The 120,104-nt window shown below is 38.5% G+C and overlaps 7 protein-coding genes and 4 long non-coding RNA genes across 13 annotated transcripts; 6 read left to right on the forward strand and 5 right to left on the reverse strand.

The window, feature by feature from the left end:
- Nucleotides 1-16,724: 16,724 nt before the first annotated feature.
- LOC129767390 (probable arginine--tRNA ligase, cytoplasmic) lies at nucleotides 16,725-19,161 on the forward strand. Its single transcript, XM_055768252.1, has 5 exons — nucleotides 16,725-16,917; nucleotides 16,973-17,110; nucleotides 17,171-18,577; nucleotides 18,632-18,938; nucleotides 19,000-19,161. Exons 1-5 carry the CDS (start codon nucleotides 16,873-16,875, stop codon nucleotides 19,107-19,109), a joined length of 2,007 nt encoding a protein of 668 aa, XP_055624227.1. The 5' UTR covers nucleotides 16,725-16,872; the 3' UTR covers nucleotides 19,110-19,161.
- A 5,704-nt stretch (nucleotides 19,162-24,865) lies between these two features.
- LOC129765435 (transmembrane emp24 domain-containing protein 2) lies at nucleotides 24,866-25,795 on the reverse strand. The gene is made up of 4 exons (XM_055765758.1): nucleotides 25,567-25,795; nucleotides 25,332-25,513; nucleotides 25,121-25,273; nucleotides 24,866-25,056 (listed from the first exon to the last, which is right to left on the reverse strand). Exons 1-4 carry the CDS (start codon nucleotides 25,700-25,702, stop codon nucleotides 24,907-24,909), a joined length of 621 nt encoding a protein of 206 aa, XP_055621733.1. The 5' UTR covers nucleotides 25,703-25,795; the 3' UTR covers nucleotides 24,866-24,906.
- Nucleotides 25,796-35,149: 9,354 nt separating this feature from the next.
- LOC129768849 (histone-lysine N-methyltransferase PR-Set7) lies at nucleotides 35,150-51,534 on the forward strand. Its single transcript, XM_055770783.1, has 5 exons — nucleotides 35,150-35,635; nucleotides 36,385-37,288; nucleotides 48,107-48,485; nucleotides 48,542-48,732; nucleotides 48,809-51,534. Exons 1-5 carry the CDS (start codon nucleotides 35,626-35,628, stop codon nucleotides 49,017-49,019), a joined length of 1,695 nt encoding a protein of 564 aa, XP_055626758.1. The 5' UTR covers nucleotides 35,150-35,625; the 3' UTR covers nucleotides 49,020-51,534.
- Nucleotides 51,535-65,862: 14,328 nt separating this feature from the next.
- Nucleotides 65,863-66,501, forward strand: LOC129769960 (turripeptide Pal9.2-like). The gene is made up of 3 exons (XM_055772500.1): nucleotides 65,863-66,022; nucleotides 66,083-66,268; nucleotides 66,328-66,501. Exons 1-3 carry the CDS (start codon nucleotides 65,995-65,997, stop codon nucleotides 66,384-66,386), a joined length of 273 nt encoding a protein of 90 aa, XP_055628475.1. The 5' UTR covers nucleotides 65,863-65,994; the 3' UTR covers nucleotides 66,387-66,501.
- Nucleotides 66,502-70,497: 3,996 nt separating this feature from the next.
- On the forward strand, nucleotides 70,498-74,525 carry LOC129770801 (uncharacterized). The gene is made up of 2 exons (XM_055773891.1): nucleotides 70,498-71,142; nucleotides 71,200-74,525. Exons 1-2 carry the CDS (start codon nucleotides 70,869-70,871, stop codon nucleotides 71,643-71,645), a joined length of 720 nt encoding a protein of 239 aa, XP_055629866.1. The 5' UTR covers nucleotides 70,498-70,868; the 3' UTR covers nucleotides 71,646-74,525.
- Nucleotides 72,442-74,747, reverse strand: LOC129770800 (uncharacterized). 2 transcript variants are annotated; one of them, XM_055773889.1, is made up of 4 exons: nucleotides 74,409-74,747; nucleotides 74,015-74,111; nucleotides 73,517-73,725; nucleotides 72,442-73,457 (listed from the first exon to the last, which is right to left on the reverse strand). In XM_055773889.1, the coding sequence occupies exon 4, from the start codon at nucleotides 73,398-73,400 to the stop codon at nucleotides 72,489-72,491; it is 912 nt and encodes a 303-aa protein (XP_055629864.1). In that variant the 5' UTR covers nucleotides 73,401-73,457; nucleotides 73,517-73,725; nucleotides 74,015-74,111; nucleotides 74,409-74,747; the 3' UTR covers nucleotides 72,442-72,488. The 2 variants fall into 2 exon arrangements, with proteins under 2 accessions (XP_055629864.1, XP_055629863.1); XM_055773888.1 differs by having other exon boundaries at nucleotides 73,783-74,111.
- Nucleotides 74,748-100,628: 25,881 nt separating this feature from the next.
- On the forward strand, nucleotides 100,629-103,086 carry LOC129770943 (uncharacterized). Its single transcript, XM_055774152.1, has 2 exons — nucleotides 100,629-102,225; nucleotides 102,519-103,086. Exons 1-2 carry the CDS (start codon nucleotides 100,995-100,997, stop codon nucleotides 102,872-102,874), a joined length of 1,587 nt encoding a protein of 528 aa, XP_055630127.1. The 5' UTR covers nucleotides 100,629-100,994; the 3' UTR covers nucleotides 102,875-103,086.
- A 1,604-nt stretch (nucleotides 103,087-104,690) lies between these two features.
- Nucleotides 104,691-105,620, forward strand: LOC129769802 (uncharacterized). The gene is made up of 3 exons (XR_008741976.1): nucleotides 104,691-105,148; nucleotides 105,204-105,253; nucleotides 105,313-105,620. It is a non-coding gene; the product is annotated as an uncharacterized LOC129769802 (long non-coding RNA).
- Nucleotides 105,621-106,159: 539 nt separating this feature from the next.
- LOC129769787 (uncharacterized) lies at nucleotides 106,160-107,244 on the reverse strand. Its single transcript, XR_008741970.1, has 4 exons — nucleotides 107,012-107,244; nucleotides 106,916-106,952; nucleotides 106,524-106,837; nucleotides 106,160-106,467 (listed from the first exon to the last, which is right to left on the reverse strand). It is a non-coding gene; the product is annotated as an uncharacterized LOC129769787 (long non-coding RNA).
- A 683-nt stretch (nucleotides 107,245-107,927) lies between these two features.
- LOC129769617 (uncharacterized) lies at nucleotides 107,928-108,875 on the reverse strand. 2 transcript variants are annotated; one of them, XR_008741923.1, is made up of 4 exons: nucleotides 108,830-108,848; nucleotides 108,400-108,782; nucleotides 108,295-108,344; nucleotides 107,928-108,235 (listed from the first exon to the last, which is right to left on the reverse strand). It is a non-coding gene; the product is annotated as an uncharacterized LOC129769617 (long non-coding RNA). The 2 variants fall into 2 exon arrangements; XR_008741922.1 differs by having other exon boundaries at nucleotides 108,400-108,875.
- A 690-nt stretch (nucleotides 108,876-109,565) lies between these two features.
- On the reverse strand, nucleotides 109,566-110,514 carry LOC129769677 (uncharacterized). Its single transcript, XR_008741940.1, has 3 exons — nucleotides 110,038-110,514; nucleotides 109,933-109,982; nucleotides 109,566-109,873 (listed from the first exon to the last, which is right to left on the reverse strand). It is a non-coding gene; the product is annotated as an uncharacterized LOC129769677 (long non-coding RNA).
- Nucleotides 110,515-120,104: the final 9,590 nt, after the last annotated feature.

The raw sequence follows: 120,104 nt of genomic DNA on the forward strand, positions 1-120,104 counted from the left end.
TTAATTATACGTGTTCACTGTACAACGTACTGAATGGAAGAGAAAGAATAAATTTCACTGCGCTACTTCTGTGCGCTTTGTTTTTGGTTCTGCGGGGTTGGCAATCGTCCACTGGGAAAACTATGGTGATGATATGCATCAAGGTAGGAATGAGAAGGTAGACGTGTTGCTCATTCCTACACTCCTCCTCAACACGTCCTTCGAGTCTCCTTAGCTCGATACTCCAAGATGTTCCAGAAGTTGCCAGAATCTTGTGGCGCCCAACGGTTTCGTGAGCGTATCTGCTGTCATCTGCTCTGATGGACAATACAACAGCTTAACCTCGTCTCGTTCGCTCAAATCTTTAATAAAGAATCGCCGTGTATCGATGTGCTTTGAGCGCTTCGTAGCTCGTTCTGCGTGGACGAAACTCAGACAACTTTGATTGTCCTCGAACACTGTAGTAGCTTCCAGCCGCTCTTCCCCGAGATCTGCTAGAAGTCTTCGAAGCCAGATAAGTTCTTGACAACAGTCACTTAAAGAGATGTATTCAGCCTCCATGGATGAAAGGCTTACACAGGACTGTCTACGACTGACCCAGGCTATAGGTCCACCACCGAAAAAGAATATGAATCCCGTTGTAGAACGCCGGCTTTCCAGGTCACCAGCCCAATCAGCGTCCGAGTAACCTATAAGCTTCCATCCGCTATCACCAGGTCCAAACTTCAGCTTCAACTCTTTAGTACCTTTAAGATACCTCAAAACTCTTTTGGCAGCTCTCCAATCTTGATCTGTTGGTTCACTTGATTTTCGCCCGAGAAATGCCACACTGAAAGCCACGTCCGGTCTAGCGTTAACCGCGACGTATAAAAGTGCACCAACTAAGCTTCTGTACAGGGTTACATCCGCAAATGGTTTACTATCACTTTTTGAACTTGTATAACCAGCTTCCATCGGTGTCTTCGAAGGCTTACAATCCTGAAGATTAAACTTCTTCACTAGCGCTTCTATGTAACTCTTCAATCGCAAGCTATAAACACCTTTCTCGAACTGAATATCATATCCCAGAAAATGCTTGACAGCACCAAGGTTGACTATGTCCAACTCCTTCTTCAGCGCTTTATATACTCCATCAATTTTTACCTGATCCGCACATCCCACCAAGAGGTCATCGACATAAACGAGCAAGAAAATAGTGGTCTGCCCATCTCGTCGAACGTATAGGCAACTGTCGGATTGACATTGCACAAATCCCATTTTGGTGAGCACCGCATGGAGGGTACGGTTCCAGCACCGCGCTGCTTGTTTCATCCCGTAAATACTCCTTTTCAGGCGACAAACTAGATCCTCCTTTCCTACTGCTGCATAACCGGGAGGCTGGCGCATAAATATTTCTTCGGCCACTGTCCCATGCAAATAAGCTGTTCGAACGTCAAAATGTTAAAGAATTATTTTGTTCTTTCCCGCTACTGCCAGTAGCGCTCGCAAGGTCTCATGTCGCGTCACCGGAGTGAAAACATCTAAATAATCCATACCGTAACGCTGGGTAAAACCCTGCGCCACCAGTCTCGCTTTATGCTTCACGATATCTCCGTTTTCGTCATGTTTAAGTTTGAACACCCACCGTGAACCAATGGCCTTCTTTCCAGTCGGCAAAGGAACTAGCTCCCATGTGGTGTTTTCCTCATGTGACCGCATTTCGGCATCCATGGCCTTCTTCCACTCCTTCACCTGGAGCGCATCGCGATAATTTGTGGGCTCTTCCGCTATGCTCTTGGCAACACCCACTACGAAGTCACTTAATCGTTGTGGTAGAACACCTCTTGTTCGTCTTCTCTGTCGACGCGTTTCTTGCTCCTCCTGCGCACATGCACCGTCGCTTTCATCTGAACTATCGTCAGCGCTGACAAAACCTTCAAGTTCAGAGAAACTATCCCGAACACCTGGGGACGGCTCTGTTTCCACAACATCGTTCTGACCTTTACTAGTATTCAGCGGAATTTCTATTTCGTTGTCCGAATTTACAACTGCAACTGGATCCGTTTGTTTCAACATCATCTCCGAGCCATGCTCTAACTCCATAAACTTCGCATCCCGACTGATGGTAATGCGATTCGTAGAAGGGTCGAGGAAGCGATAACCCTTATGCTCCTCCGAATACCCGACAAATCTAAGTTTAACTGCTTTGTGATCCAATTTCGAGCGTCTAGCATCCGGAACGTGCGCGTACGCCCAGCACCCAAATACCCTCAGGTGCGCCAAATGTGGCTTACTGTTCATCCACAGTTCGTACGGTGTTTTTCCGATTACACGCGATGGAATACGGTTCTGTATATACGAAGCTGTCATTACCGCTTCGCCCCAATACAGCTTATCCAGCTCAGCGTCCGCAAGCATACATATCGCCATCTCTTGGAGTGACCGATTTTTACGCTCGGCTACTCCGTTCTGCTGTGGCGTGTACGGTGTAGTGTACTGCTGATTCCCTGATTTTCATAAAAATTTCGCAGCTCACGGCCGATGTATTCTCCACCTCCATCCGACCGTATGACGACAGGTTTCCTTCCGAAACAATTCTCGCAGCGACGCACAAATTCCTTGATTCTAGCGGTAGCTTCATCCTTACTCTTGAGTAGATACACGGTGGTGAAACGGCTGAAATCGTCTATCAAGGTCATAATGTACCGGTTTCCAGAGGGTAGCGGTTTCCATTGTTACACAAAGATCTGTGTGGATCAACTCGAGTGGCCGTTTCGCCTTCCTTTCAACTATTGGAGGAAACGGTTTTCTCGCAAGTTTCCCCTTTATACAGCATTCACATGTAACACGATTTCCACAATCAGATAATTTAAATCCATTTACCAGATTTTCTGCTTCAATCCTGCGTAACACATCCGGATCACGATGTCCCACACGATGATGCCATGTGTGCTGACACCATTTACTATGTTCACCACCAACTTTCAGCGACTTCTGCTGAATACGTAGCCGATAAAGACTGCCGACTTTCTCGCCAACCACCACTGTCTCACCAGCAGCGTTTCTTATGGAACACTCCGACGCACTAAACACTGCAATAAACCCCTTTGCTGCTAGCTGACTCACGGATATAAGACCTCCGTCCAGCTCAGGCACAAAAAACACATTTGTAAGCTTGATTTCCACTGGACTGCCCCGTCCATCTTCACCGAAAATAACACCATCGCCGATACCATTCACTTTGGTTTTATTACCATCGGCAAGAGTCACTTTTGACTCTACACTTGTACGCAGCGATTTGAAAAATGCACGATCATTTGTCATATGCGCCATAGCGCCACTATCGATGATCCAGCTACCCGCCATTGCATAACCAGCCATAAAACATACCGAGCCGCCGGTTTCCTGCGCTTGCTTCGCCTTTGGATTGTCATCTTTCGGCTTATCGCCCTTTGGCCCTTGCTTTTTATCGCTACCACTGTTTTTCGCTAACCACTTTTTACACTGCGCCTTTTCATGACCCGGTTGTTTACAATAAAAACAATGCCGCTCTTCTTTGCTGCTATTCGCGGCCAGCTTCATCGCTTTCACACCTGTCGCAAGAGATTCACCTCGCTGCTGCCTCTGCCGGAATTCATCCAACAGCCTAGCCTTGACGGAAACTACCGTCCAATCAGCATCAACACGACACTGCAGGCTTTGTACCAAGCCACGATATGATTGCGGAACACTTTTAAAAATCATCGCAATTTTCAACGACTCTTCTAAATTCTGACCCGCGGCAGCCAGCTTATCAAACAATTCTTCCATTCCCGACAAATGCTTGTCCATATCGTCACTTTCAGACATACTCGCACTGCACAGCTGAGTGAAATAAAACACCACTGTCGACATCGTCGCTTTCTCGTGGTGCTCTTGCAGAGCATACCACATACCGCGCGCACTGTCCGCACCATGCACAATCTTAAATTGGCTCTCTTCCAGGAAAAGACCAATATTTGCACGAGCCTTCCGATCGCGAGCAAACCATTCCGGTTCCGGATCCTGCGGTTTGGCCAAACAAATCACATCCCATAAGTCTTCTCTCTCGAGCAACCACTCCATCCGCTGTTTCCACGAACCCCAGTTGCTCGAGCCCAACTTTGGAAAATTAACTTTGGCATTATCCACCATTTTGCCACTTGCACAAAAAATTGCTAACACCGAATTTTTCACTCGCAAGCACACGCCGAATTAAACAAAACGAAATCTCAATATTTTCCGAACTATTCGTCTACTGGGCCCATAACCTGTGGGCAGAACCACTATGCGCGAAGCGGACTCCACCAACTAGACGGAAAAAGGATTTGACGCTAATAAATTACACGTGCTATATTAGTTTTAACGAGAGTTTTTAATTATACGTGTTCACTGTACAACGTACTGAATGGAAGAGAAAGAATAAAGTTCACTGCGCTACTTCTGTGCGCTTTGTTTTTGGTTCTGCGGGGTTGGCAATCGTCCACTGGGAAAACTATGGTGATGATATGCATCAAGGTAGGAATGAGAAGGTAGACGTGTTGCTCATTCCTACAATTCTTGCCCTCGCAAAACAATACACTAGCTGATCGTATGTCGCAATTTATTTCTTGGTTTACATTGGTGGCTTGAAACTACTAGGAATATAAACACTTCTAGCATTTAGCGCTATTCTCAAAAGAAACGCTTCTGTTAATATTACTGGCCTCGAAAAGAGTTGCATAACTTTCTCATGCTCGAGAGAAGCGCAGCTGTCACCCTTAGTGGAGGAAGTTTTGCTGCTGGCAAGCGAAACCTAATCACATACAAAATTCCAGAACATTTACTTTCTTGGTGACTAAACAAGCAAAATAAACTGTTTTTGTTAATAACAACCTCGAAAACAGTATCAATGCTTCATTATGATCCATATTAGCGCAAATGCAATCCTAGTTGAAGGCAGTTTTACGACTGGCACGCGAACCCAAATAACTTATAACATTCCAGTAAGACATTCAAGATGCTTGGTATTCCCAAAATATTTTTTTGGCGCACAACCTTAACGTCTGCTTCGCTATAACGTCAGTTTAATGCATTGATGCATTCTCAAAGGCACCAACGATGCCCTTATGATGACGGAAAACAAACAATCTTAACTGCTTGGAAAAAGACTGAATTATGCCACACAGCTTGTACTCTGCTGTAACTCCCATCGATGCGAATTCGCTGATGAGTTTGTCAAGAGTCACCGTCTTCACCACCAGCGGGGGGAGCTTGTTTGCGTAACTGCCAACATCGCTTGCATCATTAGATGACGCTTGCCTCGAAATTTTATTGACACTGGCAATGCGTTCGTTTTTGCAGGGCTCGAGCCTGCCTTCCTCTTCTTCTTGTTCATCACACACTACGCAAAGCGTCCAATGTATGACGCGGAAAGAAAAACACACGATACGAATAACGCGAAAAATGAACAGAAAAACCAAACGACGATATCCAAGATGGATTACCACTGGTGGGGTCCAAGCAAAGTGAACTGGATTGCTCAACAGTCCGATGCCGAATGAAAGCTTGCCTCAGCGAGATCCACTGTTTATACTCTAGGCAAGTATTCCCCTTCATTCTCCTACTTTTCCTTTGTTCACGGAGACTTTAGATCCTACGATTTCCGCTCCGTTGGTCGTCGATGAGTTGCTTGTTATTGACAGCTCTGTTCGGGAAAGCACACAAATGGACAGAACAAATGGATGGGAAAATGGAAACGCCTAAAGTTTTCATGAATTTTAACCAATTACAAACCAGGGGATTCTAATGTATAGCATATTAAACAAATCTTAGGGAATTTCCGATTCGTTTAGTATGTAAATCGCCAAAATCCGTTCGCGGCAAAAATAGTTATTAACGTTAACTTTATTTCATAAAAACGTGACCTGTTTTCTGATTTGGCACCCTTAATGAAAGAGGTAGTTCTACGTCAAAAAAACGTAAAAACCCGGTTTTTCTGCCGTTACTTGTACGAATTTATGCGAGTGTGAGCAGAACAGAACCAAAAAACGCGGAACAGTCATTTGAGTACTAGCGAGAACAATGTTCAGAAGGTTAAATTAGCACGGAAAAAACGGGAAAGAAAACAGAAAATGGTCAGCTTGGATACACACGATTAACAAGAATTACTCATGAAGTTATTTTTATTCAATTGTATGGAAGAATTTTCAACTATATTCTTAATTTCGCTCATATGATTTTTTTTTTCAAATCATGCAGCGGGCCGCATGAACAACGCCGGAGGGCCGTAGGTTGGTCACCACTGCCCTAGACAGTTCCCCCAAATCAGTACAATACAGAAAAATAATTTTTACGATATATTTTTTGGCCAGAACGGGAGTCAAACCCGAAGCCCCCATATTAATATTGGTAAACATTAGTTCGCCACTACCCAGCAAACATTAAATCGTATAATTTTGCACGTGCCAAGTCTTACAAGAAATCCGAATAAATCATAATCGCATATAATATCAATCAAAGTATGTATCGTGTATATTTGAAATCGCATAAAATGTAAAAACTCGATTTTATATACCATTATCAAATTAAGTCGCAATTCGGTATAATTAAGTTCAATTTTATGATGTACATTGTCGTAAAATATATTTAATCCGCATCATATGCGTATATTACGCTGATGCAGTTTGTTTGTCGTATAAGCGTATAATTTAAATCGATTCAGTACTGCAGTAAATCGTGTTGCATGCTGAAGAAAATCATGAAACAGTAAATCATATTAAATCCTAATAAAGAACATATTACATCATATTGAAATGTCATTGAAATGCTGATGCACTCGAAAGTTTTAACCGCTGTTGAATTAAATTTCAGATAGCCGCGCGAGAGGTGGATGATAATCCAGACGACCGGAGTTCGAACGCACATCGGAGCAGTTTTCACCAAACATCAATCTGTGCCATTTTAAACATTCATATTCCACTCCCAACACAAGTCAATCAAACAATTATTATTTCTACAAACATAAATACTCATATATAAAAATGGCGATTCGTGAGGCTGTAATAAACATTTCACGAAAATATTTTGCGCCATTTGTTTTTTTTTCTATGTCTGTAAAAAATCGTATATGAGTGTGGCAAAAGTCGTATTTGGTGCTTCGACAATTCATGAATATATTCATATTAGATCGCAATTCGATTTCAACATAATCGCTATTATATCCGGTCAAAGTTGCATATTCATCCAAACAAATTCGGTAAGAATTTGCCATGTATGTATATGGCCTCCACTTTTGCACGCATATGCCAGTTAGACGCATTATATGCCAACCAAATTTTAGGGCATATGATGTTATATATACGCTTGTTATGCGATTTAATGTTTGCTGGGCAGTCTCAACCCGAATCCTGATACGGGCTGTCCATAGATACGAAAATGTCCACGCTTGTCCACGGTAAGAGGGGAGGAGGTATCAAATGTTTTTCTACCCATTCTCAACTCACGGTTGTCATCAACTGTTTTTAGTTCACAAACACGGTCAACATCAAATAACTTCTATACACTTTATTTCTCATTTTTTTTTTTTTACCAAAGACACGATATTCTTTATATTAAATTATCTGAAGAAAACTCAACACGACCTATCGCGTGGCGTGTGTCTCTAGAACTCTCTTAACACTGGTTACTAAAATCCTAAGCTAGTAGTTACAACAATTTGTGTAGAGTTTCACTGGGAGGAGCCAAGTTGATTTCAAAGGGGAATAGCCAATCAATCGAATGCAGTGTTCGATGTGAATGGGGTCAAGAAATAATAATGCTTACTGCACTCGTAAGCGCGCATATCGATTTCATGGGAAATCGTAAAGTGTCACGACGACTTTGTATATGGTCGCGTATTTCATCAGAATAGAACTAGGTTTGTTTTGGCTACTGGTTTATTGCCTTTAGCTGCGCGCGATATGATGTAAGAGTACATTCATATCGTCAGCGCACGTTGGCTTGTTTCTATGGATGAATGTGGGGAAAAGCAATTAACTAAATAATGCAGTTGTGCTTGAGGAATGTTTCATGGGAATTGTAAATCGAAGTGACTACGCATGAGTCATTTATTAAGAAACAATCAACTGCTTATGAGGATGGGTTTTGGGGATGGATTTAAAAAATGGGTTATGGAATGATATATGGCCTATGAAATATGGGATTTGAAATGAGATTTGGAAATGGGATTTGAAATCATACTACACCATCCCTCTTCGGGAGAATGATGTAATAAAATGAAATCATTCTTAGTATTCTGGTTTTCAAATAATGGTTCCTTGGCTTCTCTCAATGTTACAAAGTTTGATACATATAGTTTTTATTTCATTGATATAAATTTTATTCGAAAGTTCATGTGAATATTTTTAAATATATATATTGGATTTGTAAGATACTTAATAAATAATGTAATTTTAAACAGTTACCAAGATATTAAGGATAATTAAAAGTTTAACTAACTACTATACTCTTGTAATTGAAATATTTTTGAAATTATAGGGAAGAAAAAAAAAAATTTTTTTTGTGTTAAAAAAAATTCGTTTGGAATGGAATACAAATTGTTTGTCATATTTCTTGTTTATGTTTTTATTAATCTATTTTTGTGTACAACTTTTTCATGGTTTGTTCTAGGGTTTAAAATTTTACAATTAGGATCTAATAGTTCCTGCACTATGTATGGTCCATCGTAGAAAGGATCTAATTTCCTTCTGTTTTCTATTTTCAAATAAACTTTATCGTTTATATTTAAATGAATTGGGTTACAATTGTTTTCAGTATTGGTTGCTCTTTGAACTTTCTGATTTATTAACTTATCTCTTGCAATTTCGTTAGAACGTTGTATTTTAAATTTCAATTCTTTGCTATATTGTTCAAAATTATATATTGGTTCTGTTCCATTTTTGAATAATTCCTGTGGTAGTTTAGCTTTATTTCCAAAAACGAGTTCATGTGGTGTAAAACCATGGTCTGAATGTGGGGTTGTATTATAGTTGAAAGCATAGAATTTTAACCATTCATCCCAATCAGTTTGATGTTCATTAACGAAAGATCTCAGGTATTCATTTAAACACCTGTGATTTCTCTCTAACGATCCAATCGTCTGAGGGTGATAAGCTGTACTGAATTTTTGTTCGATTTTAAGCATTTTACAGATCTGCTCAAAGACTTCGTTATTATACTCAGTTCCTTGATCAGAACGTAAAGTTAGAAATGTTCCATAAGTCAAAATAAAATTGTCTACTAATGCTTTAGCAATTACATTAGCTTCTTTTGTGGGCACAGGAATCAATACGACATATTTTGTCAAGTCGCATTGGACACTAACTGCATATCTATTGTTGTTGTGACTTCTAGGTAAAGGTCCAACTGTGTCTATGGAAATAATTTCGAATGGATAAGATGAAGTTGTAGTTACTACTTGTTTTTCCTTGGTATGCTTTATGATTTTGTTTCGTTTGCATAATTCACAGGCCTTAATGAATTCTGCAATCGATCTTTTCATATTGCTCCAATTGTACACCTCTCTTATTTGAAGGTATAATCTATGTTGTCCGATATGTCCTCCAGTAGGGGTATTATGATAATTGTATAATACTTTTTGAATATTTTCCCTTTTTGTTAAAAATGTTGGTGGATTGTAAATAATAATTTCTATTAAATACACTCGTGCATTTGCTAACGTTTTAAAGTTTTCAATTGATAGCATTTTAAAAATTTCATCTTTAGTTGAGAGCGCTAATTTATTTTGGTTCATTTTAATCATTGATTCTTCCACTTTTAGAAGTGCAGATTCTAATGTCTGACTCCCATTTAAAATTCTTTGATGCACTTGCGCAATAATTTTATTGTTTTTCTTTAATATAAATTTTATTTCATTTTTGTCAACTTTTGTTTCAAGTTTAATTAATTTGTTGGTTTCTGATGGATTATTTGTCATGTACGTAGAGAAGTGATCAAGTTCTCTTGGTACAGAAATCTCTTTATCTGTTGATGTTACTATTCTGTCATCATTTTTTATGTTACGAGTCATTGCTCTCGTGCTTACTCCTAATATATTTAAATTTTTTAGTTCGTCAGAAGTTGTTATTATTCTCGACAAAGCATCTGCTCCTACATTCGATTTTCCTGATATATATTCAATTGAAAAATCATATTCTTCTAAATCAAGACGCATTCTGGTTAATTTTGATGTTGGATTTTTCATTCCGAACAGATAAACTAATGGTCTATGGTCTGTTTGTACTAAAAATTTTCTACCGTATAGGTAAGGTTTGAAATAATTAATAGCCCAATGTATGGCTGTTAATTCCTTCAGAATAACTGGTTTATTTTTCTCGCCAGGTGTAAAAGTTTTACTTGCAAATGCTATTGGTAAGTTTCCGTTTAGTGTTTGTTGTGACAATACAGCTCCACAGCCAATGTCTGAAGCATCTGTTGTTAATATAAATTGCTTCGTAAAATCTGGATATTGGAGTAATCTAGGTGACATTAATGAATTTCGTAATATGTTGAATGCGTTTTGGCAATTATCTGTCCATCTGAATTTTGAATCCTTTTTTAGGAGTTGGTTAAGTGGATTTGCAATCAATGCAAAATTTGGTACAAATTTTCGATAATAATTACAAAATGCAACGAATCTTCTGACTTCATCTGCATTTTTTGGGATTGGGTAATTTTGAATTACTGAAAATTTAGATTATATCCACGTGGACACTAATTAACGCATTACTGCCCAGGTATAGGTTATGTTTACTTTGCGACTTTTGTGGGAAACTTGAACTTTGCAAGCTTCAATATACAACAAAAGAACCAAAATGACAGATAAAATGACACTGACACAAAGAAAAAACTCTTAAATTGTCAGGTGGTATCATTTAGGCCTTGTTCTCACTGCATCGGGGCTTCAGCGTGGCTTGGGCGGGGCGTGTGATGCTTACGATTAATCGTGTGTGTTCTTACCGATGTGTTCATACCAGGCTGACGTGTCGTGAGCGTGGTTTTGGCGTGTGGCTAGCGTGCAAACGAAAACACTTCACGCCGGCGATATTTGTACTTCTCCGCTTCTCTCTTGCATATGTTTGTTTGAAGTAGTGACATAATTTTAGTGTTTCGTGTTTTTGACGTAGGACTACGTCTAACCGGAAGATATAGGGGGTGAAATGGAAATCCAGGCACTGAACAAGTAGGAAAAAATGCAAGATTTGGAACGCTTATAACTAGAGCATTTCTCAATAGATCGCAAAGGTTTTTGCATCAATTGATAGGAAATATATCTACGCATCTATCATAACGAATAACATTTCATTTTTCTTGAGATAAATAATTGAATAATTGTGAAATATCAAGCCTTGTCAAAATGCACTATGTGCCCATTTTTGATTGGTCCATTTTGTGCTCCTCAAATCGTACCAACCAAAACAGGCAACCAGAGCAGCAGCGAAATAGAATGAAGCACGATTGGAAAGGAAAAAGAAAAAAATGAACGAAACATTGGTCGCAGTCTCACACATGCGTAATTCTCGAGCCAGCCAGTCAGCTTAAAAATCCCCGCTCCGCTGCCGTAACGATCATTCTCATTCAAACCGTACACCACATCGGTTCGCATCACAACACATCAACAAACCAACCCAAGCAGAAAAGTGAAGGGAAAGGCAAAATCCCGCTCGAACCGTGTTGATCTGGAGTTCCCTGTAAGGGTAGCTAGGCCGAGTGCGTTAGTACCAGTGCACCAGTCCACCTAGCCGGCGTTATATAGTTTCGGCCGCCGAAGTGATCGAGTTGGCTGGTAGAGCTGCTCGCGACGATAAGAAAAACCGCATTCAGAACAGAACACATCAAGACAACAACAGGCAGTTGCAGCAAGTGGCGAGTGGCAAACGCAATCGCAAAACGGCATCAGGTAGCAGAAGAAAAAAGTTTGTTCTTTATACAAACTGCTTTGGTGGCAAATCCAGAACAAGGCGGCATCGAGGGCGTTCGAAATGGTTTTTTTTCAAAACCACGAGTACTAAGTTTTCTAAATTGGAGCCATTCCATAAAACAAGGCGCTTTTCAGGGCCATTAAACCTTCCAAAAAAGAGTTTAGGAGATACAGTTCAATGCTTTCTAAAACATTATCCAAAATAATAATAAAACACAAATTGATTTTTTCATAATTTGTTTCCCAGGATCTGATGAGTATGTGAATTTGGCAGTTGTTCTGAGCTTATTGATAGTTGGGGACTTTCCTGATTATTCAATTTTCACCAATTCTTAAATTGTTTCCAGATTGAAAGTACAGTAATTTACAATTAGTTCGACATTTAGCTAATTGGACGGACTTATTTAGTTGGACATTTTTGTAAACATAGAGATCCAAATTATGACCCCACATTGAAAGTCGACACTGTACCACTGTCATCGTAAATGTTCAATTACAGGTTGAAATCGCCTCCAATGCGACACTGAGTGGCGCTTCGGCACGTCGCATTGAATGTAATTTACTGTAAAATATGTCACAAGCTGGATGGGAAGAAATTTTCCAACTGTGAAAGCTGTGGCGAGTGGCAAATGCAATCGCTAAACAGAAAGGTTTAGCCGAACAAGATGGGGATATCGAGTGATAACAAAACAATAAACTCTTTAGATTGAAGATAATTTTGTGATCCTGAAAAGGACCCTTTTTAGCCTGCATGTGAATCCAACGAGCGAACAAATCGTAATGAATGTATTTTTTTGCCATCGCTCCCTTTTAACGCTCATTCGTTCGTCTCGTTGGACTCGCCCCTCTGGCTGAGTCTGCCGATTTGTCTCTATCCTGTGAGTGTGTACCGCTAGAGTATAAAACACGCGGACCCCAAAAAAATATCTTATTTTCTTTCAAACCGTAAACCCGTGTGGTTGTACGGCATCGGCATCGTGGACGTAACAAAGGAGGACAAGTTAAGGGAAAGGCAAAGTCTCACTCGAACCGTGCAGGTCTCCAGTTCCCTGGTGGTCGCATTCACTGATTGCTCCGCAAGGGTAACTAGGCCGAACGGATTGGTGCCGGAGCACCAGTATACCTAACAGCGATTATAGAGTTTCGGCCGTCGGAGTGCTCGAGTTGGCTTGCAAAGCTGCTCACGACAATCAGAAAACCCGCATCAAGAACAGAGCAGAGCGGTTCGGCGCTCATCAAGGCAACAATTAGTTTCAGTGAGTGGCAAAGTGTTTCTCCGGCACGTCGCATTAAATGTAATTTACTGAACAACATGTCACAAGCTGGATGGGAAGAAATTTTCCAACTGTGAAAGCTGTGGCGAGTGGCAAACGCAATAGCTAAACAGGAAGGTTTAACCGAACAAGATGGGAATATCGAGTGATAACAAAAACACAACACCAAAGGTTCTTTTCAGAACCATCAACATATTCATAAAGAGTAAACAGTATACTAATCCATTTTTCAGATAGACAGGTAGGTATTCACGAATTCAAAATAAAACAATATATTTAAAATATATATTTAACAAAAGCTGTCCCCTTTGTATAGTCCTACGTCACTCCGGTTATGTCCCCGACATTACCCACCCGTCTTTTTTAGTTTTTACGTTTTTCACCGTCCGATTTTTGTCACGGTTCGTCCAACGATGTTGGAATATTTAAAAATAAACCAATTTTCATTTTTTGAATAAAAACACACATTGACAATTTGTATGAAACACGCCGAAGACACGCCGCTGGCACGGTGCAATGCGAGTGAATTAAAATGTCGTTGCGAGAAATGAACACGCCCCGCTCACGCTACGTTGACGCCCCGCTGCAGTGAGAACATGGCCTTAAAATGCGCTTAACACTTTAGTTTCATCAAAAACAGTTTTTCAAAAACGGGCATTTTTGCGTATTAAATTTCATACGCTGGGCACTAATGGATTATTTTGAAATAAAAATGTACATGTATTCAACAGTATATGAAAACTAGCCTGGATTTTCAGAAAATTTATTCCTATTTATGAATAAAAGGCTGTTTGATAGTCAGAATTGAGACGCTATTATCGGCAGGATTCAGACGCAGAATATTGTAATATTAAAAATACACGACATTGATTTCGATGTTTCGATTCAACTTTCGCTCTCAATGTGAAAATCTTTTCGTTTATGTTTAAAGAACTCGAAAAACAAATTCTTAAACGGGGACTGTATCTTTGTAGAAGTTTCTCTAGCAGCGATGCTCTTCTTCATTGAATTGTAATATTTTCTGGAATACGTTTCTAGTTATTGGGTATGGACAACCTAATTGCTGGACGTAAGTTCGTGTGCGCAACTGATTATAATCGATTCGAGACGCTAGTCAAGACATCGACCTGTGTGTACTGAGGGTATCACTCCGACGGAACACACTGCCGTAGCGAAATGGTTACAGCCCACCAAAAAATCCAAGAGTTCGGCTAGTATGTGATAGTCCACCCGCTATCATCAGATATTTCATCTTTTGATTATCAGGCCGCTAATTCTGCGATCATGGATTTTGCGATTTGCGTGAAGCATGACGAAAGATTGTGAAAAAACGGGGCACATAGAATCGCGGAAATAATATTTTGCTTTTTCCCATCCTTTCCCTGAAAAAATATGTCACCCTTCTAAACTCGAGTCCACCAAGAGTAATCGGTTTCCCACATTACTAACCATTTTGAAAATCGAAGAATCACCCAAAGGGGGAGTGAAGGAAATCGGGGTTTTCGATTTTTTTGTATGCCAGATGTCTTAAAATTGCATGAAACGTCGAGATCTAATGTCATCTCGAATTTTTTTTTGTCAAAAATCGACATTCTGGGAAGTTGTTTTTTTTCGGAGCCCGAAACGAAAAGTATGGTTTTGGGTGCCAATAAAAATAGTTGGCTCGATTTTTTATTCGGAACTTGCTGCGAAATGTTGATTCGCACGATAATATACCCGGTGCAAAATATTAGCTCAATCGGACTTAATTTTTTTCGCTTTTTGTCGCTGACGTTAAAATTTGAGTTCTTTGAAAACCGAAAAATCACCGGAAATCAGGGTTTAAAAAAAAATTGATGCCAAATGTCATAAAATCTCGACGTGTCGAGATTTACAGTTATCTAGAAAAATTTTTTTTGTCAAAAATCTATTTTTCAGGCGGAAAAATGACCAATCGCCAAAAAAAATTTTTTTTTGACAAAGAAAAATTCGAGGTAACTATAAATTTCGACGATTAATGCAATTTTAAGACATTTGGCGACAAACTTTTTTTTTGAAAACCTCGATTTTCGGTGATTTTTCGTTTTTCAAAGAAAATCAAATTTTAACGTTTGTAACACCAGTAAATGAAGTCCGAATGAGCTAATGTTTTGCATAGGGTATATTATCATGCGAATCAACATTTTGTAGCAAGTTCCGAAAGAAAAATCGAGATAAGTATTTTTATTGGCACCCAAAACCATACTTTTCGTTTCGTACTCCGAAAAAAAAACAAGTCCCAGAATGTCAATTTTTGACAAAAATCAACGTTTCATGCAACTTTAAGACATTTGGCATCAATTTTTTTTTTCGAAAACCCCGATTTCCTTTACTCCCCCCTTGGGTGCTTTTTCGGTTTTCAAAAAACTCAAACTTTGACCGCTGTGCAACACTAGTAAATGAAGTCCGATTGGGCTGATATTTTGCATAGGGTAGTTTTTCGTGAGAATCAACATTTTTCATCAAGTTCGCTTTGAAAATTCGAAATGGCCATTTTCATTGGCCCTCTAATATATATATGCCGTCAAATATATATATTTATATATGTTTATATGTTTATATATATATATTGATTTTATATAAAAATATATTTAAGAATGAGCCGTCCTTCAAACTTTTGTAACTAAGCCTGTAAAAATAAACAATTTATAAAAAAAAATATTTTGCTTTTGGTTTTCTCCTAATCGGCATGATTATTCCAAACAACTCAATATTTCCCAAGATTTATGAAGTTGAACGAAGAAATATCATTGGCAGTTGAAACGTGGGGACTTATTATTGAAGCTCAGACGAGTAAAGATTTTGCAATAGTAAACTGGTTTTAATAGGATGATGAATTTGCGGATCAGTTAATTGAAAGGGATCATATATTAGGCACTGACTTACATCTATTAATTTTGTTGCAATTTCGGAGTTGATTTTTAGTTTTTCCAATAATGAAGCACTTGATTTCATTGTCTGATTTTCGTGAAAACTCCAATAGTTCAGCTGGGTTGCGTCCGTTTATGATAGAAAATGTTCGAGATTATATTCACATGTGAAACTTCACGGATTGTTGTTCCCCAATGTTGTTCAAAGAATTGAGAAGAAACTGCTACTTTTAATTTACATACAATACGTTTACATAGGATAAAGAATAGAAACAAACATAAAATTGTATTTAGGCGCAATTCAACTATTTTTCCTATTATTTTTTTGAAGAAATGGAAAAATGTCCACGTGGACAACGTAAGGATGGGTGTAGAAAATGTCCATGCTTGCACGCGGAGGGAGAGGGGTGTCTGAAATCATACTTTTTCTGTCCACGTGGTATGTGGACAGCCCCATAGATAGACTCCAGAAAAACAGTAGATAGAAAAAATAACACAAACAACTTTTTATTCTTAACTATTATTAATTCAAAATTTTTACTGCTAATTGATGTTTTTAATGAGTAGAAACAAGATATTGTTTCGTGTGGTCCTGGCATCCCTGCTCCACATCTTCTATTTACTACTTGCTCGTTCCAATCTCGGTATTGACCTCCATCGGAATCCTTGCTTTACACGTTTATTGTTTTCATTGAATGTATAATTGGTGACTTTCGTTAGTTCGCCACATTTCTCAAATTTTATCTAGTTTGAATAGATAAATTTGAACATTTTATATTCTCAACAGCGATATAGAATGGATACTGATAATCGAGCAGAGTTCAGGCGGTTCAAGAAAGTTGTGAGTTATGTCCCTTATATTACCGGCATGAATCTAACCTCGTGCAAATTCCAAGGAGCACGAAATTCGTATTTTACAGACAGCGATGGAGAACATACGGAACAATATTGATTTGGATGAAAACAACGGCGAGCTAGCTAAGCTCCAAATAGAAAATGTTAAGCTCAAACATAGACTGGATATTCTTAAAAGCGTATGTATCTAACAAACCTGTTCGACATTCGGTGGATCACGCAATAGTGCATCTTTTCAGGCAATCGAAGCAGAAAGGAAGCAAACTTCAAAAGGTTCTAGTAATTATACTGGAACGATTTCTATTCTCGACCACCTCAATGAGTTATTCACTCATGCTATTGCCACTGCATTTCCCCAAGTTAGCAAGGATGTTCCCACAGTGATAACCGTTTCAAGTTCGGCGAAGTTTGGAGACTATCAATGCAACAATGCAATGCAAATTGTTCAAAAACTGAAAATGCTTGATGTCAAACTAAACCCACGAGAAGTAGCAACGAAAATAATGGAAGCCTTACCAAAGTCCCATATTATTAGTAAAAGCGAGGTGGCCGGTGCGGGGTTTGTGAACGTTTTTCTAGACAAATCATTTGGAGCCTCAGCAATAATGGCAATCCTTAAGAACGGTGTGCAACCGCCGACTTGCGAGAAGAAACGTGTCATTGTGGATTTCTCTTCGCCGAATATTGCCAAAGAAATGCACGTGGGTCATTTGCGTTCAACAATCATCGGCGATTCAATCAGTCGGTTTTTGGAATATCTAGGTCACGATGTTCTTCGATTGAATCACGTCGGTGACTGGGGAACTCAGTTCGGCATGTTGATCGCCCATCTGCAGGAACGCTTCCCTGATTATCAGAACGTTTCACCCCCTATCGGTGATTTGCAGGCGTTCTATAAGGAAAGCAAAGCAAGGTTCGATTCCGATGAACCCTTTAAAAAACGTGCATATGCATGTGTAGTTAAATTACAAAGTGGCGATAATGAATCATTGAAGGCATGGAAATTGATTTGCGATGTTTCGAGGAAGGAATTTCAAAAGGTGTATGATCGTTTGGACGTAAAGCTCATTGAACGTGGCGAATCGTTTTATCAGGAAGGTATGGAGGAGATTGTAAAGGAACTAGCAGATTCGGGTTTCCTGGAAGAAGATGATGGTAGGAAAATTATGTGGGGTGAAAATAAAGAAGGAATACCATTGACTGTAATAAAATCCGATGGTGGGTTTACCTACGATACATCGGATATGGCCGCCATCAAACAACGGCTCCACGAGGAAAAGGCTGATTGGGTAATCTATGTAACCGATGCTGGGCAGGCCACACATTTCCAGACCATTTTCTCTTGTGCTCGCCGTGCTAAGATTCTAAACCCTAGCTTACACCGAGTAGATCATGTTGGATTCGGTGTTGTGCTGGGAGAAGATGGTAAAAAATTCAAAACTCGATCCGGAGATACCGTGAAATTGACTGAGCTGCTGGATGAAGGATTGAAACGCTCATTGGATAAACTCGTGGAAAAGGAACGCGATAAGGTTCTGTCCCAGGAAGAAATGAAATTAGCGCAGGAGTCTGTTGCAAACGGTTGCATAAAATACGCCGACTTATCACATAATAGAAACAACGAATACATTTTTTCATTTGATAAAGTAAGGATAATTATGTCTTATTTCTACAATAGATTACAATGTTGTTTTTCGTAGATGCTTGAGGACAAAGGTAACACGGCTGTTTATCTATTATACGCATACACTAGGATTCGTTCGATAGCTCGTAATTGTGGGGGAGATTTTGCAAACAACATAGAAAAAGTCATCAATAGCACAGAGCTAACATTAGAGCATGAAAAGGAATGGAAACTATGCAAAGTGTTGCTCAGATTTACTGATGTAATGAAGCTGATCACAAAGAACCTCTGTTTGCATCATCTCTGTGAGTTTGTATACGAAGTCAGCACTACTTTCACCGAATTTTATGACAGTTGTTACTGTCTCGAAAAAAATAAACAAGGTATGAATAAATTGGATTTAGTTCAAGTCGATAAATTCAGAACTTAATTCGTCAATTACAGGTGAAATAGTCAAAATCAACGCTGGGCGAGTGCTACTTTGTGAAGCAACATCCAGAATCTTAGGGAAATGCTTCGACATTCTCGGATTGAAGCCGCTACAAAAAATCTAAGATACATCTAGAATTCAATAATCAGAATGTTATTATACACGTTCGAAACCGATATTTCAATTCCTGATAACATTTATTTATCTTTTTTTTTATTTTTATCCGAACATAGCTCACTCATCTATGAAATTAGGTCAAAAGCAACACCTGGATGACTAGATCAACTCTGTTTGCAAATCCAACAACCGTACGCTAGGTCTATGTTTTTAAGTTCAGAACTCCGGAATACGATGGTCTCTGAAGCTCCAGTCCCACTCGTTGAAAAGTGTCGTCATCACCCGCCTCTTTAGTTGTTCATCACGGATTTCACTCCTTATCAATACATTCCGGTCTCAGAGGTAACTCTTTACTTCTTCATGAAAACGAATTTCATGGAAATGAACCTGTCTTATCTTCTGTAGATAGGGAAAACATGTTGCAGAATTAGAATATTGAATCAACGGTCTAGATTTTCACTTCCGTGGTTTCCTATGCCATCAACCAGTTCATTCCAAAAATGGTATGTAAGGACCATGCTTACCCCATGGTCCAACTGCACTCTCAAGCGGCTAAAGTCGATTAAGAGATCGATGCTTAAGAAACTTTCCAAGGACCGAAATTCCTACACAAGCAATTGTTTCACACTTATCTGATTAGAATTCAATTTAGTTTGAAAGCAAATCCCAAAATGTTTTGTGGTTAGATAGGCGAACAGTGGAAGGAAGTAGGATTGTCTTCAACCATGAAGCTAGGTGACAAAGAAGCATCCTACTACCAATGATCTTTTGACGTAGGACCACGTCTTTCATTTCTATACCGGGGTGTAAAATCAAAGTTTCGAAAACGAAAGCGTTACGCCGGAGACCGAGATTTTGAGCGTTAATAGCTCCTAAACAAGTGAACGAAATGGTATGATAAACACTTCATTCGAAAGATAAAATGTCTACGCGTTATATACTTGTTACTTTTTGATCCAAAAACTTGTTTCAATAGTCTTAAAATTGCTTTCAAAACAGGCTATTGGAGTCACCAATCGGTATATAAGCGAGCGCCGCTCGGAAATCCACTCAGTTATAATTGAACAGCGATTGGAGCATGTTGTCGCTGTTGTGATGAAGCTCTTCGTTTATCATGAAAGCGCGGATGAACGGTGTCACCAAGAGCCTGTTTGTGCATCTTAGGCCAGAAGGGAATCCATCAGAAGGAGAGTGATGCCACAAACGGTTCCCCGGGAAGAGATAGGAGCAGCCGCCACACACACATACACGCGCGGAACTCTTCGTTTGGATGCCATTCAGCATCGAGAAAATTCCGGGAAGATTCAATCGTTGCTAAAAATAATCTGCAAGTTCCCCTGGGAAATGAAAAATACATTCATTTTAATGTTGTCTATTCATGTAACACTGCGACCAAATATTTTTCAATTAAGTGCTATTAACAGGTGGTTATCGAGTTAGCATTAACCACTGGTGGGCTTCGAGTATCGAGGAAAATCTGGAAAGAACTGATCGTTGCTGAAAAATACTCTGCCAGTTCCCTGGGAATTGAAAACGCACAAAAAGCATACTTAACACTTTGCGGACCGCTCACGAGATTTCTCGTGTTTCGCGTTCTGTCTATTACGGATGGATCACGAAATAACCCGTGTTTTCTGCACTTGCTGGATAAATCCTTAGTTTGCCAAGAATCTAACAAGGCCTACCGATGGCTCACCTTCGTCTCATCCACACCGAAGGAAACGATCTCATTCGTGGAATCCGAACAAATGAAGCGTTCAAGTTTGGTCCAAAACGTGCGGTCCTTAATGTGTTAAGCGATATTCTGGTGGTAAAACGCATTTAGAGGCGAATGAACTGAAAAGTTAAAAGTCTCTTTAATTCAACATCATCAGCAAAACGCATTCATTTTTTGTGAGGACATCGACAAGACAACATCGTTACTGAACGAGCTGGACGAGCTGGACGGCGAGGGATCGAGGGATTCATTACCTGGCCTGACCTGACCTGAAAGACATGCAGTTTGTTTGGAACTGTGAGGGAGGGCAGAAAAGCCGAGCCATCAGAAGGAGAAGAGATGCTGACCAAGAGAGTATCAGCATCGAAAAACTGTTCCCCGGGAAGACGTCGAAGCAGCCGCCACACACAAATACACGCGCGGAATTTGTTTCGTTTGAATGCCATTCAGCATTGAAAAAATTCTGGAAAGATCTAATCGCTGCTGAAAAATAATCTGGGATTTCTGGGGTTTCCCTGGGAATTGAAAAATACATTCAAGCGAAAGAGTTTATTGTAATGTTTTCTATCCATTTAATACTACGACCAAATACAACTGGTTTTGTGATTTTTCAATCAAGTGCAATTAACAGGTGGTTATCAAGTTAGCATTAACCCTTTCCCGTACAACATCGAGTCTCACTCGTGGGTACTTGAATAATATAGGGCGCTAGAACGCTCAGCAGGCTAGTGAAATCACTTGATGTATGACGTATCAAATAATACGAGAAGGGATTAACCACTGGTGGTGAACTTCGAGAAGAATCGAGAAGAATTCGGAAGGATGTCATCGTTACTGCAAAATAATCTGCCAGTCCCAGACCAGACTTGAAAATTACATTCGAGTGGAAGAGTTTATTTTAATGTTTTCTATCCATATAATATTGCGACCAAATATATTTAGTTCTGTGATTTTTCAATCAAGTGCAATTAGCAGGAAAGCTTCTGAAGATTATTCTTCCCCATCAGTAGAATATTTTTGTATCCACTATTGGATGCATAAACCTTGTACCTCCAACGTAACGCTCTCGTTTTCGAAGTCTCCCAAATATTCATTTATTCATTCATTCAGAATGAATTCAGATTCAACTTCAAACAAATGATCACTAAATCAACGATAGTCCTACGTCACCATTGCGGTTATACCATAGATATAACCCGCTTCCTGTTTTTAAGGAACGTTTCTCAGCAGTTTTCATCGAACCACTGCGACCATTAGTTTGATCTATTATGGTGCACTCCAGTTTACTATATATGTGCTGTCAGTTCGTTCCATCACTCAGGGAATAAGTGATAGTCACACTAGGACTTTGTATATACGATCAAGAAGGTATAACTTTCTTTATGAAGTTCTTCACCTTTTTTGGTTCAGCAGACCATATCTCATTAGGCGTAAGAACATATTCATTCCCATACGACAGATTCGTTTACCGGAGTTAACTATCAATAACGAAAAAATAGAATATGTGCAAAAAGCTGCCAATCTTGGTGTTTATTCGCGTCTTATTTCAGATTATCTAGATTTTCTAGAATAACACATTTACAGTGGGACCTGCTGGGATGTTCATTCCATTATTTTTTTAAATTTTGACGCTATGTCGCTTTATTTAAGATAATTCATTTCGGTTCTTACTATCTTAGTGACAAGTTACAGCCTTTTAGAAGTTCCAGAGTCCATCATTTTGTTATTATTGCTCATAACTCCTCTCATTACAGCAATACCTTTTTCGTGCGTTCGATTAATTTATGGAATCAACTACCAGTGGATATTAAATCTATTCATTTAGCAGCAATATTCCGTCGGCAATGTATGAACTGGTTGAATTGAGCGAGTTATCTTGAATGGGATAAGCAACAGTATAGCCAGGGTGGCCACTCAATTAAAATTTTTAAATTCTCGACTCTTAAAAATTATAATTTAATAATATTCTGTCGTTAGTTAAAAATTGATTTTTAAAATCCGAATTGCGATAATGTTTTACTTTATTGTTGTTAACGCTGGACAAAAATAGTTAGCAAAAATAGGAGCATATGAGACGAGATGAAGTAAATAACACGAAGCAAGTTACCCTTTTTGAATGACCTTGAATTTGACTCCTTTTTCTTTAAACTGTGTCCCATTTTTACTCCAGAGCCTTGATTTATTATAAAGCCTTCCAATACATGCAATACTTCCGGGTTGCAGTAGATTGATTTCTGTGTTTCAAATCCAACCAGTGATCCGGATTCCACCTTCAGTCGTTAGGGCTTCATAATTTTCTCCATAACAGATCTTACCAGTCCCGTTAGGCCATCGAAAGGGAAGGAACCATCGGTACCTCTGTTTGATATTTTTGCAAAAACGATTTATCTGTTGATGCTGCAGTAATAGAAAAAGTAAGTTTCGGTTCCAGCAGCCTTTCATTCACAGCATTGGCGACAATCTCGAATACATTTGACCGGAAAACTGATGTAAAACTCCGCTTAAAGTTTGGATGGCTTTCTTTAAGCTTATTCTCGTCTTGTTTCTTTGCCTCACCGACAAACCGTCTGAGGTGGGGTAACATTTGAACTGCACGTCCCGCAATACGTTCGTTCTCCACCTAGTGATCATCACAAAGCTTCAACGGAAATACAGTTAAGTTATCCAAATTCGATTCGTTTTTTCTCAGCCCTTCCGTGGAGGAATTATGAACCGTATGGAGTTCGTAACTTCCAATGTTGAGAATTTCGTATGAAAGGTTTGATTTAAATTCTTGAAACTCACTTGTAAAATCATTAAAAATTTTCCAGTTTACTCCTGGGCTATCCATGTAACATTAAATTACTTTCTTCAACAAAGCAGGTTTTTTTTGAAAACAAAGATTCTCGCTGCTCAGAAGGTCGTAACACGCTAAAACACATACAGTAACATTTTAGAACTAAAAAAACACTGAGCAAACATGAAGCAATTCCCGACTTTTTCCCGATGGATTTTGATTCCCGCATTTCCCGAATGGGTGGCCATCCTGTATAGTGGATAGGGTTTACATGTATTGCTTATTTTGGATTGGGTTTTTTTAACTTCCAATGTTGACTGATAAGGATGTGGTATGAACAACGCTGAATCCGATTGTAGAATTTTTATAAAAGTGAACCCTTACTCTACAAGTATGAATAAACAAATACAATACAATACACCCTTTCCAATAATCCACATTCCACAAAACTAATCACCAGTACTAATAGCAAACCTCGAACGTCTTGGTTTCTCTGGTACGCTACTAAGTTGGCTAAATTCTAATCTTGTTGATCGTTCAATGGCAGTGAAAGTAGATGATATTATATCTGAACATTTCTTCGTCACGTCCGGTGTTCCTTGCTTATTTCTGCCGTATTTGAATGAAGTCAGCTTTGCACTCAAATGTTTCAAAGATTCGTACGCATATGATTTCAAGCATTACCTCGATAACTTCTTCCGATGGTGTGCAACAAACCACATGAGTTTGAACGCTGATAAATGATCCGAATGAGTTCAACATTAATATACCTCGTACTCTGAGAACCCATGATTCCCTCCGAATTCTTACATTTCGTACTAATTGTGGCCAAGCCTATCAGTAGTACGTATTGTTGTTCAATCGCTGTTTTAAAGCTTTCGACTATCATTTGCCTCGTCACATCAATAAGAGTAGGTTCCGTGGGGTGCTTGGATATACTAGCCTGATGCTTTAGTTAGAGTAAGTCGTCTTTTTGTAAGGATCAAGATTGTGTCATTTGAGCTGTATTTTCGGTTGATGCAAAAGATGAGCAGGTTTTATGCTCATTTTAGAAAAAAGCTTCAAGCACACTAAAATGGGATTTTCCCTGCTCCAAATAAACAAATCTTGATCAGAATATTCCTTAGAAATTACTCCAATGCGAATTTTTATATTCTGTTGTTTTATATGTCAAACAATTCAAAATGAATTCTTTCAGAATCCTCCCTGTAGGATATTTTTTAAGGATCAGAACACCCAATCTAAGCAATGCACATTGAATAAAAATCAATTAACACACAGATAAGTAGTCTTATTATTGCATCACTATTCTCACACAACACGCTTAACTTCGAAGAAGCGTTTCAAGTAATACACCTGACCGACGGTCATCGCCAAGAGTACAAGAGCCTCGAACACAGACCACATTACAACACGGGAATTTGTGCTTTCATTAATTGAACGATGGATTCGATCTCGAACCTGCAAATATATAACTAGCTCTAGTATTCATCTTCTAGAATATTTATCTCTGAACTCATCTTACATGCATGTAATCCTGTTCGTGTTTAATACTGGTGAGAGTCCCTGAAAGCTCTTTGATCATATCTTCCAGTTTCGTGTGTCCGGCTTCACCTTCATTCACTGCACCGATGGTTCCCTTGGGAGCATCTCCAATTTCCATTGAAAACATCACCACCTGGTTTCAAGTACAAACTATTAATGTACTATTACTAAACAACATGTAAATAACTTACCTTTGGCGTTAACGTTGACATTTTGTTGCTAAAACAGTAATGATAAAGGCCGCTCTCGTAAGCGGAGAAAGTATATTTTCCAGAAGACTCTTTTTCACCCTGGTAAACAACTTTCTCATCCGGTCCAGTTATACGAACTTCGATATCCAAGAAGCCACCCTCGACCGTTTCGAACATTAAACCTAAACACATTGCGATTACTGCTTATCCATTTTATGAGTGAATATGAATGTACCTAATTTGGAACCGGACTCGGCTCTATCGAAAAAACATTCCTCCGAATGGGCATCCACGGTAACGAAATATCCGGAACTTAAATGTGAATATTGCACAATTAATAAAATTACCCCAAATAATGCCAATTTCAGCATTTTTCACTATTTGAAGATAGTTTTCTTAGGAAATAGTCTACGCCACGTAAGGTCGCTAATAATGTTGGATGATATGAACATCCAGGTATGAATGCGATTGACTTGAGTTAATGTGTGTTGCCGATTTATCATCAAGCATCACGCAATAGTCTCGCAGAGATGCCAAATATATTAAAAAAATATTTATAAAGTTCATTATGTCCATTATGTCTTCTTTTTTCAACTAGAAGGTTCATAAATTCGTATAGTGCGTATAGATTGTACTGCAAAGCTCTGATATTATCCAACGAAACAGCAATTATTTCGCAAAAATAAGGAAATATATACATATTATAAACGATTTAACCGGCACCCTAGTTTATTTATTACTGTTTGGCCATTATGAATATTCAAAAAAATTGTGATAGCTGCTTTGGTAGTCCTACGTCAGAAAAATTATATGGTTTTGGTAAATAACACAGTGTCATGAAAGTACGAACGGTACGATTAATGTTAGTACTGTATCCTTCAAACTATACGTGTCAAAATGTTATATCATTTCATAATTCAGAGTGGCAATCAATTTCAATTTTCCGATTTGTATGGATTTGGTTCCATGGCCAAATTGTTAGCGTAACCTATTTCATATCAGGGATTTTGGGATCGATTCCCGTTCTGGCCGGGGTATTTTTCTTAAAAAATGTTTCTTTATATCTACACTAGTAAACGTGTATTCTTTAACTTTCCACCCAAAATGCATTGAAGGCGTTTTATTTGACATAGGAATCTCAATTAATTACTGATAAAAACTACGCTAGTAGTACTACGTTGAGCCGGGGAAGTTTTTCTAGGAACGTTCTGAGGATGGGTTTGGTAATCGTATTATTTTTTTTATTGAGCTCGTCAACAGTCTGGGCACTACATCCGGATTTATTCGTGCACATGTTTATCTTATCGATACATATGATGAGTGTCACAATATCGCATTTTCGGCAAAAGAGTATTTCTATTGTTCCATTAAGTGCCATTCACATACAACATCACCGTCACGTTTTCGTCACGTCACGCCACGTAACCCCAATTAAGTGCGATTCACATACAACATACACGTCACGTTCACGTCCCGTCACGTCACGATACGTCAATGATTCTACCATGCAATTCTCATGAAAACATTCACATACACCAGCAACGTAACGACCCGTCAGCATACGTTCAACGAAAACGACCGGCAGGGTTTGTAGAAAAGAATAATTGACGGAGACGGACGGCTCGTTTTGGTTTTTGTCTGGGCTTTGTGTCTCGGCTTTTGTTTTGATTTGGTTGTACAGTAATTTACATCTACATCGACATTAAGCTAATTGAACAGATCTGTGATGCAACACGTTTAATTAGACATTTTCACCTCTAGTTGGACATTTTTGTAAACATTGAGTTCGGGGCCCAAATTATGGCCCCACATTGAAAGTCGCCACCAGTCGCAAATGTCCAATTACTGGTCAAAACCGACTCCAATGCGACACTAAGTGGTGCCTCAGCATATCGCTTTATAAGTAACTTACTGTACTTTTTATGCCAACATATCTCCTAGCTCCAAATTTCGGAGTGAAAATCATTCGCGACTAGTTAAAAGAATTATTCTATTTATTATTATTGTTGCATAAGGGTCGGACTACGGGGTTTAAGCATTTAAATAATTGAATTCAATAATTCTCATTGAATTTTTCAAAATTTAGAACTGATTCTAGGCATGCTGATTTGAAAGAGGGCATTGCAATTTAAATTGTTGTAGGTGGCGACACCATGAATAAAATTAAATAAATCATTCGTTTGGCATTTGAAGTGACGGTGTTGGTGGAAGCATTGACTGCATGTGTGAATTGGTGGAGACGTTGACGGAACGTAGACGGTTCTTCTCCGTAACGTGCTATGTGAATCGCACATTATTCTCCCATGCAATTCTTATAGAGACATTCACATACATCGGCAACGTAATGACCCGTCAACGACCGTTATAAGAAAACTATCGGCAGGAATTGTAGAAAAGAATTATTGACGGAGACCGGCGGCTGGGTTTTTGTCTGGGCTATGTGTCTCGATGTGTCTTGTTTTGATTTTGGTTGTATTTTGACGTAGGATTACATCTTTCGGGAACATATTGGGGTACAAATTGAAAACCGAAAATCGAGCACATCGTGAAAATTGTCCAATTTCAAACGCTTATTGCTCAGTCATTTCATGATGGATTGATACAATTTTTGCGTCAATCGATTTCGGCACTCCATAACAATTTTTTTATATTGAAGGAAATAATATGTCATGAAACTAACTATCGAACAATTGTAAAATCTCAACCCCTATTCTAACGGAAATACCCACTTCTGATTGGTCGAAATTGACGACACATGCGGCGGGTCCCTAACAGAGACATCAAAACCAAGCTGTCTGGGGGGAATTGGCATTGCAAATACATGAAAGTAGGGGGAGCTTTTGTTCCTACCTCGGGCACCTTAGACATCAAAACTAAGGTGCCCGAGGTAAATTGGCATTGCAAATATATGCAAGTCGGGGGCATTTTTATATTGGAAGTAAGGTGAGTGATACAATTAATTCTTACAAATAAAATTTGAATATGAAACTTTAATGTTGCTTGCTTCGTGAAATCTCTTATCAATGACCGATCATGTATTGTGAAAAAATTAACACAAGGGTAAGTGTAAAATGCTATATGGTAGCAGTTGTGTGAAAAATGATTTGATATATGAAACGACTTATTTCAATTTTCATAAATAAAAATCAAGGTGTGTTCCCGCTCTAGAACGGGTCATTTTGTTTAAGCTGTCTGTTTTGTTGTGTTCATTTTCACCCAAGGAAAATTTATACGGCGAGAAAAATTGGAAAAGTGAAGAAATTTTAGAAAAAGTGATTTCCCATATGCTCTACATATAGTATTAGGTGTTGCTAGTCCAATTAAAATTCGCATTGTGTTGAATAAACACAAAACAAAACAAAAACAAAAATTTATAAAAGAAAATTACCTTTTCCATTTCAAATATATTTTCTCTATATTGAAGTGATGAGAAAAATTGATAATTGTGTTTGGTATTGATAATTATCTTATATTACATTGGTGATTTTTTTACTTTATTTCATCCATAACACAGAAGGGATCTCGTCTGTGATCACAGAGGGCGGTTTTCATCATATCTCATTCCACTTCGATATCTTTTATCTGATACACACCATCCGATGACTGTTTACCATCCTTCTGTCATCATCACTCGGTATACACTGGTGGAGTGAACAAACAATACTAAACAACCAAACAAAACGGCTTCTTAGGGTCATCAAATCATTATCAAAGAGTATAACTATGTAATTCTTCACACATATCAAAAATCAACAAATAGCCTATCGGAATCCTACGTTAACTATGCGGTCGTGTCTCGGACACAACCCTCCTGTGACTTTTTTTTATGCTAACATATATCTCAGTTCCAGATTTCTGAGTGAAAATCATTTGCGACTAGCTGAAAAAAACAGTTTATATAATATTATTGTTGAAAAAGGATCGGGACTACGTGTTTCAAACATTTTCTTGAGTGGTAACGATTTGGAAGATTTCAGGAAGCTTGAAATAAAGACGACTAGTCTTGAGGAGTGAAACTAGTGAAGTGAACATTTAAACAAAATAACAAACTAGGTTGCTAGGGGTCTCAGGTTGGTAGTCGGTACAAATAAACATACACTTCAACACCCCCTCTCAAACAGTTAATCCTAGGTTTGACCGTAGAGCCTTGAAACGGGTAGACTCCAACGGCTTGGTAAATATATCCGCTATCTGATCTTCGGTCTTGATAGGTTCGATTTTTAGGGATCCAGACGCCACGTGATCACGGAGGAAGTGATGCTTGACGTCGATATGCTTGGTGCGCTTCATCTCCAAATTTTTCGCCATGCAGATGCAGCCCCTGTTATCTTCGTAGATGGTAACCGGTGCGCTAGCTTCTTGCAGATCCTTCAGAACTCCGCTCAGCCAAATCGCTTCAGTTGCCGCCAGACTCAGAGCTACATATTCTGCCTCGCTGGATGATGTTGCTACTGTCTGCTGCTTCTTGCTACACCAGGAGACGGGACATCCGAACACCTTGAACAGGTAACCGCTGACAGATTTCCTATCGGTGACATCGGAAGCCCAATCCGCATCCGCGTACCCGACCAATGGTACGCTCGATTCCTCTCGCCGGAATAGTAGCGTCATACCTCTGGTTCCTTGAATGTACCGGATCACGTGCTTCAGTGCTTGCCAGTGTTGAGTCGTAGGGTTTTGCTGGAAACGACCCAGATATCCAACCGGAAAACATACGTCAGGTCGAACACACAGCATGAGATACATCAGGGATCCCAATAGCTCGCGATATGGTTCGTCAGTGCGTTGGCCTGTCGGTTCCAGTGAGAGGCCTTTCTCCATCGGAACTCTGACCGGATTGCAGTCATCCATCCCGAAGCGTTTCATCAGCCGATTGATGCCTGCGTTCTGCGACAGCTTCATTACACCAGCCTCATTGTTGTAGTCGATTTTTATGCCTAAGAAATGGCACAGGTCACCACAATCGGACATCTCGAACAGCTTGGCCAGATCACGCTTCAATTGCGCAATCGTTGATAGATTCCGGCCCACCACCAGAAGGTCATCCACGTATAGAATCACGATCAGCTCATCATTGGGAACCAGCTTCGTGTAGAGGCAATAGTCGTGCTTGGACCGAATGAAGCCCATCTTCAGCAGCTCTTCGTTGAAACGCTCGTTCCAACATCTCGGGGATTGCTTTAGGCCATACAACGACTTGACCAATCGACAAACTTGACCAGGCTTCGCTTGAACTCCATCCGGAACGGCCATGTAGATGGTTTCCTTCAAACTTCCATGCAGGAAAGCAGTCCGTACATCCATTTGATGAAAATGATACTTATGATGAACTCCGACGGCCAGCACAGCTCGGATTGTGGCCAGCCTTGCCACCGGTGCGTAGGTTTCCTCGAAATCTTGTCCCGGCTTTTGGAGATAGCCCTTCGCCACTAAACGTGCTTTGTAGCGAACGGGCTTACCATTGTCGTCCTCCTTTAGTCTGAAGACCCATTTCGATTTGAGGGGTTTTACGTCAGCCGGGCACGTCGTTAACTGCCACACGTTGTTCCTCTTCAGAGAGCCTAGTTCGCTTTTGACCGCACGTAACCAATCCTTGCTGTCATCTCGTCCAGCTATCTCATCATAGCTTTGTGGAGTATCTATGAAAAGTAGACCGCCAGAAGTTGCTCCGTAACCGGTAAAGTAATCAAATAACTTACCAGGGAGCGTGCGCTCCCGTTCGCTGCGCCTCACTTGCGTTTGTCCGTCGGACTCGCAGTGTTCTGGTTGCGAAGGGAGCGCTGGTGGTGTCGGATCGTCAGGCTCGTCTGGTTGAGTTTCAACGTCGGACTGCGGATCTTCTTCTTCTTGGGAATCGTCACCTGGTTCTGCCACGTCAGCTTGTACATCTTCAGCTTCCCCCTCTTGTTCAAGCGGGAATACGACGACCAGGGGAGCTTTTGATGATTCATCTGGTTCTGCACCATAAGGAAAACGTGTTTCGTCAAACTTGACATCTCGGGCTACGATGATCTTCCGTTGCTTTCTGTCCCAGAGCCTGTAGCCATTAGGGGCATACCCCATCAAGACTACCTCCACGCTTTTCGGATCGAGCTTCTTCCTTGTCTGGCTTGGAATCCACGCAAATGCCTTGCATCCGAATATGCGAACCTTCTCTACACTTGGCTTCGTACCGAACCACAGTTCAGCTGGCGTCTTTTCACACTGGAGGCTTGCCGTAGGACTTCGGTTCAGCAGGTACACTCCGGTGTAGGCGGCTTCAGACCACAAATTCTTTGGGACCTGTGAATCGAAGAGCATAGCACGTATCTTCTCGATGAGCGTCCTGTTGAAACGTTCAGCTACACCGTTCTGCTGGGGAGTATAAGCGACCGTTGGCTCCACTTGAATGCCTTTGGATCTGTACCACGCCTTCTGTTCGTTGGAGCAGTACTCCCTTCCTTGATCTACGGTCAGTCTGGAAATCGCCTTGCCTGTCGCCGCTGTAGCCATTGCTTCGAACTCACGGAATTTCTCAAAAACTTGGGACTTCTTCTTCATCAGGTAGATAACCACGAAGTGCGTGTGGTCGTCGATAAAGGAAACAAAATATCGTGACCCGTCCCACGCCGGTGGATCAATAGGACCACAGACGTCCGAGTGGATTCGTTCCAACACCCGGGTTGCTCGCTGTCTAGTTCCGCTGAAAGGTTCGCGGCACTGCTTACCTTGTACACAGGGATCACAGAACTCAATGGCCTTTGGTTTCACGTTGATGCCATTCACCATGTTGTGCTGCACCAGTTTTGCCATCGCCTTTTCATTGAGATGGCCAAGTCGACGATGCCACAATCCGCTCGCCTCTGCATCGCACATGTTTGCTGCCGGTGGATCCACGTTTATTTCCAGCTCGTACAGACTGCCCTTCAAATGGGCCGTGGCAATCACTTGGTTCTCCTTCCGTAACACTGCGTGACGACCATCAAACAGCACCGAAATTCCAGCAATTGCCAGTCGTTTAACGGACATCAGGTTATCCCGTAGGTCGGGGATATACAGCACCTCGTTGATATTTACTCGAACACCTTTGTTGCTGCAGCCATCGATCACGCCCTTCGTTCTCGCCACGAGTGTTTCGCCGTCCTTGGCAACTTGAATAACGATCGGCTCAGCCAGTCTTGAAGACGACGAAAATACCCTGGCATCATTAATCAAATGGTCACTTGATCCAGAATCCAACTTGAAGGTGACCTTTTCGCTCTGCCGCCGGCCAGATTTTTCACGGTTGACCATAAAGCTCACAGAACCGCTTCCTGAAGCTACGTTGGCCTCACCGTTGTTCCTCTGGCGGCAATCTTTCTGCATGTGTCCCTTCCGGCCGCATTTGTGGCACTTGCCTTTGAACGTTTTCGGTTTAACTTTACCTTTTTCGCCGATGAACGCCGTTGACTTCTCCACCACATCATTGTGCCGGTCACGCTGCTTCACCTCCTCTGCCAGGAGCCGCTGCTTGACGGTATCGAATTTCAAATCTTCGTCGCCTAGGTTTTCGAGCGCCGTGATTAACGGATCAAAAACTTCCGGAAGAGTCCCAAACAGCGTCACGATCAAATCCGCTTCAGCTAACTCTCCGCCTGCCTGTTTGAGCTGCCGAATCAGGTCTTCGAAAACCACCAGATGACCACGCATGGAATCGCCTTCCTTCATCCTCAACCGTCCAATCTGCTTCCGAACCAGGTTCTGCGTCACCAGAGACTTCTTAGCAAAGGAATTTTCGAGAGCTTGCCACATTTTTTTCGCAGAAGTTTTATCTCGAACGATTTCCAGGCAGTCATCGCCAAGGAAACCGATCAACAGTGACTTCGCTTTTCTGTCCGTCTCGTCAAATTTCGTCTTCACCGCGGCCTCCGCAGTGTCCGCTGGGGGATCATCTGTCAACGTCTTGACCACTCCTTGCGCGTCCAGGAACATCCGTACCCGGAAACTCCAGTTGTGAAATCCAGGACCTCCGCTGAACTGGGGTATTCCGTGCACCGAATCCTTGCTTGAAGTACCCATAACCTCTTGAGTGGTAACGATTTGGAAGATTTCAGGAAGCTTGAAATAAAGACGACTAGTCTTGAGGAGTGAAACTAGTGAAGTGAACATTTAAACAAAATAACAAACTAGGTTGCTAGGGGTCTCAGGTTGGTAGTCGGTACAAATAAACATAGGTTTGCTTAGACTGGATGACTACACTTTAACACATTTAAATAATATAATTCAATGATTTTCATTGATCGCTGCATGTGTGAATTGATGGAGACGTTGACGGTACGTGGACATTCTTTTTCGTAATGTTCTATGTAAATCACACATCATTCAGTTGGGCTACAGAACAGTCGTTATGAGTTTTCCATGTTGTGTTACTAATAGCACAAATAACCCGATGCCTCTTCGTTTTGTTCGCAGGCTGGATTGAAGATTTTAGTTACGAAGATTCAATCCCGTCTTCCCTTTGTAAGCGATGAAAAGATTAAATTTCAAACACTTTCATTACTCCACAGATTATTGTTGCAGTGCACATAGTTGTTCAAATAATAACACAAATATGGTAATTGGAGGGTTCTGATTTTGAAGTCGCGATCATTACCCTGACTATCATCATGTGTCATGTCAACTTGGTCAGAAAAGCAATTACTATTCGATTTTGTTAAAATCGATCCATAGAAGCAAAGTGCATATTTTGTTGGCACTGCTTTCAAGACGAAGCATAAACTACTACTACTTCACTACTTTACGATAGATCAATAATTATTGATAACCCACCACAACCTCCCGACATCAATCCTATAGAAAAAGCTATGGGAGTATCTGGACAGAAGTTAGATATCATCAGATTTTGAATAAAAACAATCTTAAATGGATGGATGAGTATCCCGAATACTTCTTAAAGCTCGTAGATACTGTTCCGTGCTACCATACTAACTATTCAACTAGTCATTCCTCAGATTGATCAACTCCTCCAAAATCTGAATCAAAATACTGTACGAATATAAGTTTGAATGAATTTTTATACATTCGCTAACCAAGAGTTCGGCCACATTCGCTAACCATTCGTTTTTTTTCATTACTTGTTTATTTAGACTCATTAGAATTTCAGCAGTATTTAATCGTGTACATGTTACATGTACACCGTATCGTTACATATAGTAAATAAGACAATAACCGTTTCGGCGTAAGAGTATTCCCTATTCATTAGGACTGTCAGCGGAGGCAGATGATATGTTCAGTGTTGTATTATTAATAGCACAAACTATCCGATGTTTCTTGTTGCGAGAGAGGGCAGAACTCCAACCACAAATTGACCTCTATCACTGATGATTATTTCGTGGACGTATTTTTGCTATAAAAACACACCAAAGATGATCTTGGCATATTCTAAGTCGCATATAATGTGAGATCGAATCAAAATCATATACAGTAGAACCCGCAAATAACGAAAATCGCGGATAACGCGATAACCGATTAAAAATGAGGTGTAAACACGGAATAAAGATATTCCAGCATGAAAGCATGAAATCAATAGTATATAGGAAATAACAAATTCATATATTTAATGAAATAAGAAAAAAAAATCTGGTATTTCATTACTTCTTTTACAAATAATATTTGTCATAAATTCCATTACATCAGAAGAATGTGCGATATCCAAAAGCTTCCATGAAGGTTGTTCGAGGTGGGAACCATGATTGTTATTCCTTAACCCCTCGTGCAGTTACAGATGCAGCTCTATGAAACACACAGCATTTTGCCTGCATGAAATATGATTGGAATAACAAGAAAAGAGAAAAACGAAGCTAGACAGAAGAGTGCTTGATTGACTGCTATATGCGCGCACGTAGATAGAGCGTACAATGTAAGTTAAAGAATAGAATTTTGATCCATTGCAGATGGAGTTTTGATTTATATGTACGCCCTATCGTTAGAGTATATATTTGAAATCAAAAGTGTCGATGAGAATATATGTAAAGTGGATTTGTTTGCTTCGAATAAAAACTTCATGGTTCAGTAGTGAGAAGATTGTGCAGTAAGAAGAAAAGAGTAAAGCATCACATATTTTGCTGACTCTCGGCAAGTGTTCACTTATACTTATATATAGTGATTCATTAGTGTTTGTGTGCTCATGACGGGGCTTACATGAGAGAGTGTGAGCCTTCGTCAATAGCAAATTGTCAGGTAGAGAACATAGATGGTGGCGCTCCAAGTGTGAAGAGGAGGAATTTAATTTTCATTCTGACCGAATAAATTGATTGGTACATCAAAATTAAACAACATGATCAAAGGTAATGTATCCCAATCACACGTTTTCTAATGCGTATAATTGTCATATTCCCTTAATTGGTAGATTTCCCATGACAGTTTCTAATGTTTTTCTTATAAGGGCAAATTTATTGTTATTTGATCACTGTCGGTACTGCAACAGAATTTAGGTACAATGAGGATAACATTAAATTATTTCATTAGATTTTAAAGTTGTATACATTTAGCTAATATACAATTAGAAACTGGCGCTAACTTAGATGCTTTTAAAATGAAAATGTAATGCTCCTCTCACGCACACATCCTAAAATGCTGGGAATACTAAAAACAATAATAAAATATAGAAATAAAAAGCAGACAAATTGTACGACTTAGGTACAATTAAACAGGTGGGTCTACAGCATCGAGAACAGATAAAATGTATAACAAAGAATTTTTTTTCTGATATTGAAAATTTAAATCATTAACATGTGATTACGTCTCATATAATTTTAATGATATATTGATTTAACAATCAGTCCTATGTATGCAGGGTATGGGACTAAATTTAGGAACCAATTTGTTATAGTGTCACATTTTTTATTCGCTATTATGCTTTATGATACATATGCTCATTGGATACGAGTTGCAACTTCCCTCACCGTATTAGATTGTAGATCTATGAGGAATAATAAAATCGATCGATTCAGTTTGGGGACATTGATTTTGTAACATTTAAACGTTATTGCTAAACTATATTTTTATTCAATTTTTTTCCATAATTCATCCTCAGGGCGTCGAACACGTCAGGGTAATTCCACTGGCCAGGTTGTGGCAACAGCTCCTGTGGTCGATGATACTGCTAGCCCCAAACGCAAGGACTTTAAATATGACAACAATGTATCTCATTTTGCAAATAACAACACAAAAAATAAACCGGATGGCATGGTGGAAACAACAGCTCCGATGGTCCTGCGTGGCGGTCGTTCCAAACATAACGGAATAGTAAAATATTTGACTGACAATGACAAAACTTCACACTCAATAGCAAGTGATATCGCTGCTGTGACTAAGTTGAATAATTTTATTGACCTGACCGACGAAAACTCTTGTGATTCTTTCGGACATATGATAAACTGCATTACACACGAAGAAATGACTGAATCACCGTCATCTGCTCTTGGTTTCAATGGCCATAGGGCAAACGCCTCAAGTAACATTTTCCTACAAGAACCAGTACTTAGTCTGAACTTCGATAAGACCGTATCGGACAAGTCAAGAATCATCATCAAGAATTCATTTCTTTCAACGGAAATTCAAACTCAGTTTTCTCCCCCGAAATGCGATCCGATGTGGGGCGGTAATATTTCAGTGATACCAATCAAACAAGAGCCACCGGAATATGCACTCGATCTTTCCAAGCCAACCCAGGTGAAGGATATTGATTCGACAACATTTTTGAATCATGACAGCAATTCATGTGATAGCGGCGACAGCGGAGTGGTTATTATGTCGAACGAGACACTTGATACAACAGCACACGAGGATGGAAAACGCAGAAAACCAGCTACTCCCCACCGCATCGTGTGTCCCTCGCCAGCTAAAAATCCAATCGTAGCGAGTCCCTCGACGGCACTGGCTCACTTGAATATTCAAAACAGGCGTGTTTCCAGGAAGAATGCTAAGTCTAGAAGAAGGTAAGTGTTCATCATTCAAAGTTCCTATAGATATGCGTAAACATGATCACTATTATGGTTTATAATTTCAAAAAATTGTATAATGGTACAAATCAAGATTATGAGTTTGAAGGAGGTGATCTAGCGTAGTGGTTGACATCTGTATCTTTCACGCTAAAGGCCACGAGTTCAATCTTCACTCCCGACATTCTTTCTTCGGAATGGGAGTGAAGCCATGGTCCAAAAAAAGAACCAAGCCAAAAGGTTGAAAGTACTTTAACACAGTTTGTGCTTGCTTGAGATTCAGGTCAATCACGAAGATCAACTACGACGTGTACAGCGTAGTTGCTCTCCGTGGTTCACCTGAACCAGCCAAATTGCATTGTACAAGTTTCGGTGGTTCGCCTTACAGTCACCAGGGGAAGGGAAAGAATGTTAGTATGATTATCTCAGTCGGGAGGGTCGCCTCTATAGCGTGGTGATCATCATGGAAGGGAAAATTGTTAATGGAATGGGTAACGAGAATCAGGATTCGCTGTGGTGAGTGATGTGATTCTGAAAATGCGAACTCTTAACTATTTGGTGAAACGAGAATTCGGAAATAATATTCATTTTAATCGGATCGGTTATTATCTCATTTCGTTATGCATCGTGCGTAGTAGTAGCTATTTTTCCTAACCTGAGAAGGACACTGAGGAAACTCCTTTTAAAATTCTCGAGCTATATATTTTTTTATTCATTACATTCTTAGGGACTTTGGGCCCTCTGCTCTGGTGCAGGTGATGCATTATTTTTTATTTTGTTCGGTGATTAGGCAGCTAAGGATGAGGTTTGTGTGTCCAATGCGGAGGCGGGAGAGGAATTGACGACATAGAAAGCACAGCAACCGCCTCAATCTCACAGTCCCGGTTTAAAACCGCCAGTTTGACGGCTTCCTCAATACCGAGAGCTCTAGAGTGACCTGGAATCTAGCTAGAAGAGCCATGGCTCTCTAATACGACGATCTCGATGGAATGAGAAGCTAAGGGTGTTTGGTGGAAGTGGATTTCAGCTCTTGTAGACAGCTCATTGATTGGCTGAAGATGATTACTGGTTTTCTAGAATGGAGAGCAGGTTCTTACAATTTCACGCTGATCGTCACTTAATTTCGAGCCTATCGCCTTCAATTTCATGCAAACTCCTACAGGTTGAAAATAGCGCTACTCTTTCTTCACGCTCAATGAAGACAATATCACTTCAGCATCGTACACTCTCGTTTCATTTCACGTTCCTCTCTTCCATTCTTCACAATGAAGCGATTCAATAAATCGTCAAACGAAAATGAAGGATTTTTATATCGAATGAAAAATTTCGTTGGAGCTCAAACCGTATTCACTTAAACTGATGAAAACGACGATGTGAAAGAATGTGCAGTATACCAGCAGTCGTAGTCGTAGTTATCGGCGCTGGTTGTAAGTCTAATATGTCCACATATGACTCTTTTAATATCACTTCTTAAACGTAGGACTACGTCTTTCATTTCTGTACCGGGGTGTAAATTCAAAGTTTCGAAAAAGAGAGAGTAACGCTTGTAGTACAAGGTTTTGAACGTTGATACCTCTTTGTCGGCTGAACGGAGTGGTGTGATAATTATTTCATTCAAAAGACAAAATGTCAGTGAGTTATATGTTTGCTACTTAGTGACTCGAAAAAAGTGTCAATAGCTTAGAAGTTGCTTTGAAAACAGGCTATTAAAATCATATATGAACTGGCGCCCGCTCTGGAAATCCATTTTTCACAATAGGAATATGAAACAATCAATTAATTGTATCGATATATCAGGATCTACTCGACCGATATGGCTGAATTTTTTTATCAGCATGTAAAAATGAATTATCTAAAGCGTTACATAGCTGTTTTTTGATATATAATTTTTTTTCGGTTGTTTATGAGTTACTAAACAGCGCTTATTCATGAAACCGATACCACCAGCAAGCTACCGATTTTCAGACAACATCTACACATCCAGCTATCAATAGCGTAATAATCATTATTCGTACATTCAAAAGATAAAAAATACATCTTCAAATATACCTTAAACAATAATCAAAATAATATAATACAATGTTTAATAATCACTGCAAATCGTAAGCGTGATCGGTCGCTCGAAATGCAAATGCAGTATTCGTTCTACGAACTATGTGGATAGAGAAAATATTGCAATCTTAGCTCCGCCGTATTCTATTCATTGAGTATTAACATGCCTTTGGCGATTGCAAATTACAGTATTCACATTACTTCAGTCATCTAACTAGCGACCAGACGGCAGCAAGGCTTTCGAAATTACTTTCTCAAGGTCGAGTGTTTAGTTTTGTTTTCTAAATTGGGTTTTTCAAGGCTAAAGGCGAATGAACTGATGAGTTTTAAAAATCAAAACATCGCCATCATCATCATTCAAGTCTTTTTCGATTTCTGATGTCACACACAGTGGTTTTTGTTCGATTCTAAGGAAGATAAGATATAGCACAGTACGGTGCAATATTGTTTGATGGGCGCACCAAGCCGATTTGCATGCCGTCTGGTGAAGAGTGCCAGTGTATTTTTGCATCACATCATATGGGGTGTAAGTTTAAAATTTCTAAAACAAGAGCGTTACGTTTTAGGAGCTACATTTTTAGCGTTAATTCCTCTTTGTTGGTTGAACAAAGTGGTCTGTCAATGCTTCGGAAGCAAACTATTGAAATCACAAAAATCTATTAATATGATGTACTTGCTTTGAAGTCCATTCAAGTCAAGATTTTTCATTGCATGTCGTTGGCTGTCACTGGAAGTTCTCTCAATATTGTGCTCACCCTGGCCAACCTCAGTTTCTATTTTGTTATTTATATTCAGAATATGCAAGAAGCAAGCATAGTGTAGAGCAGAAAAAAGCAGAAGAGAAATATTAAATAGGACGTACGTCGTCGATTTTCATACCGTGGAGATTGCAGATAACGTGGAGATAGATAACGGTAGTGGGGGACAAATATTCAATCGCCTAGAGCCGCACTGTGTGTCGAACGAGAAAATTTTCACGATGCATACTAAGTGCGTTACGTTTATTGTTTTGAGTGCGTGTATTTTTTTTCCCGAGATCTAAATTTCGTGAGATTTTATTTTATATTTATTTTAGTTCGGAGGGCTTCCGTGAATTCAGGAGTTAGTCCTGATTATCCGCGAGCGGATGATCCGTTGTGCAAATTATTCGCGATAGCGAGTCAGTAAATGATAGGCTCATGAACTTTTGTTTTGGTCATGGCTTTTATATTATTTGACGACTGGTGTTCACAATCTTACAGACGGAGGGCTTAATAATTTCTAAATTGATAAAACATAGTTTTATGCTGAAAAATCTTTTTTTCGTGTTTGAATCTCATTTTAGTACTTCATTGCGTTATCCGCGATTTCCGTTATTCGCGGTGAGCTAGCCAGACTATTCCGCGGATAATCGGAGTTCTACAGTATTTGTGATTTTTTTTTGAATCGATCATTCAATTATAGTGATTTGTATTATTGTTTCCGTGTTCAAAGTGATGTAAGGTATTTTTCAACGTTGACGCTTGTGTTCTCCGGTGGAAAACTGAAGGTGAAAATTTGTTTCGATGTTATCATCTCCGCTCCCACACAATAGATTCGGTTCAAATTTTCTGTTGTCGTTCTGCGTCGTCTGAGATGTGTCCTTCAGTGTTGAAGATGTAATTCTGCTAAGGGATACTTAAAAAATACTTAGATATTCTAGAAGCTCAGTATTTTAGTTTCGGTGCTCTACATCCAAAGTTAATTTTTAGCACATGTTATGGCATTCCGATTTATTACATTGAATGAGCTGAACAATAACAGAAAATGTTCTACTCCCCAATACATGTATATCATTTGTATAATATATATATGCTAGAGCCAATATGAGCGAGCGAAACAGGAGACACATTTAAATGAAAGCATATGAAAGCTTTTCGTATAATTTGCCAAATACACGCCCCGGACAGAGAAAGATGTATTCCCGTTCATGTTCTTCTTTATCCTCTTATAGCGAATTCGTTTGTAAAACTGAGTCAGTGCCACACTGACTCTGTAATAAAAAAACGTTTTCAGTTTCACGAATGCGGTGGTTTGTTGGTGTGCGTTGTATAGTCTGATTTGTTTATATTTGCGACGACAAATGTACAGTGTCGACGTCTGGTGGAGATATTAGTGCTTGGGAGGTAAAGTATTCTCTATAAGATCAGAAGGGCCAAGTGCAGTGTAAAAATATAAAAGTTTGAATGAAAATTTTTACTTCATATTGTTTGATTACCTAACACATGTAGTCCTGACACTCACTTAACCATTTGTCGATGCATTTCCTGTTTGTTCCATAAATAATTACTATTATAATATAAAATCATCATTAGACACAGTTTTCGTTCAATGTTTCTGCGATATCGGGAAAAAAACCCTCTTATTTCATCACATAAAATAAATATTCGATACGTTAAAGTAAATTTTCATTCCTAATTTTGATTTTGAGAGCATGTTTATTCCTCCTGAATATCCATAATAATTTTCGCCTCTCAATGAAAGCACACGGAGCTTAATGCCGTCTACACGAATATACTCTTCAAAATCAGAATCCGAATTGGATTACGATTCAAATAATACAAAAGCAAGAGCAGCAGGTTTTCCATTTTCATAGTCTCTATTTTTAGATTTTCCAAAACAATACTCGGAACTTGACAATTCAGTATAGTTGTATTGGTGAACCCGAGTGCCAACCCGTGAAACATCTCAGTGCGAAACTAACAGCTTTCGGGGCGAACTAGTGCGACACTGAGTGCGAAACTGAGTGAATAAAAAAACGTTTTGACAGCAGTTAGTGCGGCACTGGGGTTGAAACTGAACAAAAACGAATTCGCTATTAGTAAACACTTTCCAACTTCATTTTATGATGAGGTGTAATATCATCACGCTTCTATATAACAGCGCTGGCAGCTATATGGATAGCGTGGTCGTGTGAAATAGCTTTGTATTCCAGCCGGCCTTGGTTCGATCCCCGTTGACGTCGTATGGACTTTTTTTTTGGCACGATCCCAAATGAAATGAGAAAAGAAAACAGAAAGAGATCGCATACATACAAACCATTTTTATGCTTTTAAAACCGTTCATTATTTGCGCATTTGACCCTCCAGCACACGAAATGGCATCATTTCTGCCAAAGATGAAATGTTTTCAGCCAACGCTAGTTTGGGTGTAGATATCAAGTAATCAGCAGCACGTGCTTTATCATCTTGGCTCAGGAAACACACCTTTTTCGGTCTCAGAATCGAAGTTAGAGGCGCAGGAATAAAAATGGAATTTTGTTACGTAACGATCAAGGCTACCCCCCCCCCTTCCCCCCCAAGTCACATTAAGTAACGAAATCTCGACCCCCCTACACGCGTTACGTAATTTGTGCACGACGCCTAAGTTCTAATGTTTGCAGGAAAATGTTTATCCTAGTGTATTCCCTAAATATCTGTGAACGTTTCATATTGATCCGTCCGGCCGTTTTTTTTTATCCGATTTTTCAAAGTTTGGAGTAAATTAGAGGAGCATTTAATCGCAAATCTTACCAGAATTATATAATTCTAAGCGACTCTCAGAACGAACGATTCGTTACTTTCGTTTCTCGTTACAGCATGTCAAAAATCACTTAAAATTTCCGACTTCGCACTCTGTCCCTTTAATTTTTTTATCGAGTGTTTGGGCCTGATCACGAACGTCACGTCACGGTGAAAACGAAATGAATTGTATGCAATTTGTATGCATTTTATCCCGTTTTCAGGCCCTATATAGGTAGAGCAATTACAAATGAAATCGTACCAAAAATGCAGATTTTGGAAACTTTTTTAGAATTTTTGTTTGATTCCAATGAAAGTTTTCGTTATGAGTATATATATGAGTTTTTCACAGCAATTGGGGATATTTTGACTCAAGTATAAGCGTATTGATTTTAGTAAGAGAAATCTTTGATAATTTATATTTCAAAAACTATGAGTCGTACCGAAATAGTGTCTTAGAAAGAGTTAAAGAAAATTGTTGTTTAAACGTGAAAAAATATACACTGAGAAAAAAAATTAGTACTATTGTTTTTATTTACAAAAAAAACTTTAGTTTGCAATGTATAAAATACGTATTTTTTAATTTAAATCAAAAAATCATATAAAATAGAATTCATGTAGATGGTAAAATGGTAAAATTATTTTTGACGAACTTTGTAGAACATCGAATTTTTATGAATTTTCGAAACTTCGGATTTTTGTATGTTAACAATTATTTTTAGACACAAATTATGAATGCTGATGTGATGTAAAACAATAAGGATCATTATGAATCTCCTTTAAAATGCAGCCATTCTTGAGATATTTAAAAAAATATTTTTAATTTATAGTCTTTATAATAGTAAATAGGCCCTTTTAATATGTTTGTCGTGTTATACCGTCATGTTCATGAAATTTTATGAATTTGCTTATAATTTGCAACAACTTTTCCAAATACATCATTATGGTACAAATATATGTTTGGGAGTTACTTTAAAAACATGAAGATATGTAGGTTAATACAAAACGTAGCGATGTTGAAAAAATCTTTTGGCGTAGCACTACGTCTTTCATGAAGGGTGCCAAATCAGAAAACGTTTTTGTGTAATAAAGTTAACGTTAATAACTATTTTTGCTGCGAACGGATTTTAACGATTTGCATACCAATCGAATCGGAAATTTTCTAAATTTGTTTGATATGCTATACATTACTATCCCATAGTCTGTATATGGTTGAAATTGATGAAAATTGGAAGCAATCTCATTTCCCCACACATTTGTTCTGGCCATTTATGTGCTTTCCCGAACAGAGCTGTCAATATCGAGCAACTTATCGACGAATAACGAAGAGGAAATTGTAAGATTTAAAGTCTCCGTGAACAAAGGAAAAGAAAAATAACGAAGGAGAATTTGCCTAGAGTATAAACAAGCCTTTCTCAAGACAATTGGGGTGGAGGAGTAATATGAAGAAAGAGTAGAGTTTTCGAAGGACATCCAAAGTTACCCAAAGTTAATTTTTAGCACATTTTCTGGCATCCCGATTTATTACATTAAATGAACTGAAAGATAACATAAAACGTTCTACTCCCCAATACATGTATATCATTTGTATAATATATATGCTAGAGCCAATATGAGAGAGCCAAACAGGAGACACATTTAAATGAAAGCTTTTCGTATAGTTTGCTAAATACACGGCCCAGACAGAGAAAGATATATTCTCGTTCATGTTCTTCTTTATCGGCTTAGAAAACACCTTCCGACTTCATTTTATGATGAGGTGTAATATTATCACGCTCCTTTATAATAGCGCTGGCAGCTATATGGATGGCGTGATCGTGTAAAGTAATGGCGGGTTTACACTAGGGAGATCTATAGCTATAGATGGATTTATTCATCTGAGAATATGTGTAAACGGATGAGAATAAATATGATACACTTATTCGAGGTATATATAACTTGAATAAATTCAGCATATGTAAACGCTTGTGAATTTCTCACTGGTGAGAAATCACTAAAGTTGGATGCAGTTCTACTTCAGGTGAATAAATTCACCGAAGATATGAATATATTCATTATAGAAGTTCAGGCTAGTGTAAACGGTTGATGCGATTTCTATAAATCTCATCATATTTCTTCACATGAATATATCCCTAGTCTAAACCCACCCTAACTTCGCATTCCAGCCGGCCTTGGTTCGATCCCCATTGACGTCGTATGGACTTTTTTTTTGCACAATCCCAAATGAAAAGAGAAAAGAAAACAGAAAGAGATGTCTGCTCGCATATATACAAACCATTTTTAAGCTTCAAAATAGCTCATTATTTGCGCATTTTACTCTCATGACCAGGAAATGGCATCTTTTCTGCCAAAGATGGCATGTTTTCTGCCAACGCTAGTTTGGGTGTAGAGACGAATGAACTGAAGAAGTTTAAAGTCTCTTTAATTCAACGCGGGAAGGAAAGGAAAAGAAGCAATGAACATCGCTTGTTCTTCCTTCTTTTGCGCCATCACATGTCTTCGTTTCGGACTGAGCTGTGGACGCGACCAAGACGCTCACTCGCTGATGTTTCTGGCATTGAAATTATTGCATCAAACTGACGCCATTGCATAAATGTTTTGAGCTACACAATTGTGTAGGGAATCATCAAGCTGGGAATCGGCTCACCGAGAAAATAAATGTTCTGGAAATGTGTCTGTGATTTGCTTTAGCGTGCCAGTAGCACAACATTCTCCACCAATGATGACAGCTACGCTAATCGAGACCGGCAATATTAACAGAAAGGGCTTCTGTTGAGAAGAGCGTAAAACGAAGATAAGTGTGTATATATTTAGTTGCTTCAAGCCATCGATATATGGATTTTGTGTGCGTACGTGCGTGCTTCATAACTCGTACGCAAAAATAGTGCATCTTCGTTACGCTGAAACCCCATTTGTATCTCCTCCCGTGCGCATTGGTGGTGCAAATTATGCCGCAGTTAACATTGTTTGTTTTCCGTCATCATAAAGGCTTCGTTGGTGCCTTTGACATTGCATCAATGCATTGAACTGACGCTATGACGAAGCAGGCGTTAAGGTTGTGAGACTACAAAGGATCTTGAATGTCGTGCTGGAATGTTATAAGCTATTTGGGTTCGCGTGCCAGTCGCAAAACTGCCTCCAACTAGGATTGCATTTGCGCTAATCTTGATCATAATGAAACAATGCTGCTCTTTTCGAGGTGTCTTGGACACAACCTCCTATATATTTTTTTATCATTCTAATACAAAATTCTAAACTATCATTCGTGCTACACAATCAAAACATGAACAGTTTTCAAAGTAGAATTGAAATCCCAACAACACAAATACGTCTCGTTGATTCAACTGGACGTCATGGGTACAAAAATAATTACCTTGTTTACGTTATGTCTAGTTCAGTGATGGTAAAAAATCACATTCAACGATCAATGAATAAGTATATCTCTCTAGTCGGATGTTTTTAAATCACCCCCAGCAGGCGATGCTCTTTTATTCTTCATATGTACACAGAGAGAATACTTGGAACGGTGATCTACCAAGATATCAAAAAAGCAATATGAAAGAGGAATCCCCACTGCAAGCACTCTCGGAGCATTACTTCTACTACTCAAGGTTTGTCGTGAGTGCAAGCCACAAACGATCAATCCCATCCCATAGAGCGGATGATGAGTTCTTGATCGGAAAGTGTACAAGAGACGATCAACTGAAATCTTACGACACTCGTCGAGGGATTTTTAATTCTCTATTGCACTGACCGCAGTGAGTGGCTGACTCAGTCTCGTGTCGATTTTATTATGCTGTCGTCTCCCGCCCGATAAACAGCAGACGGAAAATGGATGCAATTGATAATATATCTCGCAAGACCTCGTGTTCGATATCGTAATAGCCTTGGCCAATAACGCATTTACATTAACTCATAAAATTATTGATTTGAGGGGGATTCTTGTTTGTAGTCTCTTGTAGATGAATTTAAACACCATATGAAAAATCCTCTGTGGAACATTAAACATTAATGTCGTCCTATCTGCTGTAGCGCATTTTTTCCTCACATAGTTTCATCGAAGTAAACGCGCTCGGAGAGGAAAATTGAACTCCCGGACGAGAGAGCGAGAATCGTAAAGCGTACGTCATAGAGATACTCATTCCCATGGAGCAAATTCTTGTTAGGAGTTGTAAACAAAACGAGGAAGGCGGGTAACTCAATTATTCGAACTAGCTTCAGTCTAGCCAAGGCGCCTAGAAGTATATGCTAAGGTGGGCCAACTTGCTAAAACCACTCTTCAGCCATCTTGGAAGTCTACTGTGTTTTGTTTGTAAATAAAACACAATACGCTATTGCCGAAGCTCGCTCGTGATCAGTCTGTCTCTTTCACGCTACAAGCAAATAATTCCCCTTCTACTTTCTTCCGTGCTGTTTTCATATGCCGCTCCCCTAACCAACTTAGTGACGAAACGGCCTCACCTAGTACCATAGACCCGTCTTGAGTCTAGCAATGCTTTGGTCAACTCAGAGTTACCAAGAGAAAATCATTTGGTTATGATGGGAGAGGATTAATAGTTAGTCGCAGTTTGCACAGATTACGATCTGTGCAGTTTGCGATTAATCGTAAATCTCATCATGCTCCCTTGTTTTCCATCCTTGGTCTGAATTGTACCTGAAGTCAGGTATCTTTAAGGTACTTCTGTATATGTATATAAAGTTACTCAAATTCAAACTTTGTTCATTCGTTCATCCGTCGTTCATCAATCATCAGTTCATCAATCTTCCTTATAAAGTGAATAACAGTATATCACAATGGACTGCAACAAAAAATTTTCGTGTTGTATATCGTAAGAAATGTTCATCTGAAAAACGTGTCAGTGATCGAGAAACTTAAAGCAGTATTCTAGTCCAGAAATTTGAAAAAAAATCTATATTCCTGATGTTTAGGCATTTAAGAAACTACCCTAGTTATGACTTTTCAAAAATCCCATTATTCATCGAAACTAGTTTTTTTCAAACTGGCGTACACGATATCTCAAGTTCTATTGAACCGATTCATGTCGTATTTATATGGATTTATATGGATACTTCATGAATGAATTGTTTATATCATTTATGAGATATCACCACAGAAAATGTTTTTAGTTTTTTTGTTTCGATTCGAAGATATCCAGAATTCATGAAAGACAATATACACAATATATGATATTAATATATAGGTCATAATCATCTATACACATTAAATGATTATCTAAACTTCCAGATTACATACAAAGGAGTTGGAAAATTCTGTTGGGGGAACAATCAAAACCGAATCTAGTGATACAAACACTGCAGTGAATGTGATGACATCTCTCATTTCAACATCAGTCAGAGATCCGATCGATAAAAAGAAACCTGTGTTGAACGACTCTGTGAATCCAACAGCACAACAGAACACGAATAATAACCAAAGCAGCAAACAAAATGACGGACCTAGTGCAGCAACTGCAACCGTTGTTAAGACCGGAGATGCTAACAAGAAGCTCACTGATTTCTTCCAAGTGCGACGAAGTGTGAGAAAAACGAAGAAGGAAGTACAATGGGAGCGTGATCGAGACATCGAAAAGGCGATACGCGAGGAGAGGGAGTCCGGTCTCAAGGTAAATTTTATTACAAACATCAAAGTAGGAATTTTATAATCGTTGAACAATTGCAGATTGCTAATTTCGAAGGGAAAGGCCGTGGAATAATAACGACAAGGGCGTTTTCCAAAGGAGAATTTGTGGTAGAATATATTGGCGATCTGATCACAGTCGCTGAAGCAAAGCAACGTGAGCAAATGTATGCGGAGGACGATAACACTGGCTGTTATATGTACTACTTTAAACACAAGAACGTTCAACACTGGTATGTTTTTTTCTTGTTATGTGAATTATGTGTTCAACATATTTGATAACCATTTTCTCGTTCGATATGATTTTAGCATCGATGCTACAGCAGAGAGCGGCAAACTGGGACGGTTAGTGAACCATTCGCGAAACGGGAATCTTATGACCAAAACAGTGTCTATCAATAATCGCCCGCATCTGGTGCTAATAGCCAAAGAAGATATTGCAGAAGGTGTAGAAGTTACGTACGATTATGGGGATCGATCCAAAGAAGCTTTGCAACACCACCCCTGGCTAGCGTTTTAGGCATTATTTTATGTTTTAGATGAAACGAATTGAGCACCGGAGCTTATGTATATTTTCAACACCACCGTGATTTGCAAACAAATATCGTGCTTTTTTCTGAACAACTTCCACAGGATCAAAGAACAACTGCAGTCGACAGAAATAATGCGGTGTGTGATATTTCAAGTGGACTATTGGCAACAGCTAGAGGTATATTTATGAACTGAAATGTATTCTTTGATACAATATCAATGGCTCTGCATCTGGAAGGGATATTTGCGGTTATTTATCGGTTTATTTAATTTTGTAACATAATTTAATGCAACACGATAGGATAGAATAGCTTTAGGTTGAAGGAATATCAATGTTTGATTCAAAACTATTATAGAAATAGAGGAATTGTAATCATGTAATCAACGAAGGGAGCGATATTGAAAACCACGTTATACATTTCTTCCAGAATTTATTTATAACGATATTGTGTAATTTATATTTTTTCTCTTTTTTTTTTTAATATTAAAACGTAACGTTTCGCTCTTGCACTGCTTGTCATTCATTTGTTATTTTAAAACACTACTTTACCTTCCTGAAACTAGTTCAATTCTCAAATCGATTTCATTCATTTCTGTTTTCATCCGTATCTCATTTATTTTGTATTTTACATTATTATTCATTCTATAAAACTGCGAAGATTGTTTGAACGTCACTTGAACTTTTATCGAATGTAATCGTACTAAACAAAATCTTCCCCTTCATTCTTCAACTCCCGCAAATTCTACGTTGTCAACATCAATGTTAGTGCAAGTGGTGCTTCAAGTTTTATTGGTTTATGTTTGTGACCATAATATATCGCAATGCGTATCGCATTACTAGGCCAATGTACAGGGTTGGGTTTTTAGGACATGTTGAGCTACTCATGAATGTCTTAAATTGTGTGCATTGTTTCAACGAGTGGCATCAAATATGAAAAACGGCAAAGGTTTAGCTTATCCGCAACTAGATTTATGAAAAAATTGTTTAGAATTCGATTGATCAGCACCGTAAACGATCGAAATATATACTAAATAAACTGCCATTTTGTTCACCAATTCTAGTGTACTAGAAAAAGTTCACCACACGTGTTTTCAGATTTAGCGAAATTGCTTATTTGGATGCGATATTTATAGATGATTTGGTTTTGACCTTCAAATAGACGCAATTTTAGAAATTCTTTGTTTCCGGCAGATTCTCGCCACGATTAATTTATCATACAACAGTACAATAGAAAAATGGAATCGTTTGTAAATTTTTGCAGTGAAAAAGTGGTATTACCAAGCGAATTTACGACTTTGAATTGAGTTATGTCGATTCAATCGTGAAGGCTAATATTTATATGAAACGAATTCTGTTTTCTCCATTTCTACTCCTAACATTTTGAATAAAAAAGTCCTACAGCGTTAGTTCTAATATCAAAGGTAAATTGTTTACACCATCCAACTTTGGAAATGCATGCAAAATGCGTGATATCTGACATGTCGACATGGCGTGACATTATCATTTTCAAGAAATTAAAGTAAAATTTGTCATGGGTACAGTCAGTCATGAATTCACGAATCCCTAATAACTGTCGGGTCTTGATATAATTCAAATATTTCAGTTTCTTAGACAAATAAGATAATAAGGCTTAAAATGAAACTAGTTTTAGTTCAGTTACAATAGATGGATCTATCGAAATGTGTATATAAATTAAAACTAATTTTAGTGTACATTTTTATTTTTTATTTTTTATTTCGTTCATGAACTAACAGACAAGTGTGTCTGAAAATTCAACTAATTTGAATCAACCCTAGTAATATAAACAGTTAAATTTAGAGGAAAACACCAGCAGTACGAACAAGGAAATATGTATTAGTAATACCAAGAATTGTTTAATCTAATTTTTTTTTTCTTCTTTTATAACCAATCTTCTGAATGCGAGCGATGTTTCTTTTGCATTCGAACACACCTATAAATCAAAACACTGAATATGATTTTTATAATGGCTCAGATAAGCGTATCGCGTTCGAATGAAATCGTCTGAGTAGTTGAGGTACATTTTGGCGACTGTTGCAATGCGGGCAGTTTAACAGCACGGCAATTAAAAAAAAGGTTTATGCCTCGGCCAAAATGTATCTTTGGAAAACATTAAACTACGAATGTGGTTTGGAATCGAGGAATAAGCGCATGAAGTTACTGCCTGGTACAAATGATAAGACCGAAGTTAAGTGAATGTAAGGTACCAATTAGTTTGGCTAAAAGCTAAAATGACCGGTTCAATATCTTCATATAATATAACACAAAAAGTAAAGCGGACCAGGTAGCCAGATGCGCTCAAAGATTTGCGAAAGGATAATTGTTAACGCGTCTTTTGTTATAATAAGAAAAAAATATACAATGTTATGAAAATTGATAAAACGATAGGAATGTAGAAATTGAATACCAATATCAATTATAACATCAAAACAATATCGATGTATATTTATACACTTTATTGAATAAATATTTTGAACGAAATATACGATTTGCATTGTCATTTTTTCAAAAACATAATTATACCGTCATTTGCGGAATGGAGTTTCTTTTGCTGACAAACAAGACTGTCGCTTTCAAATGATCATATAATACTGGTTTATTTCTATTCCTTTTACATTGGTGCACCCTGACTCAGGAGCCACAACAGGAGGGAGATAACTGCTTATGCTGGTTTGGTTTATCTCAGAATGTGTAGGGGAAGAGTGATAATTACGAAGGGAACATTCTAAGTAAAAGGCAATACAAAGCTTATATCTATCTATGCTATTCGCGTGGACGGCGGAATGGTGTCGACATCTATATACGACATTAGTTTGTATAAGGTCAACTATTCTCTATCAGATTTGTCGATTCTAAGGCAGTTTTAAATTGTTGAAATTTGTATTAAATTTTTTTCTCTGCGTTATTTGCCTACTAGAAATACGTTGGTCTGACCCTAGTTTAAACTATTATCTATGAATTTTGAAATATTCTCACCAAAACTTACCATTATAATATAACATTATCTTTAGACACAATTTTTGTATGATATTTTTCCACTACTCGCAAGCAAAAGTGATTTTCATTTACATAGAGTACTGAATTGATTTGGGAAAAACAATTTTCATTCATAATTTTGATTTGAAAAGTGTGTTCATTTCTTCTGCAAACCCATATTATCATGGCTACTCCCCCATTTTCTAATACGAAGCTTAATGCCGTCAACGCGGATGTTCATACTCTAATCTATCTTAACCCACAAGCAATGTGGTATAACCAAGGGATTGCTGAGATGGCCGCCTTTCTGTAGCCAGCATAGAATCTCATGAGCATAGAAATCATAACCTGAAATTAAAAATGAAGTGCTCCTCGCGATCCTGTAGCAGAGATTTTAATCGCCAATCGCCAAGAAAGCTTCCGGATGGGTATCCAAACATCGCTTGCCAAAGGAAACTATCCAATGTAATAAAATATTAACATATGTATATGACTCCAAACAGTAAACAATACGTGAGCCCCCTTTGCGCGAGTTCTGCTTTAAGTGCGATTCACATACAACATACACGTCACGTTCACGTCCCGTCACGTCACGATACGTCAATGATTCTACCATGCAATTCTCATGAAAACATTCACATACACCAGCAACGTAACGACCCGTCAGCATACGTTCAACGAAAACGACCGGCAGGGTTTGTAGAAAAGAATAATTGACGGAGACGGACGGCTCGTTTGGTTTTTGTCTGGGCTTTGTGTCTCGGCTTTTGTTTTGATTTGGTTGCACAGTAATTTACATCTACATCGACATTAAGCTAATTGAACAGATCTGTGATGCAACACGTTTCATTAGACATTTTTACCTCTACTTGGACATTTTTGTAAACATTGAGTTCGGGGCCCAAATTATGGCCCCACATTGAAAGTCGCCACCAGTCGCAAATGTCCAATAACTGGTCGAAACTGACTCCAATGCGACACTGAGTGGTGCCTCAGCATATCGCTTTATAAGTAACTTACTGTGCTTTTTATGCCAACATATCTCTTTGGAGCTAAGTCATTCGGAGTGAAAATCATTCGCGACTAGTTGAAAGAATTATTCTATTTATTATTATTGTTGCATAAGGGTCGGACTACGGGGTTTAAGCATTTAAATAATTGAATTCAATGATTCTCATTGAATTTTTCTAAATTTAGAACTGATTCTAGGCATGCTGATTTGAAAGAGGGCATTGCAATTTAAAATTGTTGTAGGTGGCGACACCATGAATAAAATTAAATAAATCATTCGTTTGGCATTTGACGTGACGGTGCTGGTGGAAGCATTGACTGCATGTGTGAATTGGTGGAGACGTTGACGGAACGTAGACGTTCTTCTCCGTAACGTGCTATGTGAATCGCACATTATGCTGCCCAAGGCGCCTCTATATATACCAGGTGAAACAATCATATGAAATGCACTTTCAGCCATATTGGAATTGCTGTCGTTATTGTTTACAAACAGCTCTGGTGAAAATCTCTTTCCGGTGGGAAGAACAGGAAAATGATCAGAACGCTGCCGGCGGCTCTCTACAAACTGCTAATACGCTTATTCGAACGATGCCTATTATGTTTGGTTTTCGCGAATTTATGTGAAAAAGAAGGGATGATTTTGTAGAATTTCATTCTTATCCAGTTCATCCATAACTCTCGCAAGTGTAAATGCAAAAATGGCGTATCCAAGCAGCTGGGATATATATATATATATATATATATATATATATATATATATATATATATATATATATATATATATATATATATATATATATATATATAAATATATATATATATATATATATATATATATATATATATATATATATATATATATATATATATATATATATATAACAGCTGGGAATAAATATTGTTTATATACAGTAAGTTGCATTTAATGCGACGTTTGGATTATTGGCCAGACCTGTAATGCTTAATTGGACATACACTACACTGAGAGAAATAATTAGTAAATATAACGAATTTTTTGGTAAATACTACCAATCTATAGTCATTTTCGACCGCACTAATAAACACATATGTCAAGCAGAACCATGATTCGGAAGCCCAATATCGGCTACATTTTCTCGCCGAAAATGCACGTATCAGAATTATATCCTTATTATACCTCCGTATTGCCTTATGGGAACAATGAAAATGGTTAATACGCGCTTTTCTCACCAATTTTCAGATATGACAATATCCAAGCTTAGTAATGTTATCGAGTAAAATATACTAATCTCTGGTAGGGATGCGGGTTTGTTGACAATATGTACAAAAAATTTGTACATTCTACTAATTTTGCATTACCAAATGTATTTAGTAGTTTTCGACCGAGGATTTTTCTAAGGGTATACAACTCACATCGTCAATGTTCAATTACAAGCCAAAATCGCCTCCAAAGCGACACTGAGTGCCTCGGCATGTCGTATAAAATTTAAATTACTGTATTATATTGTTGTTTATGTTCGCATCATAAGCAATGAACACACATTTATCTTCCACTTGCAACAGTATTCACGATGATTGGATGGATGAATATACGACTTATACATGCATCTAGTGCGACTATTGTCATGCGTATATACGATTTACTACAGACAACCAAAAAACTAATGGCGGAAAACGTTCTTGATGATTATAATAATTATTATAGATTTTTGTAAATACATGTATGTTTGGAATATTACGTTAAAAATTATTTTTAAGTCCGAATATTTCCGGTTTCAAGAAAAGTGTTTAACTTTCACGTTGCTTTTTTTTTATTTTTAACTTTTAAGAACGGAAGATTATCTGTTTGCCGATCTTTTGCGTTCTGATAAACATAGCGACAAAAATAAACTAGTTCAACTTCGTCATTCAATTGCACTTAACTCAAAACTGTAAACATGAGATTATGAACTTGACAAACCAAGCTGCCAAGTATGCTAACCCACCAAACATTAAATCGTATATAGAGCATCGAATATCTGATATTTTGGGTGATATATGATGCACCCAAATAGCATATACAGTAAGTTACCTCTAATCCTCGACATACCGAGTCACTACTCAGTGTCGCATTAGAGTTGATTGGTCTGTAATTGGACATTCACGATGATAGTGGTACAATGTCTACATCTGGTGGCTACTTTCAATCTGGGGCCATACTTTGGGTACCAAACTTGATGTTTACAAAATATCCAATTAGAGATGAAAATGTCCAATTATTTGTGTCCCATTACAGGTCCGTCCAGTTAACTTAATGTCGAATTAGAGGTTACTTACTGTACAATTATTAGGCAATACCTAATCAAGGCGCCTAGAAGTATATCCTAAGGTGGGCCAACTTGCTAAAACCACTCTTCAGCCATCTTGGAAGTCTACTGTATTTTGTTTGTAAACAAAACACAATACGCTAGTGCTGAAGCTCACTCCTGATCAGTCTGTCTCTTTCACGCTGCAAGCAAATAATTCCCCTTCTGCTTTCTTCCGTACTGTTTTCATATACCGCTCCCCTAACCAACATAGTGACGAAACGGCCTCACCTAGTACCATAGACCCGTCTTGTACCTAATAACATAATAAGTCTGTTGTCATACGAATATAAGTTCATCACTGCTATAAAAAAAATGGCGGAAAATATTAAAGTAAAATGTTCGGCCCGGGGAATCACCATTTTTGTATGTATATAGAACTTTTATAAACATTTATGTTTGTACAAATAGGAATTAATCAATTGAAATATGAAATATGATTTTAGGGCAATTGAAGCTCTTACATATGATACGAAAGAGTTACAATCGGATACGTCATTTCTGATTGTTTATTGTACTTTAGTGGAAATATCGCAAAATTTATATAGAAATGGTTGATTAATATTCAGTACTACATGTTTCAAGTAATCAATAACATGAAGTAAAAAATTTCATTCATATTTTAACAATGAATGACCGCTTAGAACGTAGGACTACGCAATCTTTTTTCTTTTTAAATTTGATGGTTTATCATTTCGAATATTATTTGCGAATACGTCGAAATTTAATAAATAACTCTTTAGTAAAAAGTTCCGGGACCCTGAGAAGGTTTAATGGCTTGCGTAGTTTTGTAGAATCATTTCGAGAAGCAACGATCATTTTTTGCCTTTGCGAGAACAATACACTAATTGGTCATATGTCGCAATTTGTTTCTTTATATCAATGCACGCATTGCACTGAATATTAACGAGAGGCATCTTCCGTGCATCGCCATCAAAGACGAATGAACTGTCTTAGTTTCAAGTGTCTATAATTCGAAAGAAAAAGAAGTGCATTGTCATTCAACAAGCATCAAACACGCGTCCAACAGATGCACACAGTTAGGCTAGGCGCAAATTGAGAAGCGTATAGCGCTCGTAAGCGAACGCGAGACTACCAACACGACTCATACGTGCCACAAACGTAGCGTGGTGGAGCGCATATTGAGTCGCAGTTTGGTGTAAATAACATGCCACTCGCATACAATGACTGATTAACACAGAGTTGCGCGATATATTTATTTACTAACACAATCACCCGACCAGTACAGCCATGCAGTGTTAAACCCACGGCGCTATATGATTGTTCACCAACACAACTACCACAACCGGCATGACCAGCACGAGAAACTGTGGTTCAGCCACAGCGTCGCGCGAGTCGTGTCTCACGAGCGCTCCACCATCTCGCGCCATCTGGCCAATTTGCGCCGCAACGCGCAACGAAAACAAGCAACACACAAAAAACCAAACACCAAACATGTTTAGAAGCGACCTATAATCATTTGCACTCTTCTCTTTTTTCGCCTTCTTTGCCATGACTCGGATGGTTGTGTTAATTGCAATGCCAGATGCACTTCAAGTGAAATATTCGCTAGCGTTCACAGCTCGAGGGGAAACTTTAAACACAAAACGAGCAGAATAAGCGACCTTTGTTGTTTCGGGCACAGAAAGATTCTGAGAATTTTCCTCAGAGGAGATGCAATACTTATACACTAGCGACCGCTTACTTGCTATGCAAGGGTGAAGTTTACTTCGCAAATTTTCTCTTCCCGCTATCCCCCTTCGTTGTTTCTGTTCTAGCGGCTGCATAAGATACCCGTTATTGACAGCTCTGTTCGGGAAAGTACACAAATGGACAGAACAAATGTATGGAAAAAAGGGAATGCTTCGAATTTTCATCACTTTAAACCATATACAGACTATGGGATTGTAATGTATAGCATATCAAACAAAAAAAATCTTAGAAAATTTCCAATTAGATTGGTATGCAAATCGTTTAAATCCGTTCGTAAAAAAATATGTATATCGCTTCCACGTTTGCATGTATGGGCTGGCAGGCGCATCATATACATGCAATTTATATTAATTATACTTGTATGTTTGTGAATATAATCCTCAAAATAAAATCATTACACTAAACCTTCGTTTCAAACAACTTATACAGTAACCAAATCACGCAATAAACATAAAGAATTGCTGGGAATCTCTTATCAATATTTGTTCAAATTCAAAAAGGTGCTTAACTCCAGTTTTGTTGACATCTTTTATGCATTCAATTAAATCGTACGATAAATCATATACAAACATAAACATTCCCACCTTTCATCCTTCATTAAACACCTCGTAGTAGAAATCTGTCAGTATAAATACACTCTCCAACGAAACATAGTGGAAAAAAATATATTCGTCGATGTAAACAAGCGGTGAAAAAGGAGACACTTTTCGACGAGTGATTTGTATGAAGTTCCACTGCCGTGATGATGGTGTAATAGCTGTTATCCATGGTTATTATGCGAAGAAAGAAATGAATAAATCACATCACTCATCACAGTGAATCCTGATTCTTACCTCCCCCTACTACTAACAACTATCCCTTCCTGGATAATCGCTAGGGAACCACGCTGTTGAGGCGACCATTCTGGCCTTCGGGCGGTGAATATCATACTAACTTTCCTTCCCTTCCCATTGTGACTGTAAGGACGAGGCCGATGTCGAAATTGACTATTCAAAGTAGAGATGAAACGGATATTCCGTAACTACCCGGTGATTCACGATCCGGCCGGATACTGGATATTAGGAAAAAAAATTCTTAGCATCAGATAAATTAAATCAATAGCGTATAAACATCATCCTCACGTAATCAAAAATGAAATGTGATTACTGACATGTTAGGAATGTTATTAAAATTAAATTATTATCAACTCATAACATAACATTAGTTTTATAACAGTACTCAAAATTAACCAGTGGTAAATTATGATAACCTAATAGTGAATTTCCAGTGATTGATGCTGACAACCGATTTTGCTTTTCTACGCACACCATGCCAGCTTCAGAGAACAGTTTTTCGCAGTAAATACTACAATAAGATGCTGAAATATAAATTCTAGCAAATTTCGACAGTTGCGAGTGTATGCTACTTAGAGTAACCACCAAACAAAAGGATCGTGGGGGTGATTCGCAATATTTTCACATAACAGTCGATTTTGTTAGCAACTGATTTTTTTACCTGATCGCGATATTGGCGATTATTTTGCTTCGCTATTTTTAGTCTGATTATTTCCACTTCGAGAACTCAAAAATGGTCCGGCTTGAACCTCGGGTCAAAAAGGTTGAAATCAAATAATTTTGATCATCTTCTATATCAGTGGTTTTCAACCTCTTTTGCTCGATTCCCCCCTTTGCGAACATTAAATCCAGTGCTTCACCCCTATCAATATTTTGTAAGAAAGTCTGTAGCATATCAGAAAAGTAATTTCAAGTTATATTCGCAACAAATTTGGGTTTATGCTTGTATCTGATTACAAAATAAAGTATATAAAGTTTTGCGAGTCAATATGTCAATATGTAATTTATGAGAACGTTATCGAAAAACACACTATCTCCACTATATCCACTCTGTTGCGGTGTTTTGTTCCCATCAGCAGCATTGTAGGAAATCCAGATTCACATAAATTCTACGCAAAAGACAACAACACTCGTAACGCATATCAGGATAAGAATCGATCATTTGTAGATCGATGAGTGTGTTCTGAAATGTTCTGCATCTTCTATCGTGTTATTCACCATCCTTTTGCCATCATCACTCGGTTGTATCACTGGTGGAGTGAACAAACAATACCCAACAATAAAAATCATTATCAAAGAATTTGCCGATATAATTTTCCAAACATATCCAAAATCAGCATGCAGCACATAGCCTAACGGAATCCTACGTCAACTATGTGATCGTATCTCGGACACAGCCCTCCTGCGAATTTTTTTTTCTTTCGAGATTAACATACAGGGATTTATTTTGTTTATTCATTACTATCAACAGGTCTGAACAAGAGTGCCCTAATGATACTTAATACTACAATATTGTTATTACCGTAATTTGTAACAGTTCGGCTGAAAAGTTTATAAGGTAACACAGTAAAACTATTTTTTTTTGCAAAATTCAATTTTATTATCATCGGTCTTAAATTTCTTGCCGACGAGCATTCTCTTCAGGTTTGCGAACAGAAAATAGTCGCTGGGGGCCAGATCTGGAGAATACGGTGGATGCGGAAGCAATTCATACATTTTTGCCATCGTTTTCATTGACTTGTTATTTTTTCATTTTTTTTTTCACAATAACAAAAGTTGCTTCACTCTCAATGCTGTAACTCACGAACCAATCGACCGATTGCTGTCAAATTTGACAGGTATTGAAAGATGGTGTTTTGTGATAGTCAAGTAGATTTCTGCAAGAAGCGCCATCTAGACGTCAACCTTATGAACTTTTTCAGCCGAACTGTTACGAGAGTGAGGGAGGCAGAGAAATGTATGAGAACGCGGACTATGGAGGCGTATGTTAAAATTGATCGAATGAAGAAGATCAGTACAAACGATTTTCACGGAAATCGGATCTGATATGAAAGTCGGCTTCGCTACATCTCTACGTAAGCTCAGCAAATCGAGTCCGATCAATTTACAACGATCCTCATAGCTTGGTAGATTCGAAGGATCACTTCAGGGCAATTTAGGTATGGCGAATAGGACGAATTTTTGCTGGATCGCCTCAATTCGATGGACACTATTTTGATAGTAGGGAGACCATACTATGCACACATATTCTAGAGAAGAACGCACAATAGAGAGCTTCAATACAGTGAGGGTCTTTGAATTGCTTGGTGACTCGAAAAATGAAACCTAAGATCCTAGATGCCTTGGTGATGATATACGAAATATGATCGTGGAACGTTAGCTTAGAATCTAGGTCACAACACGGTTCAAAGAGATGTTGCGTATTTTATACAAAAATGTTACAGGCAATCATTTCCGCGTGAACGATACGATTGAACACTTTAATTCGGATTTAAAACCATTCTATTTGTTTCGCACCATTCAGCGAAAATATCGAGTTCTAGCTGAAGAAATATCAGTCAATAGTGACGGCTCAAATGCACCCAAAAACATCATTCCCAAGAAAACATCCACGAATTATATTATGCAGCATCTTTCACAAACGGCAATAGAAAGTCCGAAATCTTTTGTGTTGGCGGCAACTATAGTTACAGTTAATCATATAGGTATAACATGGATTGTCTAGAAGTGCCATTCGCAACCGTTTCAATATCCATGCTAGCCGAGCAAAAAACAGAATAGTATTACATATGTTGCGAATTGGAACAGGCGACAAAAAGTGGATCCCAAACAATCCCAAATGGAATAAATCACTGACATCCATCAACATGGTCATAAGTAGGCTGACCAAACGTACTGCTTTTAACGGGACAGTACCGTTTTCCCGACTTTTTTTGATTGTCTTTTTATCAATTTGTACCGTATTTTCAGTATGAAAAGAAAAATAATCCTTTTTATTATCTTCTTTATATTAGGCTGTCAAAAAAGTCCTGCGGTATTTTTTTTTAATTTTCATTTGTTCATAAAATTAGTTACAATCATCTGTTTTAAGTCAAATATGCGCCGTTTTGTTCGATGACTTGTTCCCAACGAGATGCCAACTTCATAATACCCCTGTTATAGAAGCTCGCTTCCTTATTGCCAAAAAACTCGGATAACCAATTTTCACAGGCCTCTTTTGTGGCTAACTTCTGACTACCTAGCTCGTTCGCCATGGACAAAAACAGGTGGTAGTCACTTAGTGCAAGGTCCGGACTATACGGCGGATGCAAAAGAACCTCCCATCCGAGCTCCCGGAGCTTCTGGAGCGTCACCAAAGAAGTGTGTGGCCTGGCATTGTCCTGATGGAAGACAATGCGGCCTCTGTTCATCAAAGATGGCCTCTTCTTCATAAGTGCTACCTTCAAGCGGTCCAGTTGTTGGCAGGACAGGTCCGAATTGAGCGTTTGGCCATAGGGAAGCAGCTCATAATAGATTATTCCTTGACAATCCCACCAAACACACAGCAGAACCTTCCTGGCCGTTAATGAGGGCTTGGCCACCGTCTGAGCCGCTCCAGCGGGCTTCGACCACGACTGTTTGCGCTTCACGTTGTCGTAAGTGACCCACTTTTCATCGCCAGTCACCATCCGCTTCAGAAACGGGTCGATTTTGTTGCGATTCAGCAGCGATTCACATGCGTCGATACGGTCGAAGATGTTTTTTGCGTCAACGTGTGTGGCACCCATACATCGAGCTTCTTTGTGAATCCAAGCTTCTTCAAATGGTTAATAACGGTTTGATGACTTATCCCCAGCTCTTGGCCGATGCTAAGGCTGCTACTATGCCGGTCTTTCTCGGCTAATTCAGCGATTTTGTCGCAATTTTCGACGACAGGCCTTCCGGAGCGTGGCGCATCTTCGAAGACCTCTACACCAGAACGAAAACGTTGAAACCGTCGTTATGCGGTGGAAATGGAAACTGTATCGGGTCCATAGACTGCACAAATTTTATTGGCAGCTTGAGATGCATTTTTGCCTTTGTCATAGTAGTACTGTAAAATATGTCGGATTTTCTCTTTATTTTGCTCCATATTTGCAACACTATAACTCACGAACGACTTAACCAAACAAAACAAACAAAAAAAAGGACTATATTATAGCGCGCAAAAATACCTTTCCAACAAGCTATAGTATGACTCGATACAATGAATACAACTAGAACTACGCGCTTACAACGACACCTCGCGGAAATACCGCAGGACTTTTTTGACAGACTAATATATAAAAGAAGGATTTTCCCACATACGTGTAAAAGGCTGATTAGATCAGCACGGTCAATATATTTTTTTAAGTTTGTTTTCCAAATTAGAATGATAGAGTACTTTGGAAAATATTTGAGATGATTAGAAAAATTCGAAAAAAATGACTATGCATATCTTCTTTATATATGAAAGAGGGATTTTCCCACGAACGTGTAAAATATTATCACAGGAGAACGGCTGATCAGATCTGCGTCGTTTATATAGGTTTGGGGAAAAAGAAATGTCGTATTTCTGATCTAAATTTGACGCTCTATTTAACATACTTAAAATTATCCAATTTAAGTCAAATATGCGCCGTTTTGTTAGCAAACTTGTTGCCATTTAGAAGGCAACTTCATTATCCCCCTCTTATAAAAACCCCTCCTTATTTACAAAAAACTCAGACAGCCAGTTTTCGCAAGCCTCTTTTGAGGCCAACTTAGTATCACCAAGAGCGTTTTGCATGGACTGGAAGAGATGATAATCACTTGGAGCCAGGTCCGGACTATACGGTGGGTACATTAGGACATCCCATCCGAGCTCCCGTAGCTTCTGGCGGGTCATCAAAGATTTGTGAGGCCGAACGTTGTCCTGGTGGAAAACAACACCATTCCTTTTGATCATTTCTGGCCGTTTCTGGTCAATCGCCGGCTTCAAACGGTCAAGCTGCTCACAGTGAAGAACCGAGTTGATGGTCTGGCCATAGTTGAGCAGCTCACAGTGGATGATTCCCTTCCAGTCTCACCAAACACACAGTAAAATATTCCTGGCCGTCAATTTTTTTTTTTTTATTTTAACAACGGAGGCAGTTTCGAGAATTGGTCGTACTAGTGCACAATATACTGACTCCAAGCAGTATGGATCAATAAAATCCTTCGCAATCTTCGAGATAAATCCGAGCTGTCGGTTAGCCTTAGCAATAATTGAGATGTAATGAGCGTTAAACGTCAATTTTGGATCCAGCACGACTCCAAGGTCAGTAACTTTTTCAACCCTACCAAGCAAAGCACCGTCGATGCAGTAGTCAAACAGCAGCGGGGTTTTCGAACGATGGAACGTCATAACGGAGCACTCCGGGCTTGGCGATGGTTTGGGCCGACTCACCGCGCTTCGACCACGACTTTTTTCGCTTTAGGTTGTCATACGTGATCCACTTTGCATCACCAGTCTTCTTCAAAAATGGGTCGAGTTCGTTCCGTTTCAGCAGTGCATCGCAGGCGTTGATTCAGTCCAAAATATTTTTTTGCGTCAACTCGAGTGGCACCCATACATCCAGCTTTTTTGGAATGCAATCTTCTGCAAATGGTTCCAAACGGTTTTATGGTCTATACCCATTTCCTGGCCAATCGAGCAAGTGCTCACATGCCGGTCTACTTGGATGATTTCAACGATTTTATCCGTTTCCACGACGATTGGCCTACCACATTGGTATCATTACAGTATCGGGTCCATAAACGAATTTTTTCGGCCGTCTTCGTTGCAGTTTTACCTCGCAGGTAAAAATACGGCGAATTTCTTGCTTGGTGGACTCCATCTTCGACGCGCTGTAACTTGAGACTGAAAAGGACAATCACAACACTGTCAAAATAACGTTTGTAGCACAGATTGTCGTCTTTAAATAGCCGTATAGTATGACCCGATGCGATAAGTACAACACAAGATATGTTTAAGTGTTGCCATATATTGACAATATACGACTTTTTTTTCCCCTAACCCAATATATCGTTGAGTTTGTTTCCACCCAAATTAAAAAAATAGAATACTTTGGAATTATTTGGAGAATACCGGATGGGAAATTCTGGTTCGCCCGCTTCATAGCTGAGATCTTGCCCCTTCCGATTACCATTCGTTTCGATCGTTACATAACGCTTTGAACGGGATACGCTCAACTCCAGAACAAAACCAAGTATCAAAAGTTGGCTGGATTTATTATTGACTTCAGAAGATGAACGTTTCAATCGCGACGGATTCCGTAAATAGCCAGAAAGATAGTTCAGTTCAGTTCTTTGTTTTGAGGAGGCTTTAAACTTCGCAGTTCATTCGCCTCTCCAGAAAGATAGTAAAAAGTAGGGGCTAGTGATGACCATCCCGTTCAATGATGTATTAATTCATTTTATTATTCAGATAAATGTGTTTTTCTGCTTGAAAGACTAGATTAAAGTTCCAGACCCAATACTATGTCTTTTTGTTTTTGGTTCGTGTGTCCCGTTTTAAATCCAGAACTATTTGGTCAACCTAGTCATAAGACGAACTTTGAACTTAGTGGAATCAGCAGAGAGTGCTGTATTACGATCTGTGAAAAAAAAATGAAACTGTTACTGCAGAAGCCTACATCGCCAATTGGACAAATTGCTTGTGAATACCGTCGTAACAATTCCGCTGTGGAAAAGTATGCGCCATCGTCATCCCTAGGCTGAGTAATAAAGAGATGAGCTCAACTGGGCGATTGCAGATCAGCTTATAGCCGCTACTGCATGTTTCGAGGTGATATCCAAATAAATTATACGTACCAGTATGAAGATATTATCTCATATTAGTCTGAATGAACTGAATGTAGTAAACCTTATTCTGGCAGTCATGATGTTTCTTACCGTTATACTACTATCTGAAAGAAACCTCATTTTAAAACTATATGGTCTGGGAGTTGGATTCTTTCAATTTTTTCTGTTAGGCCGGGGACATAGGGAACTCAATGCGATGCGGGCGCAGGCTCGTTTGCGACAAAGCTCTTTCGTTTACGAATGCGAAAATGAAATGCAAACCGCCCGGACCTGACATAAGGTAAATGATTTTGGTTTGTCCAGTCGAAAATACGATCATGGTTTGTCCACTTTTTTGAATGCTCTAATTCAGCACGCCTTTGTCAAATCAGGTATTCGAATATTTCAAAACATATAAATAAAATTGTCTTTTTCATGATTTACAGTAGTTTTATTGTATATTTTTACGGAATCACATGTTTTAAAGGATTATAAAAAACACCATCTATTGGTGTCAATGCGCCCCTCATTCGAGCTAACTTTTAATCGATCACCAGATGATTATTTCGCACGTATTCAGACCTTTCCTGGGTTATAACATTTACAAATATAGTAAACATCATTCTTGCACACCGTTTGTATCTGATTTACATAGCTAAACCATTAAATTAACGCATTTTGATGAACTCAATTTTGATCATGAGTTGTCCAATTCATTAATGTTATTTTGTCCACATGATTTCTATGGCAACCGCTTTGCACGCTGCATTTGTTTATTGTATCCTTCGCGCATAGCAGAAATAAAGTTTCTCTATGTTGTGTGTGTTGAAGTGAACACTTTTAGAATGTTCTTGGGCAATATTTTGTAGAAAGCCTAAATTGTGAATAGTTCAATATGATGACAGTAAACTCAATCAATGATAAACGCTACATTTACTTGAGAGTTCGAATCTTTTCATTCAAAAATGGTGAATTCTAAAGCCGGAAAAATCGATTTGCATTTACTAGTTGCGTAAAAACACCCCAAATCGGACAAACAATTTTTTTTTTGTATGAAATACTATCTTAAACGCAGATATAAAAATGTACAATTGTTTTTATAAGTAGCGTACTTCACTTTTTCACTTAAACCAATTTATTGACGAAAACAGCTTCATGTACGGTACACGCTACTCTTCTCCGTTAAATCTGTGTGACTTAAATCAGTTTTGCGCTGATTCCCTCTCATCATAGACGTATTCAAATTACTTGTCCTAAATTGTACACGGGGAATCACTTTTGGAAAAGATGCGATTCACAGCCATCTTGCTCGCAGGTACTGAAGTCGATACATTAGTGCAAATTGGAATAAATATTGCCATAATTCTTTTTGTAGCATTGCTGATGATTGCAGTCGTTTTGGCATTGCCAGCTAAAGAGAAACCAGCGAAGAAAGCATGTGCCAGATCTTGTACATTCGATTACACCCCCGTTTGCGGAGGTGTCAAGGACAGCAAAGACAAACCCATCTCCTTCGGAAACACTTGCGTTCTTGAGAACTACAATTGCGAAAATCAGAAAAGTATATGAATATGACCATTATCATTGCAGGTGAACACATTTTCATGCTTTTGCTTTCAGGTTTGGTTGTATTATCTCAAGGCGAATGTCCTGGGGGTGGTGGCGTGAGATTACAGTGAGGAATATATACAACAAACTTTCACTGGAATTGACACTCGTGACCGGTTTTTTCATATGACCTGTTCAATGTAACAATAAAGAACACAATTGCAATAAAAGAATTTATTATTCAAACTTTTGTTTTTCGTCGGTATATGGACTGCAGGCTAGTAAGTAAGTCGATGGGCATAAGAATGGGTCAAAAAAGGAAATTTTCGAACTTTTTGTTGAATAAGTATCGTAAATTAGAGTAAAACGCAATTCTGATTACGTAGATATGTTCTCTAATGATGAACTTACGAGTGTTCAGGGAATTGTTGAATAATATTAATTTTTCACTGGACTGCGATTAAAGTACGCTACACATACAGCGTCACCGTCGCCGTCCCGTCAACTCTTGGACTTATTTTGCAGACGTCAAAGTTGCCGGAGATTGGGTATGTGAATGCTACCATACGATTTCCATGGGAGAATATTTTACATTTCATTCCTTTACGTTGACTTCACGGTGGTGGGACGTTGTATGTGTAGCGCAATTAACACGTTAAGCCCAGCGTCGGTCCCTAGGGGCTGACATTGAGCTTTTCGGTAGGAAAGTGCTGACTGACTGGGACTGACGGTTACAAAATAATAAAATAAAAATATATACGGTTTGTTTTAGGATGTTTTACGAAATGTAAATACTTTCTAATCGAATTGCTGACAATTTCTACCAATACAATAAGAATCTATGGGAACTGGGACCGATACTGATATTGTGCAAACGCTCTTGATGCGCGCTGAATGGAAAGCACAGCTAGAAAAAATCGGGGCTTAGCGTGTTAAATGAAAGTAGATCCAATCTCACTCCTTAGAGGGGGTGACAATGGGTCAAAGTAGTGAATATTACTTTCTTTTAAAAATTATGTTTAGAAGTCAATTTCTTGATAAATTCAAGATAATTTGACAACATGTGTGGGGCTTAGAATGAAAGGGGTGTAAGTGATTTGATCGATTTCTCTACACCGACTCTCTCTTTTGGTCATAACTTAGCTGCAAATACATTCCCAGCTGTATTCGACAATGTGGAAGATAAGTCAGAACCTCATCTATCGGATTCTATAGCAAACTTAAATTGGGACGTTTTAGCAATTGAGTTATTAACTGAAGAAAAAGTTGATGAAGAGAAATCGATCAAGTCACTTACACCCCTTGCATTCTAAGTCCCTCATGTAAGTGTCTTGAATGATTATTTGAGTTACGAAAATAGTGTCAATCCACCTAGAAGTGCGATGGAAATGTTTATATACGAAGATTTTTCTCAAATCTGCCGCCGACGATCGAACTTCTTTAGTTATTTTCGTCTCGCTCATGAGGTGAGATCCCCATGGCCTAGTGATTAGCGTGGCGGTCGCCAAGCTTGCACTGGTTCAGGTTAACAATGTCAAGGGTATGATGAGAGGAGCAAATGGCCATTGCCAGTCTCCAAGAAAAGCTACAAAAACCCGGAAACAGCGAATTGACGCCGCTATAAGCGTCTTTGCCTAGTCTATGTGGTACTCGGGATGTAAAACAGCAGTATCACGATAATCCTCCTGCGAGATCTTTCTCTCGTCTCTATCTGAGGAATTCCCCAAAACTGTCCTCATTTTTTCTGGTGACCTCGGAACATGTGAGATGCTCTTTAGTAGTGACTTCACAGTAATCTGATAAATGCCCCAAATTGCTCTTTTGATTGTCCTTAAGGGTGGGTTTAGACCAGTGATATATTCATGTGAAGAAATATGATGAGATTTATAGAAATCGCATCAACCGTTTACACTAGCGTGAACTTCTATAATGAATGTATTCATATTTTCGGTGAATTTATTCACCTGAAGTAGAACTGCATCCAACTTTAGTGATTTCTCACCAGTGAGAAATTCACAAGCGTTTACATATGCTGAATTTATTCAAGTTATATATACCTCGAATAAGTGTATCATATTTATTCTCACCCGTTTACATCTATTTTCACGTGAATATATCCATCCATCATAATGTAAACCCGCCATAAGGCTTTCAACAATCCTGGAAAATGTGGCTTCTGCAAAGTTGTCGCTAATGGGCACCTTACACGATCAACCGGATTGACAATAAGTGTCTTCAATATCGTGACAGCTAGGCTTTCAACATCTGATCTAACCTCAATCAATATTTTTCCACCTTACACGGTCAATATCGCCCTCAACCCGAGACAACGAATATCCGCGATGGCTAGTGGCGACATTTGAGATCCAAACTATTCTCTATCAGATTAGAAGGCTAAAAGGCAATTTTCAATTGGTAAAATTTGAATGAAAATATCTACTTGGTATTATTTAATTAGTTGAAGCGCGTAGTCCTAACTTTAACTTAACCTATTTCCCCTGAATTTTCAGATATTCCTACTAAAATGTATTATTATAATATAACGTCAATTTCAGACATAATTTTTGTATGGGATTTTCTCACCACTTGCAGAAAAAAAGTGATTTGCATTCACATAGAATACTAATTTGATTCGTAAAAGTTAATTTTCATTCATAATTTACACTTTAGAATTCGGTTTTTCTTCTCAAAAATACATCATAATACTCGTTTCACAAATACAGACTGTTCCTTTCCGTTTCAGAGATGCCAGATTATTTTAGTTTGCGAAAATATATGCAAGTTATTTTATCTGCAAGCAAATGTTTTTATTCCATAAATGAGACTATGACAGTAGAACCCCGATTATCCGCGAGCGGGTGATCCGCCCTGCGGATTATTCGTGACTGCGAGTTCCATAGTAAATCAATAGGACTTTCCGGAATTTGTTAGTGAGTGGTAGGCCCATGCTCTTTTGTTGTGGTCATGGCTTTTACATTATTTAGCCACTGATGTACACGACCTTATAGATGGATAGTTGATTGATTTCTGTATTGATAGAACATAGTTTTTATGTTGAAACATCTCTTTTCGTGTTTGCGTTTTTTTGTCCTTTAATGGGTCATCCGCGATTTTCGTTAATCGCGGTGAGTTTGCCCGACTATTCCGCGGATAATCGGGATTCTACTGTAGCTTGAATTAACAGATCTTCTCATTCTCCAAATTTTATAGCGGAGTGTGAAGAAACACACAACCCGCTCACTAGCGCAAAGAATGACCGAGTTCAACGTTAAAAAATTCCTAAAACGTTGTTAAGTTTCATCCACTCTCTCACCATCACATTGTCAGTTTACTTTGAAGTTTTGATTTGTATCGTGAAAAGTACCGTATTTTGCTATTCAAAGTATCGGTTTTCCAAACCAAAAGCTTCCATTTATGAATCCTACAATTTCAGTAGTTTATAAATTTTAATTGCAATCGCAAAAAAGACTAACAAAAATTAAATGTGCGCTTGCATATCTGGCAACTCAGTCTGGAAGTCCGTGAGATAAAACGTCAACATCATGCATCCATATGAAATGCCACGATATTGATGCTCGAAAATCAGAAAATCCGGATTTCTGCGTCGTCGGCCATGTTCAGCTGTCATTATGATCTCAAATGTCATCATATTGTCAATAAAGTTGACCGTGTAAGGTCCGCTTAAGGAAACGTTTTTCTCCTTATACGTGCGAAGAATTTGCCTACAATTCCACCTCCAGGTCCGAATAAAGCCACGTCTAGGGGCAGTGTAATAAGTGTTGAATTTGGAGAATTGCTACTAATTTGACTGTACTGATGTGTTTTTGCATGTACATTGCAACTTTGTTGTATATGTTCAATTTTATGCTTGATACATGTGGGGGTGAGCTCAGCGTGAATAAGAGAATAATTCGAAAATGTTGAAATTCCAACGGAAAAACTTGTTTTATATTCAAAATCAGCAATGGCTCATCTGGCAAGACCAGCCGTATGGCACGATTATCGCTATCTCACTCTATCTACCGTCACCACCTATCTCACTATCTCTCTCTATCTCTGCTGAAAAAGTTCATCATCCACATCACGATATGTCAGATGGTGGTAAATTCAGGGGTACGACTAAAACGTCAAATCCCTCATATTGCCAGTGTACCCAATATTGCTGCGGTTTACTGACATTTTGGTTCAATCAATTCGCGTTGACAGTGCGACGGTAGTGCCTCCTGGTGTTGGCAGGTGCTGGCTTCTCATTAGGGGGCAAAACATAAACAAACCGCCATCGAAAATATACAAATTTGATACAGTGATTACTCATTGTAATTCTTTGATTGTGTCGTCTGCTGGTTTTAGGAATCTTTAAACAGCTTTCAAACAGCATATTACGGTGAATAACGAATATTTTGGCCTCATTCAGCGTTTGTAGGAGGCAGAAAAAATAGGCGCATCTGGAGGACTGAGATTTTAGGGTAATTTCTTTAATAAAATTATGAATGAAACTTGAAAAGAAATGAAGTGCTGTTATATTAAACAGTTCTGTCAATTCATTGTCTTTAATAATAAAGCGAAAAACATTACGATACAATTCATTTGCAGTGCAGTGCTTCGTGGAGAAAATGGCCGAGTGGAAGCAAAGTGAACCTTGCAACGAGCCTTGTGATGAAAATATCGGGATTCAATCTATAACACCGCATTCTAGTAAAGTGGTTTGTATAGTTCCTGGATGTCGTACACGGAATGGCCAAGGATATTCATTCCACAACTTTCCCCCGAAGGCGGATAGAAAATGGTATAAGGTTTGGTTGACAAAATTGCGACTGAATTATGAGCCATCTCCGTCGTCGAAAGCTTGCAGCTTACATTTTAGCATTACAAACTTTGTTGTTCCTAGTAAGTAGTGTTTTTCTGTTGCATTCTAAAATACTAATGTCTAATATTTTATTCTAGCTGCGAGAAGGCTTACTGAACGGATGATTTTAAAAAGAACAGCCATACCAGACATCAACTTACCTAAACCAATTTGTAACACATTGAGAGAAATAGCAGCTAAAAATCGCGCAGAACGAGCAGCCAGGCGGAATGAATTTAAACCAGATCTGAATCATTATATGGAGGACAGCCAAATGTCGATCTGTGATGATACTGAGGACGCAATAGATATTATTACAGCACCGGACTTTGAGCAAGCAGCTGTTATTACATCACCGGACTTTGTGCAAGCAGCTGTTATTACATCACCGTACTTTGTGGAAGCAGCTGTTCAGGTGGACACGCTTGATTTGGATAAACTTTTTATCGGTCGTCGTAGAACTATGTCTGTCCACTTTAACCGATTCGGAGTTGAACTCCTGGACAGGGTTAGCTTTCCTCAAAATGTTGGATACCATCGTTGAGGGCTTATGTTCGTTGGCCGCGTATAAGAAGCGATCGCACTCTACCGTTCCTGTAGAAGAGGAAGTGCTTGTAGTGTTTGTGAAAATGAAAACGAATATATCGTTCTCTTGCATGAGTGCTCTGTTTATCTTACATTACCAGACTATTTCTCAGGTGTTTTACCGGACAGTTCCATTGTTGAAGATGATGTGCACTCCATTAGTACCATGGCCAACACAAGAAGAAGTTAATCGCAATATGCCACACTATTTCCGACCATATTATACTGACGTTATCGCTGTACTCGATTGCACTGAAATGCCAATTAAAAAACCAAAATGTCTCCACTGCAGGATCAACGCATATTCGCATTATAAAGGACGTGAGACTGCGAAGTACTTGATTGCAGTTACTCCAGGAGGAACAATATGCTATATAAGTCATGGATATGGCGGGAAGGCTTCGGATAAGCAAATAGTTACTGCGGAAAAATTGCTCGAAAAATTTAAAATTGGTGAAGCAGTGATGACCGATAAAGGTTTCAGCATAGATACTGAATGTAAAGCCCTCGGAGTGAAGTTTGTGCGACCACCATTTCTAACGGCTCCTCGATATCAGCTGAGTACAATGGATGCTCGTGTAAATGTTTCTATAGCCGCGTCAAGAGTACATGTGGAACGAGCTATACAACGCATAAAATTTTTCGAAATATTCAACAACAAAATCGATACACGTTTTCTTCCTATATTGGATGATTTAATATACATTGCCTGTGGAATTGTCAATATTTCGAAGCCAATTCTGTCAAACGAACGATTTTAGAATTAGAATTTTTTTATTAATAATACTTTAGAATACATATATTAAACAGACGAATATAGATATTTCAAAAAAACATTAAAATAAACCTCCTTCAGCACTGCTACCATCGTTCTAACATAATCTGGATCGAATTGAACTTTCTGAACATAGCATTTATCATCATATTCTGAATAGATTATAAAATCTGCTACTCTACATTTTGTTATGAACATAGTTAGTTGCAACTGTGCGTAATATTGATGATTTTTTTTCAAAACATTTAATCTTGTAAAATAGGGAAGAAAATCAATTAAATCACTCAATGATTTATTTTCCCCTTCTTTTGGACACTTAATTTCTATTATTCTCCCTTCGTTTATAACAATTCCGTCAGGAGAACATCCCAGCCATGAAATATGTGGGGGTATTACGAAACCACAACTCCAAACGTTTTTTCTGTAGTCTCGCTCATATGCTGCTATGGCTTTTGATTCGCATCGGATCCCATGTACGATTGCTGGTGTTGAAAGATGTTTCGGTGTCACCATACTCAGGATTTTACTTTTCCAATTTTTGTTCTTGTCGGGTTGATTTGTGTAGTATGTATACACAGAGTATGCACTGGATGAAGTGATGCGCCGGCTTCGTTCTTTTTTCCATTGCGATGATACTCTTTGTTCTATAGTTCTTGTACATATTTTCAAAGACTCGTATTCCGATACTTTCACATTAATTTCGAAATGAAGTTGCAGATCCTTTTCTAACGGACCTATAAATTCCATTATTTCACGATCGATCATCGTGAAGTTATCAGGATGAAACGATCTTCTCAGGAAGGATTTAAGTAGACTGCAAGTCATATTTTCTTCAATAGAAATTAACGAATCAATGGATTCTGTAGAATGACTTTGCACATCTATATCGAGAAGTGTATTCAGAACATCAGATTCATCATTTTTGAACATCAGATTCATCAATATTTTTCATTTCTCGTCCTTTCTTTTCGTATGCCAGACCGCTTTCAGGGAATCCTAATAATTAATAATTAAAATTTTATTTTAAAAAATCGATCAATAAATTGGAAGCAAACCTTTCACGAAAAGCTGAAGAATGTTGGTACCCTCATCGTGAGTCAAACCCGCCGGCGAGGCAGCTTCAGTCGTATCTTTTGTATTCGTCATTTTTTTGCAGAATGCGGTCAATGATGTTGTCTTGTACATATCGTCAGCAACTTTTTCTGCAATTTTACCCCACTTTTGTTGCAAATCTGTTACTGTAAGCAATGGAACTGAAGGGAACCTAAAAATAGAAAAATTGATTTTTGCCATTTGTATTCAAGAAAATCACAAAAAACACATTAGAAGATGTTTCTAAACGGCCATTATGTGTTTGCATTTTCCCATTCCAGCTTTGCACGAACACTGAAAAGACCACTTTTCAAAGGAAGGTCTGGTGCGGATGGAAATTTTGTGTGGATCAGCTCTAGGTGATGATGACTTCAAACAAGTCGCAAATATGGTAAAGCCGTCCTCGTGCACGGTTTGAACTCCGACAAGAAGCAAGTGGTTAGCTTGAAACACCCGTTCACCTTCGACTATCAACCTGCTTCCTCCTCCGACGTATTGAAAAATATCGGCAAGCTGCAAATTTACCGCCATCATCGAAGAGTTTATCGCATTGGATGCCTGTTTAAGAAAGAAATATTAAAGGTTTTCATTAGCTTTTCATTGCATTAGAAATATTCCGGAACTATTTTTTGTTCAAATCGCACTAAAGTAACTAAAGATTTTTACCACAGATTCAGGAAGAAACCTCGAAACATCGATTTTCATTCATAATTTTGATTCGAAACGAGAGATGAAATTCCAATTCGCATATCATACTAGTTTTTGAATATTAATTATGGACGAACAATACAAGTACGATTTGCACGAATGGTGAAAAAAGATTATGCATATGGTATATGATATTTTCTTACTCACCATTTTTGCAGAAAGCTATAGAATCTCAAGATAACTTTGAACAAAAATTATAGTTTTTCTCACTGCGTTTGTTTACGTTTCACAACCCTAATTTGAAATGTCAAACTCAATGCCGTCAACGCGGATTACAACTCGGTGCGGTTATATAGTCGAATAGTGGCTAACTTTAAACTCCATGTTAAATGTGAACACCTCCATGTGAAACCGGAATATGAAAATCGCTCATGCAGTTAGAATAAAGCAGCGCATTTTTAGATTTCAATCCTCGTAAATGATATGTTGATAAACAAATGACGCCATATTGATTTTGATTTTGGGTAGCCTATATTCAATTGATGTCTAACCCCTGGGTACATTGGTAATTCGCGATAGTGTCGACGTCTGGTGGCGACTTCACATTAGGGCCATAATTTGTGTCCCAAACTCGTTAGTGTAATCTCTATCAGATTAGAAGACACGAAGCCGGTTTTTAAATTTTAAAATTTGGATGAAAATTTTCACATCATGTTATTTAATTACTTGAAACACGTATTTCTGACTTTCATTCAACCATATGGCTATACAATTCCAAAATTGTTGCTGAACTTTTTAATTATAATATAAAATTGTCTTCATAAACAATTTTCGTATGAGACTTTTTCACCAACTGCAAACAAAAATGTTTTTAATTCAAATAGAATACTAATTTGATATGGAAAAGCTAATTTTCATACATAATTTTAATTTTGAAAACGTTCATTCCGACTGAAAATCTGCTATTCGTTGACGCTCCCCTAAACTAGTAATCGAAGCACAATGCCGCCAACGCGGATCGCTGTTTAAAGAAAATAAATACTTTTGACGTTTGAGATGTTGGCACCAAAAACATGGCGGGTGTCATACAGCTGGGCAAGACCCAAAAGAATCATTGGTACTTTCGTATTAGCGTCACCGGAGCCGAAATACAATAGATAGCAACTTTATTGTACACACTGGCACTCAGATATCTTTTGTATTATTACTGCCTTGTTGTGTGTAGTGTTTTGTCATTTTTTATTGTTACGAAAAAGCGATTTTATGATTTGCGGTATTAAGGTATGAACGCCACAGGAGCGCAATTTTCATTATGTTTTTTTTTCGTAATGAAATTTACTCTGAAAGCAACGTAATGGGGTCGTAGTCTCCATCAATCGAGGATAAGGAACAGAGGCGGCCCTAAGCCGCCGAGGTGACGCAATCCGAGAGGGCCGTTGACTCGACTGAAATATAAATGATATATTTCAAAGCAAAACATAACCGGGCAAACGTATGCCGTCCGGACCTAACTAAAGGATCGTCTCTTATGTTTCAAACTAACCAGGTAATCGATGGAACACAGGTTTGTTTGTGAAAGGCCGCCGCTTCCGATGGCGGGTCGGCGGTCGACTCGGATTGCGTCAACTCGGCGGCTTAGAGCCGCCTCTGTTTTTTATCCTTGATTGATGGAGACTACGTCCTCGTTGACCTCAGAATAAATTTGATTAAGAGAAACGAATTCATAATGAAAATTGCGCTCCGGTGGCGTTTATACTTAAATACCCCAAATCCTAAATACGCATTTTCGTGGCACTAGAAAATGACAAAACACTGCATACAACAAGGCAAAAACAATACAAATAATATTTGAATGCCAGTGCGAACAATAAAAATGCTATCTATTGTATTTCGGCTCCAGTGACGCTAATACGAAAGTACCGAATCATTCTATCCAATATTTAACATTATAGTAGTCCTGTATAATCTTGGGCATAAGATTTTTTGGGATGTTGTGCCTATCTACACCTGATGAATTGTTAAATAATAATTATTTGTACTACAACTAACTATTATGCATTGGAAATAGTGAGAATATGTATCTTATTAAACGGCTCACAGCTTTTGAAAATATTCGTAATATTTATCAAGATATTGGTAATAGTAACTTTCTCCGTTTATGACCCAATCTCACCCCCATTGACGGTACGTTAAACATTTTTATATGATGAATAATAATTCCTATTATAAAAAAGGAATTGATGTATTACATCAATGGCATTGTTCTCCAATGAACAAACGATGGAAGACAGACCTGAATAACTAGTTTTGGTGCGAAAGCACGCTTCTCATTCATATTATGTAAATATTCAAATTGTTACGTGTTTCGTTTTGAAGGACCAAACGAACGGAACAAACAATTAGTACAACGATTATGTGTTTCGAGTTGTTCGGTCATAGGAAGCTCAGGACTGCGTAGAGAGGAGCAAACGAGTTGTCTGAGTCAGACTTCACACTTATGGTTCAATTCATACTTTCGTGATCTAATTCGTCATAACTTAATTGGATCAGAATGTGTTTCGTTTGTTTGTTATAGTCGCTAAAATCAACTCCACCGAACGACATGAATTCTAGAAGTAGCGCTGAATGCACTTGACCAGACACCACATCACATATTACATGGTGTAAGGATTAAAGGGTGTGTCACATCAAATTGCATCACGGAAAAAACGCTGTAGAAATTTAATTTTTAGGAATTATATCATCAGCTTTCGCTTATAATCAGATAAGAGTGTATAGATCACGTTGGCCATGCTTCACTGTCAATTTTTCGTAAATTTGGAAAAATGTCGTCGAACGAAAAAGAGCGTCGTGAATTAATCCTGTGCACTCATTTCGAGAATTCGGAGTTGTCACATCGGGACATCGGTAAGATGCTGGGAATCGTCCAATCCACGGTCAGCAGAGTACTAAAACGATACTTCGAGAACCTAACCATCGACCGGAAGGTGAAGAACGGTAAAAATGGATGCTCCGTCAGTGAAAAAGATCACAAGCGCGTAGTTAAGCAGTTTAGACGTGATCCGAGAAGTTCGGTCCGGAATGTCGCCAATAAGCTGAATTTGTCAAGTTCATTTGTCCAGCGGACCAAGCAGCGGGAGGTCCTGCGTACATACAAGGTTCAGAAGGCTCCTAACCGCGACGAAAGGCAAAACATGGTGGGGAAGACGCGAGCCCGGAAGCTGTACACCGAAATGCTGATGAAGCCGCATTGCCTGGTAATGGATGACGAAACCTACGTCAAAGCGGACTTTCGTCAGCTGCCGGGCCTGTTGTTCTTCTCCGCAGAGGACAAATTCAGCGTTCCGGAGGAGATTCGCAATCAGAAACTATCCAAGTTTGCCAAAAAGTACATGGTGTGGCAAGCTATCTGCTCTTGCGGAAAGCGGAGCGCCCCCTTCGTGATGACCGGCACGGTAAACGGGCAGGTTTACCTTAAGGAGTGCCTACAGAAGCGCTTACTACCACTATTGAAGCAGCATGAGGGCCCGACCATCTTCTGGTCGGATCTCGCTTCGTGCCACTATTCAAAGGACGTGTTGGAGTGGTACGAAGCCAACGGGGTCACCTTCGTGCCAAAGGATGAACCTGCCCAACGCGCCGGAGCTTCGCCCAATAGAGAAATATTGCGCGATTATGAAGCAGGCCCTCCGGAAGAACTCAAAAGTTGTCAAATCGGAGGCGGACTTCAAGAGAAAATGGATTTCTGTTAAAAAAAACTACAACCTGACGTTGTACAGAAACTTATGGACGGGGTAAAGAGGAAGGTGCGAGCATACGGGCTTGGGCTCGAAGTATGAATAAAAAGAAAATGCCAAAAGTTGTTTAATAGTTTTTATTTTACTGTCTAAAATTTTCAAAAGGATCGGTCTACTGGGCGAATTTCTACAGCGTTTTTTCCGTGATGCAATTTGATGTGACACACCCTTTATTTTTGAGTATTCATTGGAGGAGCTTCATCTCCAAGATGAGGAAATCTTGTTCATGCGTCCATGTCTAATAGAAGAAAGAAAATAAATAATCGGGTTGTACAGCGTGGCGCATAAGTCACACAACCGATTTGCACAAATATTCGCGTTGACGGCATTAAGCTTCGTATTGCGAAATGGGGGAGTAGGCATGAAAATATGGGTTTGCAGAAGAAATGAACACGCTTTTAAAATAAAAATTATGAATGAAAATTGGTTTCCCCAAACCAAATTAGTACTCTGTTTAAATGAAAATCACTTTTGCTTGCAAGTAGTGAAAAAATATCATACAAAAATTGTGTCTAGAGCAAGCAAACCATTTGTCATGACAATGTCATGCGAAAATGCGAAAACAGAATCAATAAAAAATCTCTCAGTTTCTATTCTGTTTTCGCATTTTCGCATGACATTGTCATGACAAATGGTTTGCTTGGTCTAGAGCAAGACGGGTCTATGGTACTAGGTGAGGCCGTTTCGTCACTAAGTTGGTTAGGGGAGCGGTATATGAAAACACTACGGAAGAAAGCAGAAGGGGAATTATTTGCTTGTAGCGTGAAAAAGACAGACTGATCACGAGCGAGCTTCGGCACTAGCGTATTGTGTTTTGTTTACAAACAAAACACAGTAGACTTCCAAGATGTCTGAAGAGTGGTTTTAGCAAGTTGGCCCACCTTAGGATATACTTCTAGGCGCCTTGGTCTAGAGCAAGGCGTTGTACTATAGGTGGACCGCAATGTCAAAATTGCTGTTCGGCCATTGCTCGTGAAAAAACAAATTTGTTTACAAAACAAGTCGTATCTTTTGGTGACAAATGCATTCGTTGGCAAAATAACTGCTCGCGCTTTATTGTCGAATCATAACAGTGCAGAAGGATGTTTTAGTATATCTTTTCGCCTTTCTTTCCAAACAAAATGTACTTCTGTTTGGCTCCCATCGGCGGGAAAAAGAGTACTATCAGCTTACGGCGATGGTGACAAAAAATAACGCTGATTGTGGCTCCACTGATTTCGCTCAGGGAGGAGGAGAATGCTGTGCATATACCGGGAAGGAGATCCGGAAAGGGCCGTTACAAGTAATTGGCTAGGGCAAAAGGAGGTTGTGCACCATATTCCACGAATATATATTTGCTTATTTTTTCCTTCAATTATTTACCTTAGCGAGTTGACATTGAAATCATAACCACACACCCAAACAAAAAGTAAATAATTCTGAAAGTTACGTCTCGCTACTCGTCTCACGTCATGTCCTGAAAGTGTCAAGAACGAAACACCTATAGTTCAGCATCTTGGTCTAGAGATAATTTTATATTATAATGGTAAGTTTTGGTGAGACTATCTGAAAATTCATAAAAATTAGTTTAAATTAGGGTCAGAACATCGTACTTCTAGTAGGTAAATAACGCCAATAAAAAAATTCATACAAATTATAGTAATTTAAAACTGTCTTAGGGCCCACTAATCTGATAGAGAATAGTTGGCCTCATACAAACTAATGTCGTATTCAGATGTCGACACCATTCCGCCGTCAACACGAATACCTCTGACTTATATTTATATACTAGCTGACCAGGCAAACGTTGTTCTGCCAAATAAATTATTTCTAGAGATTATTTTGGGCGTTGAATAAAACACACTAATGTATTGTAAGTGTGTTTGAATATTTTAACGATCTTTAAAATAAATCGAATGTGACCGATAAAAAAACGAGTTGAATGATTTGAACGAAAGGTTATATGATGTTTCTTGGTGTATTTCATTAACGTAACTGACATGTTTGATCTCTTAACGATACGACGAATACGATCGAACTTCATTTTGTGTTTTAACACACGCGCAATGTCATGACAATGCATTGCGCTTTGGCCTGACTCAAGGCGGGTATATGGTACTAGGTGAGGCCGTTTCGTCACTAAGTTGGTTAGGGGAGCAGTATATGAAAACAGTACGGAAGAAAGCAGAAGGGGAATTATTTCCTTGAAGCGTGAAAGAGACAGACTGATCACGAGCGAGCTTGGACACAAGCGTATTGTGTTTTGTTTACAAATAAAACACAGTAGACTTCCAAGATGGCTGAAGAGTGGTTTTAGCAAGTTGGCCCACCTTAGGATATACTTCTACGCGCCTTGGCCTGACTATAACTAAAGCTGTGTCGGCGTTGCTCATGATAGTGTCTCGCAAGTGAATGTATTATTCCTCGCACCGCTTTTGTTGATTGTGTAGTAAGAATTGCAGTCGTTCAATCTCTACCTTCACGTATATGTCGTAAATAAATTGTTGGCACAGCTTACGATATCTTGAACTGGCGTTTCTTGACCATGTCAAATCACCATATGATAAACATAAAAATCCTTCGAGCGCGCCCTCTGTTTGTTTCGTCGCATGTTCATAAATATTAAATCAAAATGAGAAATGATGTTCATAATGAATTAAGTATCTGTGACGGGGTCTCGTTGGTTTAATGTTTATGCAAGAGATTTTTCGTTAAAGAAACCCTTCTGACTTTCACTGTAGTCATGCGTATTCTTGAGCTTGCCACTCCAGAATACATTCAAGGCTTATTGTTCGTCATAGAAATCTCAACTATTTACTAATACAAATGGCGCAAGTAGTACTACGTTGAGAAGGCACAACTTGGGAACGTTAGTGCCATTGAAGAAGAACATAGCGAGGGTCGTATGAACGGTGTGTGTCAACGATGAATTCCAGATTATTGTTTTTTCTTCGCATTAAATTTCTCGTGTCACCGTGCTATCATGATCCCAGCAGCGCTTGTGCTTTGGATCTTCACACGTACTCTCCAGCTGATGTTTTATCAGGGTTGATGGCAATAGCGTGATTGTCATTTTGTAATCCGAGCAAATGTGATTTGAAGAATTTCGATAACTCATTGTGCTCATTCAAAAATGGAAGCCGTCGGAGATGCTCCCTGCTTTAGATGAGTTGATGTTACTTGTGTATTTGTAGATAGATGTTCAATGAAGCGGGCGTTACGCCATCAGTCATTGAACAACTTAAATAAATTCGTTCTGTTGAAAAAACAGAAAGTGGGTTATATCTATGGTATAACCGCAATGGTGACGTAGGACTATCGTTGATTCAGTGATTCTTTGTTTGAAGCTGAATCTGAATCCATTCTGAATGAATGAATAAATGAATATTTGGGGGACTTCGAAAACGAGAGCGTTACGTTGGAGGTACAAGGTTTTATGCATCCAATATTGGATACGAAAATATGCTACTGATGGGGAAGAATAATCTTCAGAAGCTATCCTGTTAATTGCGATTGATTGAAAAATCACAAAACCAAATGTATTTGGTCACAGTGGATAGAAAACATTCAAATAAACTCTTTCACATGAATGTATTTTTAAATTCCCAGAGGAACTGGCAGATTATTTTCAGTAACGATTAGATATTTCCACATTTTCCTCGATACTGTAAGCCCACCAGTGGTTAATGCTAATTCGATAACCACCTGTTAATAGCACTTGATTGAAACATATTTGGTCACAGTGTTACATGGATAGAAAACATTCAAATAAACTCTTTCACATGAATGTATTTTTAAATTCCCAGAGGAACTGGCAGATTATTTTCCGGATCTTTCTCGATGCTGAATGGCATCCAAACGGAAAGAATTCCGTGCGTGTATATGTGTGTGTAGCGGTTGCTTCGATGGTCACCTTCTCTTCTCCTGAAGGATCGGCTTCTCTGTGCTCCCTCACAGTTTCAAACAAACTGCTTATGTTTCAGGGCAGATCTCGATCCTTCGCCGTCCAGCATCCTCAGCAACGATGTTGTCTTGTTGATGTCCTCGCGAAAAATGAATGCGTCTCACCACCAGAATATCGCTTAAGTATGCTTTTTGTGCGTGATTGAATCGAGAGAAGGCGTGGTTTACGATGGCAATTTGGAAGGCAAACTAGAGGAGAATGAACTCTCTGAGCTCGGAACTTTCGGCGACTGAGCAATAATCGATTGCGGGCGCATACAATATTGGATACGGAAATATCCTACTGATGGGGAAGAATAATCTTCAGAAGCTATCCTGTTAATTGCGATTGATTGAAAAATCACAAAACCAAATGTATTTGGTCACAGTGTTACATGGATAGAAAACATTAAAATAAACTCTTTCACATGAATGTATTTTTAAATTCCCAGAGGAACTGGCAGATTATTTTCAGTAACGATTATATATTTCCACATTTTCCTCGATAATGGAAACCCACCAGTGGTTAATGCTAACTCGATAACCATCTGTTAATAGCACTTGATTGAAACATATTTGGTCACAGTGTTACATAGTTAGAAAACATTCAAATAAACTCTTTCACATGAATGTATTTTTAAATTCCCAGAGGAACTGGCAGATTATTTTCCGGATCTTTCTCGATGCTGAATGGCATCCAAACGGAAATAATTCCGCGCGTGTATGTGTGTGTGTGTGTAGCGGCTGCTTCGAGATCTTCCCGGGGAACCGTTTGTGGCATCACTCTCCTCCTGATGGATTCCCTTCTGGCCTAAGGTGCACAAACAGGCTCTTGGTGACACCGTTCATCCGCGCTTTCATGATAAACGAAGAGCTTCACCACAATGGCGACAACATGCTCCAATCGCTGTTCAATTATATCTGAGTGGACTTCCGAGCGGCGCTCGCTTATATACCGATTGGTGATTGCAATAGCCTGTTTTGAAAGCAATTTTAAGACTATTGAAACAAGTTTTTGGATCAAAAAGTAACAAGTATAGAACGCGTAGACATTTTATCTTTCGAATGAAGTGTTTATCATACCATTTCGTTCAGTTCTTTAGGAGCTATTAACGCTCAAAATCTCGGTCTCCGGCGTAACGCTTTCGTTTTCGAAACTTTGATTTTACACCCCGGTATAGAAATGAAAGACGTAGTCCTACGTCAAAACGAACAACGGTTGAATTATTAGAATATTTTTGACACAAAAATAATAAAATCGCAATTAAAAATAGGGAATTGGGGTCAAAATTTAAGGTTATATGCATGGTATGAAGTCAAATTTTTGAAAAAAAATATCCAGATCTTTTTTTCTGCATAGAGCCACCCTATTCGGTATTAAATGTATGGTTATCGGTATCCTACCGGTATCATATATAGTTTACAACCTATTCTCATACCTACCAAGTATTTTGAGTATAATTTCATCAAAATCGGTCGAGCCGTTTCGGAGGAGTTCGGTAACAAACACCGTTACACGAGATTTTTAAATATATATAGATAGATATAGATATTACTTCTACGACGGCAGTCGAACAACTGAACCGTTAGGAACCAAGGGATTGCTAAGATGGGCGCCTTTTAGTAGCCAGCATAGAAAATCATGAGCATAGAAATCATGACCTACAATTAAAAATGAAGTGCTCCGCGTGATTCTTCAGCTGTGATTTTAATTGCAAATCGTCAAGAAAGCTACCCATCCCATCCATCCAAACTTGCCAAAGGAAACTATCCAACGTAATCAAATATTAACATATATGACTCCAAACATTAAACAAAACGTGAGCCCCCTAAGCGCGAGCCCTGTTTTATGCTGCCTACGCTCAATTTGCATTGGATGGGATAGGGTTGCCAGAGCCCCGTTAGGAACCAACACGCTCGATACTTGCAGCACTATGTTTTTCGTCTCCACCAATTCACACATGCAGTCAATGGTTCCACCAGCACCGTCATGTCAAATGTCAAATGAATGATTTATTTAATGTTATTCATGGTGTCGCCACCTACAACAATTTTAAATTGCAATGCCCTCTTTCAAATCAGCGTGTCTAGAATCAGTTCTAAATTTTAAAAAATCAATGAAAATCATTGAATTCAATTATTTAAATGCTTAAACCCTGTAGTCCGACCCTTATTCAACAATAATAATAAATAGAATATTTCTCTCAGCTAATCGCGAATGATTTTCACTCCGAAATTTGGAGCTAAAGCCGGGTTCAGACGGTGCGAGTAAGCATACGAGTCGGTCTAGTCAGTTACTGCAGTGCAGCTACTCACACCGTGTGAACACATCATGCCAGTTATTGTCATGTGTGATCCGGCGTGCGAGCTACTTCAAAGTTTTTTGAATTTACTCGCACTTGCATGCTTCACAACGTCAAAAACAGAATTTAGCGTTCGAATCAGTGATGCCAAATGTAATGAAATGTCTCTATTTTTAAGATATTTGAAAATATGTGAAGATATTTATAGACTTCAAAATTATTGGAAAAACAAATAAAACCCTCATAGTTTCTAAACGAAATAATTGTTATTTCGTTTTGCACGCTGGCGGGGCACGCTTTCTTTTTGAGATAGTTTTCTTGAGAATCTCTAATATAGAATCATTATCAGATCACAACTTACAAAAAAAAGTATTGTTCTAAGAAACAGAATACATATTCGATTTAAAAAAGTACATTTTCATTCATTATTAAAATTTTTGAAGCGTATTTATTGCACCTGCAAATCGACTATCATTTTCATTTCACAAAATAAATAAAATTAAAAAAAAATCTTTTAGACTACCATTTATAACATCACATCCTTTCGGAATTATCTGAGCTATGGATGTTTTCGAGATTCTAAAAAATATCGACAACAATCCCAACGATATTCCAAAACAAAGGCACATCAATGTCATTTCTAATTTAACTCTTGCAGGTACAGCATCCCTCATGACTGTATCTTGGCGTTGTATTCGTGGAGCAATTAAATCCAACAGTTTTTTCACTTGTTCAGGTGTTATTATCAACACTGCTCTGTAATCTCGGGGATCCTCATCGTAGAGTTCCTTCAATATTGTATTTGTTGCTCCTTTTCTTTGCATCTAATTCCTGGCCCGAATCCTTTTCTCTTTCTGCTTTTTCGGATAGTACCTTCAGTTCAAAGAAATTCAGCACAAAGTATGTATTTTTAAACACGATCAGCGTTTGTTTTGCTATAAAATTGTGTGATGATACATTCAACTGAAAACCTAAGATGAAAACTGCCAATAAAGAAGTCGATTTTCCAATCATTTGACAAATTCGGACCTGATTGCTGTTTCTGACTATTTGATGGACATTTGAAAAGTCGCCTGGCATCCCTGGTAAACCCGTGCCGTAGTATCTAGTTTCTCGCCAGCAGCTCACACTGTGTGAACGGACAAGGCGAGTCAACCAATTGTCAAGCGAGTCCACCGGGTCAGTAGCTGCTCATTGTCAAGTCAGCTACTAGCAACGTATAAATGGGCCTTAAGAGATATGTTGGAATAAAAAGTACAGTAAGTTAGTTATAATGCGATATGTTGAGGCACCACTCAGTGTTTCATTGGAGTCGATTTTGACCAGTAATTGGACATTCGCGATTGGTGCGACTTTCAATATGGGGCCATACTTTGGGCCCCGAACTCAATGTTTACAAAAATGTCTAATTAGAGGTAAAAATGTCCAATTAAACGTGTTGCATCACAGATCTGTTCAATTAGCCTAATGTCGAATTAGATGTAAATTACTGTACAACCAAATCAAAACAAAAGCCGAGACACAAAGCCCAGACAAAAACCAAACGAGCCGTCCGTCTCCGCCAATTATGTGCGATTCACATAGAACGTTACGGAAAAGAACGTCCACGTTCCGTCGCCGTCTCCACCAATTCACACATGCAGTCTATGCTTGCAGCAGCACCGTCACGTCAAATGTCAAACGAATGATTCATTTAATGTTATTCATGGTGTCGCCACCTATAACAGTCCTCAATTGCAATGTCCTCTTTCGAATCAGCATGCCTGGAATCAGTTCTAAATTAAGATAAATTCAATGGAAATCATTGAATTATATTATGTAAATGCTTAAACTCCGTAGTCCTGACCTTTATCCAACAACAATAATATATAGACTATTTTTCTCAACTAGTCCCGAATGATTTTGACTCCGAAATTTGGAACTACGAGATATGTTGGCATGAAAAATATAACCAAAACAAAACAAAAGTCGAGACACAAAGCCCAGACAAAAACCCAACGAACCATCCGTCTCCGTCAGTAATTCTTTTCTACAAATCCCACCGGTCGTTTTCGTTGAACGTATGCTGACGGGTCGTTACGTTGCTGGTCTATGTGAATGTTTTCATGAGAATTGCACGGTAGAATTATTGACGTAACGTGACGTGACGGGACGTGAACGTGACGTGGATGTTGTATGTGAATCGCACTTTATGCACCACTCTGTAGTTCAAAGTCTCTTAACAAAGAATGGAATGGAATAATCAGTAGAGGCGAATGAACTGCAAAGTTTAAAGCCTCTTAAAAACAAAGAAAGAAAGAAAGAATAATCAGTTTGAAGAACACACTCTTAACAGCTCAACGTTTACTATCCTATTAACGCTCGTTAGTTAACGCTTGCTTCTATCATTCACCTTCATGCGAGATAATATGATACAACTATTTTGTTTTGTCCGTTTTACTTCGAACAATGTTCATAAGATCATAGATTGATCGATTTCTGCTCCATAAATCAGTTTAGATCCGATGCCTGATGTATGATCTCGATGGTCTCGGTACGTAGAGTAACCTACTTTGTGTGCTGTGGAGTTGAAAGCGATCTTGTCGCATTTGATCACCAACGCTCGATTCGTATTATGAAGTTTCCGGTCACTGTTGTTGAAAAATGACTCCTTACTGTCTCTATGCTTTAGCCATTATTTCGCTGAAGTGCCGTCGGAAGTTGAGTGCACTATCTATCAAGTGTCACTCCAAGATCACCGATCTGGCTCACTCACGGCAGAACTTGATCAACGATCATCGACGATAATCGACGACGATAATCAAACCCAATTGGATGGAACAAAATAGTGTTACATAGTATTACATTATTCATCAAGACAGGTCCTGCAGCCTAAGGCAATCTAGAGCGTTCCGAATTCTCATGTAAATCTTCGCGGCATCCAGGTGGACACTTCGTTAATGAACAGTGAGAACAGCGAAAGAATTAGATTCCTTCCTTCCTTCCCAAAGGAATGCGCCGACTGCGGTCTAATTTTGACATACATCCGACAATCAGTTAGAAACGAGTTAAACCTAACCGTAAATCCGGAGAAAACCCCGAGTTTGTTCAGTCTTGCTAGCAGGATTTTTTGATCAACATGGTCGAAGGTAGCCTCAATGTCTGTATATACTGAGACCACCTGAGTACCCTGTTCCATACTGCGCATACAGAAAGAAACAAAGTCGTGTTCCGTATGTCTCCTTTCTGGAACATTGCTGACCTAGGTAGTGCGGACTGAATCAAAACGGCTGTCAAAAAAGATCCAATTGAAATGTCAAAAGAGATCCAACGATCAGGAGTTTTATTTTTCTTATGATAATCAACACTATAAAAGAGGTATTGTTGTCAAGGGAAAAATAAGTAAAATTATAAAATGAACGAACTACATTTTTCCGTCAATTGTTTAATTAACCATTGCATCTCTAAAAGACCATCTCAGCCTTTCACTGAGCAACGCATTTTTAATGTCCCCTCTCTTTGTCATAACGTTTTTCCGAACGTAATAAAAACAAACAAAGTCAGAGTCACGTAAATGTTTACTCCTGCGATTTGGAAATATTCGATAAAAAGTGGAAGGAAGAGCTGCCAGATGATTTTTAAAAAAAGTCTGTAAAAACATGTGAATGTCTGTTAAAAATGTGGAAAAGTCTGTAAAAGTGTGCAGATCTATAGAAATGTCTTTTAACGTTAATTTTCACTTATTCATTAATACTTTGTACATCACGATGCACGTAAGATTGTATTCTGTATATATATATATATATATATACAGCCATTCCATGCCAAACTAATATAGTTGTTCTCAGCTCTTCGTCAAAAGTGGTAATTTTGTTCTTTATCGCAAAACATTAAACTCGTATTTTTTTAATTTGTCATTAGGGTGCCCATTTCCATTTTAGGGTGATCCCAAAAATCATTTTTTCCACTTTTTCCCAAAATGACTTTTTTCAAAAATTTATAACTTTCGAACCACTCAACCGATTTAGATGATCGACATATCAAATTTAAGCCAATGAGCTTTAATTGAGAAATATTTAACTTGCATATAATATGGATCCTATTTTTAATATGGATTGAAAGCTGAGAACTTTTGCATAAAATATCTCGATATCAGAGATGCTATTTTTTTCGTTTTTGAAATATGATTTTGCAAAACTAATCGATGGTTCGAAAAACAATTTTTCCCCATTTTTCCCACTACAAAAAGTCATAACTTTCGAACTATTGGACCGATTCATATCATCGACATATCAAATTGAAGCTTACGAGATATATTTTTTAAAAAAATATTACTTTTGCGAAAAAATTGAATTTTGTTTTTGTAATTATGGATTGAGTTAGTTTTTCATAGTTTTCTCGGTTAAAGATAGGAGCGCTATATTTTTTTATATTTTTTATGGAAAGCTGAGGAGTATTTACTTAACATATCTCGATATCAGAGATGCTATAATTATCGTTTTTAAGTTAGAATTTTGTAAATTTAACATGTTTTAAGTCTTCGATCAATATTCATATGTGACTAAACTAGACCTATGCTACTAGAATCCAATCTTCCCGCAAGTGTGAGTTTTGCTTATTGGCTTCAATTTAATATATCGATCATCTAAATCGGTTCAGTAGTTCAAATGTTATGATTTTTTGCAGAAAGTTATTTTTGGACAAATGGGGAAAAATGATTTTTTTTTAAAATCATATTCAAAAAACGAAAAAATAGCAACCCTGATATCGAGATATGTTGTGTAAAAAATCCTCAGCTTTCAAGAAAAAATATAAAAATATATAGCGCCCTCTAGTCCAAAGTCATAAAAAAAATAAAAAACGACTACAATCAATAATTACTAAAATATAATTATGTATTTCGCAAGTTAAATATTTTTTTTATAAAAGGCTAGGTCAATTTTATATGTCGATCATCTAAATCGATTCAGTGATTCAAATGTTATTAATTTTCATTTGTCATTTTTGGGAAAAAGTGGAAAAAAATGATTTTTCGGACCACTTAATAACTTATGTGCTGTAAGTGTGTTTAAATGTTTCAACGATCTACACATACATACATACACATACATACACAAACATACGCGTTGTTAATTTTTATAAAACACAGTATTTCTCCGTTGATATATTGGACATCCACCAAGGCTTGCGGTCTTGTCGTTTTTATTTTTAAAAAAATGCAGTGTATATTTTCCATCCGCCATGCAAGGCTATACAAGTTTTAGACCACCACACGGCCATGAACCATGTCTGTCGTAACAATATCGAACAGTAACCCATATTTCGTCATAAGCACCCGAAAGCAAATGTAAGTTGTTGAAAATGGAATGAAAATTTTTATTCGATGTTGTTTAAATACATAGGTTGCATAGTCCTGACCCTAACTTAACTATTTTTCAATAAATCTCCTTGCATTTCAGCAAAACAATCTTGTCTAGAACAGAAAATAATTATCAGAGACAATTTTCGTTCAAGATTTTTCCTTACCTGCAGAGAATGCAATTCTCGCGTAACTTTTGAAAAGGTCCTATGTAACAAATGTAAACAAATCGAGTTAATGGATGCACGCTATTAGTTTTCAATCATTGAATGTATTACAAAAACAATCGTTCACGTATCTATCTTCTTCATCTTTTTGTCGCCGATACAAAAAATATCCAATGTACAGATTCGAATTTTAAGCACCCGGCTATTACTTCGGACGCCACTTTCCTCCGACGGCCGAAACGTCCGAAGTAACAAAGCAGTCAAAACAACTCGCAGTCGTACTTCGGTCGTTTTGGAATTTGTTTCTTACAGGTGTTGTTATCGATTTCAGTGCAATTCAACGAGTGATAACAATAGTAATCAGTCTTTAGAACGAAATGCTGATATTTGGATTGTTGTTTATTAGTTAGTTTCAAATTTTTATATTGCATCGTAATATGTCCAATGTGCAAACGCGGGCAGTCAAAACGTCCAATGTAACATTTTTCGCTCCGAGGCTTCAACCTTAATCTCAAATCACGGAACAATAGTTACGATGTTATTCTTGACAGCTAGTGGTGAAAACAGTGATAAAGATTGATAGCTTTTAAGACAATTCGAGAAATAATGTTCGGGTCTTCAACTACGTTTTTCTCGAGTTGGCGAAAATGTTACATTGGACCTTTTCAAAAGTTACGCGAGAATTGTTCATTAATTGTGAATAACCGTATCCTCTTTTTCGTCTGCAATGATGTCAAGGCAAAAGTACGTATGTGTATGAGTTCCAAACATCATACACACCAGATGGGCCAACAAGAAGGACTGCCGGGCCGCAGGTTGAGTATCGCTGTATTCTGTATTAAAACTATGGAAAAATGTCATATGGTGAGTCAAATATTTTTGATGTGATGAATAGATGTGATGAATGTTTTACAGATATGTCTGTAAATTTACAAACATATTTGTAAATCTGGCATCTCTGGTGGTCTAAGAATTTATTGCAAGAAATCGCTTGAAAACATGCAAGAATTTGCTTGAGAATGAAGTGGATTGAGTCCGCACCACTTAGTTGCTGACTACTTTTATAGCGAAGGAAATGCACTCTGCTATAGTTAAGACAATAAGACCGATAAAGGGTAGGCTAGGTAGACATTTTACGGCATCCAAGAAGGAATATTGGAGTACCCCAAGCCAAAGTCATACTTCAGCCAAATAGTACTTCAATTCATGGATCATAGTCTCTACAATCCCGCTGGTAGCTCAAAAATTTTCGAGATTAAAAACGTTGCTTGGAATGTCTCCGACGACAGCAGTTTCGCTGGTCACCTTTGTTGTGCACTGGAAGCATTGCTGATTGCTTCTATAGCGAAAAAAAATATATAGAGGTGTCGAATATGACCTATAAAGGGTTGATTCACATTTTTGCGGCACCCAAGACAGAATATTGTCCGGCTCTAAAGAATATTTCTTTTGACGTAGAACTACGTCTTTCATTAAGGGTGCCAAATCAGAAAACAGGTCACGTTTTTATGAAATAAAGTTAACGTTAATAACTATTTTTGCCGCGAACGGATTTCAGCGATTTACATACTAAACGAATCGGAAATTCCCTAAGATTTGTTTAATATGCTATACATTAGAATCCCCTGGTTTGTAAATAGTTAAAATTCATAAAAACTTTAGGCGTTTCATTTTTCCATACATTTGTTCTGTCCATTTGTGTGCTTTCCCGAACAGAGCTGTCAATAACGAGCAACTTATCGATGACCAACGAAGGGGAAATCGTAGGATTTGAAGTCGCCGTGAACATAGGAAAAGTAGAAGAATGAAGGGGAATATTTTCCTTGAGTATAAACAGTGGATCTCGCTGAGGCAAACTTTCATTCGGCATCGGACTGTTGAGCACTTTGCTTTCGCTGCGCTTCGATCTAAGATTGGTAATCCAACTTGGATATCGTCGTTTGCTTTTTCTGTTCATTATTCGTTATTCGTATCGTGTGTTTTTCTTCCCGCGTCATAAATTGGACGTTCCGTGTAGTGTGTGATGAACAAGAAGAAGAGGGAGGCAGGCTCTAATGATGCACGCGATGTTGGTGTAGTGAAAAGCGCTCGCAATGAACCGAGCCTTCGCGAGTGTGACACCGCATCGAACAACAGCAGAATAGGCGATTTCGGCGCGTCGGTCGAAAATGTAAACGGCTTCTTTGGTGTCTTTGAGAATGTAATAATGTATTAAACTGACGTTATGGCGAAGCAGGCGTTAAGGTTATGCTCCAAAAAATATTTGGGGAATACCACGCATCTTGAATGTCTTACTGGAATGTTATAAGTTATTTAGGTTCGCGTGCCAACCGCAAAACTGCCTTCAACTAGGATTGCATTTGTGCTAATATTGATCATAATGAAGTACTGCTACTGTTTTCGAGGTTGTTGATATTAACAAAAAGAGTTTATCTCGCTTGTTTAGTCACCAAGAAAGTAAATGTCGTTCTGGAGTTTTGTATGTGATTGGGTTTCGCTTACCAGTAGCAAAACTTCCTCCACTAAGGGTGATAGCTGCGCTTCTCTCGAGCATGAGAAAGTGATGCAACTTTTTTTGAGGCCAGTAATATTAACAAAAGCGTTTCTTTTGAGAATAGCGCAAAATGATGAGAAGTATTTGTATTTCTAGTAGCTTCAAGCCACCAATGTATTGTTCTGTATGCATGCTATGGCGAACGCTTGTTTGACGCTTGGTTTACGTTGTACGAACGATGCCTAGAGGTGCGATTGCTTTGAGGCAATACTAAATAACATGTAGCATGATATTTCATACTTGCAAGTGTTGTCATTGTTGTTGTTTCCATTCGGTGCCAAAGATATATTGATGTGGTTATGAGATGTGGAATAATAGTGCTGGTGTAACATGTATATAATCGACTGTAGCCGAGTCTATGTCAATTGCGGAAAAGGCCACCGGAATAGCGTTCGAGGTAAGTTTTTAATGCATTGACATGGAATGAATCGCGACATACGATCAGCTAGTGTATTGTTTTGCGAGGGCAAGAATGAATCATCAATCAATTATAGTCAACTGATTCTACAATGAAAAACCATTTCAAAGATTATTCTACTAAGCACTTGTTTCGAAAATTTCACAGCATTTAGATCATTACATTAGATCTTCTTCACAATGTTTCGCCAATAAACCCGATCTATGGCTGCAATTCTCCAAATCCCGACCGCACCGATTCTTGCCAAGTCCTGTTCCCTCTGGTACAACTACCTCGCTCACTGGGCTCCTCTCCTTCTTGTTCCCACCAGATTCGATGAGAATACCATTTTTTCAGGGTTGCTCTGCCGTTCTATGGATAGTTGTCCCATGTTACTTTTTGAAAATTTTCACTTTTCTTCATGAAACGATGTTTTTTTGCATAACCTTCCGGAAATACACAACCAAACTTATTGTTTGTTTCCAGCTTCTGAAAAAACAAAATCAAGTTCAATTGTTCCATGTTGACATTCTAGGCATAACTGTCCCACCATGTATTTTTTGTAGATCCGTAATAAATGAATCGATTGAAGTACAATACATTCATGTCACGCTTGCAGCAAGGCTAATGCACTTATTTCTGGTTTGGAAGAATAAACTGATTCTCAAACAAATAAAAAAAATTTTAACAGAACACGTGTACACTTTGTTAGCGAATGCCTATAATAACAGTAAGATTTATATTCTGTAGAGAGGCTATCCACATACCACGTGGACAACTTTAGGGTGGGTAGGGGTAATGCAAATGTCCATGCTTGTCCATGGTGAGGGGTGAGGGGGTATAGAATAAATCCACGTGGACACATTCAATAAATATTTTTGAAAAATATACTCAAAATGGAATCAGCTCTGCATTTAAGTTCTGCATATATCTATGTGTGCAACCATGGCCGAGTGGTTAGCGTCTCACATTATCATGGCGGGTGTACGGGTTCGATTCCCGTTCTAGGCGGGGGATTTTTCGTCAGAGAAATTTCCTTCGACTTGCACTGTGGTCACGCGTATTCTAGAGCTTGTCCCTCTGAATACATTCAAGGTGTATTATTTGGCTTAAGAAATCTCAACTAAGTATTAATAAATGACACTAGTTAATTTGAGACGGCAAAAGTTCCACAGGGAAAGTTAACGCCATTCAAGAAGAAGATATATCTACGTGAACAGGTTCAATGAATTATTCTGGAAAACACGTTCACATCTGTATTCAAAAAGGAATGATGTTCTGCATTTTCAAGAATGTTCACATTTTCTATCCACCCTAAATACGTATTTATTTAAAAAGGGGTTTAGCTATTAAAGTAATTCACATAAAATGGAAGAGATCTGACGCTGAAATAGAAAATTCACATAACAGATAATTAGAGAGCTTAGATTTTAGTGATTTTAGAACCTGATATAAATATTTTTATTTTTCTACATAGGTAACATAGGTAGGCTACTGAAAACCAATCTTTCGCTTGAGTGGCTTCCAACTTCGAGCGGTTGAAGGGCATCATTTGCTTTTGGAAGCTTGGTGGACATGCTTTTGCAATGAAAACATATGAGAGATGATTTCGGTAGTTCAAAAGAGGTAGTTTCGATCTGAGGGAACTTGGACGTTTCGACCGAAATACGTGCTCTGTGTATGGTGGACCAGAAGGGTATGGTATACCCTGAGCTACCGGGTGAAACAGCGAATAAAGATCGCTACTGACAACAAATTGTTAATTCAAACTTTGCATTGATGAAAAAAGATTGGAATGGACTCAAGGCACAGGAAAGTGATATAGAAATTATGTGTTTTCTCCATCGAAAAAAAACGACAATTTCAACTCGCACACCTAGTATGTTGACTATCTTCGAAGTACCCGAAGTACTGTGGATGAATTCTTCATCCAAAATTTAGGGCTCAGTTGCAATGAAAAATAGAATATTTAGAATACGAGTTGCAATGTACTTTAGACATGATTAACTTGATGGGATGTGGTTTTTTCAGATAATCGGAGAGGGACTTAAATATAATCAGAGCCGTCGCTATGCACCATAATTTGGCGGTTATTTTGTGTAATACTATAATACTAAAAATCCACGGTTTGAATACCCATATTAATCAAGCATTTTAATTTATAACTTCGTACGAGTTGTATGCAACTAGAAGAAAACTCATCCCTGCTTTTACTGCTAAAATAAAACTAGTGAAATTTATATTTTATGAAAATATTTTTCCACGAATTCTAGTTGTCGCTTCAATTTTTGAGAGGTTGTCTTGTATTAAACGTTTTGTGAATGAATTGGCCTCAATCCGTTGATTAATTTGTCTTTTTCTTTAACAAAACAGAATGCTTTCGAAAAATTTCGTTCGAATGGATGAGCTTCATTTAAAACGCCATTCAATTGATGATACATCCCGTCAAACTTATTAGAAAGAACTCATCTAGACCGTTGTGCTCCGGAAATTTTCTGGCGCTGGATATAAATATACAGATAAATTTATTCAGTTGTTATTTCATGCATAATGAAGATTTTAAGGAATTTTGTTTTGGGCATAAATATTACATAAATCAATCAATAAATTATTGTACACATTTGAAAGCTAACAGTACTGAATTCAGTTGTTCGCATGAAATTCCTTGAAAATATTGATTTAGCATTGATTATTTATCTAAGTACAAATTTTTGGTTTAGTACATTCAACCACCGTGATATCAACTGCCATAATTTCCCACGACCAGCGATTCTACTTTTACCCAAACTCTAGAATATTTCGTTCGGAGATGTGTAATCAAATATACAGGCCTCGAATATTGCGAATACAGTGGAACCCCGATTATCCGCGGAATAGTCGGGCTAACTCACCGCGGATCACGAAAATCGCGGATAACACAACAAATGACTAAAAATGAGGTGCAAACACAAAAAGAAACAGATATTTCAGTATGAAAAAAATGTTTTATCAATACAGGAATCATTGATCTGCTATCCATCTGTAAGGTTCATAGAATTACTATGGAACTCGCTTTCGCGGATAAACCGCACCGCGGATCATCCGCTCGCGGATAATGGGGGTTCTACTGTATTACGTTAGTGAGTCCACCGAGTTGAGAGCTGGTTGGCTTAAATTTAAAAAAAATTAAAAAAAGCACTTATCTAGACACGCAATTCCTAATGGTCGTTATAGGAATATATGGAACATATTCTGAATGCGCTGGTGAATTCTTTGTTAACGGAAATATAGAATGGTACGCGAGTTAGCAACGATCCCGATCACCTACATTCTTACACCAGCGGCATGACGTACCACATGTTGAAAACATCAACAACCCGGACCACCAACATGCACCGAGTCACCAACCACCACCGAGCCAGCGACGCGACGCACCACATGCTGATGTTAGCATTACTGATTTTTGGGCAGCATGTGTTTACAAACATGTGTTGTTTTTCATTCTCAGACCGATCCAGGACAATAGGCCACTTTGTTTAGCATAAATAATCTACATTTGAAAACGAACTGTACCTTTTTAAACTCAGACAAGAAATAAAGAATCAGAGTTATTTTGTGACCCGAACTGTATAGATGTTTAACTGGAGGCTCCGGCGAGATTCCACATCGGGAATAGTATAAGTGATTTGTGTTTCAAAAATTCTAAAAAAGTGCTTAGTGCATTGTAACTGTGGTGGAAGGAGCCACGGAACCAAGAAGATCACCAAGCGAGGAGACGGACACTGTGGATTTCACCCGATCGATAGGAGGGCCCTTAGTAGCAGAAGCAGCAACAGCAGCGGAGCAAACAGGATCATCCCGGACTATCTGCCGCTTCTCCCCCGATAGTGGACGCCGCCAAAAAAGTCCGGATTCATCAATGCCGGCCGAATCAAGGACACGGTCCTATATGTAAGTGAAATTTTTTTTTCTCTTTCTTTCAAAGTGAATAAGTGAACAAAAGTGAATAAATAAAATTTAAAAAATAACAAATAATAAAGTAATTTAAAAAAAAAATAAATAAAAAATAAAATAAAATCATAAAAGATTTTGAAAACCCAAAAAGTCCACACACTGGCATTTGTAGAATAATTTAGTGAAAATCTTTAGTGAAATAAAGTGCCGTTTCCTTCCATTGTTGATTCTAACATTGTGGAAGTTTTGATATTTTTATAAGAAATTTTAGTTTTCTTGTTTTACGGTTGAAACATCATGGCTCAGCCAGCCGAACAGAATGAATATGTTCCTGAGCAGGAAACCACACCAGCTCAGAGATACGCACTTGACAATTTTTCCACAGTCGGTAAACTTTCCGATTTTGTGAAAGACTTAGGGAAATTCGACGGTAAACCAACGGAATTGATAAGTTGGATTGCAGATGTTGAAGGAATATTTGATCTGTATAGAGATCTTCCCAGAACATCGGTCGAGTATGGAATTTTGATACGCAGCATACGTCGAAAAATTGTAGGCGAAGCATTAGATGTGCTGAACGCCAACAATATTCTATACGATTGGCAGGGAATAAAGAACACTTTACTTCTTTATTACCGTGACCAAAGAGATATTCAAACATTGGACTTCGAATTGACCACTGTGAAAAAAACGCATAATGAAAGTCTAAGCTCTTATTTCAGCAGAGTCAACGAACTTCTTTCATCCATAATTGTTCAGATTCAAGTGGATGAGACTATGCACAAAAATGCAGCGCCGCATATTGACTATTTTAGGAAAAAAGCACTAGACTCATTTATTAGAGGATTAGAAAAACCCTTGAACATATTGCTCAAATCCGCCAATGTGCAAACCCTAAGCAAAGCTTATCAATTTTGCTTAGAATATCACAATATGGATTTACGTTCAGCACCATTCAGGAACGAACATAGCAACCATCCAATTCCAAAACCTAGGGATTTTAATACACCTAACCCTCCACCCAGACCGCCGATAAGGAAACCGCACACAGCTCCAACATTTACGCAAACAAATCGATATCAAACTCCCTTCCCACCTCCCAGAAACTATTCAACACCTCAAACAATTTTCTATAGACCACCACCACGGCCAACTTTTCAACAAAGAAGCTACCAAAACAGTCACAATTATAACCCAATACACCAACAACAGCAAACTAATAATCTGAGACCATTTCCTAACCCAGAACCCATGGAGGTCGATCAGAGTATTAGATCTCGAAGGGTGAATTATGGTAATCGGCCAATTTTAAACATACAACAATCTCAGAATGTTAGGAGGTCAGCAAACCCTGTAGTGTTCAGTTCTGAACCCCAAACCTATGAAGTTCATAATGACTATTACGATCAGCACGACGAATAAGACGACATACATTATTCTTACCAAGAGACACCATATGAACAAATAGATAATTGTTCTTTACCAACCGAAGAAGAGAATTTAGGAACTAACGAGCAGCCATCCACCTCAAATGAATCTAGTTCAAACCAGGCTAATTTTTTAGAGTGGAATATGAGTTGGTAAAGCCAACTCTGCCATATATAAATCTGAAAACAACAATTGGAAACTTCCCATTTTTAATCGACACGGGAGCAAATATCAATCTTATAAACCCAAAACTTGCATGGACTTGCAAAAATAATAAACCATACAACTTCTCAGCGGACCAAATCGCTAGCGCCAACGGGAAATTTAATGCAACCTCAGCTATCGATTTGAATTTTTTCAGTCCCAAAATAAATCATCAAGCTCAGTTTTTATTACACAATTTCCATCCCTTCTTTAAAGGCATTATTGGAACTGGAATCCTAAATGCACTCAATGCAATAATAGACCTCACTAGCGGCATGTTTTACCTCTCAAAGAGAAACGAATTTTTAAATATCCCACTTGAACATTATTGCCCAAGACAAAACGCATCCAATAATTTATCCCAAGGAATGACACACAACGAAAACCATTCACACCACACATTCAGATCCGACCTACCTCAAGAAAAGGGAAACAACTCAAACGATGACCCACAACATACATTTAGGACGTCTCATCTTTCAACGAGTGTAAAAAAAACAGTTACTTGAAGTGCTGAACAAACATGAAAAAGCATTTCACACACCCGACTCAAAATTAACTTGCAGCACCGTAGTAGAGTGTGCCATAAATACGACCGATAATATACCCGTTCATCAAAAAGTGTACCCATATCCAGCAACATATGCTGAGGAGGTAAATAAACAAATAAGCGATCTGCTTCAAAACGGAATCATACGACCTTCACGTTCTGCCTGGACTTCACCAGTGTGGATCGTACCGAAAAAAACTGATGCTTCAGGCAAAAAGAAATTTCGCATGGTAGTGGATTACCGTAAATTAAACGAAAAAACTGTTTCAGACAGGTACCCGATGCCAGAAATTAATTATGTAATTGATCAATTACGAGGTCAACATTTTTTCACCACCCTCGATTTAGCATCTGGTTTTCACCAGATAAAAATGAAAGAATGTGATATTGAAAAAACTGCTTTTTCGATCAACAGCGGTAAATACGAGTTCACACGTATGCCGTTCGGTCTTAAGAACGCTCCTGCTATATTCCAGCGAGCGATTGACGATGTTTTAAGAGTATTTATTGGAAAAATATGTTACGTCTATATTGATGATGTAATCATATTCGGAAAAACTTCAGAAGAAGCTTTACAAAATCTTTCAACAATTCTAAAAGCACTGGACGATGCTAACCTAAAAATTCAGTTGGATAAATCAGAATTTTTACACAACGAAATTGAATTCCTTGGTTATATTATTTGTGCTGATGGCATAAAACCAAACCAGAAGAAAATTGAGGCGATTAACAAATACCCAGAGCCCAAAAATATTAAAGAACTGCGAGGATTTTTAGGAATGATGGGTTATTATCGTAGATTTGTCAAAGATTTTGCAAAAATTGCAAAACCATTAACAAATCTCTTAAGGGGGGAGAGAAATCCCAAATCAAACAGAAAACTTTCACTCAATGACGTAGGAAAACAATGTTTTCTGAGAATGAAAAGCTTACTTTCGTCATCCGATATACTCATTTACCCCGACTACAATAAACCTTTTATTTTGACAACAGATGCTTCTGATTTCGCAATCGGTGCAGTTCTGTCTCAGGGAGAACTAGGAAAAGACAAACCCATCCATTTTGCTTCCAGAACACTTTCAAAAACTGAAGAAGGTTATTCAGTGCCGGAAAAGGAAATGCTTGCCATTTTCTGGTCATTGCAAACCTTTCGAAATTACCTATACGGAGCAAAACTACAAATTCTAACCGATCACCAACCACTTACGTTCGCCTTATCCCCTAAAAACACAAATGCCAAACTAAAACGATGGAAGGCATATTTAGAAGAACATGACTATAAGATTGTATATAAACCGGGAAAATCAAATGTTGTGGCGGATGCACTTAGCAGAATCGTATGCTCCATGACAGGAACACAACATTCTACTGATACTAGTGACGATTTTTGCATAATATCCACAGAAGCACCACTTAATGTGTTCAAACACCAGGTGGTCATCAAACGAGGACCAGACAAAATAATTACGGAAAAACCATTTCCAGGCTTCACAAGAATAACTATACAAGTAAACGAGATTAACGATTCTTATCTATTTCAGATTTTAAAAACTCATTTCAATCATACAAAGGTCAACGGATTATTAACGCCAGAAAATATCATGGGAAAGATTCAAGAAGTCTTTAAGGAGAAATTTGGAAGTAGTAGAGCGTTAAAAATCCGTTTCACACAAAACCTTTTACACCAAAAATCTTGGTCATGGATAATGAAAAGTCATTCATGACAGGAGAACTCATTAACTTTTATAATACATACAATATTGAACCGTACATCACAGCAACCGGTCGCAGCGAGATAAATGGAATCGTCGAGAGATTACATTCCACATTTTTGGAAATTTATCGAATACAAAAAATGGAAAACCCCGAAAAAACAGTAATTGACCTTGTTTACATGTCTGTTCACAAATACAATTCGACAGTCCACTCTAGTACAAAATTCACCCCATATGAAGTAATACTCCCATCTAGCAGATCTCAGACAATAGTCGAGAGAACCTTTAAAAACCTTACTACAAAACAAGCAAAGGATTTGTCCTTTCACAACAAAAATAAAAAGAACATATTAATTGACAATGATATAGACGCTTTTGAAAGGACTCGACGAAGAGTCAAACACAGCAACCGATACAAGAAAATTAATATTTCAAAGGTTAATAAAAGTACTGTTGAAACTAACGACGGACGACGTATTCACAAAAATGATATCAAAATCAGGAATACCTAAATTTTATCCTCTTCATCTACTTTTCAGACTCCTGCTACTATTCATTATTCGACCCATAGTGCTGGAAACGAAACATGACGTGAAAATTCATCTACAGAACTTAGGACGACAACCTATCCTGATATTTCACCAAGGAGAAGGACGACTCAGACTGGACTACAAATATTATATACACCATTTTAATCTCACCATCATTAGAACACAAATCAAAGGCCTCAGAGATCAATTTGATAACTTTAGCAAAAACCAGTTCACGGATTTAATAGTTGAAAAATTTAACGAAATAGATTTCGCTTTAAAAAGCATAGACCCAATTAGAAGACATAAGCGCTGGGATAGTTTAGGTGCGATTTGGAAATTCTTAGCTGGTAGCCCAGACGCCAACGATTTGAAAATTATAAATTCATCCAGAAATAATCTCATCATTAATAATAATGAACAAGTAAAAATAAATCGCGAAGTTAATTTACAACTAAAAGAGGCTATATTTCAAACAAAAAAAGCAATACAGTTATTTAACGTTAGATCAATAGAAATGTACTGTACTAAACTCTTATTTCACTTGAATTTCTTGTCTGAAAAACTAAATCAAATTATTAATACTATAATGCTAGCTAAATTAGGATTAGTTAATGAACAAATTTTAAGCCAAAGAGAAATTGACATTTTAATTACAGACTTAGCTAGGGAAAATATTACAGTTCACACTGCTGTGGAGGCAACAAATTATGCGACGACGTCGGTAGCATCGAATAACTTAGAGATTGCCCTTATCATCAAGATGCCAAAGCTAGACCCAAGGATTTTCAACAAGATACGTCTATACCCCATCATACACAACAATAAGAAAGTACATACACTCCATCAGCTTTATCTATCCCACGATGATGAAATTTACCGAATAGGTTCAATCGAACCAACCATATTCGCTACACACGAAATTCAGCTGGATAATACAACTTGTATACCGAAATTGTTAAAAGGAGAACCTGCGACTTGCAATTACACATCAAACCCAATCGAAGAAGAAGTCCTTTACCTTGACGAGCGACATATACTTATAAACACGATGAAAAATTTCACTTTATCATCTAACTGCGGAATAACTCAAAGGAATCTTTCAGGATCATTTGTTATATTCTTCAGCAACTGTCAACTATACGTCAACAACGTTTTATACACATCGAGAGTACAAACCTTACCAGGTAATCCAGTTCAACTTCATTTGGATGGAGTCGAAATCAAAATGCAACAAGAAATCTTGAACATTAGTGTGTAACATCTTCACAAGCTTCATTTAGAAACTCGAAAGGAATTGGAATTGCTTCGTCTAAACAACACCAGTCTGCATTTTCCACATTGGAGTATCTTCGGAGGAATGGCCATTTCGCCATTCATAATCGGTTCCCTACCTTTTTTATGTTTTCTCATCTACAGAAACAGAACAATACAAGTCAATCTTAACAACTCTCATCCCAACAACTCATCTCAAGACCAGAATACATCAATGAAACCGGAAGCAGTACAACTACCATTGGACAACATCCGACCCACGTTCAGGACTTTGTCAATCAGAGACGTGATTCAGATGGAACCGAATCACTAAAAGGGGGACGAGTTAGCAACGATCCCGATCACCTACATTCTTACACCAGCGGCATGACGTACCACATGTTGAAAACATCAACAACCCGGACCACCAACATGCACCGAGTCACCAACCACCACCGAGCCAGCGACGCGACGCACCACATGCTGATGTTAGCATTACTGATTTTTGGGCAGCATGTGTTTACAAACATGTGTTGTTTTTCATTCTCAGACCGATCCAGGACAATAGGCCACTTTGTTTAGCATAAATAATCTACATTTGAAAACGAACTGTACCTTTTTAAACTCAGACAAGAAATAAAGAATCAGAGTTATTTTGTGACCCTAACTGTATAGATGTTTAACTCGCGTTCACTGGAAATAATCTGAGCGATGAAGGTTCTGAATTGCGTTGACGACAACAGATAAGATGAGACAATGTGGCTGGACAGGGACGCAGTTTAAGAACTTTTGAACTCATGCCATCTAAATTTTTGAGCATTTAATTTGTTTATCTGTTTTTATTAATAAAAAACCATAAAATATAAATTAAAACAATATTTGATTGGACGCATTTCCATATTTCTATAAAAGAATGTCCGCGTGGACAACAGGGGGAGGAGTGTGGTCAATGTACACGCTTGTCCACGGAGGGGGAGGGGGGAGTCTAGCATCGTGCGTTTTCTGTCCACATGGTATGTGGACAGCCCCAAAGGTGTTGCAGATCACTCACTGCGCTCACACCACTGTACGATTCACAATCGACATTACTACCATCATATACTCGATCCCGATGCTACTTGCTATTCGCGTTGACGGCGAAATGGTGCTGACATCTGGATACGACATTAGTTTGTGTGAGGCCAAATATTCTCTATCAGATTAGTCGGCCCTAAGGCAGTTTTAAATTGTTAAAATTTGTATGAAAATTTTTTCTTGGCGTTATTTACCTTCTAAAAGTACGTTGTTCTGACCTTAATTTAAACTATTTTCTATGGTTTTCTATGGCATCATTTCTTCTGCAAACCCATATTTTCATGCCTACTCTCCCATTTCGTAATACGAAGCTCGATGCCGTCAACGCGGATTGAACCATATGCTTTTACTTTTTATGCTATTAAACTGCAGAGCTATGCGTAAATAGTTCTTACATATTACGTTTTAGCAAATTTCACTTGTCTTCATAAAACGATGTTTTAATGCATAGCGATAGCAGAGCGGGAGCAGCGGAGCGGGAACAACGAAGCGGGAGCAGCGGAGCGGTCATCAGGTAAGTAACCCTTTTTTTCAGCTTTCAGCGGACACCAAGTCGACAATTGTTGGAGATATTGGCACTACGCGAAAACTATCCGGTAAGTACTTTCACTTTATTACTTTCTAATTCACTTTATTAAAAATAATCAAAATAATTCAAAGGCTGACGTCTTCAGCCGTCAGAGAGGTAAAGGAGGAGGATGAGTCGTCTCGAAGGCCTTTTTATATTTAGTTCAACGGAAGCGTTATGGTCTCCATGACGTTTAGTATGGCCTCCCACAATCCAATCGACGAAAAAATCATCGACCTAACACCGACCGTAACGCTGGTGCCTATTCGGTACGATGTTGACATCTGGATACGCCATTAGTTTGTATGAGGGAACCTTTTCTCTATCAGATTAGTCGGCCCGAAGGCAGTTTTAAATTGGTAGAATTTGTATGAAAATTGTTTCTTGGCTTTATTTATCTACTTGAAGTACGTTTTCCTGACCTTAGTTTAAATTATTTTCTATAAATTTTCAGATATTCTCACAAAAACTTACCTTTATAATATAAAATTATCTTTAGGCATAATTTTTGTATGACGTTTTTTCATCACTTGCATGCAATAGTGATTTTCATTTACATTGAGTACTAATTTCATTTGAGAAAAATAATGTTCATTCATAATTTTTATTTTAAAAGTGTGTTTATTCCTTTTGAAAATCCATTCTGTCATGCCTATTCCCCAAATACGTAACATCGAAAATTCGTTGGTCGAAAATACAGAATGATTAACAAAACGAATCGGCATCACTTTTTCTTCAACGATGAACTGTCATCTCACACCAAAACAACCGGATCAAATAACTGGTGAGTATGGAATCTTTTTCTGTTTTTTATTTTATATATTTTTTCAGTTTGGAGTTTGTGGAATAGATAGGTTTTTACTTTATGAATCTGGAACGAACGGATTGCTACCGGCGGCATTCCTGAACGCAATTGGGTCCAACACGGAAGCTAAACTAGTTCATATGCATCCGGACAACGTTGCCCAGAAGCAGGCACAACAAGCAATGAATTTCGATACGGAACAACTGAGCAGATGCATATCAGTGAAAGTTTATTCCGTTCTGAGACATTTCTACCAACGAAGTAAGGACACGAACGGTATTGAATTGAATGATGCTAAGCCAGATCAACAGTGTGGGGAGACTGACGGTGTAGATTCGCCACAGGTGGAAATTAATCACAAACGCAAGATGTGACATTATCAGATTCTCCCAAAGTGGTTTCTTACCAGGTATACTATTAGATAGCAGACATTTTAAAATACTAATTATTTTATTTTATTTCAGCTATGAATACACCCGTTCGGATGATGTGGCTTTTTTGCTTCCATCAACTGGTGAATGAGAAAAATGACTTCCCCCATCACCACAGTGCTTATTTCCACTTCTATTACAGCAGTCAACAGCATCGGCTTTCCCGTAGCAGTATCCTCCAAGCCATGGTGGCTGTTCCAGGGGACAACATCAACAGCAGCAGCATCTGGACCTGACCATCGATAGTGTTTCGAGCAACTTTCCATATCGGAGATCTCGTGCTTCGCGCACATTGAAGAAACCTCCTCAGCCACATATGTGTGTCAAGGAGAAAAAGGAGCTGGATTCGAATCGTCAATCCAGACAACCCGAATGCACCGATTACATTATATATCCTGTTTATATTTTATATGCATTTTGTGTTTTTTTGAATAAAATGATTAAAATCGATCAATGTTTTTCCTTTTCATGTTTCATAACAAACCAATACAAACAAGAGACGATCAGTGTTGGAAGCAGCGTTACATGCAGGTCGACGCCTTGCACATGTTGGCAAAAAAGTGGCGTCAAGTTGTTCGATGAATGCATATGAAAGGTCGATAACTCGATTGCAAGGTGGCAGCATTTGAGGTCGATTGTTGACATTTCATCGACCCGATCTTGGCAGGCAAAACGGAATGTGGGCTCCGTCAGACTTGTCATTTGACATGTTCATCGATTTCGATGAACAAGGGATTGTATTCGATGTGCGAGGAAAACTACCCACAATCCGTTTTGCCTGCCAAGATCGGGTCGATGAAATGTCAACAATCGACCTCAAATGCATGTAACGCTGCTTCCAACACTGATCGTCTCTTGTTTGTATTGGTTTGTTATGAAACATGAAAAGGAAAAACATTGATCGATTTTAATCATTTTATTAAAAAAAAACACAAAATGCATATAAAATATAAACAAGATATATAATGCAATCGGTGCATTCGGGTTGTCTGGATTGACGATTCGATTCCAGCTCCTTTTTCTCCTTGACACACATATGTGGCTGAGGAGGTTTCTTCAATGTGCGTGAAGCACGGGATCTCCGATGGGGAAAATTGCTCGAAATACTATCGATGGCCAGGTCCTGCTGCTGTTACTGATGATGCTGTTCCCCGGAATAGCACCCTGGACTTAAAGGATACTGCTGCGGGAAAGCTGATGCTGTTGGCTGGCGTGACAGAAGTGGAAATAAGCAATGTGGTGATGAGGGAAATCATCTTTCTCACTCGCCGATTGATTGAGTCGGATGTATTCATAGCTGAAACAAAATAAAATGATTAGTAAGTGAAAAGCAGAAATGAATTCCCTACTCACCAGTTGTATGATCCGGATAAAAATGCGAACTATTAAAATATCATGCGATTACGTTCGCTTACCTCGCCTATTTTCATTCTACTATACAACGGAATCAGTGCATTCGGGTTCCTCCGGGTGGTAATTCAGCTGAGCAAGTTGATAAATACCTCCTTGTCGTTGAGTTTTCGTGTCTGAAGAGGATTTTGAATGTGCGCGAAGCACGGAACCTCTAATGGGGAAAGTTCTTCGCAATACCATACCATGGTCAAATTCTGCTGCTGCTGCTGTTGATGCTGTCCCCCGGCATTGCCAACAGGGGTTGAAGGTTACTGCTGCAGGAAAACGGATGTTGGCTGCTGTGATAGAAGTGGAAATCCGCACTGATGGGAGAAATCATCTTTCTCACTTACCGATTGATGGAAGCAAACGAGTCGAATGTATTCATAGCTGATAAGACAAGATAAAATAATTAATAATTAAAAAGCCGAAATATATTTTATACTCACCAGTTGTATGATCCATTTGTTTTTGTTTGAGATGACAGTTTAGCGGAGTGGAAAAAAGAACCACCAGTGATGCCATTTGGTTTGTTTAATTATTCAGTATTTTCGACTAACGAACTATCCGCGTTGACGATATTGGGTAATAGGCATGACAGTATGGATTTGCAGAAGGAATCAATACACTTTTAAAATGAAAATTATGAATGAACATGATTTTTCCTTAATCAAATTAGTACTCTATGTAAGTGAAAATCACCATTGCCTGCAAGTGGTGAAAAAACGTCATAAAAAAATATGTTTTGAGATAATTTTATATTATAATGACAAGTTTTTTTGAGAATATCTGAACGTCTATAGAAAATAATTCAAATTAGGGTCATAACAACGTACTTTAAGTAGAAAAAATTATGCCAAGAAAAAAATTTCATACAAATTTTAGCAAATATAAACTGATTCGGGCCGACTAATATGATAGAGAATAGTTTGCCTCATACAAACTAATGCCGTATCCAGATGTCGATACCTAATCGTCGTCATCGTGAATAGGTAACAGCGTTACGGTCGTTGTTAGGTCGATGTTTTTTTCGTCGATTTGATTGTGGGTTCCCACATTCCGTTTTGCCTGCCAAGATCGGGTCGATGAAATGTCAACAATCGACCTCAAATGCTGCCACCTTGCAATCGACCCACATTCCGTTTTGCCTGCCAAGATCGGGTCGATGAAATGTCAACAATCGACCTCAAATGCTGCCACCTTGCAATCGAGTTATCGACCTTTCATATGCATTCATCGAACAACTTGACGCCACTTTTTTGCCAACATGTGCAAGGCGTCGACCTGCATGTAACGCTGCTTCCAACACTGATCGTCTCTTGTTTGTATTGGTTTGTTATGAAACATGAAAAGGAAAAACATTGATCGATTTTAATCATTTTATTCAAAAAAACACAAAATGCATATAAAATATAAACAAGATATATAATGTAATCGGTGCATTCGGGTTGTCTGGATTGACGATTCGAATCCAGCTCCTTTTTCTCCTTGACACACATATGTGGCTGAGGAGGTTTCTTCAATGTGCGCGAAGCACGAGATCTCCGATATGGAAAGTTGCTCGAAACACTATCGATGGTCAGGTCCAGATGCTGCTGCTGTTGATGTTGTCCCCTGGAACAGCCACCATGGCTTGGAGGATACTGCTACGGGAAAGCCGATGCTGTTGACTGCTGTAATAGAAGTGGAAATAAGCACTGTGGTGATGGGGGAAGTCATTTTTCTCATTCACCAGTTGATGGAAGCAAAAAAGCCACATCATCCGAACGGGTGTATTCATAGCTGAAATAAAATAAAATAATTAGTATTTTAAAATGTCTGCTATCTAATAGTATACCTGGTAAGAAACCACTTTGGGAGAATCTGATAATGTCACATCTTGCGTTTGTGATTAATTTCCACCTGTGGCGAATCTACACCGTCAGTCTCCCCACACTGTTGATCTGGCTTAGCATCATTCAATTCAATACCGTTCGTGTCCTTACTTCGTTGGTAGAAATGTCTCAGAACGGAATAAACTTTCACTGATATGCATCTGCTCAGTTGTTCCGTATCGAAATTCATTGCTTGTTGTGCCTGCTTCTGGGCAACGTTGTCCGGATGCATATGAACTAGTTTAGCTTCCGTGTTGGACCCAATTGCGTTCAGGAATGCCGCCGGTAGCAATCCGTTCGTTCCAGATTCATAAAGTAAAAACCTATCTATTCCACAAACTCCAAACTGAAAAAATATATAAAATAAAAAACAGAAAAAGATTCCATACTCACCAGTTATATGATCCGGTTGTTTTGGTGTGAGATGACAGTTCATCGTTGAAGAAAAAGTGATGCCGATTCGTTTTGTTAATCATTCTGTATTTTCGACCAACGAATTTTCGATGTTACGTATTTGGGGAATAGGCATGACAGAATGGATTTTCAAAAGGAATAAACACACTTTTAAAATAAAAATTATGAATGAACATTATTTTTCTCAAATGAAATTAGTACTCAATGTAAATGAAAATCACTATTGCATGCAAGTGATGAAAAAACGTCATACAAAAATTATGCCTAAAGATAATTTTATATTATAAAGGTAAGTTTTTGTGAGAATATCTGAAAATTTATAGAAAATAATTTAAACTAAGGTCAGGAAAACGTACTTCAAGTAGATAAATAAAGCCAAGAAACAATTTTCATACAAATTCTACCAATTTAAAACTGCCTTCGGGCCGACTAATCTGATAGAGAAAAGGTTCCCTCATACAAACTAATGGCGTATCCAGATGTCAACATCGTACCGAATAGGCACCAGCGTTACGGTCGGTGTTAGGTCGATGATTTTTTCGTCGATTGGATTGTGGGCGAGTTATCGACCTTTCATATGCATTCATCGAACAACTTGACGCCACTTTTTTGCCAACATGTGCAAGGCGTCGACCTGCATGTAACGCTGCTTCCAACACTGATCGTCTCTTGTTTGTATTGGTTTGTTATGAAACATGAAAAGGAAAAACATTGATCGATTTTAATCATTTTATTCAAAAAAACACAAAATGCATATAAAATATAAACAAGATATATAATGTAATCGGTGCATTCGGGTTGTCTGGATTGACGATTCGAATCCAGCTCCTTTTTCTCCTTGACACACATATGTGGCTGAGGAGGTTTCTTCAATGTGCGCGAAGCACGAGATCTCCGATATGGAAAGTTGCTCGAAACACTATCGATGGTCAGGTCCAGATGCTGCTGCTGTTGATGTTGTCCCCTGGAACAGCCACCATGGCTTGGAGGATACTGCTACGGGAAAGCCGATGCTGTTGACTGCTGTAATAGAAGTGGAAATAAGCACTGTGGTGATGGGGGAAGTCATTTTTCTCATTCACCAGTTGATGGAAGCAAAAAAGCCACATCATCCGAACGGGTGTATTCATAGCTGAAATAAAATAAAATAATTAGTATTTTAAAATGTCTGCTATCTAATAGTATACCTGGTAAGAAACCACTTTGGGAGAATCTGATAATGTCACATCTTGCGTTTGTGATTAATTTCCACCTGTGGCGAATCTACACCGTCAGTCTCCCCACACTGTTGATCTGGCTTAGCATCATTCAATTCAATACCGTTCGTGTCCTTACTTCGTTGGTAGAAATGTCTCAGAACGGAATAAACTTTCACTGATATGCATCTGCTCAGTTGTTCCGTATCGAAATTCATTGCTTGTTGTGCCTGCTTCTGGGCAACGTTGTCCGGATGCATATGAACTAGTTTAGCTTCCGTGTTGGACCCAATTGCGTTCAGGAATGCCGCCGGTAGCAATCCGTTCGTTCCAGATTCATAAAGTAAAAACCTATCTATTCCACAAACTCCAAACTGAAAAAATATATAAAATAAAAAACAGAAAAAGATTCCATACTCACCAGTTATATGATCCGGTTGTTTTGGTGTGAGATGACAGTTCATCGTTGAAGAAAAAGTGATGCCGATTCGTTTTGTTAATCATTCTGTATTTTCGACCAACGAATTTTCGATGTTACGTATTTGGGGAATAGGCATGACAGAATGGATTTTCAAAAGGAATAAACACACTTTTAAAATAAAAATTATGAATGAACATTATTTTTCTCAAATGAAATTAGTACTCAATGTAAATGAAAATCACTATTGCATGCAAGTGATGAAAAAACGTCATACAAAAATTATGCCTAAAGATAATTTTATATTATAAAGGTAAGTTTTTGTGAGAATATCTGAAAATTTATAGAAAATAATTTAAACTAAGGTCAGGAAAACGTACTTCAAGTAGATAAATAAAGCCAAGAAACAATTTTCATACAAATTCTACCAATTTAAAACTGCCTTCGGGCCGACTAATCTGATAGAGAAAAGGTTCCCTCATACAAACTAATGGCGTATCCAGATGTCAACATCGTACCGAATAGGCACCAGCGTTACGGTCGGTGTTAGGTCGATGATTTTTTCGTCGATTGGATTGTGGGTTGTCATTTGACATGTTCATCGATTTCGATGAACAAGGGATTGTATTCGATGTACGAGGAAAGCTAACGTACAGATGTTGCAGTTATCTTCTCCAGGCATCGAACAATGAATAATCTCTCGGAAAACCACAAAAAAACATATTGTTTGTTCCCAGTAAAAAAACAGGATGTGGGTTATATCTATGGTATAACCGCAAGGGTGACGTAGGACTATCGTTGATTTAGAAATCATTTGTCGGAACTTTCGGCGACTGAGCAATAATCGATTGCGGGCGCATACAATATTGGATACAGAAATATCCTACTGATGGGGAATAATAATCTTCAGAAGCTTTTTCTTGCTAATTACACTTGGTTGAAAAATTACAAAATCAAATGAATTTGATCGCTGTGTTACATGGTTAGAAAACATTAAAATAAACTCTTTCACATGAATGTATTTTTAAATTCCCAGAGGAACTGGCAGATTATTTTCCAGAAATGATTAGATCTTTCCGGAACTTTCTCGATGCTGAATGGCATCCAAACGGAAAAAAATCCGCGCGTGTATGTGTGTGTAGCGATTTCTTCCCGGGGAACCGTTTGTGGCATCACTCTCCTCCTGATGGATTCCCTTCTGGCCTAAGGTGCACAAACAGGCTCTTGGTAAAACCGTTCATCCGCGCTTTCATGATAAACGAAGAGCTTCACCACAACAGCGACAACATGCTCCAATCGCTGTTCAATTTGAACTGAGTGGATTTCCGAGCGGCGCTCGGTTATATACCGATTGGTGATTTCAATAGCCTGTTTTGAAAGCAATTTTAAGACTATTGAAACAAGTTTTTAGATCAGAAAGTAACAAGTATAGAAAGCGTAGACATTTTATCTTTTGAATGAAGTGTTTATCATACCATTTCGTTCAGTTGTTCAGGAGCTATTAACGCTCAAAATCTCGGTCTCCGGCGTAACGCTTTCGGTTTCGAAACTTTGATTTTACACCCCGGTATAGAAATGAAAGACGTAGTCCTACGTCAAAAAACAACATCAAGTTCAAACGTCCCATGTTGATATTCTAGGCATAACTGTTCCACCTTGCATTTTAGGCCTGTAATCAAAGTTGATTGATTCAAGTGAGGGGATCATATCACATTTCATCAAACAATAGTTTACTGCTTATAAAAAATCCAGTGTATTGCTAAATTGAAATCAAAAACAGGAAGTGGGTTATATAAACAGGAAGTGGGTTATATCTATAGTATAACCGCAATGGTGACGTAGGACTATCGTTGATTCAGTGATCATTTGTTTGAAGTTGAATCTGAATCCATTCTGAATGAATGAATAAATGAATATTTGGGGGACTTCGAAAACGAGAGCGTTAAGTTAGAGGTACAAGGTTTTATGCATCCAATATTGGATACGAAAATATCCTACTGATGGGGAAGACTAATCTTCAGAAGCTTTCCTGTTAATTGCCCTTGTGTCGCAGTGTTATATGGTTAGAAAACATTAAAATAAACTCTTTCGCTTGCATGTTATTTTCAATGCCAAGGGGAACTGGCACATTATTTTGCAGCAGTGATATCTTTCCGGATTCCTCTCGAAGTCCACCACCAGTGGTTAATGCTAACTCGATAACCACCTGTTAATTGCACTTGATTAAAAAATCACAAAACCAATTGTATTTGGTCGCAGTATTATATGCATAGAAAACGTCAAAATAAACTCTTTCGCTTGAATGTAATTTACAATTCCAAGGGGAACTGGCAGATTATTTTGCAGCAACGATCACTTCTTTCCGGATTCTTCTCGATAACCAGCAAACGTAAAGAGTTGCGCGCGTGTATGTGTGTGTGTGGCGGTTGCTCCGATGCCTCAAGCGGAACCAATTTTCGATGCTGGTATTCTCTCGGTCGTCTTGTCTTCTTTGTGATCTTTCGTATGTCTTTCCGATGGATCGGCTTTTCTGCGGTCCGTCACAGTGACAAACAAACTGAATGCGTTTCAGGTTAGGTCAGGACAGGTAATGAATCGCTTGATCCCTCACCATCCAGCTCGTTCAACTCGTTCAGCAACGATGTTGTCTTGTCGATGTCCTCACGGAAAATGAATGCGTTTCACCACCAGAATATCGCTTAAGTATGCTTTTTGTCCGTGACTGAATCGAAAGAAGGTGTGTTTTACGATGGCAATTTGGAAGGCAAACTAGAGGGGAATGAACTCTTTGAGTTTGAAACTTTCGGCGACTGAGCAATAATTAATTGAAAATTATATGATTTTCGCAATGCGAAACATTTTCCATTGCGCGCGCAAACTGTATTCGATACGAAAATATTCTACTGATGGAGGAGAATAATCTTCAGAAGCTTTCCTGCTAATTAATTGCACTTGATTGAAAAATCACAAAACCAATTGTATTCGATCGCAGCAGTACTATGTGGATAGAAAACATTAAAATAAACTCTTCCGCTTGAATGTAATTTTCAATTCCAAGGAAACTGGCAGATTATTTTGCAGTAACGATGACATCTTTCCAGATTCTTCTCGAAGTCCACCACCAGTGGTTAATGCTAACTTGATAACCACCTGTTAATTGCACTTGTTTGAAAAATCACAAAACCAAAAGTATTTGGTCGCAGCGTTATATGTCCTCGCCGTCCAGCTCGTCCAGCACGTTCAGCTCGTTCAATAACGATGTTGTCTTGTCGATGTCCTCACGAAAAATGATTGCGTTTCATGATGATGATGTTGAATTAAAGAGGCTTTAAACTTTTCAGGTCATTCGCCTCTAACAGATTGCGTTTCACCACCAGAATATTGCTTAAGTATGCTTTTTGTGCGAATCGAGAGAAGGTGTGGTTTACGATGGCAATTTGGAAGGCAAACTAGAGGGGAATGAACTCTCTGAGTTTGAAACTTTCGGCGACTGAGTAATAATTGATTGAAAATTATATAATTTTCGCGATGCGAAACATTTTCCGTTTCGCGCGCATACAATATTGGATACGAAAATATCCTACTGATGGGGAAGAATAATCTTCAGAAGCTTTCCTGCTAATCACACTTGATTGAAACATTACAAAATCAAATGTATTTGGTCGCTGTGTTATATGGTTAGAAAACATTAAAATAAACTCTTTCGCATGAATGTAATTTTCAATTCCCAGGGAACTGGCAGATTATTTTTCAGCAACGATTAGATCTTTCCGAAATTTTCTCGATGCTGAATGACATCCAAGCGAAAATACCCCCTTCAGTTTGGCCTGTAAAAAATTTTTCTGAACTCTAATCCATCAAATTTGGAGCCCTGGAAAGGGCCGTTGATTATATGCTAAGCTAATATAGCACGCTCTCCTTGGATTAATCGGGCCAGCTGAATGTCCTTGGGCATGATGTGACGCGTTTTGCGTGGATAGCACACAAATTAGTATCTTCGAATAGGCTTCCTGCAGCGTCATAACCGCGGAACTTTTGAAGCTCAAGTCGGTTTTGAAGTCCTGAGCAATTCCACGAACCAAATGCTGCAAAGCTAGCTTGCGAATCAGCAATTCGGTCGACTTCTGATAGCGATGAATTTCACGCAAAGTTCCCGGTCGATAGCGATGTGACTTTCCTGCGACTGGTGAGCTTATCCTTATGGTCTCTCAACAAACAAGTCCTCACGGTGCGAGAGTAGAGTAAGAAATGAACGAAAGCAAATAAAATATAAACCCCACCCTTATTATATTCGTAGCTTACCCTGAGGGAGAACCGAATAACATCGAAGTAAGTATACAGTAAGCTTATATAATAAAGAGGGTGGGGTTTTTAATACTTTTATGATTTATAATATCACGCTTCTTTTGCTTTCGTTCATTTCTTACTCTACTCTCGCACCGTGAGAACTTGTTTGTTGAGGGACCAAGCAGACAACTCGTTAGTCTTTCGGTGGTAAGGGACCACGAAAGCAGCTCGGATAAGCGCACCAGTCGCAGAAAGTGTGTTAAAAAGCCACATCGCTATCGACCGGGAACTTTGCGTGAAATTCGTCGCTATCAAAAATCGACCTTGACTTCAAAACCGACTTGCGCTTCAAAAGTTCCGCGGTTATGACGCTGCAGGAGGTCTATTCGAAGATACTAATTTGTGTGCTATCCATGCAAAACGCGTCACATCATGCCCAAGGACATCCAACTGGCCCATCGTATCCGAGGAGAGCGTGCTATTAGCTTAGCATATAATCAACGGCCCTTTTGACGTAGGACTACGTCTAACCGGAAGATATAGGGGGTGAAATGAAAATCTAGGCACGGAACAAGTAGGAAAAAATGCAAGATTTGGAACGCTTATAACTCGAGCATTTCTCGATAGATCGCAAAGGTTTTTGCATCAATTGATAGGAAATATATCTTCGCATCTATCATAACGAATAACATTTCATTTTTCTTGAGATAATTGAATTGAGAAAATTGAGAAAATGAATAATTGAATAATTGTGAAATATCAAGCATTGTCCAAATGCAATATGTGCCCATTTTTGATTGGTCCATTTTGTGCTCCTCAAATCGTACCGACCAAGACGGGCAACCAGAGCAGCAGCGAAATACAATGAAGCACGATTGGAAAGGAAAAAGAAAAAAATGAACGAAACATTGGTCGCTGTCTCACACATGCGTAATTCTCGAGCCAGCCAGTCAGCTTAAAAATCCCCGCTCCGCTGCCATAACGATCATTCTCATCCAAACCGTACATCACATCGTTTCGCAACACATCACATCAACAAACCAACATAAGCAGCCATGTCTGGACATGACAAAGGAGGAAAAGTGAAGAGAAAGGCAAAATCCCGCTCGAACCGTGTTGGTTTGCAATTCCCTATAGGTGTATTCGCCAATTGCTCCGCAAGGGTAGCTCGGCCGAGCGCGTTAGTCCCAGTGCACCAGTCCACCTAGTCGGCGTTATATAGTTTCGGCCGCCGAAGTGATCGAGTTAGCTGGCAAAGCTGCTCGCAACGATAAGAAAACCCACATTCAGAACAGACCATATTAGGTTCGGTGGACATCAAGACAACAACAGGCAGTTGCAGCGAGTGGCGAGTGGCAAACGCAATCGCAAAACGGCAGCAGGTAGAAGAAGGAAAAAGTTTGTTTATACAGACTGCTTTGGTAGCAAAACCAGCCACCGTGAAACACGGCGTTTTTCAGGGCAATTAAACCTTTCAAAGAAGAGTTATTAAAAGTTTTTCACAATACCAATGCATTCTAAAGTGACATAATATGACATATAATATAAACTGATTTATTTTGTTTATGCTTGTTTTTGAACTTATTGGTGGTTGGGGGCTTTCAAATTGATCATTCAGTTTTCACATACCCATGCATGGTTTCCGAATTAAAAGTGGCTTCAAATTACAACACATTGTATACAGGATGGCATTAACTAATTTTCTCGGTAGCAAGAACTGCCTTCTTTGGTTGATAACTGATGTTGAAAATTGACTGACGTTACATCTGCATTGTATAGAAAAATAACTAAGGAGCAACATGATGAGCTATGTATTTCCTGCTGCTCTGTTCTTTTTTTAAAGGACTTTAATCCGAAGGTCATCCGTCCCTGTATTTACTGTTGGTTTGTCAGAACGCTTATAGCTCGTTTGTTTTTCGACAGATCGTAGACTTCGTCTCCAAAAGCTCAGTTCTTTTTCATTTTTATTTACTTTGTTTACGGAGACTCTTACAATTCATCTTACAATTCATTCGTCTCCGAAACCACAGTTTAAGGTACGGTAATGTGCTCACTAGTGAAATATATGATAGTGAATGAGCTGATGACCACCTATGCATTCCCTATCACAACCATCATTTTGATTGTACGATATGTGCAAACGCCGAAAGATGCCCGGCGTTGAACATTTAATAAGTACAAAGCATTCAGAAAAAAAATCAAGAATCAAGTTTGTAAAAACAGAAAGTGGGTTATATCTATGGTATAACCGCAATGGTGACGTAGGACTATCGTTGATTCAGTGATCCTTTGTTTGATGTTGAATCTGAATCCATTCTGAATGAATGAATAAATGAATATTTGGGGGACTTCAAAAATGAGAGCGTTACGTTGGAGGTACAAGGTTTTATGCATCCAATATTGGATACGAAAATATCCTACTGATGGGGAAGAATAATCTTCAGAAGCTATCCTGTTAATTGCGATTGATTAAAAAATCACAAAACCAAATGTATTTGGTCACAGTGTTACATGGATAGAAAACATTCAAATAAACTCTTTCACATGAATGTAATTTTAAATTCCTAGAGGAACTGGCAGATTATTTTCAGTAACGATTAGATATTTCCACATTTTCCTTGATACTGGAAGCCCACCAGTGGTTTATGCTAACTCGATAACCATCTGTGTTGAAACATATTTGGTCACAGTGTTACATGGATAGAAAACATACAAATAAACTCTTTCACATGAATGTATTTTTAAATTCCCAGAGGAACTGGCAGATTATTTTCAGTAACGATTAGATATTTCCACATTTTCCTCGATACTGGAAGACCACCAGTGGTTAATGCTAACTCGATAACCATCTGTTAATAGCACTTGCTTGAAACATATTTGGTCACAGTGTTACATGGATAGAAAACATTCAAATAAACTCTTTCACATGAATGTAATTTTAAATTCCCAGAGGAACTGGCAGATTATTTTCAGTAACGATTAGATATTTCCACATTTTCCTCGATACTGGAAGCCCACCAGTGGTTTATGCTAACTCGATAACCATCTGTTAATAGCACTTGATTGAAACATATTTGGTCACAGTGTTACATGGATAGAAAACATTCAAATAAACTCTTTCACATGAATGTATTTTCAATTCCCAGAGGAACTGGCAGATTATTTTCCGGATCTTTCTCGATGCTGAATGGCATCCGAAAGAAAAAAAATTCCGTGCGTGTATGTGTGTGTGCGTAAAGAATTCCGTGCGTGTATGTGTGTGTGTAGCGGCTGCTTCGATGGTCACCTTCTCTTCTCCTAAAGGATCGGCTTCTCTGTGCTCCCTCACAGTTTCAAACAAACTGCTCGCGTTTCAGGGCAGATCTCGATCCTTCGCCGTCCAGCATCCTCAGCAACGATGTTGTCTTGTCGATGTCCTCACGAAAAATGAATGCGTCTCACCACCAGAATATCGCTTAAGTATGCTTTTTGTGCGTGATTGAATCGAGAGAAGGCGTGGTTTACGATGGTAATTTGGAAGGCAAACTAGAGGGGAATGAACTCTCTGAGCTCGAACTTTCGACGACTGAGCAATAATCGATTGCGGGCGCATACAATATTGGATACGGAAATATCCTACTGATGGGGAAGAATAATCTTCAGAAGCTATCCTGTTAATTGCGTTTGAATGAAAAATCACAAAACCAAATGTATTTGGTCACAGTGTTACATGGATAGAAAACATTAAAATAAACTCTTTCACATAAATGTATTTTTTAATTCCTAGAGGAACTGGCAGATTATTTTCAGTAACGATTAGATATTTCCACATTTTCCTCGATACTGGAAGCCCACCAGTGGTTTATGCTAACTCGATAACCACCTGTTAATAGCACTTGATTGAAACATATTTGGTCACAGTGTTACATGGATAGAAAACATTCAAATAAACTCTTTCACATGAATGTATTTTTAAATTCCCAGAGGAACTGGCAGATTATTTTCCGGATCTTTCTCGATGCTGACTGGCATCCAAACGGAAAGAATTCCGCGCGTGTATGTGTGTGTGTGTGTAGCGGCTGCTTCGAGATCTTCCCAGGGAACCGTTTGTGGCATCACTCTCCTCCTGATGGATTCATGTCTGGCCTAAGGTGCACAAACAGGCTCTTGGTGACACCGTTCATCAGCGCTTTCATGATAAACGAAGAGCTTCACCACAGCAGCGACAACATGCTCTAATCGCTGTTCAATTAGAACTGAGTGGATTTCCGAGTGGCGTTCGCTTATATACCGATTGGTGATTTCAATAACCTGTTTTGAAAGCAATTTTAAGACTATTGAAACAAATTTTCGGATCAAAAAGTAACAAGTATAGAACGCGTAGACATTTTATCTTTCGAATGAAGTGTTTATCATACCATTTCGTTCAGTTGTATAGGAGCTATTAACGCTCAAAATCTCGGTCTCCGGCGTAACGCTTTCGTTTTCGAAACTTTGATTTTACACCCCGGTATAGAAATGAAAGACGTAGTCCTACGTCAAAAAACGCAAAAACACAACAAAGGTTCTTTTCATAACCCCCAACATGTTCATGAAGAGTAAACAGTAAACTAATCCATTTTTCAGGTAGATAGGTAGGTATTCACGTAGGAGAAGAAAATAAAACAATATATTTAAAATATATATTTAGCAAAAGCTGTCCCCTTTGTATAGTCCTACGTCACTCCGGTTATGTCCCCGACATTACCAACCCGTCTTTTTCAGGGCTCCAAATTTGATGGATTAGAGTTCAGAAAAGTTTTTTGCAGGCCGAACTGAAATAAGCATTTAGCGGAAATCGTGGTGTCGATGATAATTCGATACCGATAGGGGCCATGTATATGGATTTGATAATGAAGAATATGAAATACATGACATGGTGTAGTGAATATTTCACCATATCGAAGAAATCACTTTGATGAAACTGCATTATAAAATTATTTGTGTACGAATGCCGCAATCGATAGTCGACTCTAATTTGAGCTGGGTAATTTCCTCGGAGGACTCGATTGCTCCTTTGAGCATTAATAATCTCTTTCTGGCAAAACGAAATGGTATGAATCACATTATTCGAAAGATAAAATTAAGATGTTTTCTGCCAATTTCCTTCAACCTCCAAACATCTCTTTCTCCCGTTTGTCGTTTTTGCGTTCGCTAATCCTTTCTCACAACATCCATTTCTCGTTTGAGAAATTGTTGAGTAAACATCGTTTGCCAGTGCGCGTAGAGCGGGAATTCCTTAAGATTCATTGCACCTCTAATAAATTTCCGAAAGACGTGATCTTACTTTGATCGCACTTGATTGAAAAATCCAAAACGAAATGTATTTGGTCGC

Source organism: Toxorhynchites rutilus, chromosome 2, assembly GCF_029784135.1.
Source record: "Toxorhynchites rutilus septentrionalis strain SRP chromosome 2, ASM2978413v1, whole genome shotgun sequence".
Lineage (NCBI taxonomy): Eukaryota > Metazoa > Arthropoda > Insecta > Diptera > Culicidae > Toxorhynchites > Toxorhynchites rutilus.

Excerpts from the sequence above, each read along its gene's own strand:
- LOC129767390 (XM_055768252.1), top strand. The coding sequence starts at position 16,873 with ATGGATACTGATAATCGAGCAGAGTTCAGGCGGTTCAAGAAAGTT. Across the intron at positions 17,111-17,170 it reads GACTGGATATTCTTAAAAGC|GCAATCGAAGCAGAAAGGAA; the intron begins GTATGTATCTAA and ends GCATCTTTTCAG. Across the intron at positions 18,939-18,999 it reads TCTCGAAAAAAATAAACAAG|GTGAAATAGTCAAAATCAAC; the intron begins GTATGAATAAAT and ends CGTCAATTACAG.
- LOC129770943 (XM_055774152.1), top strand. The coding sequence starts at position 100,995 with ATGATATCAAAATCAGGAATACCTAAATTTTATCCTCTTCATCTACTT. Across the intron at positions 102,226-102,518 it reads GAGAGTACAAACCTTACCAG|AATACATCAATGAAACCGGA; the intron begins GTAATCCAGTTC and ends TCTCAAGACCAG.
- LOC129765435 (XM_055765758.1), bottom strand. The coding sequence starts at position 25,702 with ATGCTGAAATTGGCATTATTTGGGGTAATTTTATTAATTGTGCAATAT. Across the intron at positions 25,514-25,566 it reads CGAGTCCGGTTCCAAATTAG|GTTTAATGTTCGAAACGGTC; the intron begins GTACATTCATAT and ends CAATGTGTTTAG. Across the intron at positions 25,057-25,120 it reads ACGAACAGGATTACATGCAT|GTTCGAGATCGAATCCATCG; the intron begins GTAAGATGAGTT and ends ATATATTTGCAG.
- LOC129770800 (XM_055773889.1), bottom strand. The coding sequence starts at position 73,400 with ATGAATCTGATGTTCAAAAATGATGAATCTGATGTTCTGAATACACTT.
- LOC129770801 (XM_055773891.1), top strand. The coding sequence starts at position 70,869 with ATGGCCGAGTGGAAGCAAAGTGAACCTTGCAACGAGCCTTGTGATGAA. Across the intron at positions 71,143-71,199 it reads TACAAACTTTGTTGTTCCTA|CTGCGAGAAGGCTTACTGAA; the intron begins GTAAGTAGTGTT and ends ATTTTATTCTAG.
- LOC129768849 (XM_055770783.1), top strand. Across the intron at positions 37,289-48,106 it reads AATGCTAAGTCTAGAAGAAG|ATTACATACAAAGGAGTTGG; the intron begins GTAAGTGTTCAT and ends CTAAACTTCCAG. Across the intron at positions 48,733-48,808 it reads CACAAGAACGTTCAACACTG|CATCGATGCTACAGCAGAGA; the intron begins GTATGTTTTTTT and ends ATATGATTTTAG.
- LOC129769960 (XM_055772500.1), top strand. The coding sequence starts at position 65,995 with ATGCGATTCACAGCCATCTTGCTCGCAG. Across the intron at positions 66,023-66,082 it reads CACAGCCATCTTGCTCGCAG|CATTGCTGATGATTGCAGTC; the intron begins GTACTGAAGTCG and ends TTCTTTTTGTAG. Across the intron at positions 66,269-66,327 it reads CAATTGCGAAAATCAGAAAA|GTTTGGTTGTATTATCTCAA; the intron begins GTATATGAATAT and ends TTTTGCTTTCAG.